We start from the raw sequence: 144,179 nt of genomic DNA on the forward strand, positions 1-144,179 counted from the left end.
ATAAGGCGGAAGACATTTTGAATAAAGGTCCCTGCACTGTTCTCACCCTGGTGTCTTTAAGTGCTCTGCCTTTTCACTTGCGGGCTGACACTGATGGGCTTTGCAATTTATTCCTAAGCGAGAGAGTTGCACAGTTGCCAAAATGGTGTGGGCTTGCCAAAATGTGGGATCTACTGACCATCATACGGCTTCACTAGCCACGGCTTTAGCTACCGAGTTGTGAGTACGTGAGCGGGCAAAAGGGAGGAACAGCTGCTTCCGATGTGGAGCGCCCAACCACTTTGTAAAGAATTGTCCTAAGAAATTCCTTCTGACAAATTGCTGCCAATGTGGCAGAGGGAAGCACTGGGCTAGTGAATGCCGATCACGGGTCAACAATAGAGGAGAGCCCACACCACAGGAAAACAGGAGGTGGGGTGCAAAGCCATGTGCCCCTGCCAGTTATATAAATACGGCTCACAGCAATTGGTCTGTGACTTGCTCATAGCCACCACAGACAGCGCAGGTCTGGACCTGGCCACCAACCAAACCACCAAACCACCAACCACCAACCAAAAATAACTTTTACATCCACTGCAGTGGTCCTGCTAACCACTGGGGTATGGGGGCCCCTAGGAGCAGGGGTCCATGCCCTCTTAATTGGCTATTTGTCTACCACAAAGATGGGTTTATTCATCCTACCCAGAGTGGTTGATTCTGATTCTCATAGTGAGATTCAGATCATGGCTTGGATGCCTGTGCCACCTTGTCACATTCCTAAAGGACAGCAGCTCACTTAGTTACTTCCTTTCTATAGTACTTCACCCCCCGGGCAAGGGCAAGAGAGGCACCAGGGCATTTGGAAACACGGGCAAGCCCCCTATCTTTTGGGCCAAGACAATCTCTGCCTCTCAGCCTATGATGTATTGATGGGAGCAGATTCAAGGGCCTAGTGGACACCGGTGCAGACATGTCCATAATTAAAGACACAGAGTGGCCTTCTGACTGGCCCACAGTTTTCCCTGCCTTGACCATTCTGGGGGTAGGTGGCATGCAGAGGCCCAACCACAGCACGCATCTGTGCACAGTATTGGGCCAGAGGAACAGACTGCCCAGATTTCTCCCTTTATAGTTTCCCTACCATGTACCTTATGGAGACAGTATGTCTTAGGACAATTGGGAACAGTTATGCAGATTACAACAAAAAATGCTCAGGCTTTTTCGTGGGGATCACTGATCAACCGTTCCACAGAACTATAAAACTGCAATCAAAAACAGATGACCCCATCTAGGTCAATCAATGACCCCTAAAAAGGGAATGGCTGGTACACCTACAAAGCCTGGTGAAGGAACAGTTGAATGCTGGACACATAATACTGACTTCTAGCCCATGAAATACCCCTGTGTTCTGTATCCCTAAAAAGAGTGGCAAATAGCTTATGTTGCATAATCTAAGGGCAATTAATACAGTCAAATGGGTGCTTTGCAGCCAGGGCTTCCTTCACCTGCCATGCTCCCTGCTGGATGACCTCTATTAGTGATTGCCCAGAAGGACTGTTTCTTCACTATCTTTCTGCATCTGGATGATGCCCCTCACTTCGCCTTCTCCATCCCTACTTTAAATCACACTGAGCCTATGCAGAGATATCACTGGGTTATATTACCACAACGTATGCACAACAGTCCAACCATTTGCCAAACAGTGGTAGCTAACACAATACACCCTGTTTGGAAGCTTTACCCATCAGCTGTCATGTATCACTATATGGACGATATATTAGTGGCTGCCACCCAAGAGATTGAGTTACAATAGATAATGACTGCTCTAACCAATGCTGTTTGAGAAGCAGGGCTGCAGATTACTCCAGAAAAGATACAGAAAAGTGCACTCAACCCTGGGCTTACCTTGGATGGAAGATCACACAGCAGGAGATTGTGCTACAGCCATTGACTCGTAAGGTAACTGACACTGTGACACTAAATGATTTACAGTGACTATTAGGAACCATTAACTGGCTTCAGCCTATTCTAGCCATTACAAGAGAATGAACTAAGTTATTTCAAGGTTTATTAAAAAAGGGGTTTCCAAAAAAGATACTGATGGGCAGCCAATAGAAACATTATGGAGATTAACCCAACAGCACCAAATTAGAAGAGCTACAAAACAAGAAAAGACATATCCCTGGGTTGAGATGCAGGAGGCAGTCAATCGGTTTCTTAATGCAGATCCAGTATTTTCAAGGTTTGAGCCAGCAAAGGCTAACGCTCCTCCGTACGAGGGGCACCATAAACTTGAATAGGAGTGTGGCCAAGCCCCAGTGCAGTCCCCTTGTGTTTGCCCTGTTCGTAAGAATCAACAGCCTTTAATCACTTGTACAATACGTTGGTCCACAAAGAACAAACAAACTGTACGAGCATTAATTGATACTGGGGCAGAGGTCACTATTACTCAAGGCAATCCTGACAAACGTAAGGGGGACCCAGCACCCATATGGGGCCTTGGAGAACAGACAGTTCACAGGCATATGCTCACAATAACACTACAAATAGCAGACAATCCACCAAAACCTTACAGAGTAATGGTAGCAAAAATATTTGAATATATAATAGGGATTGATATTATTAGAGGAATGAACTTATGGATTGACAACACCCTGTGGTCATTTGGGTCCACGCGGTGGCACATTCGAGCCATACAAGTAGGGAAGATACAGGAAGAGGCAAACATTCCTATTTGTACACAAATTGTCAACTTTAAACAGTATAAGATTCCAGGAACAACAGTCCAGGAACTACTTGAGGAACAAGTGGTGAGGTACACTCATTCTCCATTTAACTCCCCCATATGGCCTGTAAAAAAATCAGATGGGTCATGGTGAATGACCGTAGATTATCGGGGTGCTAAAGTCACTCCACCAATTATAGCTGCTGTACCTGCTTTTACAGATTTAGTTTATGAGATCCAAAAACACCCAGGTGATTGGTATACAGTAATAGATGTAACTAATGCCTTTTTTACCATTCCCATACCACAGGCAGCACAGGATCAATTTGCCTTTACCTGGATGGGTATTCAATACACCTTCACGTGGTTCCCACAAGAGTATCAACACAGTCTAACCTATTGTCACCAGGCCATACATCGAACCCTGAAGCAGCTTCCAAAACTGAACCCCTCAATCCAGATTGTACAGTATGTAGATGACATACTAACTCATGCAATACAGAACAAGAGACAGGTGATGCTGTCAAGAAAGTAGTAGACATACTGAAAAAAGATGGGTGGGCTGTCAACCCCAAAAAGATACAGGGGCCAGCTATGAGTGTAAAATATCTGGGGATATCCTGGCATGCTGGGAAACAAGAAGTACCAGAACAGACAAGACAGGCTGTGAGTGTTGGCCAGGATGAGGAAAAAATGTTTCAGCATTGGAGACGAAGACTGCAAGAGAACTTGGATAAGATCCTAGCAGAAAAAAGCACTCTGTAATACAGATTCAGTGGACTTAGATAATTGACTTGAGATTTTTAACATTTATTGTTAATGCATGTTTACTATGTTGTATCCATATATTCATAGTTGTTTTCCCTCATGTTCTCCCTCATGTTATATCCCTAGTTTCTCATTGGTTAACAACTGCCGCAGTGCAGATTTACCATTTAAGACTTTACCTTTCCCCTCATTACCTTATGTTTGTAGCCCTTCCCATAGTTTTCCTATTAAAGATAGCTCCCTCCTTCTTTCTCCTTTTATGAAATATAAACATCCCCAGTTCCAGAATGTTCTGCTCTCCCCCTATATAAAGGGGGAAGTTATTTTCATAAAGGACTTACTCACCCTGACAAACCCTGAGTGAGCTGTCACTTTCCTTCAAGCTGTGACAAATGGTACCCAAGTTCAGGGCAAGGTTGTAGGTCCTTCGTATTGAAGGAACTCCCCTGCTTTCATGGGCATGGGCATTGCTAGAGGTAGCGTGCTCTGGCAGCTCCCCCAGCTGGATAGAGGATACAGGCTTTCAGGCGGGGAGATCCATGCATTGAAGACGGTGAGCAGCTGTGGGCAAAAATCATCTTTCCCTGTGATTTCCCCTCCCCATCCATGGGAGCTTACTTGTCCTGGAGTGAGAAAGAAGTATACTGCCCATTTAAATCAATCATAGAACAATATGGCCACACATATGATAAACATCATTGGCAAAGTGGCATGATAAAAGGAAAGACTTTGTCCCTGAGATGTGGGACAAACTTGGAACAACATTATGGAAACCAAAAGAAAGAGGGGACAAAGATGCAGAAGATTCTTTAGTTGCTTGAAGATTGGTCTGGCTGAGAGTGGTGCTCACAGTCTGGTTGAGAGAGGTGGTCTCAGTCCGGTCGAGGTTCTGGTTCTCCTCTGAATCCCATGAGTAGTACCAGAAGTCTCAAGACCCCAAGATTATATACACTCAGGTTTGGGCAGGAATGCCGCAGGGTGGGAAGTTCCACAATGGGTGATTGATTACTGACATTCCTCCCCACACCTTTTTGCCTCCAGAAGGCTTTTCACAGAAAGAACACTGGAAGTGCCACTCTTGGAAAATGTACAGTAAGGAAAAAGAAAGCTTTTGAGCAATCTGGGTCTCATGGGCTCATGGAATAGGGTCCCCTCTTTAAGAGGCACGATCCATAGCAGAGCACTGCAGCTTTGGGTACAGGGACTCTCCTGAGCCAGGGACCCACAGCCAGCACACAGGGACACCAGGGACATTCATGCCCTCACATGAGCTTGCTGTGCTTTATTGGCAGAGCCAGGGCCGCATTATGACCAATGCTCTCAGCTCAGCGGTAGCGGCGTCTGCGCCTCCTGCCACGGGAGCGACGCCGGCGATATCGGCGGGATCCAGCCCGACGTCTCTTCCGCACGCCACGGCGACGGGAGCGGCGGCGGCTGCGGCTGCGGCTGCGGCTCCTGCGAGATCTCCGGTAGTGGCAGGGCATGGTGGTTGTGGCCAAGGACTGGGGCCAGCTGCCTGGCTTTTATAGGGTGACAGGCAGGAGCCCTTTGTGACACCCACACTTTCCAGAGCCAGCATCACTAGCAAGATCACAGTAGCTGCATGGCCATGCCTGGTCAAACCTCTTGCGTCTCCTGTGCCCAGGAGATGTCTGGTGCACTCACTAGAACATGGGCATAGTCATGCAAGTGTCACTGAAACTGGAAATAAAACTCCTTAACACCAATATAGTATTAAGAAGCAGCATTAATTTGTTGCAGCACTGGATGCATGGGGGGGTGATTCCTCCTAACATTCATGCTTGGTCTTTCTTGTAACTCATCCTTCTTAGCAAAACACTTCAGTCTTATTAAACTGAGACAATTAGCATGACTCGTTATTATATAAATAATAACATCTCAGGGACCAGCACGGTATGGAGAGCAGCCATCAATGATTTCTTCAAAATGCCCCCAGATGTAGGTCTTGAAATTTTCACCAATTACAGTGTGTGCAGCAAGTGGTAAAGCAGAGTCTGCACAAAGACAAGAAAGTAGGAGGAAAAATGTCTGTCTGAGGGCCTTGGAGAGTTCATTCTTTTAGAGGACTGGTCATATATTGCCCTTCTCCTCCGAGCTCTCTGTTTTGCCTTCACACATTCTGCTCATCCTTTCAGAGAGGTTTTTGCTTTTTACTTCTCCACTTGGTTGTTTGTTTAGATTTCCATTTGGTTTTTTGGTGTGGGCGGGTGCTGCGTGGTGTAGATAATAATTTTATCTGTATTTTCAGATATCAAGTGAATTGAAATCTGAGAAGAGAGCAGTGTACTTCACCTCCCAAGTGATACTCTCCCCACCATTTCCCCTTTAATAAACTCCCAGACACATCTCCACAACAGGAAGGTGTCAGATGCTCTCCCCCACAAAGATTTCTGGTCAGTTTAGGATCTTGTCCAGCTCCTGTTCCTATCAGGATCAAAATGAACTAGGATACCATAAGAGACTCAGGAAAGAATAGTGGGCAGCTTAGCAGGTGGATGATGGTTTTGCAGCTGTCTCTTTGATGTTACAGGGGCAGTTCCTGGACTCTATTCCTGGGAGGTCTCCTGAACCAGGGAAAGCCCGGGCGGGGAGAGAGATGCGGCCCCGGGCACATCCTGAGCCGGTGCACAGGGACACCAGGGACACTGACACCTTCATCTGATGGTAGCTTGCTGTGCTTTATTGGCAGAGCCAGGCCAGCGTCAGGGCTGCCCTCTGGGCACTCTGGCTCTGTAAGGCCGAGAGCTCAGCTCAGCGGTGTCTGCACCTCCTGCCACCCCGGTGGCTTCAGAGACGAGTCTGTCATCTCCTTCGCACGCCTCGATGACGGGAGTGGCAGCTCCGGCTGCAGCTGCGACCCCTGCGAGACCTGCACCGGTAGCGGGTCATGGTGATTGTGGCCGAGGGGTGGGTGCAGCTGCCCAGCTTTTATAGGGTTATTTGGCAGGAGCCCTTTTGTGACACCAGCGCTTTCCAGACTCAACATCACCAGCAAGATCATGTGGCTGCACAGCCATGCCTGGCACCTGCAGAATCCATGGCTAAGGACAACCTCGGCCCACAGGATGTGGGCAGCTGCCCTGGGGCTGCCCTGACCTTTTTGGGCTAAATTGCTTAGAGGAACTCACAGTTAGTGGCACCTTGAGAGCTCTGTCGCTGCCTCTGTAACATGCCCAAATGGTCCAGCCCAGTTTGCTCAGAAACATCTCGTGCAGCTCACAGAACCGAAGCGAAAATAACACCTTGTGTGGGAGATTACAATGAAGGTTCAAGCAAAGTCCAAATGCTCAGCAATCCCACTGGGGTGCCTAAAGACCCCCAAGAAGACCCTCTGAGACTCAGTGTGCAGACCCCAGCAACTTATGCATATTAAGATGACTTCTGAGGAATGGAATGTATACATATATCCTTGCCTAATAAATACGTGCAACATCTTCAGCCAAACATGAACATTAGGCCAAGTCATACTCCCTCTCTCCATGCATCCCTCCAGGACATGGAATGCTAAACTCTCCAGAAATGTTTGCATGCCCTACTTTTCTTTTCACCTTAACTTTTTAGGGTAGCCCCAATTCCTCTGATGGAGAGGATGTCAGTGTCTGCACAACAAGCTGTCTAGCATTAAGAGACTAAAACAGGAATTTGACGAAGAGCAAGAGGACTCCTGGCACCAGTTGTCTACCTCTGCCTATACATATCTATGTGCTTGGCTTATTTTTTGAAACTGAAGATTACTTTCACTAGGATTTTTATCTTAGTATTTAACAGTTGCTTATTTATTTAAGACTGAAGATAATTTTCTGTAAGATTATATAAGTTAGTATTGAACAGCATATTGTTTATTTAAAAAACAAGATCCACTTCCTCTAACAGTATGTAAGAAAGTATTTCACATTTGCATTAAAGAAGTTTCAGTATTGTTAACTCCTTGTGGTGCTGTTGTTGCTTCTAAAATATTTGAAGCTGCTTTTTCCTGGTCTGTCCTTTTCTTCAAGACTCAGGTTGTCCATTGAAAGAATTTTTTCCTTAGATGGTTGAGACCCAGTACCTCTGCTAAAAAGTTGTCCATAATTTAGGAAAATATTGTAGCAAATTGTCATACTTTAGGATAAGTGTGTAAAAGCCTGTTTTCTGGCCTTTCTGGTTTATACAAACTCTTGGCCTTGGCGCTATAGAACCTGTAGAAATTTGGGCAAACTCCCCAGAAATCATTGTGTTATGAAGGGTTAAAGAGGCAGCATTTGGGCTGCTCTGCACTGTCAGTTGAAGCAGCTCACAGGCCTGCTTTAAAGTCTTGGGTTCCTCTTGTCAGTGAGCCAAGTAATATCCAGATCCTTTGGAAGTGATTTGTAAAACACATAGACACGTGTTGGGAGCCCCTGGTGGTCTAGTGGTTAAGGGCGCGGCGCTGTCACCGCCGAGACCCGGGTTCGATTCCCGGTCAGGGACACTCCCGGGCTGATGGAGCTCGTTAACCCTGTAAAAAGGTAATCCATCTACATCCTGAGGACCTCGCTGCCACCGTCCAAGCTCGCTTGGCCCCGGCAGATGAACCTTAGGATTAAAGGGTGGGCTCAGTTCCGCACACACTGTGTCTCACCTAAAAAATCCAATGCGCAGGCTGGAAGGTGTAAAGACCTTCCCCGGATCTTCGCTCGCGAAGACTGGCCATTATTATAGACACGTGTTGGGGCAAAGTACTTCAACAGGTTTTATACAGAAATTGGGTTAAAGTGTCACAGTAGAAACTTGGCCAATTTGTTGGCTTTGTTAAAAATAGTCTGTCATAACCAGTCTTTCTAGAGACACAAATGTTGATTCCTGCACAGACCTATGGTGACTCTAGTCTAGTTCTTTCCCCTGAGTTTACTACCACTTGATTTCTTTAACTCATGGGGGAGAGGTGTGTCCTAAGCTTCTTTTTAGGAAACTGACTGAGGGCAGACAGTAATTGGGAACAATAAAACATTACAACAGGGTTGCGGATCCCCCTTTCTTCCTTGGAGAATAGTTTAAAAGCAACTTCCTCAATTGTCTCCCTGCAAACTGTGTTAAGCCCCAGTACGTGACACTTCTTGGTGTGTTTTGTGATTGAACACCTGAGCCATTGTTGCCCTTCTGTTCTCCATCAACTGAAGTCCAATAAAATGTTAACTCTTAAATGCTGAGACTTTGGTGTCTTTTTTGCCTGGAGGCAGGGGGTGCTCCTACCCCTCTTCAAGGAAGCAGCAGAATAAAGGCTGCTGTGGGGAGTGAGGGGTGAATTCTGCCGCAGTGGTGCCTCCTCTCGCCCTGATGTTCTGTCCTGCTGCTGCTTGTCAGAGATTGCAACATGCTGCTGTCCAGTGCAGGCAGAGGGGTTTCACAAGCAGAGATCCTTGTTCTGGGCCCCATTTCACTGTGCCTGTAAACTTTCTTTAGGATGGGTAATGTCCACATAATTATTAGGCCTGCGTGTTTCAGGCTGTCATTTTGGTCCAGATCCCCAAAAAAGAAACCAGAAAAAAAACAACACCCTATTCCAAAGCCACCTAAATCAGAAGAGTCTTCTAAAGTTTGCAATGAAAAAGTCACCAATCCAGCAAGTTAAGAGTTGCTAGAAAGTTGCTTTACATCCTTGTTAACAACAACTGTATGAGCTCAGAAGGCTCTGCATTGCTTGGATCTAACCTTCCACACTTATAGCTGGGAAACAAAGCAACTTCTCTGAAGACCAGAAGTGCCTTTTTTTTTTTTTTTTTTCACACAGCAGTGGGGCTATGGCAGAGTTTTCTCCATGGAACGAGGCATGTTTTTATCATCCCCTGAGCGACTGCAGGATGTTGTCATTTGTGTCCCCAAACAGAACTGTTTTTCTTTATCGAGAGCCTGCCCAGACCAAACTACAACTTCATTCTATTTGGAAAATCCAGGTGCTGAGAGCTACATAAATAGCTGAGAGACAGAGGAGCTAATTATGAGAGTTCACTGAACAAATCACAGTTAGGCCTCTCAGCTTGGTGGAGGTCTCAGCCTATTTTATCCCTTTTGCCTGGAGCGCTGGTCCCTCCACATTTCTCCATTGTCTGAGATCCTCAGGTGGTTAAAGACTTCCCAACACACCTACTATATGTCCCTCATTATGTGCTTCTTAGGTGGCTCTGAAGGTCACTGAAGGACAAACTACACATTTTTCAAGATGGAGGTTACAGTATATTTCAGAATGGAGGACATCACCATGTTTTATATTCCTTGCTGCTTATTGGCCCTTGTTTCTGGACAATCTGTACCTCTGTGTGACTGACAACTGCACAGCTAGGAACTTACTATGTCTTACTGCTAAGCCAACTGTGACTACATTACAAACTTTCCAAGAACACCCACTTATGCCTAAAAAGCTGTATTCAGTGAGAGGAAAGTCTATGCCGTATTAGATCTCAGCAAACTCAGCTGCTGCTTATAGATTTATCAAAAAAGAAAACCCTGCTACGTCCTTTTGAAGGTAAGGAAAGTGTGAGCACAGACTCACGCTGTCACTGGCTGTTGCCAGCCAGGACAACCCCCTGTCGTTGATGGGCACTAGCTGCTGCCAGCACCAGAGCGGAGGAGGGAAGGGGCAGCCTCCTCCCTAAAAGGTTTCTCTGCAGGTGGGCCAACCCTTTCCGATGAAGTCTGAGCAGCCAGATGACCCAGGCTGAAAACAAAATGGACTACAGAATCCCCCCTGCTACACACACACCCTTCTTGAGTCTGGGCAAAAGTGAAGTGCCTGCTGTTTCCCGAGGAGAGAAAAAAACCTCATCACCACGGCATCCCTCCCAGTCTTCTGAGGGCCATCAGGTTGGAATGAGGCTCTGCTCACTAATTCTTTTGTGTGTCTGAATCACCGTAGCCAAACCACCTTCTCCCTCCCTTCTTCAACATCTTTCTTTCACAGTGATGCAGGGGAAAGAAAAATTCCCACTTGTTTTTTAGAACACGTAAACCTATGACACTAATAAAAATCCATGTCTCAGAGAACCATTCTTGAAAAGAAACTCATACAGGTAACCTTGATTGCAAGAGAATATCACACAGACACACCTACAGGTACAACATCTATAGGACTGGTTAAGACTTCCCTAAATATGAAATGACACCAGGAGGGACCAGAATGGTGCCTTATATGGACAATCAAGAGATTCTTACCATTCACTGTCTTCTTGTATATTTTATTTGCTTGGTTTGGCCAGAAAATGACCATCACAAAAAAGTGAAACTGACCTAGTAGATACTGAGAAGTGGCTTGAAGAAAGAGGATTGTATTTTACATACACACCTACACACACACACACACACACATATATATATATGAAATGTGAATGTGTGTGTGTGTGTGTGTGTGTGTGTGTATGTACCATAAAAATGTTTTGGAGCAGAGCAGTATAGAAGAGCAAGCAAGTACTAGCAGAGGAAAGGAACCAAACTAGTGGAGACAAACTAGTGGAGACAAAAACTGAAACAGTAAATTATAATCTGAGCATGGCAGCCAGGAGACCAGACATGGGCAGAAATGGATATGGTCTTGAAAACAAAGACAAGACTTCGTGACATGGAAAATGAGCTCTGGAAGATTAATAGGCCTAGCACAGGGCATTCCAAAGTGCCTCAGTGACCTCACAGCCATTTGTTCCACCTTGGAACGTGGAACTGCCCATTTCCAGGGACATGAGGTGGAACTGCTCAGAGCGTTTGGCGCCTGGAGCGGGAACGCAGCAGGAGCGGCGTTGGAGGCAGACTGTCATTGTCAGAGCAGAAGTGTTGTCCCAAAATAGATTCTTGCACACACTGTGCAAAAGGCTGATCACGCACAACGTGGAGGTAATTGATTTTTGGCATTTCTGCACAGAAAGGGGCACAAATCCACAAAACCAGCACCATGACTGCCAAACCTTTCCTTGCTGATACATTTTAGCAAACAAAGGCATTAATGTTCATTGGAAACAAGTCACTTCTTAGTAGTCATACTAATTATATTCTATCCTCTACTGGTTAATGATTGTCTTGCTTCCCATGCTAATTAGTCTGCATGTTCAGTCTTTCTTGTCCTTGGGGCCTGTGGATTTCTTGGGCCAGCGGCCGTGAGTCAGTGGTTGTATCTGCTCCTGCCAAAATTACCTTGTACCCAGTCGGAGCTGATTCAGCACAGTTGCTGGGTTGTCCTTACTATTTTTTTCCCTCTCTTAGGTGTACTGCCAAGTGTCCTGTGGCTTATAAATTCTGTATTCCTGGTGTCCACTATCAGTGGTACATCCTTCTTCCCAAGCCTTGTTAACCTCCCTCTAGGTCTGAGATCATTGGAACATGTTGAGCCCATAACAAGGCAATTCTATGGACAAGTAATTTGTTTTTCCAACACCTGGACATCACTTAGAGCTTGTTGGCTGCTTTCTCTTTCACGGATTAAATCTCTCATCTTATTGATTAGGCTTGAAAGTACACAGAGATCAAAGAGCATCGTTCCTTAAGAAAAACTGTACATCTTCCACATTTTGCAATAGGAGCAGTTGGGAGCAGGAGCAGCAGCAGTGCAGTGGGAGCCCAAGTTGGTGGAGCTGTTGGACAGAGTGCAATCCACCATGTCCTGGTGGAGCAGGGCCCCAGACACCACCAGAATGCATGTTAGGCTGACCAAGAGCTCCCAGGACTGCCAGGTGAGGGGTGGGCACTGGGCTCTGTGGGTTGGCACCGGGCAGGGGTTAGGCTGTGGTTTTGGTGTCCAGTGCCCATGGGACCCACTGGGCAGGGCTGGGGCTGCCTCATGCTCTGAAGGTCCCTCGGAATACACCCATGCCACTGGAAGTGGCCCACGGGGGACAGTGCGGAGACTCCAGTGGAAGTCAGAGGTTCCCTGTGCTGTGACACTCAGTAAACTTGAGCTCTGGTTCAGCTCGTGGCCAAAATGCATGGATTTGTCCTTGTTCCACGGTCATGCGAGCTACGCTGTCACAAAGCAGGAGGAGGCCTCATGGGAGGGCAGTGGCAGCAATTGCTGCTGGGCTGTGGAAGGCTTGTCTCCGGCAGGTTTAAATGTGACTCGGGTGTTTGGTCTTTGTCATTGTGGCCATGTGTCATGGTGCCGGCATTCTTCCAGTTAATGTAAAGGCATTGACTCAGGACGAATAGTCGTTCTTTCAAGGACGGATGCCTTCCTGCAGCAGGGGTATTTGCAGGTGGGACACGAAGGGATGGAGGTGGGACATGGAGCAGTGCTGGTGGGACACAGTTCTGAGATCAAAGCACTCCCTGGGGATGAGAGCCCAGTGTTGAGGAGCTTTGCCTCCTTATCTTGGGTATGTCACACTGTCATTTGTTTTATTAATAGTTGACAAGAATATCAACATCGAGGGAGGAATAAGGGGGGGAGAAGATACCAATTCTTTGGTCTCCATTTTAAATGGTTGTGGTCTGCCATCTGAGACATCTCTCCAGTGCCAGAGGGGGAGGACATGACTGATGGTCTGTAGGTGGTGATATCTTCCTTCTCCCTGGCTTAATGCTCAGCTCCATTGCTGACCCAGTTCAGTTCTGACTGTGCCACTGAACATTTGCAATGAAGCTTTAAAATCAGAACTTGGATTTTTCGGATCCAACACCCAAAATTACCAGGTTGCGTCAATTTCTGTTATTGCTTGTAGAATAGTAGCAATGCCTCTTACAGTGAATAGCTGGGAAAATTCTCTGGTGTTTGGGAAGTGCTTTTGGTGTAAGATGAGCTCTGTGTCTCTAGCCTTTGTACAGCAACACAGTTGTGGAGCTGTGTGCTAAGGTTTTGTAAATGTTTCCTGCCTACTGAGTACTGTCTGGGTTGTCTGAAGACACTGTATATTACAACAAAACAAACCTGCAATCAAACAATTTAAAAGTAATTCCTGAAGTAATTCAGGACACACTGAAGAAGGCTAAATTCCTGTTGTATGTCCATATTCACGTCTTTGAATGGCTCTCCTACGCCACAGCATGGTGCTTTCAATATATTGGGAGAAATTGCAGGCCAGTTTGAAGACATAGAATTTAAAATGACATTTTAAAGTAGGCAGCAGAGAGTCAAGAACATTCCACACTCATCCTGAAGTGCTGCAGCCTGGCTAGTGGTGACACTGGGGCCAGGTCAAAGCACAGCACAAGTCAGACCGCAGTGCTGCTGTGTGTGTGAGGGTCTGAGCTGTGGGTTTTACTGGGAAAACTGCCTCTACCCAGGGGTGAAAGGCAGGAGACAGGAAGAGGGTGTTCCTGAGCCACAGAGTGTGGAGGTCAATAAAAGTAAGACGATCCCAGGGGAGGCAAGAAACTGGAACTCCTTATTGGACTTGCAAGTCCATTTTTTTTAAAGGGTTTAGGGTTTACATATTCAACAGGGCATTATGGAATTATTGGAGCCCCTGGTGGTCTAGTGGTAAAGGCGCGGCGCTATCACTGCCGAGACCCGGGTTCGATTCCCGGTCAGGGCCACTCCCGGGCAGGTGGGGCTCGTTAGCCCTTAAAGGCAACCCATCTACGTCCTAAGGACCTCGCTGCCACCGTCCAAGCTCGCTTGGCCCCGGCAGATGAACCTTAGGATTAAAGGGTGGGCTCAGTTCCGCGCACACAGTGTCTCACCTAAAAAAATCCAATGCGCAGGCTGGAAGGTGTAAAGACCTTCCCCGGATCTTCGCTCGCAAAGACTGGCCATTATATTATTATTATGGAATTATTAAAATTTATTACAAATAGGGGTGTTTAGGGGATGACATAAGGGGAAAACCCAGGTTAACAAATTTGGGGTCTTAGCAGTTACCTCATGGGGAAAAACCTACTTTATCTTAGGGGATTTTACAGGGGGGAACAGATATTTGGTTCTACAGGATGCAGGGATTCAGGGAACACAAAGGGAGAGATAAGGTACAATAGGATTTCTGCAGAGGTTTGATGAAATCAAGGCGTGGACTCTCTGAGGCATCTGATGATATCTCGTTTGTTTCTCAAACTGAGATTTTTTTCCCCAACTCTCATAGCCCAAGTCTTTCTGCAAAGTCCACTCAAATCTCTTTCTTCAGATATCATATTTTGGGATTCAACAACAGAGCCTGCTCCTGTTGATTCCCTCACCTGTCTGGCTTTCCCCAGGTCACACTTGGGGAAAGAGCTTGGTCAGAGCCGGCCAGAGTACGTCTGAGTCTGTTTGAAGTCTTGGCTTTTTTGTTGTCAGTTAACAGCAGGAGCTTATTTGAGAAGATTCAGAAGGGCTCTCTGCCTTCTATCATTTTGAAAGAGCTTGAAGCAAGAAATCTTTATCATTTTATCCCAAAGTCTCAAATTTCAAAAGGTGAAAACTTTAACACTTAATCTTTACAGAACATCTCTCCTTCCACTCTTTGTTTTCTGTAGCTTGTGCTAAGACCTTTTTTTCCTTTTTATTCTGAAGTTGAAGAGGATCCTGTACCAACTCAGTCCTTCCTTCCTGGGATTTCCTTTATTGCATCCAGGCTGGCATCTTCCTAAGTTTCTCTGTGTATAGATGAATAGGTTTGGTGTCCTTACTGCCCTGTGCACTGCTATCCTTACTGACACTTGTCTCTGCCCTTCAGCACTTAGATGGAGCTGCACCAAAGCAGTTTTGGTCTGTGTCATAGCCAGTGATGCTCCAGGGAAGAAGGGCCCTTTGGCAAATGCCTTGCTGTGTGTTTTCTTGCAGTGATGTTCAAGAGGATGACCTAAAAGAAAACTTTTATTATTCTTACTTTAGTTTTATTTTTAATTTCTTCTGCACGGCTGGGGCTTTGTATCTGTGCAGGACTGGCACAGTCAAATGCCCTGGTTGTCTGGCCCAGGGAAAGCAGCACAAACTTGCTGGTGAAACTAGGGTTCTTGCTAGCAGCCACCCCATAGGTTCACTTCACTAACTTTTAAGAGCACACCCTGTTTGTGGTATTAAACTGACACTAGTGTTGTTAAAGTCTCTCCTAATATTTGTATCCTAAAGTCACCCCAGTGCTGGACATTCAGGCACTTGAAAGCAGGGGGTCCCTACATAACGCAGTTGAAAAATCTGCCAGTGAGGGAAGATTCTGGGAGTTTATGAAATTTGCCTTGCAGTTGTGTGCAGCCATAGATGAAATTTTTTTCTTTGAGGAAGCTTAGAGAAGAGGCAAAAGAATCAGGTTTCCTACAACTGCCACCAGTTAGGAATGATCTGCTCAGTCCCTCCTGTGTCTTTTCAGTGCTGATCTAGAAAACAGGCTTTCTGCATCTGTCAGCCTAGAGAGATGCATTTGACATTAGTGGTAAGATTTCCTGCATGCTTCTGTTAAAATAATGCCCATTCTGTAGGCTAAACAATCAATTACTTCATTTCCCAAACTGGAAAATACCTCTGCAGCGGCTGCTTGTAAGGATACAGGAGATACAGTAGGATATAGTAGACCTGCACTGGGAGTGGGAAAACGTAGTGGAAACATCTGGAAAGCAGATCAACAGCAGCAGGTCCCATGTGCAAGTCTCACATCAATGTCCTGCAGTTCAACCTGCTGTTTCTTGTTGCTGTGGTCACATTGGTGCTCCCCTGTATCGCAGAAGTGTGGGTTGGTTTGGTAGGATGTTGGACCTGAAGATATTTTCTGTACAGCTACTTCCCTGTGGTGGGTTTTTGCTTTAAACAAGGTCCCTGGCACAGCCTCTTGTGAAGGGTATTCTACACCTCTTTTCAGACCCCCATTCCATTTTTACAAGACTTGTTTTCAAGAGATTTTAATGATTTTTAAGCTTTATCAGAAAGCGGCACCTTCTGTACTGATAGGTGCAGCAAAATAAACCAAGTTTTTTAGGTTTCACTAACCCTAAATATATGTAGTAATGAGGAAAACAAAAAGGGTTTTTGCACCTGTTGAAATTGGCATTCACCTTTTCTAGTTATAGTCCTTGTTGGAGGACTCGTTTGTGAGCTAAGCTTCAGCCAGTTTGATTGTACTCGGGCACTTGCCTTTCAAGGGAAGTATGGACCTATTAATTCTGGGAAGCAGGAAGGGATGACTTGCTAATTCAATGCTTTGCTGAATTAGAGGCTGAGTGACTGCTGCTATCTCAGTGTTTTTGTGGCCAGCTGCTTTCAGAGGAAGAATTGTGCCAGAGCAGCTCTTTTTAGTGACTGAAATCATATCAAAATCTTCAAAATATAGTTATCAATTTAAAATTATGGGCCTAGTTAATTGCCAGCAATGGAGTGTAGGCTGAAGTTTTCACAGAAACTATTTTTTCATTTTAGCCAAATGAAGTGCGTGCATTTAACTTCCCTTTGTCAAAAGCTGGCAAAGATAATCCTCGGAGAAGCTTTGACTGTGTCCAGCAAACAGGCTCAAGGTATGTTTTGCTTTCGTGGCACATATCAGTGGATTGAGCATATGCTTTGAGCATATGGTGAAAACCTTTATGCAAATAACTGCAGGTATTACATGCATTACAGAAGCATGTTCCTGGTGATGACTGCAGTAGGAAATGAATTCCCAGCAATACGTGGCTTCTTGCTAATAACAAACACTTGCTTTCCTGTAGAATTCTTTTTAGCTCTGTTCCTAAAAAAAAAAGTACCTTCTGAGTACTTTTCCCCCTCTTAGTGGTATTTTTCAAAGGGTTTGGAGCTCAGGATGGTCCAAGCTTGACCGGATCCATTCTACAACTGTATGTCAATATGATTATGGTTGGCAGCATGCTGGCCTTGATAGAGAGTTGTCTTATCTTAACAGCCACAAAAACGGTATCTGAAAGGGGCCAGGCTTCCAAGGCTGGCACAAAGCAAGCAGCAGGACTTCAAGGCAGGAGGGAGAGGTCCTGCCCCCATTCCTGGCCTGCCTGTCCTGAGCACGTCTGAGGGCACTTTCCTCTTTGGGAAGGATGGCTTGAACGAAACTGTATTTTTTTATGTCAGATTAAACTGATGTAGCTCATTTAGCTCTAAATAATTCTGACTAGGAAATCTAGGTAGTTTTAATGTGGTTTTTTTTCCTCAAAATCTAATTCAGACTAGCGTTCACAGGCCCTGTGTAGGCAGCTCTCAGTTTGTGCAAAGTGCCTGCAAAGTTACGGCAGAACTTGCAGTAGTGTTACACACAGAACTATTTAAAAAATGGCCTTTTCTTTCTGTTGTAAATGTGCTGGAGTGAGGGATCAATCCATAGTCCTTGGCTATGGACAAAACTGGAGCTGTATCATACTGAAATACTGGGCAGCGGCCTTGTGCAGCTTTGCGACTTTCAGAAAGAACATGATAAACTGAGACTCAGGTTTGTTGATGATTTTTCTTGGAGCCTTGATTGGTCATTTTAAAGCAGTTTCAGGTGAACCGTCCTGTCCTCGGTCAGGGCTGTTACCGTGGCAGTCAAGTGGTTACCAAGTGGGCTGGGTAAGAGCAGTGTCAGTGAGGGCAGGGCACAGGAAGGCTCCAGGGCAGGACCTGCCTGCCTGGAAGGTGCCGGGGTAGCTGCCCCAGTGCTGCCTATGGCTGTCACTGCAGCCGTTCTCAGCAGAACCAGCAGCACAGCCCTGTGCTGGTGTGAGGAAATTGTAACTACACTGACAGGTAAAACTGGCAAAAAAAAAAAAAAAGTCTGGATGTGAGAGGCAGTTGGAAATCTGTTTACACCCTAGCTTACTGTTAGAACTGGGAAATGTTTTTCTTCCCCTGTGAAGACCAGTTTTAACATTCCTGATACAACCATGCTTCTAATGCTGAAGTTGTGCCTGAAGGGCTCAACACTTTTCTATGTTTTTATAGGTATGGAGCCTTGCAATTTAGACTCCCGACCCAGGCAGAAAAGGCATCACGAAATCAAAGTGCAGTGATTACTGATGGACCTGATGGGCCATTTTCAGGTATGGTTGCTTTTAAATTTTTATTGGATGTCTGTAAGTTTTAAACCTGGTAATTGATTTCTGAAGTGTATTCTTGGGAAAAGTGATGCATTCAGACATCTCCAGTGAATATCATTCATTATTGAACTATTTTGAGCACTGTTTCCCCGAGAAACCTAGTCTCCAAGCAGACACAAGGTGGACATCCACTTTACAGACTCCCAGTGGTACCAGCAGCAGTGGTCCTGCCTGCAGCAGTGAGCTGAGCCAAGTACATCCACCTTCACAGAGTAAAAGGGGCTCTCACTTGGCTGTGGCTGTAGTCACCTGCCAGCAGGACATCCCTGACAATGAAAATGCAGCTCTTGCTCTGTCTGTACTCATGGCAGAGCATTTAAAGCTTACATTGTCATGGCTTTTTGGAAAGAGAAAATTTAGTGCGTTTGGCCTTGACTCCGAGGGAGCTTTTCTGGAGTTGATTGTTGTAGGTAGTAGTGGCACTGCTCCCCCTCTGTTGTCTGAACTGCTCTGTAATGGACTGTGAGAGGAGCCACTTCCATGTATGTTAGAACTTCTCACTGGGGAAGTTCTGTTTGACATCGAATGATAATATGTGTGATTCTTGCTGATGGTTTAAATAGATCTCAAGTGAATATATAACGTTCGGTAATTGGGGTCTGAAGACTTACAGCAGTAAGACAATTGTGATATAGCGGGGTACTTTTGTTTTGGGCTGACATTAAGAAAACTCAGATAGGACAGGTCTAGTTGCTAGTAGGACATAGGGCAACATGCTCCATGCAGTACCAGTTAGGGACTAGGGTTTGTCACAGAATCTTAGAATATACTGAATTTGAAGGAATCCACAAAGATTATGAAGTCCAGCTCCTGGCTCCAAGAATCCCACCATATGCCTGAGAACACTAAGTGCTTCCTGAACTCTGGCAGACTTGATGCCATGACCACTCTTCTGGGGAGCCTGACAGGTGCTTAACTACCCTCTGGGTGAAGAACCCTTTCCTAATTTCCATGTATGCTTTGATATGGTTTCAGGTTATTTTTTTTTCAGGTCCTTCAGGGACATAACATTAGGAAGTGCTTTGCTTGAATGCTGTGAAATGTTTCTGCATTATTCAATAACCATTGAATTTAACTTCTCAAAACATTAGCAGTGCCTTCAACAGACAACTGGCAAGTTTACAGTGTTCTACAAAATTTAACTGTGTGTGTTTGTATGATTAGGTTTGCAGCTGAACACCAGAAAGACAGAGTCCAGGGAGCAGCAAGCATGGAAAGGTATTAAAGGTTTGCCCTCCACTTCATAAGAACAGGTCAGACTCTGTGTGTCTGATACAAAGAGAGAAGGCTCCATGTTTTGTCACCAATTCTCATTTAGCCTTTTTCAGGTACCAGACCCAAGTTAATGGTTTCAGACAAGTGGCTGGTCTGTCATATCCTCTCTCTCAGCCTGCTGGTCCCAGCTTTGCTGATGCAGCCCTGGACAGGGCTGTTTTTCTGGGCTACCTGCTCACATTGCCAGCCACTGTCCAGCCTCAAGTATCACTCATTTAGGAGCATTTTTTAATGACTGTTTGTTTGTTCATGCCCAACTCGATGTGTCTTTACCATGTGAATTCTTACGGACTTGGAAATGGTGAACAAATACAGATTTATCAGTCCCAGTAAATACTTCTAAACCAACTTCCTTGCCGTCTCCCAACCTCCCATATGACAAATTTATTTTCCTCTTTTTTGCCCTTATTTTAGGAAGAAAAGCAGAGGTCCGAAGAGTCCCACAAAGCACTCCAGATGTCGTGCCTGAGAGGAAGAGAACAACACCCATGAACCCTGCAAACATATTCCAGAGAACTTCCAGTGGAGTTTCAGGCCGACCATTCAGGGACAGGGTGATTCACTTGCTGGCTCTGAAGAATTACAAGAAGCCAGAGTTATTTGATCGCTTGCAGAGAGATGGAATCATGCAAAAGGACAGGGGTTCCCTTGGAAAGATCCTTCAGCAGGTGAGATCCTACAGTTTATGCCAGCAATTTGTCCCTCCTGCTATTCTTTTATTCCTAATTTCTACCTCTGTCACTCCAGTGTTTCAATTGGAAATGGACAAGCAACTTACATACTGCACTTTGTTTAAGTTTTTTGATAAATTTTATCCATATGGGCCAACCTGCAAGTCCATGAGAGGAAAGGAAAGAAACACTGAAAACTTTTGGGGCAGAGTTTTTGTTTTGTTAGAATGGCAGGCATTAATTATCTCTTTCTAATGTTTTTGCTTCTCATGTCTTATCATCTGTGTCTCTTTTCCTTGCACTGTTTTACTGCTTAATGGAGAGAACTACCCAGGGGTTGTCTTGATTATGTGAAATAATTCGTTGTGGTACTTTTTTTTTCAGCTTTGATTTAGCTTTGCAGTAGCAGTTTTTGATCTGCAGTTTGCATTTAGATGTCATGAACATTTAGTTTCTTAATTATCTTCCTGTAGGTAGCCAACCTGAATGCAAAGGATAATTCCTTCTCTCTGAAGGAACATTTATTTAAAGATGTTCAGAAAGATTGGCCTGGCTACAGTGAGGTAGACAGACAGGTTTTGGAGACAGTACTTTCTAGGTAAGTTCCTTCTGTAGGGGAAGAACAAGAGCCATTTCAGAAAATTCCTGGGAAATTAAGGTCTGTCTTCCCTCTAAGGAAAGAAGTAAGACAATAGATATTTTTGGCTAGTAACCTGAAATGTTGGCCATCCTTACAGAAAATCAGCTTCCTCTCAGCATGCCACCAGCACTAGCCATCTGACCCCTCGAGGACCAGATGCTCCATCAAGAACTTCTGAGGTATTTGGTGCATTTCTTAAACCTTCTGTACAGAGCATTAAGATATTTTATCACACTTTCTCTTGGTGTAACAGCTGTGATGTGAAGCACTAATCTTGTTTTTAGCACAAACCACGTGAGTCATTTCTTTCTAATGGGATTCCTGCATTCTTTTAAAGATGGCTGCAGTGTCAAAGACTGCAACAAACCTGCAGATGTGCTTTGTTCACTATGATGCACAGGAAGCTCTGCTAAGACAAGATGTGTTTGTGGTTTTGGTACCTGGTTGTGTCTGGTTCAAGGTTCTTTGTGATCTGGCAGCTCTAGGCCATAAAACACACCCAAACATCCTTGTGGTACTGTCTAAGTAGAAATCTTAGCAAAGACTAGAATAAGGACAAATTACAGTAGTGATCCACTTGAAGGAATATTGTTTCTCCCCCTCTTGGCAGCATTTAAGGCCCAGTTTTGGTTCAGTGGAGCCCATGTGTGAAAAGCTGGAGGCTTTCTGAGCCTCAAACTGGACGTCAGGGCACGCTGCGTAAGGAAATAAGCTGGGAAGTACAGAAAGCCTTCCACCATGGAGAGAATTCTCTTTAAATAGAGCAGGGAGGACACAGCTCTATTTTTCCCTAACACTCTTCCAGCCACAGCAGGAAATGGTGCAGGTCCCAGTAACCTCTTTTGACCTGAAAGAAACGTGGATTTCTTTCAGCAGCTGGCGCAGAGCCTTGTCTGGCATTCCTGGACTCAGCTTCCAAAGTACGTGGATGTGAGCAGGGTATGCTTGGCAGGGAAGAGGATGTGAACCAGCGTTTCAGCTGGAGTACAGCTGGAATGACAACTGTAGCCAGACTGGAGCTTTTCCCTAGTCTTCCCAGCTCTGCACTTGACATGCTGTGATCAGCACCCACCGCCTGCTTCCCGGGGCCGCTTTAGTAAATCGTGTGGCTGAGTGACAGCAAAAGCTGAGTCTTACCCCAGTGTGTCTGTGGAAATTGGGACCTAAACAAAACTGACCCGACCTCCTTGTTTTGGGGAAGCCTTTGATAGGGCTGCTGCAAGGAGTGTCTTTCTCCCAAAGCCTTTTTAGCTGTTGAAGAAGGACTTTTTATATCCCAAGACGAGAAACTAGGAAGGACATAAACCACGTATTTAGCAGCAGTATTTCCTTGTTTGACAGCTCCCTGTAGCTGAGAATGATGTGTTTTCAACACTGGCCTGTTCAGAAATGCCTGTTTCTCAGAATGGGAGGAAAGTCTAATTCTGATCGTATATTAATTAGTTATTTTGATATTATTACAGAAACGGCGTCTGGATTCCAATTTCACCTGCCCTGTCATGAGCAAAAAGCAGAGGATTGGTCGCCTGGCCAGTCGAGTCCAGCCAGCAGCCAGTGACCTCTGCGCTGCTTCCTCAACACTGCCTCCCACAGTCCTTCCGACTTCTAACACATCTGAAACTGTCAGCTCCACTTTCCCCTGCACCTCCGAGGTGCAACAAGAGGATATGTCTCAGACTGCTTTTGGAATTCCATCACCTGCCACAGTGCAGGGGGAGTCTCCTAAGTCTAAAGGCGTGAAAGAAGATAGGAAGAGGCTGAAAGCATCTCAGCTTTTGGATCTCAGTGAAGGTATTAATGCCCTGCTTTTCATAACTCCTGTGGGAGTAAACCCTGGTGAAAAGAGAGCACTGAAACCAGGGACTGGAAATATGAAGGTTCTGCTATGTATTAGTGCTCTACTGTTGTTCCTGCTTTATGGTAATGAAAAGTTTAGACTTTTTGTATGCCTTGTACGACATTGTAACTGTTATCTTAAACGACTACATTACCACAGCTCAGAAACTGTTCTACTGGAACCTTATCTAAAATGATGTTCATTTTGTAAGAATTCTCCCTCTGCAGTGCAAGAACAAAGTAATATTAAATGGATTGCTGTTGGGCAGAAACTGGCTAAAAGGAAGAGCTGGGACTAAGGAATGGAGTTTTTTTTTTCCCACTTGATTTCCAGTAAACTGACAGTTGACTGGAACTCCACATTTTCCCTCATCAAGTTTTAAGGTCTACATGCTGGAGATACACACTCCTTGCAGACCAATTTTCTGAAACACATGGATCAGACATCAATGATTTCCTCATGGTTATCACACTGTTATCATGGTTATCAAATGCCATTTTACAGAAAGTCCAAAAGCTACATAACCTGGCTTCTGATTGGTTTGAACTGTACCAAGAGCTCCTCTCCATCTTAGCTGCAGAATTTATTTCTTCAAAAGCCTTAGAAGTGGTTTGACTCAAAATGACATTGAAAAGATGAACAGAAATGGACAAAGAACACTTGATTTCTGACTACAGGGACACACTCAGCACGCCAGAGTTCAGTTCCTTTGTTAAATCTGTGTGTTGTCTTGTTTTAGAGGTTGGACTCAGAAATTAGAAGTCGAACCTGGAGGCCTCTTTAGAGAGTGTGGCTTCCTCTTGGAAGTGGTGGTGTACTTGTAGAGACGGGTGCTTTGGGATGGTCTTTCCACATTTACCCTGGACATATGCACAGTGCCCACAAGCCTTGGGATTGCTTTGGAAGTATTTGTGCTTGAATCTATAAACACATGAGCATACTTCTTCAGGAGCCACTAACAAAGTTCTGAACAGGTGGAGAAGGAAAAATCTGCTTGCACTGAAGCTTTTGTGTGGACTGAGCCATGTCAGCAAATGCGCTTGAATTTTTGGAAATGAATCACTCTCAGCAAAGCTGTTCACACAAGTCGTATTGTACATACTGGGACTATTAATATTCCTATTTGTATTTCTGTCCCATTTTTTACATTTCCTTTTATACTCCTGCTATACCATGTCATAATTTTAATACTAAATTTAAAAGAATTAAGTGGAGCATCATATGATAGCTCTTTTCTCTCCTCAAGACTCAAAGCTCAAACAACTTAAAGACAGGCAAGAACAACTGAGCTTTGGTAGGACAACTGTTTGTATACAGTGGCAATGTAAGCTGACAATGAATGTAAATGTGTTTTTTAAGCTTGCCACAAAACCCCAAATAATAAGAAGAGAGAGATTATGAAGATAGTGGAGTGTTCCTTCTTGTTCCAACTCACCTTTCCCTACAGCAGCTCTTTTTCTTATTTATCTTAGTCTGAAATAGTGTGGTGCTTCCTCCTGCCATTTAAAAGAACCAAAGAGCAATTTACAAGTTCAGACCACTTTCCAACCCAGCCTTGCCACATTAAAGAGGAGCACTCAGTGTTTGCTGCACGTTATTGGAGCCTTCGTGCCAGTTACCCCCATCCAATGCAACTGACTTTCCTGTTTAGAAGAGAGCTGAAATTCAGCTGAACTTTGGGCATCTGTAATTGTCAGGGAAAGCAGGAATAAAAACATGGCATGGGAAGGACTTCAGCTTTCTACTCCTCTCTAGAAACTCCTCACTAGAACCTCGATGCTGATCTCTGTCTCTCTGTCTCCATCTGTTGTCTTTTGTGCAGCTGCACCTGTTGCTGCACGACATGAATGGCTGTGCAGATGCCACCTCATGCCTTCAAAGAAGAAAAGCTGAGCTAGGGTTAACACTGGGCTAGTGCAGAACCTGTAGAATAAAGTGGCTGTGCCTGCTTTCTCAACCTGGTACTGCCAACTGTGGAGAAAGTCATGTGAGCCCTGTTATTAACTTACACAGCTTCTTCCAAGTAAATTACAGTGAGAATAAAGTTCTGAAGGACCTTTTCAAGCCCATCCAGTTGGTACTGTTTGACTGTATTAAAAATTTCTTTATCGCAAGTGTCAAAATTTCTGCTTTTCTGTAGGGGTTAAAGAAACTTGCACTGCCTCCACAGACCCTGTGTCATCAAGGGAACAACTGGACAATTTCATGTGAGTAAAATAACAACTGTTTTGCCACTCAGCAAAGCAGGCAAAAACTCACCTATGAACACTCTTGTGTAGCTAAAAAAAAGCCAGATGTGACCAAAATGCAGTGGTCAAATAAGGACTAGTTCCTTTCACTCACCTAGCTGCCTCATTGCAATACCTTCCAGTTTTAAACTGTGAGGTTGTCCCACAGTTATTGAAAGGGGAAAGAAGTGTTAAAAAGAATTTCTCATGTACTTCAGAAGAAGACTTTGAACATTTAATTTCATTCTTCTTCAAGCAGACAAAATGGGTATATGAACCCGCAGTACTTTGTATTTAGATGTGAGGCAATGCAGGAGGAATGCTGAATGCTAAAATACTGAATGTGTGAATTGGAACATCTTTCCTGTGTTTGGACTGCTTAGTGTATCTAAGCTGGAGAGGTGGGAAGGGGAGACTGCAAGCTGCAAAGTCCACCCCTCCAAAACCCCTTTATGAGCTAACAGGAGTTAACCATGGAAGGTATTTCAAACTAACTTGAAGCTACAGCAAAATATCAAATTTCACCATAGAATTGCAGACCAAGGATCTAGAGAAAATAGAAAAACCTCAATTTGCAGCAGGTAAAACTGGCACAGTGTAGATGTGTAGAGACATTTGGAAATCTAGTTACAGCCCAGCTCACTGTCAGAAATGGAAAACATTTTTCTTCACCTGTTAGAACAGGTTTTAAAGTTCTTGATACAACTCTACTTCTAGACCTGAAGTAGTGCCTGAAGGCTCAATGTTTTTCACTGTTTTTATAGCTGTGGAGCCTTGCAACTCAATGACCCAGGTTCTGTCCAGGATAAAGTTACAGTAGGTGGAACAAGCAATAATGATGAGATGACCAGAGAGCACCCGACCCAGGCAGAAAAGGAGTCATTCAATCAAAGTACAAAGGTCATTACACCTCATGGACGACTTTTAGGTATGGTTGGATTTCATTTTTTACTGGATGTCTGTAAATTTTTTAATTGGTGTCCAGCCCCTCACCCAGCATCCCCTCCGAGTCCTTCTTGTCAGGGCTTCTTTCAGTCCCTTCATCCCCCAGCCTGGATTGATACCGGGTGTTGCCCCAGCCCAGGTGCAACACCTTGCAGTTGGCCTTGTTGAGCCTGAGGAGGTTCCCAGGGGCCACTTCTCGAGCTTGTCCATGTCGCCCTGGATGGCATCCAGGCCCTCTGGAGTAGGCAGACTTGCCAAGGGTGCACTTAATCCCACTGTCCATGTTGTTCTTAACACAGGTCAGTGCTTGAGCTTACAAACTGGGAAAATAATAAAAGCACCATCAATAGAAAGAATCTATATAAAGAATCTTCCCTCCCGTATCACTCATGTACCAGTGTTTTTTAATGACTGTTTGTTTGTTCATGCCCATCTCGGTGCATCTTTACTATCTGGGTCCTTAGAGATCTGGAAATGCTGAACAAATACAAGTTTATCAGTCCTGGTAAATACTTTCAAGCCAACTTCCTTGCTGTCTCCCAACCTCCCATATGACACGTTTATTTTCCTCTTTTTTGCCCTTATTTTAGGAAGAAAAGCAGAGGTCCGAAGAGTCCCACAAAGCACTCCAGATGTCGTGCCTGAGAGGAAGAGAACAATACCCATAAACCCTGAATATGTCCATAGCAGTCGTTGCAGTGCTGTGTATCGCAGACCATTCAGGGACAGGGTGATTCACTTGCTGGCTCTGAAGAATTACAAGAAGCCAGAGTTATTTGATCGCTTGCAGAGAGATGGAATCATGCAAAAGGACAGGGGTTCCCTTGGAAAGATCCTTCAGCAGGTGAGATCCTACAGTTTATGCCAGCAATTTGTCCCTCCTGCTATTCTTTTATTCCTAATTTCTACCTCTGTCACTCCAGTGTTTCAATTGGAAATGGACAAGCAACTTACATACTGCACTTTGTTTAAGTTTTTTGATAAATTTTATCCATATGGGCCAACCTGCAAGTCCATGAGAGGAAAGGAAAGAAACACTGAAAACTTTTGGGGCAGAGTTTTTGTTTTGTTAGAATGGCAGGCATTAATTATCTCTTTCTAATGTTTTTGCTTCTCATGTCTTATCATCTGTGTCTCTTTTCCTTGCACTGTTTTACTGCTTAATGGAGAGAAACTGCCCAGGGGTTGTCTGGTTTGTGGGAAATAGTTTGTTATGGTACTTAATATTTCCTGTGACAAGTTTCTGAGCAGAGAAGTTTGGTAATTGCATAGGCCAGTAGTTCATTTGAACGGAACTGGTGGCCTATCAGTGGTACTTGGCTTCTCCTGTCATCTGTTGGGGTTGACTTCCAGGGAAGGGTGTTCCAGGCAAATCCTAACTGGAAAAGGTGGAGGTTCAATTTTTTTCTTTGCTGTTGTATGGACTGTGCCTTCATCTGCCTTGAAACCTTTTTTTACTGAGTAACTTTTCCAGTGCTCCTTTTGAGTTCAGTTGTGCTTGCATTTCTTTATCACAACCATTCATAAGATGCCTATGGATTCATAACAATACAGTGGCTATTTCCTTCCTTTCTAAATATTCCCTGTGGTTAGGCTATGGCTGTGGCTAAATTATACAAGCATTAATATGTTAAGGTTTTTTTATTTTATTATGTTTATTTTGTTATATATTTATATATTAATATTTGTCATATATTTTATTATATTTATTACTTTATTTATATAACAAATATATCAAGGAAAATAACAAATTTATCAAGGAAAAAAAGTGTTTTGGAACATATCAGAGGGAGTAAACTTCAACATTTATACAGTTTGGGTTGATCCTACACTGAATTTTCAGCACCTCTTCCTGGACCTGTTAGGTTTGTTGCTCTGTTTGCCCTGGGCAAGGGCAGATTTTTTCACCCTGACGGCAGACACAATTTAATGAGAGCCCTGTTCTTCCATTCAAATTGAAGCAGTCCATTTATACTTCAAGTTGAGTACAAAATCCCAAAAGCTCAGTTCCTTAGAGGGTGAAAAGTGAAAAAATTTTCTCCTGTCCCATTATGTTTGACAATATTTAAGGAGACTATCTTGGGCTTGGTTTCCTTTATGAGGGATGATCTTCCTTGAGGTCCTAGTTTGCATTCCAAAAAGGTCACATTAGCAGCATTACACCCTAAAAGTCTTGCTCACATTTTTCTTACCTTCAAAAGCAGGTAGCAGACCTTTGTTTCTATAAATCTAAAACCAGCAGCCTGAGCTTGAGTTTTCTCTTTTAATACAGCTTTAGTTCTGTTTTTCAGGAGTCAATTACTATTTCTGGGTATCTTTATTACTTTTGATTTTTTAAATCTGTTTTGGTTTAGCTCTAAGTAGGTTATCCCATACAACTGTTCAGTAGGAACCTGTAGTTTCCTCTTGGCAGGCATTTGAGAAAGAGAAGCAGTTCTGTTTGGGGACACAACTGACAACATTCTGTGGTTGCTCATGGGATGATGAAAACATGCCTCACTCCAGGCACAGCCTGTGCTCTGCCATAAACTTGTAGCTGTGTAAAACAAGAAGGCAGCAGGTTTCCTCCTCAAGTTGGACCAATCTGGACTTGTACATGCAGATAGTGTTCTTCAGTTCTTAGAAAAAATAAAAGTAAAAAGAAAGAAAAAACCTGGCCTCTCATTGTATTTCAAGTGGCAAAGACTGAAAGTTTTGGCACTGTTTGCCTTCATTCTCAAAGCTGTATTAAAGACGAAAAACCCAAACATGGATACTTGGTGCAGAGAGAGGTTTTTATAGAGTACACTTCATATAGGCTTGCAGTGATTTAGGATTTTCTTATGTCAGAATTTTTGCATCCCAAATGGACCAAACTTATTTAAAATCAGTGCTTCTCACGAGAGAGCTAGTTTGATCTTCATATACGAAGAAAAGTCTTGGAAACCAGTGCATGATGTTCTTTTCAACTTTGATTTAGCTTTGCAGTAGCAGTTTTTGATCTGCAGTTTGCATTTAGATGTCATGAACATTTAGTTTCTTAATTATCTTCCTGTAGGTAGCCAACCTGAATGCAAAGGATAATTCCTTCTCTCTGAAGGAACATTTATTTAAAGATGTTCAGAAAGATTGGCCTGGCTACAGTGAGGTAGACAGACAGGTTTTGGAGACAGTACTTTCTAGGTAAGTTCCTTCTGTAGGGGAAGAACAAGAGCCATTTCAGAAAATTCCTGGGAAATTAAGGTCTGTCTTCCCTCTAAGGAAAGAAGTAAGACAATAGATATTTTTGGCTAGTAACCTGAAATGTTGGCCATCCTTACAGAAAATCAGCTTCCTCTCAGCATGCCACCAGCACTAGCCATCTGACCCCTCGAGGACCAGATGCTCCATCAAGAACTTCTGAGGTATTTGGTGCATTTCTTAAACCTTCTGTACAGAGCATTAAGATATTTTATCACACTTTCTCTTGGTGTAACAGCTGTGATGTGAAGCACTAATCTTGTTTTTAGCACAAACCACGTGAGTCATTTCTTTCTAATGGGATTCCTGCATTCTTTTAAAGATGGCTGCAGTGTCAAAGACTGCAACAAACCTGCAGATGTGCTTTGTTCACTATGATGCACAGGAAGCTCTGCTAAGACAAGATGTGTTTGTGGTTTTGGTACCTGGTTGTGTCTGGTTCAAGGTTCTTTGTGATCTGGCAGCTCTAGGCCATAAAACACACCCAAACATCCTTGTGGTACTGTCTAAGTAGAAATCTTAGCAAAGACTAGAATAAGGACAAATTACAGTAGTGATCCACTTGAAGGAATATTGTTTCTCCCCCTCTTGGCAGCATTTAAGGCCCAGTTTTGGTTCAGTGGAGCCCATGTGTGAAAAGCTGGAGGCTTTCTGAGCCTCAAACTGGACGTCAGGGCACGCTGCATAAGGAAATAAGCTGGGAAGTACAGAAAGCCTTCCACCATGGAGAGAATTCTCTTTAAATAGAGCAGGGAGGACACAGCTCTATTTTTCCCTAACACTCTTCCAGCCACAGCAGGAAATGGTGCAGGTCCCAGTAACCTCTTTTGACCTGAAAGAAACGTGGATTTCTTTCAGCAGCTGGCACAGAGCCTTGTCTGGCATTCCTGGACTCAGCTTCCAAAGTACGTGGATGTGAGCAGGGTATGCTTGGCAGGGAAGAGGATGTGAACCAGCGTTTCAGCTGGAGTACAGCTGGAATGACAACTGCAGCCAGACTGGAGCTTTTCCCTAGTCTTCCCAGCTCTGCACTTGACATGCTGTGATCAGCACCCACCGCCTGGTTCCCGGGGTCGCTTTAGTAAATCGTGTGGCTGAGTGACAGCAAAAGCTGAGTCTTACCCCAGTGTGTCTGTGGAAATTGGGACCTAAACAAAACTGACCCGACCTCCTTGTTTTGGGGAAGCCTTTGATAGGGCTGCTGCAAGGAGTGTCTTTCTCCCAAAGCCTTTTTAGCTGTTGAAGAAGGACTTTTTATATCCCAAGACGAGAAACTAGGAAGGACATAAACCACGTATTTAGCAGCAGTATTTCCTTGTTTGACAGCTCCCTGTAGCTGAGAATGATGTGTTTTCAACACTGGCCTGTTCAGAAATGCCTGTTTCTCAGAATGGGAGGAAAGTCTAATTCTGATCGTATATTAATTAGTTATTTTGATATTATTACAGAAACGGCGTCTGGATTCCAATTTCACCTGCCCTGTCATGAGCAAAAAGCAGAGGATTGGTCGCCTGGCCAGTCGAGTCCAGCCAGCAGCCAGTGACCTCTGCGCTGCTTCCTCAACACTGCCTCCCACAGTCCTTCCGACTTCTAACACATCTGAAACTGTCAGCTCCACTTTCCCCTGCACCTCCGAGGTGCAACAAGAGGATATGTCTCAGATTCCTGTTGGAACCCCAGTGCATGCTGAGTCAGGTTAAGGACAGTTTTAAGCCCCTCCAGTTGGTTTGTTTGTCTATAGGAAAAATCTGCTTATTTCCGGTGTCAAAATTTTGCTTTTCTGTAGTGGTTAAAGAAACTTTCCCTGCCTCCACAGACCCTGTGTCCTCAAGCGAACAACCAGACTACTTCACGTGAGTAAAATAATTATCTCCCTTGGTACTCATTGGGGAGCAGTCTCAAGCTCCTTTCTCTTTTGGAAAGATGAGTTTGAGAAGGTTTTGATGTGCCCTCAGTGCTCAGAGCTGAAATGAACACCATGATGGGGAAGGGCAGGACGAGCCTGACACTTGCTGGCAGTGCAGTTGTGCAGTGTCAGCTGCAGCAGCGGTGTTGTGTCCCTGTGTGGGATCTGCAGAGCAGGAGGGGAGGGCATGTCTGTCTGGTCGAACACTGCCAATTGCTTCTGTGGGAGCAGTGACATTGGCAAGGGCGCTCAGGCCTCCTGCAGCTCTGCAGCTTTGGTGCATCTTCCATCTGCCTTCAAGCCAGTGGTGTGGCAACACCTCGGTCACATCTGATCAAGTCAGAGATGCTCCATGGAAAGACAGAGGGGAAGCCTGGCCCTGCAGGGAAGCAGTTTCATGCTTCTCATGTTAGGCTAAGGACTCCAATGCATGTTCAATTCCCAGCCTCTGCTGGGTGAAAATGAACAGAGTCAGCTCTTTGCTGTGTTGTTTCCCAGTCAGCTGAGAGCAGCGATACTGAGGAGCAAGATAGATGGTTACTTTTTGTAATTGAATATTGAAGTAGGAAGCCAAGATCAAAACCTAAAGGAAAACAACTTTCATGCAAGATTTCATGAAGTTGGCTTAGTTCTGATTGGGATTAAAAACTTAAATGAAAATTTCCCTGTGAAAGGAGCCACGTCTGGAACAATCTCACAGATAACCTCCTGGTCACAGTCATGTGGGAAAAATTAGGTTGTGCTGTATCAGACATCCGCCTGACCCACAGAGAAAGTTTGAAAACTGAGAGCACCTGCAACATGATCAAATATACCCAAAATACTTTGGTAGTTTATTCCAGCTTCTCTTCCTGATTCTTACTGCTAGCTAATTCATGAGTATGATCACAACTTTAGCATATAGATAATTTCAATCTTGATAGTATAAATGTAAAGGGACTCATGCTTTTTAAGCAAAGTGTATGCAAAAGCCAGAAAAACAAAACAGGTCCATGTTTCTCCCCATTTTGCCTCTCTTTTCTTCCCTCTCTACACTCTTGCACTGTGGGTGCTGTGCTGGGTTCTTGCTAGGGGATGTCACTGTGCATAAGCCAGAAGTCCAGGCTATTGCTTCACAGCTACCTCCCAAAATGTTGAAGGACAACTGTAATTTTCTTTTCAAAATCATCCAGCACGCTGATTGGGTGAATCTGGCCTGGGATGCACCACTGGGAGAAGTTGTTTTCTGGGTTGATAGTGAATTTCAACTTGTGAAATTTTTACTGCTTGTTAAAATTAATTTCAGGGTGGCTTAGAGTATTGGTCCCTGCGTGGAGGTGTCTTTGTCATCCAAACAGAACCAGGTCTTCAGGCCCTGTGGGCCAGAAGTATTGGTGGGGTTGGAAAGTGGGATCTATTGTTTGAATTGCCACTTCTTAGATTTGCACAATAATCTTGTTAAACCTGTTCCTGTTCATTTGAGGGAGAAGGGAATGAAGACAGTTTCACTCCCATCAGTGACTTCAAGCATTAGTGGGTTTTGCCCTCCATAAGAGTTGATGTGGTGTTTTGGGGTTTTATTGTTGTGGTTTCAGACTTCTCTGGAGTTTGTTTTTGTGGATGTATTGCCAGTGCCTCAGTTGAATGGACAGTAATTTAACTGGTGTTCACTAAAAGAATCAAATGTTATCGTTATCTCTGCTTTGCTTTCAGTGGACGTAAATGTAGCCAAAAACCTAAGAGCACCCAACTTCATAAATGCAGTCCCTTCCAAACATGTAATGTAGATGTATTTTGAGAAGTCAGTGTAACTTAATTAAGCTGTCCCTTCATAGAAAGAGATTGTAAACTTGCAGTGTTTCTTTTCTCACTGAAGCGATGTGTTTATAAGTTATTTGATATTTGAACAAATGCCAATGTTTTCTACACTTGTTTCTGAAGAAGAACTCTAAACTGCAAAATATCAGTATATAACTGTCACAGAAATGTGGCCCATTTCTAGAGTTACCTGATGACATTCTCATGAAGACATCCTCATGACATTCTTATGCTTACCTGTAGAAGTGTCTGGGCTTGACATTCACCATGTGCTTGGTGTAAAATTGCACATGTGCTTCACAGAATGCAAATGAATTAGAATGTTCCCTTAGAACACATTAATAACAAAATGTTTTCTGTCTTCCATTAGAAAATACGTAGCTATAGTGTCCTATGAGCAACGCCAGAGCTACAAGGATGACTTCAATGCAGAGTATGGTGAATACCAGAATTTGTTGTCTCAGATAGACAACATCACCAAGAAATTCAAGAATTTTAATGAACAACTGAAGTGTGTGACTCAGGGGTCCACAGCATATCAGGTAAAGAAGGATGAAACTGTGAAGAAGATCTTGGCAAGCTGAGGGGGTGCTGGTTCACAGATGGGAGAGAAGACTGGAACTGCCTGGAAATTAGTGGCCGTAATCCCAAAAGCTTTCCTGACTCTCTCTTTCCCATGACTTTCAACACATAACTAAACCTACAGCCACAACTTACTCATCCTCCAGGTGGCTGATCCCAGCTGCAATTTTAGCAGAGAGGGCTGTTCTAAACCTGATGTTCTGTCCATCCAGCCTTGGCTTGTCTGATTTGGACACAACCTTTCCATATCTTCAGTATCAGAATTCTTTAGTTCCATATACAGGCTGAGGCTTTTTGGATGGCATTTATTTTGATTTTGGTCAGATTGCAAATGTATTTGTGAGCAAAAGGAGTATTTTACTTTCCTTGGTCAGTGAAAGTATTTTACTTTTCTCTGTCAGTGAAACAGAGGGAATTGGAAGATATGCTCAGACCCTGCTTGGGCTAGGTCTCATATTTGCAAAACCCTGCCAAAAACACCCTGTTTGAGCTCTCTGTGAACGCACAGCAGTGTGAGTGATGTCCCAAAGGGGCGGTCTTTGAGCACATGATCCTTTTGTTGCCTACTGAGTTTAACTGCAGATTCTGGGCCGTAGAGGAGGTTGGGGATTTATTTTTGCAAAGCTTCTACAGAGCTCACAGAGAAGAAAATCTCTTCAACTCAAACTGAGTGTATTCTTGGCGTTTCACACGTTTGTATTTTCTGGTAGCAGTGAAATGGTCTTCATGTTGTCTTCATGGGTTTTTTCTCTTGTAGATGCTTTGTCATCAAGTTCTGGCAGAGTATCAGAAGGTACAACAGGTATGTGTAATACCGGATGTGAAGGAGGTGGAAACCGCTAAGTCTGGCTCAAGGCTATTTTAAAACCAAGGAGATGAAATTCTAAACTCTCCAGAAATGTCAGCATGCCCTAATTTTCTTTTCACCTTTCCTTTGTAGTGTAGCCCCAGCTACTCTGAACTGAAGGAGAGATATCAGTACCTGCACAATAAGCTGTCTCACATTAAGAGACTGTTGGAGTCTTAGCAGGTGTTAGGCCAGAGAAGCTAGGAGCAGCTGCCCAGCAAGAGGCCATGGAGATAACTCGGGAATCTAGTAAATGACCTTGGACACTGTGAAAGTGAGACAAGAAGCTGCATGGACACTCTCTGAAAGTGAGAGAAGAAGAATGCTTAATGTAAATATTGCCTTCCAGATTTGGCTATTCTGCCATTTCTGGTGCTGCTATCCACCTTCCCCCTCCCCTTTGTGTGTGTGTTTGATGAAGAGTACCTTTTAGAAAAAAATAAACCTCATCTTTAACTGATACAGTCAGACTGTCTTTATTAACAACCGGACAGATATGAAAAGTGAACCGAATTAGGCTAGGGTGGACACTGGCAAGAGACTAATACAAGAATTTGACGAACAGCAGGAGGCGTCCTAGCACCAGTCATCTGCTTTGTTCAGGACACATCTATAAGCTATGACATATTTATTTAGCTCCCCTAGGATTTCTTATCTTAGTATTTAACAGTTACTTATTTATTTAAGACTGAAGATAATTTTCTGTAAGATTATATAAGTTAGTATTGAACAGCATATTGTTTATTTAAAAAACAAGATCCACTTCCTCTAACAATATGTAAGAAAGCATTTCACATTTGCATTAAAGAAGTTTCAGTATTGTTAACTCCTTGTGGTGCTGTTGTTGCTTATAAAATATTTGAAGCTGCTTTTTTCTGGTCTGTCCTTTTCTTCAAGACTCAGGTTGTCCATTGAAAGAATTTTTTCCTTAGATGGTAGAGACCCAGTACCTCTCTAAAAAGTTGTCCATAATTTAGGAAAATATTGTAGCAAATTGTCATACTTTAGGATAAGTGTGTAAAAGCCTGTTTTCTGGCCTTTCTGGTTTATACAAACTCTTGGCCTTGGCGCTATAGAACCTGTAGAAATTTGGGCAAACTCCCCAGAAATCACTGCATTATGAAGGGTTAAAGAGGCAGCATTTGGGCTGCTCTGCACTGTCAGTTGAAGCAGCTCATAGGCCTGCTTTAAAGTCTTGGGTTCCTCTTGTCAGTGAGCCAAGTAATATCCAGATCCTTTGGAAGTGATTTGTAAAACACATAGACACGTGTTGGGGCAAAGTACTTCAACAGGTTTTATACAGAAATTGGGTTAAAGTGTCACAGTAGAAACTTGGCCAACTTGTTGGCTTTGTTAAAAATAGTCTGTCATAACCAGTCTTTCTAGAGACACAAATGTTGATTCCTGCACAGACCTATGGTGACTCTAGTCTAGTTCTTTCCCCTGAGTTTACTACCACTTGATTTCTTTAGCTCATGGGGGAGAGGTGTGTCCTAAGCTTTTTTTGGGGAAGGATATGAAATTGACTGAGGGCAGACAGTAACTGGGAACATTAAAACAGTTTAGTGGATCCCCCTTTCTTCCTTGGAAAGCAGTTTAAAAGCAACTTCTTCAGTTGTCTCCCTACCCCTGTACGTGACACTTCTTGGTGTGTTTTGTGATTGAACACCGGAGCCATTGTTGCCCTTCTGTTCTGCATCAGCTGAAGTCCAGTAAAATTGGTGTCTTTTTTGCCTGGAGGCAGGGGGTGCTCCTACCCCTCTTCAAGGAAGCAGCAGAATAAAGGCTGTGGGGAGTGAGGGGTGAATTCTGCTGCAGTGGTGCCTCCTCTCACCCTGATGTTCTGTTGTGCTGCTGCTTGTCAGAGACTACAAGATGCAGTGAACCTTTTAAAAATAAAACTTTAATCAGAACTCAATCGTCCAACCCAGTCAACCCACTGTACTTTGGTGAAGTGTTGCTGCCTTTGGCGTTTCTCTTCTCTCTTTTGCAACCTGAGGCTTCTCGAGCAGACCAGGGCTGCCTGATCTGTCTGTCTTCATGGTGACACCACTTTCTGTAGCATTTTCTAAGAAAGAGTGGACTTATAAACACTGCACTTCTCCACTAGCAGAGCTTCCACTGCTGCCACTGGTAATCATATGAAGTTGAAGAAGGGGAAGTGCCAGTTTCTGCCCTGGGATGGGGCAACCATGATTGTGTGTACAGACTGGGGAATGAGATGTTGGAAAGCTGTGCCAGGAAAGTGACCTGGGGGTCCTGGTTCATGCCAAGTTGATTATGAGTCAGCAGTGCCCTGGCAGCCAGGAGGGCCAACTGTGGTCCTGGGGGGCATCAGGCAAAGCATCGCCAGCCAGGCGAGGGAGGGGATTGTCCTGCTTTGCTCTGGGGCGGCCTAACCTCGAATATTGTGGCAGTTTTGGGCACCACAGTGTAAGAAAGATATTAAGCCCTTCGAGAGTGTCCAAAGGAGGGCAATGAAGACGGTGATGAGCCTTGAGGCTGTATGAGGAGTGGCTGAGAACACTTGATGAGTTCAGTTGGAGGAGACTGAGGGGAGACCTCACTGCAGCTACAGCTTCCAGAACCCAAGGGAATGGTCTGAAGTTGTGTCAGAGGAGGTTTAGATTGGATATTAGAAAAGTTTATTCCCCCCAGTGGGAGGTTGGGTGCTGGCAGTGGTCACAGCACCAAGGCTGAAAGAATTCAAGATGATACCCTCAGTCACTGGTGTGACTCTTGGGAATGATCCTGTGCAGGGCTAAGGACTGGACTCGATGACCTTGTGGGTTCCTTCTAACTTGGCATATTCTATGATTCCGTGAGTCAATTATGCTGTAAACTCCCAGGGGCAATAGTTTTTTCTTGCTTCTTTGGAGATAATGAACCTACAAGACCATTAACAGCTTTTGCTTCTCAGCAACCTGCTTAGGCTCTAAATCACAGAATGGTTTTGGGTTGGAAGAAGCCTTAAAGCTTATGTTGTTCTGACCCTCTGCCATGGGCAGGGACACCTCCCAGTAGCCCAGGTTGCTCCAAGCCCTGTCCAACCTGGTATTGGACACTTCCAGGAGTGGGGGATCCACAGCTTCTCTGGGCAAACTGTGCCTGTGCCTCACCACACTCACAGTCAAGAATTTCTTTGTAATATCTAAACCAAATATGAAGCCAACTTTGATAAAGAGTACATCATCTCTCATTGCTTCCAGAGTACAAACACTGACAGGGCCATGATGTTCCACAGTCTAAGAGAAGAACTTCAGAGGTATCAGTTCTTTCTGAGCTGTCTGCTATACTGTACCTTAATTAAATTCTGCAGTTTGGTCTTCTCTAACATCACTCCAATATAACTTTACCTTTATGAAATGCACAGTACTTAAACCTTACCTGCTCCCTGCCTCACATATCAGCCCTAGTCTTGTGTGTCTGGAAGAAATCATGTTTTCTTGGGTGTATGTTGCAGAGTATAAATTTATAGGAAAAGCAACTTTAAAGATTCCTGCAGAAATTCTGTGGCAATGCTAGGCTTAAGTTTATTCTGAAAATCAGAAGTAAGCCAAGACTGGAATTTACTGCTTTCACCTCTTGCAAGGAACAAACCAGGAGCTATGCTTCCATTTTTCAGCTTCCTAATACCCTGGTGTTAAATCATAATCTGGGAACTGACTCAGAGGAAACTGTAGCTTACTGAGTCACCATTCCTGCCACATCCAGAGGCACCAACACCCTCACTGACATCTGGCTGCCAGCACCGAAGGCTTTGGGCAGCAACATCATGCTACTTCTAGCCACACAGAGATTGTGCCTGGCTGGTTTTGCCCTGGCCAGCTTGGGTGGAGAGCCCGGAGATATGGAAATGCAGAGGACTGGGGAAAGAGAGGATGCCAGAGAAATGTCTGCATCACAATTCAGGTAGGAGCAGGGTCTCAGCTTCCCAACCAAGAGGAAATCTGAAATGATTTAAAAAGTTTTACCTCTTCTTACACTGCAGCTTTTTTTCCTTCACATTTGAGAATTTGCAGCAAAAAGCAGGGAAGAAGATGTCACACGAGTTGTGGCAGTTGCCAGCAGTACCCAATTCTAAAACACCTGGAAGACAGGAAATCTGATGGGAGAGAGGAGGGGGGTTTGGAAAGCCCTTTGGTAATTAACTGCTGGGATACTGCATATGGTATCGCACATGCAACAGCAGAAACCCTGTTGTTCAAGAGTAATTACAAGTTAAATTTGACTCCCAGATCTCAATAACTATTTACATAAGCATCTGCTGCTAAAACAAAGTTGAGGCCAACCTGACACACTCCACACAGGTTACTGGAGGGGTTTCCTCTATGGTGGCATACCTTGCAGCAAAGAGAAATGTGATTAAACCCCTACAATCTTTGCTACATACTGTGCCAAACATATTTTTTCCTATTGCTTCCAGCTAAAAGTTTGCACAGCCACCCGTTGTACCCCCTATTATCTCCATGTTAAAGGTGTTTGTCATTGCAGTGCTGAGTGACACACCATCTCTCTCTACAGCAATTCCAGCCTTTAAGCAACAGAGCAATCTGAATTGCTTCTAATTTTTGTACACAGAAAGTGCTTATCTCCTTGGTAAGGCACAACTTCCCTTTTCATTTAAAAAATAAAGTTGTAATTTTTCTTCATAACACTAAAATCACTGTGATAAAAAATTAAATCTCTATAATAATTTTTAAAACTCAAGAGAAAATTCTCAGCGTGAGCATCATCTCTCTAACAGATACAGCATGTCTTCTTCCCTTTTGGCAGTGCTTTATAATTTCAAAACAGCATCTGAGAACACTCTGTGCCTCAGCTCTCTGTGAAGGATTATTGTGCCTAAACACAAAGAGCAACCCCCCACCACAACTCTCTGTGTTGCTCAAATGTCAAAAATCAGCATCATATCTGACCTCAGCAGGAGACATTTCTAAGGTATCACCTTGGGGGGACACATCCCCTTCTCTGTAGGTGCCAAGCAGAAGAATTTCCGTCCATTTTTGAAGGACTGTAAATCCACTCTGTGCTGGGACAAAGAAAACCATGAGGGTTTCCCTAGCAGGGAGTGGAATACACTGGCGATGATGCTGGAGGCCCTGCACTAACATCACAGTGAAGATGGGCAGGGGGATGAAAGTAACCTGAAGTCTTCAGTCTTGCTTTCTTCCAGGAAACTCCACCTATGAAGGCAGTCTGAAGAATTTTTAGTTTTGCTTCCAAGTCATAGGATATGGGTAAGCCTCAGACTTGTTTGTGCCTGCTGCCTGCTGCCATGAGTTGGCTTCTTTTCCCTCAACTGTGCTTTCACAAAGACTCCAATTTCTTCAGTGTTTTTTAGCAGCCTTCTTTACCCTGACACTTTCCCTAACTTAGGCCAAGCTGCTATGCCTTCCCACAGAACACCAACCACCTCAGTAGCTTCACCTTCCCTCTTCTCTAAAATGGCAATTTCCAAAAACGGAGCTTTCTTCTTGTAATAAGGTGAAGACAGAAGGCAGTAGGTATTATCTGCCTGTTGAAGGACTTAGGATAGATGCCAGTGGTGGCATTCTTAACCATCCCCTTTCTGCACTGACATTGGGTTGCGGCCCCCACACCAGGAATGGGCACTTTGCACCCTGCAGCCCTTCTGGATGAATCATCCCCTTGACAATCTACAAACAGGGACCATGTGGGACATCCACTGAAACCATTCACCCTGTGGCAGCAGCAGGGAGCATGGAGGGATGTATGTGGATAGAGGCACAAGGGATGTGCAGGTAAATGTGAGGGGGATCCCTGTGGGGGATGCATGGGGGATGTGTGGGGAGATGCACAGGGGATATGCAGGGAGATGATGGAAAGATACTCTGACTAAGCAGTTTCCTTCCCCTGCAAAACTCACACAGCCTGACCAGGACTCTGAGACAGGGGAGAGCCTGTTGCAACACCAACAGTGCACAGCTTGCACCCTGAAGGGAGTTTTCTGGTACCTGTCCTCTAGTGCAACAGCATCCCACAGGATCTGACTCACTATAGCTTGCTTTTCTCTACCAACAGGAGTTAAAACAGCTATCCTGGCTAGGTATCTGCTAATATTCACTGTGAATAGCTATCGAGAGTGACCCAAGAGGCAAGATTGTTGATAAACACTGTAAGAGGCCTGTGGCATCCCTGAGGTCCTTACATGCTTTTCCCTTAGTCATCCCTGCCAGGGTGGCCTCATATTACCCCTGACCAGGTGAGAGAGTGGAGGAAGGCCTGATCAATCCTGGTGGGAACACAGAATTTACTATTTATTTCCTGAGTCTAGACAATTGTCACACTATATTTCTGAGAAAATAAATTCCAAATGTCTGGTGTTAATTACAGGAAGAGAGAAGAACTGAGCACATGTCTATGTCCATACTGTCCATGTGTAAACGGGCATTATACTACATTCCCAGCTGAAAGGACTGTTCTCATTGATACACACAAATATTTACTCCTGCATTATTGCTGGGATGTCCAAATAGTGTCAATTTTCCTACCAACTGTTTATTAAAGGAACTGGAGGGGGAAGAAGATGAAAAGCACACTGAGTGCCTGACTGGCTTTCTAAGTGCTTCACTTAACTAGGTAAGATTTCTCAAGGACTTGGTACCCATCTATTGCCAATCACAAGAAGCCACATCACACTCAAAATCCTAGGAAGTGTAACCTCTCATTATGAAAATACAATGATTCAAAATAATAAGAGAAGTCGCATCTTCTCATAAGTTCTTAAACAAATTCTGATCACTCCACATCATCCTGAAATAATTCCTAGATGCATACTCAGCCTGTCGGACCCTGCAAAGCTCTGTTTTCAGTTGGCATTTGAAACATTCTCTCCCCCTGTGAAGGGAAACAACTGCAAAATGGTGGCAATATTGCTCTTTTTTTGGACAAGACACTCATTGAACCCTCACCAACTGCTACAAACAGCTTTCAGCTGTGCATGTGGCTGCTATGTTGGAATTTGCCCAGGTCTGGACTTTGACTCTCCTTCAACTGAGAAGAAAATGGAACAAAACCATTGTTCACTTTTATCATCAGTTCAGTGCCTTCCATTTGGCAGAAACCTTTCAGAAAGTCTTAATTGTACAACCCAAATTCAAAAGGTTCCTAATGGACTTTGCAATCTGTCAGCAGACAGTAAATGGAACAGTATCCGAGCCTCCTATTTCTATTCCTATTTTGCAGCTGTCCCTCTTGCATTTTGTGATGATCACAGATTGAGATGGTGTTATTAATAATGAGTGGGTAGTGCACATACATGCATGCTTTCCCAGTCAAGCATTACTCAAACTTCAGGGAATACCTGATGCACAGAAAGCATTACCAGCTTGTTTATTTGTCTCAGCATCATCTCTAAGGAAGTCTCCTGCAGAGCAAAAAATGTCCCTGAAATATTCACACTTGGTGATGTATGTCACTGCTGCATTTGTGTGGGGCATGAGTTTGCTTGGCTTTTTCTAAGTTCAGTTATCACTTGTGGAGTCCAAGCTGTTGTTTTTTTCAAAGCGTGAAACTTCTTTGATTTTTAGAGAGCAGTTTAACCTTTAGAATTTGTTGAGCAGACAAAGCCTAAAGGGAAGAACCCAGCCCAGCCTTGCAGAACTGTGTCAACCTAGTCCCTTGGTAACTGACCCGACAGAACCTCCCCATTGTACAGTCCCTCTTCCCATGGCAGAACTGGGATGAGGCAGCACGAGCCTGTTCCCAATGTTCTTCAAGAAAACTCTGCCTACTGCCAAGCTGTGATGCCAACTGGAGTGGCCACTCTGCCTGACCCCCATCAAGAACTTCTAAACTTGCAGGAGCCAGCTTCAGTTATCTAGGACATGCTAAATTCCTCTCTTTGCAATGGCAGGTTCAGACAGTGCACAATTACAGCAAATGTAGTCAGAATAGCGCAGACATAAATTTAAAAGAAAAAAAAAAATGACTCAAATGACCAAAACAAGTGGTGGGCTCCCCCATCCATCTACGGCTGGGAAATGACCTTCTGCCTTCAGTTGCTGCCAGCACTTGTCTTGCTGGCAAACCTCGCACCTTTTCTCTCGAGAAATCTGGTCTAGTGGAAGGTGTTGTCATCCATGGCAGCGGTTGGAACAAGATGATCTTTAAATCCCTTCCAACCCGAGTCACTCCATGGTTCTGTATTTCTAATAAGCTACAAAAGTATCTCTGGTGCAACACCTAAATATTCTAATGCACATAGGTAAATAAATACATGAAAAACTTGAGAAAATTTTTTATTTTGTATCAAAATTTTACATGTTTGTTCTAAAAATATGTAATTTAGTCAGGGTATTTTAAAAGAAAAACATACCGGAGTTTCAGGATGCCTAATAAAATAGTTATTACTCTAATATTTTTTTTTCCCCAAATCAAATGCATCATGGCTTAAGGACAACAGCAGGGGTTTTCTAACTATCATGTGGAAAATATTATTAGTGCAGAAGGCAGACTTTGCTGGTCTCTATAAAGCTTAGTTTAGTTTGGGGCAAGCACACACTTATCAGTACCGCAACAATTATATGGTGTAATCTACTATTCAAAACATTCTCTTCTAAAAGCGGATTTTGAGTGCTAGCTCAGTGAAGTGTTAGCTTAGTGAAGGACTCAGGAGATGCACCTCCACTTAAACTTAAGTCTAAATACATCATCTCTAAAGCTGCAAGGGCTGCCTAAGGGCACCTAAATTCACCAATGACTTCCCTCTTTGATCCCAATGCTACCAGTGCCAGGTGAGTTTGGGAGATGCTGGAACCAATGGAGGCAGGCATTCCTCATATATTTTACTATTTCAAAACCATTTCCTTAAATAACTTTTTTTTAGTTTGTTCTGATTTTTACTTTGTACCATAGTATAAAGTGTGAGGGTTTAAATCACAGCAATTTTTACTTTATACCATACAAAGTTGCAATACTGCTCTAATTCCCAACTATCCATGATGGACATGGTCCTAAAGCCTCCACTATATATAGCCACCAACAGCAACTCACAAAGCATCATGATGTATTTTCAGTCATGTTTCTGAATGCTAAAGTATCAGGTTTAAAAATATCTTTAAGATAAACATATTTCTATAGACAATCATCATCAAAAATGAAAGTAAGACTTTGGAGTAAGAATTCTTCTAAGAATTAAAATTTATCAGATAGTCTATGTTTGAAAGTTCAGCACATCTGCACCTGATACAGGCAGCATTATGGAGACATTGAGTAAAATGGAAAGCTGTTTTAATGTCTGAATAGTAGTATGCATTAATCTGTTAATAAATAATAAATATTTTTACAGTGCCTGACTTCTCTGTATAAAACCTGTGGCTACTACTGGTTAAAATGCATAATAGCAAAATATTTCTCTGGGTTGGATATAAATGTTTGTATTTCCATTAAGCCTACTTTTAAATGCCTATAAAACATTTACAGAGAGTTAAAACCACTATTTTCTTACTCTTATCCATACACAAATCACTGGCAACAAGACTAAGCAAAAGTAGCAAAACACCTGGGAAAGCTTTCAAAGTATCAGAAGTTCAGGACTACATGCAGTTCAGACAAGCATTCACAGAACAGATACAGCTTTTGTATTAGTTCTGCATAGGAAATCAGTAGGAGCCAATATAATCCCCATTTTTAATAACTGAGCTGGCTGCTGGTAGAAGCATGTGCTATCAGGTGTCCAGGCAAGCTGGAGTTTTGCTGTATGCTCATTGTTGTCCATGCTTTAAGCTTAAAAAAACTTACAGTTTTAGTCATATCACACATAACCCTAATTTATGGTTTTTTATAGCTATATAATAACAAAAATTACCTTTTCCACATTTAAGTTCCATACATGTAACTTTTCTACTTATTTTTTTCCTTTCAGTTTTCTTTAGTGATCTTGAAAAGGCAGTGTAGTTCTTTATCTTTCAGAATCCTTATATACAAGGCATAGATAAGCATATCTCAACTTTTAAAGACTTTTAGGATCTTCAGATGTAAAGCTTTAAGAAAAAATTATCATTCTTGCATAAAAGTAACCTCAGAATTTTGAGCCTGCAGCAGCCAGCTGAGTTACAAGCACTTTTTTTTTTGTGTGTATACAAAAATAACAAAGGAAGTACTCTCTCAAGCTCGGCAACATATTACCAGAAAAACCCATCTCTATGACTCTATCATGGAATTTGAAAAGAACAATTCACCTATAAAACTGTATTGAAATATAAAAAAATTCTTACAGCTAAAGTCAAAAAAAAAAGGTTCAGCTCCATCAATTTGCTGTGCCACCTTCTTATCACAGGTGCAATTTCCAGGTACATTTAATGTGTTATGCTGTGAATACTGAGGAAACACTAAGGAATTGTTTTCAGTGTATTTCCTTTATCTTTCCAGGTTCAGACTACGTACCAAAATGAAAAAGCTAAATTGAAAGTGTGAGCATGATAATGAAGCATTTAGTTCCTCGATAAGATTTCATAATAGAAAAGCCCCTATGCTCAGGTAGGTACCCATGTAAAGGCTGGATTCATTTTGGCATTAGTACTATGTATACCCCAAAGTTAGTAGCATGACATAATTTTGGTCAAGAAAATAATAAATTGTATCTGTAAGAGCCATCCCAGTCATAATATTAATAATTATTATATTAAAGAATCTACAGCCAGGTTTGTCTCACACAGTGTAGCTTTTGAGCATATGAAGATAATTCAACTTAAACTGAGTCCTCAATGCGGGGGTCAAGCTCAAAGTCCCACCACAGAAGCTGACAACCCTTGCCCAACTGCTCTATCCAACAGGGTTATCTCCTCCAAGACCAGCACACCTGACATTTGTGCTGTCAGCTGCTGTGGGGGCCTGCAGTTACAAGACCCACTTTTCCAAAAAACGTTACTTCTGCCAGTGAGATTTCTCCCAAAAAGGCTGTTGACCCCTACCCTTTCTTCCCAGTCCATCAGTACCATATGGGTACACTCTGAGTAGATATTGTTCTCCTTGGTTTTTTTCCTCATGGGGAAAAAAATAAAACACGGCCACACTAACAAAGGTGTTTACAGATTGTTAAAACAGGCTTTCTTCTCCTATTTACTGGTAAGAAAAATTATTCCAATTTCTAGGTGTTTGGGAGGCACTAGAGAATACAGTGATGCATGGGCATTCCTCCGGGACTAAAGTATCTACTCACAGGATTGTAAGAGAACTACAGACTTACCTTGAAATAGAAAACTAATAGTAATTAAAATGCTTATTAAGCCTACTTTTTATCTTGAAAACCAACAAATGCTGCAGTAAATTTTTTCATTATGAAATGTATAAAGAACTTACAATTTGGCTTCTCAGCTTCCCTGCACTGCTACTCTGCTATTATAAACAGATTTATGAAACCAGTCTTTTTTCAACAGATTCGAGTTTAGCAGCCATAAATAACCATGAAAACCAGTAAAATAAACAATAAAGGAACTAGAAGGAGGAACAAATGACAGTCATGACACTGTCCCGTACTACATTTAATCCCCACAGGTAGGTAGTCTGTTCTTGAAATAAATCTTCAAGATACGTTTCTCAATGCTTTAAGAAAACAATTAGAATGATTTATCAGCAAAACAAAGAACATCTGTCAGTGCACTACAGCATTGCATGGAGTGTTCCAGAGGAGGTCAGCATCTGGTTTCACTCTTGACATGGTTTTATATTCTGTATAATCCCCAATCCAAGATTTCGCAGTCAAGATGCATTTTGCATGTGTTCAGTCTCCTTACATTACTGTGCAGTGGCACTTCTGAGAGTGGATATAGTTCCTGTAATCAGCAAGCTGCTTCAGGTACAAATTGGAAGGCCATCGGTGCATCTCTACGAAATTGCGCTCCTCCACTAGACAAAGCAATAGAGGAACTAAATGTAATATGCAGACATACAGCATAAGTGCACAGGCTGCAAAGAGTCTTTTAAAATAGGTTAAAAAACATCAAGGATATAAATACAATAAGAGAAATAAAGATGAGTGCTGTTAATTTTGCACAAGCTCTGCTATAGCCCAGACACACAAGTTACCACTCGATGTTACGTTACTATTAGTTAGCAATTAACAAGTTGGTTTGTTTTGGTTTTTTTTTTAATTAATACAATACTCATTAAAGAGAGCAGAGAGGTATTCCTGAAGATGTACATTCTTTGTATCTAGAGGATAACCATGTGTGGTAGTCAATTGCAAGGATCTTTCAATGCTGCAACACTATAAAAGAGAGTATGTTAGTTCTTCGGGCAACAGTTAGTCTTAGGATCAGTACAAAATGCAAGCTGAGAAGTACAGATAAGAATTCAGCAAGACTTTAATCTCTTATTGTATGTGGGTTTTGTCACTGACAAAATCAGGTAAAAGAATTTTTTAGCCATATTATTTAGATGAATCCCTTTTGCCTTTGCAGGAAGATGCATTTTCATCCCCCTACCCCAGATTTTCCAGAGTCAGCCTGCAGCAGTGGCTCCCAGTCCTTTGAGGGACTCAGACTTTCTAGAGTTACACATCAGGAAGCAAATACACTGTTTTGGAAAATGAGTATCAGTTCCCTGGAAGAAATTAGGTTTATTTACTTGAATGGACAATAGTTGTTCAATTTCATGAGATCTGCTGGAGAGCACTGAAAGAATCCTATCTTGTTCAAGGAAAACTGTAACAGTTAAAAAGAATGTACTAAAATGACCCATTGCTTTGATTCAAATGTACAAAGTAAACAAAATCATATAGATAATATGAAAGGGTTGGCATACAATGTCCAAACTGTTCCAGTCAATTCAGTTATGGATGGGAACCTGGCCATCAGAATAGGAACCAGAAACAGGGTGATGAAGTGCTGGCTCTGTCACTTGCTGGTCCCGCAGTAGGACGGTGAACCATCCCACTGGAGTAGACTATATAGCCTAAGGAAACCCTAATCATCTTCTCATGCAAAAGTGGTTTTGTCCAGAACATCACTTTTGATCTAAGCAGAACAGGAAAACACTTACTGTTTCAGAACTAACAGATAAATTACCTGAAAGTTCTTGAAATTCAGGCTTTTGACTGAAGATGAGGTAGTTAGTGGCAATAAAATGAAGAAGCCACGTTGAAAGGCAATCAGAATTGTGAAACTGTGAGAAGAAAGGAAACACAAACAACACGTAATGGTAGCATGTCTAGAACAACCACTTCTCATATGGCAAAGTATTTCAAATTTTCCCTGTCAATATAGCAATTTATTAAATAAAGTTTTGACTGTGGGAGAAACCAAAGGAGAAAACATTGATGGAAATATGGAAACAGGCGAAAACCCGAGAACTAATAGGAACAGATATTATTAAGATCTTTAAAATCTTGGCAATTAAACAACTAATTAGAGTCAACATACATATTCTTATTTGATACGTACAACACATACCTTAGCTTTTTTGAGCAAGCTAACAATACTGAGACTGGTGGATGCCAGTTCCCTGCTAGGCATGCTCTGGAGCTGCGTGATAATATAGAGCTCACAAATATGCTGAAGTCTCATTACTTGGTACATCTCTGCACAGATCAACAGAGACATAGCTTGGAGAATACTGGCTGAAAAACAACAAAACATGTATTTACATGTATTTTACCTTTCTGACAAGCTGATTAAAGCTACTTTTCAACAAGTCATCCTTTAAATACATAGCAACAAGCACAAAATCAAACTGCTGTTATCACCTTATTTTTCAGTACTATAATTTTAAGCTTGCTATATCACCTTCTTTTTTCAGGTAAGCTATTTCATTAAGGAGAAAAGAGTGTTTAGAACTTTTCAGTAGGTAGATGTAAAAAATTCGTGTCAATATCCTGTATCTTGAAGATGCTGAGTCAAGTGCTGCTAATCTACTGAAGTTATGACTGAGGATTTAGTTTTCCAACTTCTTTTTCATAAAAGTACTTCTATGATACTTTTACAAGAAAATATAGTAAAAAGGTCAAATACAAAACAGAACAACCACGTCTTTTAAAATATATTATGGTGGTTGCAAATTTGAACTGATGGACAAGGAAATGTTAGGCTGTGTGAAAAGAGAAACCTATAGTAAAACTAAGAACAAAGTAGAATTATTACAAAAGAAAACAAAAGAAAAATACTTGTCACAATGTTATTAATTCATTCATTATATTAAGGGAAAATCAGCTGTATTTAAATAATATTTCATACTTAGTATGTAGATTTTCTTCTCATAAAAAAAGACACAGGTTAAGACACAAAGAATATTTTAGCTCTATTTTACTCCAGTTGACATACTTTTTTTCCTGGTTTTACATACATCTCTGTGTATAAATAAGTAAATCTTGCCATTTGACCTTGTTTATATGAAAGTTAACTATGTGCATGTTAAAAAAATGACAATTTTGAAATAAAACACAGAATGAGGACTAGAAAGCAGTATTATTGTGATGTAGAAAGAAAATTCCAAATATTGTAATGGATTAGGAATGAAACTTCACTTTTTTGAGTCTTGCTATGTAAGTACAAATCAAATAAATAATTTTTTTTAGTAATATTTGTTCTGCCTACAACTGATTTTAGTTGAATAAGACTGATTTGTTTATTCCACCATATGAACAAGTTCTCTTTCTTGAGACATTGCACATTAAAATACTGGCATTTTTCACTGGAAGAAATGCTGCTACATTACTCTCTATCAATGCCCCACTGTGGAAAAATGAGTCACAGGTATGAGTCACAGGTATACATGTATTTTAAAATTTTCTTACCTGGGCAGCAGGAGTCAGTATAAAGGTACTCCAGAAAGGAGAGGAAAGTGTCTTTGGAAACCCCATACACTGGAACCAGGGCACTATTTGCCTCTAAATAATTACCATTAAACATAGCTGCCATAACCTCACAGCGAGCCACCAGAACTGCCCTGTGGGCTGGTACAGTTGCACCTGCAAGACACAAGATAAAAATACACAGTGATTTTATATACACAGAAAGGTCTTTATTTTAAAGCTCATGCTGTCTTAGAAGGTCTTCACTTCACTGAACATGATTAAAGTGTTTGAAGTTAACAGTAACTTACAACATACTCACTTCACACCGGCCAAGATGATCACATCTACCTAGCAGCCACCAGCAAACAAAAGGGAATGCCGAATTTTTTATGACAGCCTGCTCCCAACACCAGAGGCTACAAATAGGGCAAAATTTTATGCCAGAAATGGGCTTTCAAACACCAAAAACTCTGACACCACTGTACTTGAGATGTCCTGTGCTTGTGCAGGTGGCAGCATGAGAAAGAATAGAATAAAATAAAATAAAATAAAATAAAATAAAATAAAATAAAATAAAATAAACAAAGTAAAAAATAATTAAACAAAAATGAAACAGATTAAACTAAAATAGAACTGACAAAATAGACTAAATCAGTTCACAGTAACTGAACCTCAATTTCACTGTGCAAATATGCAATGCTATGAATTGTTATGCAAATGTTTGGATTTGATGATCTTAAGGGTCTTCTTCAATCTAAATCATTCTATGATTTTATGAGTAATCTGTGTTCACCAGTACCTCTTGGTAAAGAACGTGTGTACCAGAAGAATTACACAAAGCAGAGAAAGGCAAATTATTCCAGATGGAATTCCACTAAGTCCAGGAAGTAAGTAGAAATTTAACTGGATTAAGTATTTTGCCTCAGTGAATTTCCAGATGGTTGTCTTAGGGAAAAAAAAGGCTGATGAATTTGTCCAGAAATTTATTCACTTTGTATTATTTGCAAGTGAATTCTTTGCTTTACTGCAATACTTGGAAAACCTAGTGAGGTCAAGAGCCATGTGTGGTAGAGGCCTTACAGACTCTTCATGAAAGTGTTGCCAGCCCTGACACTCAGAATGGTGCAGAGTCTAGCTGAACTAAGAAGTCCTGTCTGTGCTCAAGGAAGTGCCAAGCAAGTGCCAGTCAGGACAGCAACTATAATGGAAATGAGCTTTTACAGTTCCATGTAAATGTTTTAACCAAAATTATAATAAACAGATTAACTGACATGCAAGATAAATATATTGGAAATACTTACAAAGAAGTTTTGTCTTCATTTTCTCTTTAATCACAACACTGGCATCAATCTAATTCTTTGGAGTCATCTGGCACTTCTTAAATTTTTTGTTCTATTTCTTTTCCCCTGTGCTTCTACTTCCAAAATGCCTAAACTGCATACAAAATGTATATATTTCTATATGGAGAGAACACTTGTTTGTGGTCATGACACAGGTAATATGTATGTTGCTGCTGAGATGTAGAATACATGCAGTTCTGTATGTGCGTGTAAATGGACATCTACCTGCTAATTAGGAAGTTCAGTCATGTTATGGGTCTTAACACAAACACAATGAGCTCCCATTTCCCAAGGCTCCCGAGTACTTTTGTAAGCTAGAAAGCTCAAAGCAGTGCTCAGTATTCAAGAAATTACTTGGCCACTTACCAATTTGTCTGATCAGGACTTAAGCCTTCAGTTTCTTAGTAGTTATTTAATTTTAATACAGTTATTGTGGTTGATGAATTAGAGAAAAAGGATTGGAAGATGTATCAAATCTTGGAAAAAACACATTTTACTAGTGGACACACATGCTTTTTTAAAATACTTTCCAACACATTCATTTGGATTTTTTCTGTAAAATATATAGTGTTGTTCTGATTTCATCAACTTCCCACACAGCCTCTTCCAGGAGTGGGACACTGAGGTGAATTGTTCATGTCACTGCACTCAACATCAGTACTGTCCTCTCATTTTCAAAAATATTTTTGTGGGGTTTTTTTCTGCACATTAAATAGAACACCTAGAAAGAATTTCCTTGCCCTTGTGTGCTTATACTTGAGGGATTAATGCTTCCTAAGTGAAGTATTTAGATATAAAGTTGAAAGCAATTAAACAACTCTCTAATTCCAAAAGACTATTTCTGCATGAAGGGTGACAACTGAGAAAATCATTAAGCATTTTAAACCCATCTCATTCTTATTCACACAAAAGCATGCAACACATTTCTCCCCCCTCATCTTTCATTTTAAGGATGAATACATTTAATTTCCAGAAATGACACTGTAGCATGTCATGCAGTAAAATGTCGTGGGTGTTGATGGCACCAGATCTGCAGGTCGTCAAACCCCAAGAGGTGTACGTGCATTGCTGGGTTGCCCATGCTGCTAAAGCCTGAGGAAGCAATTCCCTGTCAGCTTCTGGAGGGACAAGAAAGGCAATCCACAGCCAGAAGCAGCCTGAGATGCTCAGAGGGAAGGTGGAGTCAATAACCACCATCTCTGGTCTTTTCACTGAGGGCAATGAGCACAGATGTGGAGACCACAACTGGCCAAAGCGTGATGCAGGGCAGAACCCTTGAATATGTTCCAGTCCTTGTGTGGGTGGGAACAGGAGTGAGATAAATATAAAATAAAGTAAACTAAAATAAAATAAACCAAAATGAAACAGAATGAACCAAAGTAGAATAAAGAATAATAAAACAAAACAATATAAAACAAAGTAAAACAAGATAAAAAAACCCAAACCAAAACAGAATAAACCAAAATATAATAACAATAAATCAAAATAGAATATAATAGAACAAAATCAAATCAAGTCACTGATGCTGTTGTGCAGTTCCTGGTTTAGCCTTGCTGCCTTGGTGCTGTGGCACTGCTATTCCTGCAGCACATCCCTCATTTTATTAAGCCTCCAAGGGGTGCATGTCAGTCAGGGAGGTACAAAGTCTACCATGACAAGCAAAGGCTATTCATACAGGCTTAGCCCAGATAAACCGCGCTGATAATGGACACTGCTGCAGGGCATCCACAGGGACAGGCTTTCCCTGCCTTCCACAGTGATAGCAAATTTCCTTAGTTGTGATGCCACAGAACACTGTGGCCTCCATGTCCCACGGTCTTGCAGAAGGGATAAAAGATAAAGGCTGGAGTCACAGTGGTGCCCACGCCAAGGGGAACAGAGGCGCCTTACCTTGTATTTTGAAGATGACATCAGCTAGGACAGGTGTGTTGAAGAAAAGCCTGAGGGAAGTATTATACAACTGTTTTATCTGGTGAGACCTGCAGTCCTTTACAGGGTTTAGCTGAAAAATAATCGAAAATAAAGCACTGTCACGTGTAGTTGCCCACAGAATTAAAGACTACAGGACATCATTTATATGGGGAAACTACACAACAGCCTCTCTCACGCGCATTCCTCTGCAATCACCTTTACCATCTATTTCCCTATTCCCTACAGTGAAGCAGCTCCAAGGGGGCTCTGTCTCCCACAGTCACACCCCAGCTTTCACACTGTCCTCTCTGATATGTGACGAAACTCCCTCTTCCAGCACCTCCACACAGGTGTGGGTACCTCAGAGTTTCCTGAACTCCCCTTTTCCACACAGTCCCTGTTCAGTCCCAACGCTGCAGTTACACAAGGTTTGAGGACTCTGGGGGGAGCAGGGTGGGACACACTCACACATGTCCGCCCCCAGCATGATGCTGTGCACAGATACAAGGCAGTTGAAAGTTTTTGTTTCTTGATATTGCCCTGTTATTGTCTCCACAGAGGCAGGGGGAGCTCACAGGCTGGAACATACACTTCTCTTACAGTATCTGGGCATGCCAGTGTCGAGACCCTCCAAAACCCAGTATACTCCCAGTTAGTTTTCAGTTTTGGTTTTCTTACCTTCAAAATGGAAGCTAAAGCTGCCAAAAGGAACAGCATCAAAATCACATTGCTAGACTGTGAGAGGTGGAATTCACAGGAGGTTGAATTTACCGTTAAAATATTAAATTATTATTTATCATTTTTAAAAGTTATAAAATTACAATTCTTTTTTTTTGCTTTCAAAGAAAAATGTTTTAATGTGCAATAGCAGTAGTCTGAAGGCATAAAAAAAGAACAAAAGAAACAAGGACAACTCAGGTTTATTATCTTGAAAGTTTTCAGTCCTTTCCAAGTCCAAAACTATGTATGTTTTAGTTGCAGACACTTAGGACTGGCAAGCCTGCAACTGAGCAACCAAAAGCTTAAAACAGCTCAGTAACTTTTTGATCTTTATTTTGTGTTATCTCAAGAGAGTCTGAGATTGGTTCCAACTTAGACAGATGGAAATACTTTGAGCAAATTCTATATCATCAGGGAATATACAAGCTCCACCAGCAAATGACTGTTAAAACTAGCTCTATATTGTAACATTTTCTTAACAATGTGTCAAAAATTACATTTTACTGTGAAGTAATCTACTGAATTAAAGATATAGGCAGCTTTCCACATCACAGCACTTGTAAGAGAAACCACCTCTTTGGATCTACTGCAGAATCCCAACTTTTGGCATATGTTCAGGAAAGCAAAGCTTTCCTGGGTAGCCTCTATTACATGGGAATTAGCAACACATAATCATATTGTCAGACAATGTGCAAAGCTGTGAATACAAGTAATCCTTTTAGAATACCCACTTGTGTGATTTTTACTGATTACATTAATTCTGCACATTGCATCAGCATCTCCACGTTTCTATGCTGTATGTGCCTGCAAACACCAACTGACGACACACTACAGGCTGTGTAAGCCAAAATCACTTTAAAACAAAGACTGACAAGGAAACCTTGTCTACAAAATAATTTTTTAAGACTTAAGTAACTAACAGTGACCCCAAGGCTGTCAGATGTACCTTCCCTGGAGTTTTCAGGATGCATTTAACTTTCTCAAGCACTTGTTCAGTTTTTTCTGCATCCTTCAACTTCTTTTTTACATCCTCTTCTAATCGTTCCCACTGGAAAGCGCCTGTAACAAGACCAGGAAGAGATGGATTATAAATCAACAAGGCACAGGCCTCAGTAGGCAAAGATGATATCAACATCAAACAGATCCTGCAGAAACCTTATTTTGTTGCACATAGCTCAGCCAAATGTGGTCTTTAGGAAGGGCAAGATACACTTCTTGCACAATAGAACTTCCATGGTACTTTACAGAGTGCAGTCAAGTACCAACAGACTAGAGCATCTCGCTTTCGAACTCAATTTCTGAATTCCTCCCAGCTCAATCACTACATATTGCAGGTAGACATTCAGGAAAAAAAAATAAAATTCTCAAAGTTTGAATGTTTGGGGAAGTTCTTTAACTGAACTATGTAGTTCTGCATCTACACAGTTTCACACCTCTTGGGTTGACATAAAGGAAGGTAAAAAGTAAAATTAGTGCACACAAGGCAGAAGACAGAAGTTGTAATAGTAACAGACGAAGACCTCTACAAAGATGTTTAGCCTGGAAAAAAGGAAGCTCAGCAGGCTCTCTACAATCCTCTGGCAGGAGGTTGTAGCCACAGGGTCAGTCTCTTCTCACAGGTAACAAGTGACAGGGCAAGAAGAAATGGCCTCAAGTTGTGCCAGGGGAGGTTTAGATTGGGTATCAGGAAAATTTCTTCACCTAAAGGGTTGTCAAGCACTGCTGCCCAGAGCAGTGGTGGAGTCACCATCCCTGGAGGGACTTAAAAGATGTGTAGATGTGGCATTTGGGGACATGGTTTAGTGGTGGCTTGCCAGTGCTGGGTTAGTGGTTGAACTTGATAATCTTAGAGATCTTTTCCAACATGAACTATTCTATGATTCTATGATTCCAAGATACTGCACTTATCCATTACCTGCTGAAATTCCAGTTTTAATCCTCTATTCATGTCTCCAATAAAAAAGAACAAAAAAAATCCATTCACACTGAAAAACTTCTGTATCTGTTCTTTATGTTTGGCACTGTTTTGGAAAGAACTGCAGTGTACAATCTCTAACTGAAAGCTGAGATTCTTTCTTGTGCCTTCATAAGCCAGTTCTCATGTCTCAGCTACTAAGGCAGAAATACTTTTTATATGTCAGGCAGATATTAGTACACAAATATTGATCGAAATTCTTTAGAGTTGCAGCTCTAACACTGTAATTATTTGTGACCTTTTTTTTTTAAGTATTGCACTTAAAATCAGAATACATCATTAAAAGGCCTAATAATTCTTTCAACAAATATAAAAAATATATTCTTATGTACTCACAGGTTGAGTATTTTAAAATTTTAAAAATATTTAAAAATATTTTACAAAGAACAAACAGATATTTAGTATTTCCATTTAAAAAAAAAAAGGACAACAAAACAAACTTTCAGCTGAAGATTCCTAAGCAACATCTGAAAAGGCAGAAAAATATCAGTGCCCTTTTAATAGACATAAGGCATTACGTAGGTCACTGTCTGTACTGAATTCATAGCAAAGCAACATCACAGGTCCCTACACTCCAACCAGTTACCACCATTTTCTTCTCAGCAGACAAATTACTTGAGTTTTCTTTTACTTTTTCTCTCTGAGTTTAGAATATGCAATCATTCAAAATACTTTAAAAGCCTGGGATCTGAAACTGTCTCAAACCCTAGGTTTTTTTTGCAAAGCTTTTGAGTATTATTGATGTTAGCTTATGGACTGACTTAAGTTCAGTAGATCTGGACTAAAAACTAATGAAATTTTTACTAAATCTAGGCAACGTGCTTTTTTCATGTAGACGTTGTTCACACACAGGGTAGAAACATGGTGCAACATCATCTTGCAACAGCGAAGACGTGTTCCTCAGGTTGGTGCACATACTCCTTCATGAGCCAACAGCTGCACAGGAAAGGAGCAGCCAGACCTCCTCCTGGCACATACCTGAATAAATGAAGTGGAGGATGTCAGGGAGAGAAGAGCAGAAGACAGAGTCCTTCACCACCACCCTTACGGGCAGGACACAGGGTGGGGCTCCATGGGGGGCTGTGGAGGAGGCAGCTCCCGCCTCCACTGTGAAGAGACTCTGTGCCATCTGCACGATGGAGGCGTCACGGATGTCAGCGGGGCTTTTCACCCCGAAGAGCAGCATGAAGAGGGGGCTAACGGAGCAGAGGATGACCTTGTGGGCCTCCACCACTGTGCTGAGGTCCTCGGGGTAGAAGGCCACATCAGCGCACTGGCAGCCGCAGAGCAGGTTGTGCAGGTCCGTGTTGTAGTGGGAGGCTTCACCCTTCAGGATTGGCATTTTTTCTGTGAAAGACAAGAAGTCAGGCTGTAAAACTGAAGCAAGTGTTAACCGCCGGACAACTGAGCTGGTCAAATGAGGGACAATTTCTGAAAGAAGCATTCAATAAGAAAATTTCTTATATGCCATTTGAACGTCTTCAGTAAAATACTCTAAAAAGGGAAATATTTGTTATAGTAAAGTAGAAAAGCCAACAAATACTTAGTTTAATAGTAGGTGTCCATCCTTTCATGAACCCTCTTTAGGTAGTTAGATTACGAAGAAATCTTGACTGTGTATCCCAAACCTAAGGGGTCTGAGCAAATTTCTAGCATGTGTAAGAAACAACAACAAATTTAGAGGTAATTACTCGTCAGTAATTATTTCACTGAATAAATGCATTAGATGCTTATAAATCACATGCGGAGGCCAAATATCTCTCCCTTGCTTTATCTGCAGCAAATAAAAACATTACTTGATGATACTGTAGAGTAATAATTCATGATCTAATAACTTCTTTTGTCTGTAAAGCTTCCATGTAAAGCTTGTACTAATCCATGTTTTCATCATTTTATCAAGTCAATCAGAAAAACACTATTAGTTTTATCTAAAATTAACTAGAAGTCCATTGCAATGTTGCATATTGCCATGCAGTTCTCCCCAAAACAACTGAACCACCACTAGAAGATGATGTAACTAGAGCAACATAACCAGAATAGCTGACAGAACAGTTCACAGTAACAATTACGAATGTTAACTGCGCAAAGAGTGTGACACACACAATGAACAATAACAGGGATCAGACATCAGTGAGCACCTGGCTGTTCAAGCTGAGGTGGTTGGACTCGATGGCCCTTCTGAATCTTTTTCCTTTTCTTCATTTTTTCAGATGACTTCTGATTCAAACTTTGGATCATAAAATATTCCAGCTAAAACAAGAAATACGCACTTTTTAAAAAATTCTAATTATTTTAGAAGAACCTAGACATCAAATTAAGAAGCATAAGCAGGTAATGTATGCAGGCCTGAAGATACTGACACTATGACCAGCCACACAGGAGAGTCCCAACACTCCTTCACCAGAAGCTATCATATTTAGGTGGAATTAGCACTATTTAAAAGGCTATTTATTCAAATGATGGTGGTTAATTCTTGTGTACTTGATCTTCCCAGAAATGACAGACACAAAGATACAAAATTTAACAACCCCTGTAGATGCTACTTGTATCCTGTCGAGTGGAAGTGGTCCACTTATTTCACTGTGACATGGATTTCTTAAACCTTCCTCGTTAGAACGGCAACCTTGATACTGCAAATTCAGCTAGAAAGATAGAATCCTAGAATGGTTGGGCTTGGAAGGGACCTTAAAGACCACCCAATTCCTATCCCCCTGTCATAGGCAAGGACACCTTCCACTGGACCAGGTTGCTCCAAGCCCCATCGAACCTGGCCTGGGACAATTCTGGCAGGGGGGCATCCATAGCATCGCTGATCAACCTGTTCCGGTGCCTCACCACCCTCACAGTGGAGAACTTCTTCCTAATATCTAACCTAAACCTCATATCCGTGGGAACTTGGTGGAAGGGCTTGTCCTGTGCCTCCACTCACTCTCCAAAGCCCTGACATGAGTTGTGCACCTCCCATCTGTGCCATGCTGCTTCCATTGGATTCTCCAGTGGATTCTCACTCACCACTCCTCCAAAGTACTTCTGTATGTAGAAGTCATTAAGAGTGTGCAGTTCCAGATAAGTGGCTCCTAGTTCCTTTGCAAGCTGAACTCCCTCAGATGTTGTGACACAGTTCCTCCTGTCTGAAGTGCACAGGGGACAGGTGCAAGGCACTCCTGGGGTAAAAAGTGATGAAAAAAAAAAAAAACAAAACAATTTTGGTCAAATGATCTGGAATTCTTAGATTCCTAAATAATTGTAAAGATTTAGAGAAGAACCACGCCAGAAATGGAAACATAGTAATTTTACAGTAAGAAATCTGTAATTACTGACCACTCCCCCCAACTTCTTATTAATCAATTCAAAATACCAGCCTCTCTACAAAGCTCAGTATACACTACATTAGTATTACTTACTCATTTTGTTATGGTAGAAAAGTCCAGACAGACTTCCAGAAGCCAAGTTTGGTTTTAGCTTATGCTGAGGTCTTGTATTAGCCTGGAGGTGTTACCACTTATTAATGCCACACTTAAACTCATTTGAGTACTGTGGCCTGTCCATGCAGAAAGCACACACAGTAATGGAAGGGGAAAAAAGGGGAAAATTTCTACTCCAGACCAAACTGTGATGGGTATGTACATACTGTGGAACATGATTCAATTACACATATTTTACATATATTTTTTTGAAACCAAAATAGGTATTTTTAAGATTATGGTAGTAACTGTTAAAAAGCTTTTAGCCACCCTGGCTCAGCTTTGCTTAATGCAAGAACCTGCCAGCCATGGATGTGTTTTCAAATGTGCTGTCCACGTTACTGTCTTCTGCCTAGACCTATGGATAACATCTAATACAAGATTTTTTTTTAATGTAATTTATTTTAGCAGCACCATTTACCACTACAAAGGATTAAGATCGTAGTAATTTGTATGAGCAAACTGCTGTGTTCGCAAATACCTCCTAGAAACAGAAGAGTTCTGTGTGTGCACAGCAGTTTGCTCTGACAGGTCCCAGTGCAAACCGAGATCCAGCCCAATGTCTTCAATGGTCACATTATTTAGGGATGAAAATAGAAAAAAAAAAGGTGGAAAAGAAAAAGAAAAGAACTGATAGTAGAGTCACACAGTGTGATGCTATACTGTGCTTAAATACAAAGAGTAAGAAAAGGCATGGATGGGGAAGACAAACAATGTAGCCTTCAGAATGGTAGATTTATTACCCCCAAAAAATCAGAGCATAAAAACATTTGGTCATTATCAGTGAATTACTACAGGAAAGAAAATGAATATTTATTGTTATGTAGCTATTTAACCATCCTTTATCAGTCACCGAGCTAGAAGATCTATAAGTAGACCCTGGCAAAACTGAGCATTCCATCCAGAGAAGATGTACTTCATATAGCTGAATATTTCTATGTACATTATAAAATAAATCTCTACACCTACAACTATCATGTCCCTTACTCATTAACAGGAGGGGTGCTCAGAAACAATTGTTTTAATCAACTTATAAAGTAAAAGGCAAGTCAGGCTCGTGTTTTGCGTTCATTGCTTTAGGAAAAGAAAAAATTAAAAATCAGGTCCAGTGACTAAAAAGACCATGTGAAAGTCAATAAAAACACAATGGAAAAACATTTGGAAATATAGAATAAAGTTTTGCTCTGTGGGCATCTGTGGTACTCTTTCTGAACTTTAATTACCTGCTGTAGACAGGAGCTACTAATGTCTACCCAAAAGGTGAACATGCTCTCATTGCCCTAGTTAGCTGCTGGATGCTTGTAAGTCAACTCTGTCATTACACAGATGTGAGACTCTGATTTCCACATTGTTTAAACAGCCACAACAACAGTTCTAAGTATTCTGTGTAAAATCAGTTTGTGCTGTTCTCACAGCAGACTGGACAAGGCACTGTGTGGACAGGTAAAGCTACAACACAGCTACAGCATATCGACACCATAACTACCAAAACAGGTCAACTCTGTTGATGCAGCAGCATGTGACGCTTCGTGCTGCCTGAAAGGTTGGTGTGTCCATTCATCTGATGATATCCCAGGGAATTTCAAGGCTTTTCCCACCAGTTCTCCCGTGTTTGCAAACTGGTGTATACATATTTTAATCTCATACACTAGAGATACTTTATACCTGAGAGAAGACCAGAGAGAACTCTTAACCTTAGTGTTCATGTCATACATGCAAATACATGTTTCTTAATCTAAAGGACTAGATTAAATCCCCATGTGTGATGGCTCCACAAGAAAACTTGTTGCAGAGGTTACAGAAGGATAGGTTGCCTTTCATCACTGGAGTTAACTAAGCACAATGTTCTTGCCAATACATCAGTCTACAGAGCCATAATACATGTGCATATTACTGGTCCTGACAGACCAATTGTTTCTGTTAGCAACTTGGAAAAACAACCAGCTTCGACTGAAATTACACCATACCTAACTTCCAAATGAGATTTTAACTGTTGTTATAGGGGGCTGGATACATACCGTTTTTTCTTGCACCAATAGCAGAAATTATTACTGGAACTGAGCAGTGGTTTAAAGCTTTTTTTACCATTGGAACATAACTGTCCTTTAGTTCTTGAAATGAAGTCTTGTCATTGACAGAATATTTAATCACAATAATATCAGCTCCTCCAATGAGTCTGCAAGAGGTGTACCAGTCACTGGCAAATATATCCTAAAAAGAAAAAAATAATCAAGATTTTAGTGTCTATAAAGAGAAAGGTGAAATATTCAATATTCTTAATGAAAAACTTTACTGAAGTATTTTTGACAGATTAGCTCTTATTTGAAGACATACAATAAATAGCAGAATTAATATTTTGTAATATCCTTCTCTGGAGAACAAGTTGATTATAATACAAAATAAATGTCTTCTACGGATTCAGGAATTCTTCAAGAAGAAAAAAACCCAGGTTTTATCTTGGAATATTCTTTGCAGGAAAAAAGTTCATTGGTTTAATCACTTAACTTTAAATTTGTTTCATTTAGGAAATAAAAGCAGCTTCAGTGGTGAAGGTTTTCAGCAATTCATACAAAAACATTATCAATTACACTGTTTTAGGGAAATGTTCCACAGAACTATATTATGTACCTATGAACCATCAAATATAAATTTAATAAATTCAGTGGCATTTTTATATGCTTCATAAGGGATTCCATATAGCTTTAACAAGTGTTAATGTCTTCAGAATAAGGACTTCAATCACATATCTAAACTTTCTTCTTCAATTTCACCTTGAATTTTTTGTTATTCTGTGCTGTAAGACTTACACTCTAAAATTGTTTGATATCCTGTTAATTTACAACAGTGCTGTATCCATATGCAATACACAGTTATGATTTATTTGCCATGGAACTACAATTCCACAATTTCTGCTTTACCTAAAGGTAACTCAGAAATACCAGGGTATTTTTGTATGTAAAATCAATGGAAAATTCTTGACATAAATCTGGAACAGGTCCAAAAACCCGAAAAACAACTCAAAACCCCTGAAATACTGGCACCTCTTGGAACAGAGAAACCTGGTTTTGTCCTTCCAATACTTAAAGGGGGCTTATGAGAAAGATGGGGACAAACTTTTTAACAGGGCCTGCTGTGATAGGATAAGGTAGATTTAAACTAAAAGAGGGTAGATTTAGGTTGGCCATAAGGATAAGATAAGGTGAGGGTGGTGAGGCCCTGGTACAGGTTGTCCAGAGAAGCTGCAGCTGCCCCATCCTTGGAAGTGTTCAAGGATGGGACTCTGAGCAAACTGCTCAACCCCCATGGCAGGGGGGGTTGGAATGAGAGGATCCTTAAAGTCCCTTCCAACCCAAACTATGCTGTGATTCTGTGATTCTGCAGCAGCCCTGAACAGCATGAGGCAAAACCAGAAGAACTTGGGATCTTGAGGAAAAAAAATGGAAATCAGCAGTGATGAAATAAAGATTATGTGAAGAAGAGAAATAAAAGAGCACAGAAGAAGTGATTAAAGGGCAGGTTGCAAAGTTTGGGTTGGGGAGGATGCATATGAATTTTGAAGAACAAGTCACAGAAATAAGAGCATTAATGGGAGTCTAATACAAAAACGATTAGTCATATCAACAAGTGACGTGACTTCCATTGTCAATAAAACTATTTTTGATCACTTCAAAAGGGTCATTGTTTGAAATCTCACAAGGTAGCTGCAATGCTTTTAAGTACAAGAAGTAGCATGACCTTGACGGAAATCAAAGTCAGCAAATATTTGAATATTTGCCTAAACTGTCAGTGCACATCATTCCCAACTCAGGTCTTGCCTCAAGAAATAAGTCACGAAATAAATTATAATAGGCATTCCACTGATTTCTTTAATAGATATTCTTGTTCTGCAATAAGTAAACCACAATTAACGATTTATTGAGAACAGCTCTTATATGATTAACCATGTTGGCAAGAGAGCACTTTAAGTGCACTGCTCTTGGTATTTTCATTTTTGAGACAACTCAGTCAGAGACTATTATAATCCCAGGTTACGGGAAGTCTCAACTAGCATTTAGTAGAATCACGTAGGCTCTGTTAAGAATGTAACATTTACACAAAAATGCAGCTGTAGCACCTCTAGCAGTTAAGACTACCAGCTATAGTGCTTTGAGACAGCCACCTAGATGGGCACTTGCAGAACCCGATCACACAGGAAAGAAAAAACGGAGAATTTCCAAGGGACAGCTTTAGAACGTTTTAGCTAATGAAGATCCCAACAGAGAATTTTCAGTAGGGTTATGTACATTTAACACAACAAAGGATTAAGGGAAAAATACAATACAAAGCAAAAAATAGAATATTTAGCTGTTCTGTGTTGGCAGACAGAAAGCACGCCTGTTCCTTTGCAATTTCCTTCTAATTGTTTGTTTTCAAGTTAAACCAAGGTTTGCAACCACCCATCTCAACATAAGTAAGGTGTAGAGCACAAATACACAATAACTCTGCCACAGCTTCAAGCACAAATAATGAATGATGTTTTCGGAAACTTCTCACAGAATTTAATAGGTATTCTTTTACATGTAGTAACATGGTTTTATATAATTTATAGCTCCTTACACTTTACAATGGAGCTAAATCTCATGTTACCTAGCAAAGACTTTGGAAAGATTTCCAACGTTTCGGTCAATATGAACAGAGTCACGCCCATGTGAAGAACAAACTTTGCCTCTCTTGCTTAGTATCAGCATAAAACTAGTCCTGACCTACAGCAGAGGAGAGGGCTTCTGGATACCAAAGCACACTGAGTTGTGGCTCTATCCTGACACCAGCTCCACTAGCAGGAGAGGACAGGACACCAGGTAACCCACAAAGACAGACACACCTGCTGCTCTGGCCCCAGCTCTCTTCCTGGCTCTACATGGAGAGCATCATCCAGTAAAACTGTCCTGGAAGTCTCTGCATGCCCTACTTGACCAGTGGCACCCTAACGCTGTTCTTAGAATCACAGAATCGTTTACGTCGGAAAAGACCTCAAAGGTCATTGAGCACAACCATTAACCCAGCACTGCCAAGCCCACTGCTAAACTATGTCCCTAAGCAATGCATCTACGTCTTTTAAATCCCTTCAGGTGACTCCACCACTGCCCTGGGCAGCCTGTTCCTGTATTTGACAACCCTGTAGGTGAAGAAATTTCCCTGATATCCAATCTAAACCTCCCCTGGTTCAATCTGAGGTTTCATCTCATCCTATTGCTTGTTACTTATTGATGGGAATCTCAACAGAGAACGCTGAGATTCATGCATGAGCTTGATCACGTATAACAACACAGTGGCTGAAGAGGTCAATGTAACACAGGGAAAAAAACGTAAGAGGTTTGGCGGTTTTTTTCCTAGTGAAAATAATACTAATAGGAAAAGCAGTTGCGTTCTGGAAAACAAAACAATAAAAAGAAAATATGGTCATAGCCTCATATGATACCCTCATCCTTTTTGTACTGAGCCCAACTTTCTGTATTTTCATCTCTGCAAGTATGAGGAAAACTAGCAAAATCCTTACTGGAAACAGGAGTGCAAATATACTTCTTTGTTTAACTAGTAGGAGAAAGAAATCCTAGAGAAACAAGATGGAGGCTGTCACAGCTTCCTGAGTGTGCGTGTGGCTGCATGTCATAGCAGCTTTGTGGAGATCTGTGCACTATGCCACAAGCATGTATGTGTGTTAATCCTATCCAGAAGGATTTTACCAAATTTTTTGAAGTTCTGGTGGGGATGGACCCTAGTTTCCCAGGGTAAAGGTCAGCCATGGGCACATCAAGAACTGAAAACTGCAGAATGTGCCAACTCAGAATCTCAGGACACCCAATTTCTGCTACTATTATGCAGTTTCTTTATACCCTTACACACTAGATTTAACATCCCTTAAGCCCCTCCAGCAACAGTGGGTTATTTGCACAAGGCATCACTGAGACAGAGCATCTAGAGCCTCCTTCACTATCACTTTTAGAGAACCTTTTGTGCAAAAATGACAGAGGGAATTTCTTCAGGTGATGAGCAACAGTTCAGATTCAGGAATAACCTTACTTTCAGGCTCCATCTATGAAATTCCTATAGCAGCTCTTCCCCATCATAGTTCCTGCTTTTGGCAAAGTCCATTTCCCAAGTCAGGCATTGACAAAAGGAAAAAGTAACAGCACAGCTATGGTTATTATAATATGACCTTATTAATTATACTTCTGTTGCTATTCCCTCAGGACTTATTAGGAAAAAGCTTCATTCTTGCCTTGTGTGCCTCCATTCTACGTGTCTCATAATATATTCTTGCCATTAGCAAGTCACACTTCTCAAGATTTAATGTTGAAAATAAAGCCTTCAGAGGTACTGAAGACAAAATTTTTCTACAAAATCACATGATCCCTCAAGACAACATGTGCTTTGTTAGAAACGACTTATGAATGCCTTTATGAAATGGAAGCGAAATTCCTCACACAAGTGCCCTTGCAATGCCCACGCTCTTTATGAAAGCTACTCGTAAATGTCCCCAAGCCCACCCGGCCCAGCCCTTGATCTGAGGCATCAGCAATAGCAAATACTCTTTGTGGGGACAAGCAGCGCTTGGCCACAACATAGGAATGTTCCCCTGGGATCTCCCTGGGATTCAACAGAACTGCACTGGGAATATTGGAAAGTTCATCCTTCTCTAGGGTCCACTTACAGACCCAGTCTCCATTAACAGAGCCTTCTTCCCAGTGATGCTTTCCACACCACATACCAGAGCCTTCCTCATTTTTTCAAGGTTTCTCTGCAATTTTGTATCAGGTCTGCAGCAGGACAAATTTTATGGGTGTACTCTCTGTAACTTCCTAGTCCCCGGAACTTACTGAGTTAAGTAATCTGCAATACAGATGGAAGTATCTTCTTCAGAAATCCCTTCCCTGGGCTGACAGACACGTCCAGCAGCAGACTGGAACTCAAGCGAACTCACCCTGTACCACAATCTGCCGTACAAAAGGGTTTCCTCATGCACTGGGAAGCTCTACTTGGTAAACTCACATCCACACTGCTTTTCCAGACTGATGGCTGGGGAAGACAAACAGAGCAGCCGGGCACCCTGAAGTTTCGAGACTCACAGTTATCGCATGTTCAGTTGCCAAATATATGTCTGCAATTGGCTTGCCTTGATCAAATGATTTAATCTAGATGAGATACAAATCTTAAGTAAAATGAAGAACTTCCTTTGTGTTATGCTCAGATGATAACAGGTGGAAATAATGCAAGGCCCATAATAACACTACCTCTATATGTTTTGGTAGCCTGCAGCAAGGACCCTTTTTTATGCAGAAAATAACTTGAGGCGATGTCTGTCAACATTTTGAATGGTCCTGTACTGTTTCCCCAGGCTACCAGAAGAACAGCCCTGAAAGAACCACTGTGACGTAGCAAACCTCAAGCATTCAGACTATGGAAAATAGTCCTGTTCTGAAGGACACTGCTTCCGACATAACTCCTGCAGAGTCCAGTCTGCCTATCTGAGATGTCTTATACTAAGAGAAGAATGCCAATTCGTCCTCAACATTCCTATTAATATACCTCCTGCCTTCTTCAGCTAATAAAGGAAAAAAACGCAAGGCCTCAGTCAGCCTCAGTCAATAACAAGTTAGCTTCTGAAGAGCAAAAATTATAAGGAGTTGAAGTACCTAATTTTGTAGAAGGGCAAATACCAGTAAAACAATATAAAACAACATCAACTGTGTATCCAATCTAGGCCCTTTCTTCCACCTTGTCCAGCTATCCCTGTTTGCCTTTCCACCTCCCTTCCCATCCTCCATTCCTCTAAAACAGCCTTTGAAGTCCTACAGCCTTAATTTATATTCAGGAGATTTAACTCGTTATTGCGCTCTAGTGACTCCAGCAAACTGCACGTGCAGGTCACATGCAGCTTCACAGATTAGAAACAGGATCCCCCAGTCCATCTGAACTGGTGTCTGTAAGTGCAGTTGGCAAAAAGACAAAGAAAACAGAAGGACAGCTAAACTGGATTGTTCAGTTTCAAGACTGACAACTTCCAATTGTGTATTTCATGAAGCTGTTATGATTTCTGCAGATCCCAAAAAAGGTTTCCCTTACAGAAGAACAAAAATCACCCTAGGAATAGAATTATGGAGCTGAAACTTATTATTGTTTTAATTTCTAAAAGCTGCTAAACTGAATTTTTTTAAGGCTACTAAGTAGTCATTAAATATGTTTTAATTTAGATTATCAGTATAATTTCTTACACAATCACTGATCTGCTCATTCTCCTAACTACGTTATCTCCCTTACTAACAAAAGCGCTGACAACTTGCAACAGTGCCAAAATCTTTTTTATTTACCATCAGATAAGAGTAATAATGTTAAGATGTGATTATTCTTTGAAGGGAAGTAAAATTACTCCCCATACTGTATTTTGCAAGTTATCAAATCTTTTAATCTGTCATTTGTGTGAGCTGGAAAAATTACTGCATTTTCATTTTTATAGGAAAAAAAGGTTTACTTTATTGTTGAGAAGTATCTGGAGAGACACTACATGACTCAGTGTCACAAAAAGCCATTCTTGTTTACTTCTGGATTCTTTAATAATACAGCCACGAAACAACATAGTTGAAAATACCACCTTCCTGCAGGGGAGGTGGTCAGGGGAAACTTTTTGTAGCACTTTTGAGATTTTGCAGGCATTTACCTCGTTGCATCTTATATGTTTTTGCTATTTGCAATAATTAAAATATGAATAAAATCCCAAAACAATGGAAATTATTTAAAATTAGGATACATTTTCACTTTACTAAAACATCTTACAGTGTTAGGTGCAGTTAAAAAAGACTGAGACCAATCTCTTACCCAGACAGGACAGTCGTATACCACCAATCTGACATTTCCAAACACACAGGCTTGATACTCGGTGAAAACTGGGTTTCCAAAGTGACTGGCAGACAAGCTGCTGTCGATCTGGGAAATGAGAGCACTTCTCCCGAGGTAGCTCCAGATCAGGCTGGGCTGCTGGTTGTCCTCAGAAAAACCATCTCTTTCATTCCCAAAAGCTACAATATTAACCGACCTAAGATAAAAATAATAAAGGCAAAGTTGTGTTGACAAAGATGAAGGACAGGGATAAAGGGAAAGAAAATAAAATCCCCTTAAATCAAAACTAGCATATTAATCCTTCCGAATCCTCTTCCCTCCCTAGATTTTAACACCCTCCTGTAATCAACAGCGAAACACATACATGATCTCAAATCCAACAGCAGGGTGAAGAGAGCAAAGCGGAAAAGAAACCTGGAAAGGTCGCTTGCATTACAAATCCCCAGCGAGCTTGGCTTGTTATTTGTCGGTGTCCACGCTCAGCCTCGGTGCGGTGACCTCTGGGGCTCCTGCCGCATTCTGCGGACAGCCTGGAGAACCTGGTGCTGGCTGTGCCGGGAGATGGACTGCAGCTGCATGCAGCTGCAGCAGCACTCGCAGTACCAGCAGTGGCAGCTGCGGCAGGATCAGAAATGGCAGCAGGAGGAGCAGGACCCGCAGCCGAGGCAGCGCTGGCCGCGGTGCTCGGCGCTGCCGGTGACGGCGAAGCGGCGGCCCGGGCGGTCACGGCCATCGCATCCTGACGTCAGCCGGCCGGAGCTCGGCGGGGGCAGGGCGGGCTGAGGCTCCGCAGGGCGGGCTGAGGCTCTGCAGGGCCGGTGCAGCCAGGTGTGCAGGGCAGGGAAAGGCGCTGGAGCAGCGCGGGGTCCCGCCCTGCACGGAAGGTGGTGGTGTCTGCAGGACGCGCTTCTGCTGCCCCCCCACCCGGGGAAAGGACCAACATCCCCACCCCAGGTTACTGCCACTGCACCAGTGGAGAGACCTGTGACCATCACAGCCAATGGAGAGAGCAGTGTGAAGATCCTCTGTTAAAACATTTACCTCCCCCCTTCTTCTTTTTTAAATTAAATAGTATCTATCTTTACAATATAAACCTCATAATTTTTTAAATGCCATGAACATTTTTTGACATTCATGTGATGTTTAAAGCATTATTTTCAAAAATAATTTTTCTAATAAAACAAATACAAATCTCAGAATCACAGAATTGTTTGGATTGTAAGTGTCTTCTGGAGATCATCTAATCCATCCCCTCCCACCAATGCAGGGTCACCAGGTTACACAAGAAACATACCAAATCCATTCTAAAAATGTCATATTCTTTGTCAGATACTGCTATTTACAATAAAATAACAAAAGAAGTAAAAATATTTTAGGCACACTGGTTGATAAACAACTCTCTCTATTATGCGAACACATGCTACTGTTAATCCCACGGGCAAGAACTCATTCAAAACAAGACTTGATACGATTATCAACAGAACAATTAATAGAGCTTTGCCTGCAACAATCCATACTTTGCAAAAAGCACTCCTCCACTCTTGGTAAATGTAGGAGATGCCATTTGATGTCACTGACAAAGTTTTATACCAACAGTACTGATTAGCAGGACCATTGAAAAAATCTTAAGTATTAGTATCTGCTAATAAATGTTACTAAGGTATTTGTATTTTTATTACAAATTCTAAAGGGCCTACTGCGAAAAACAAACAAACAAACAAACAAAACCAACACCAAAATAAACCATGAACCAAAACAACAGATAATTGTTTTCACACACTTTTTCCCATTCCAACTTCTGCTTTTCTACCTTTGTCTAGAAAACTAAAAGGCAAATGACAGGTGGAGGTTATATTTTTGTTTTCATCTGCATAAAGTCTGAATCCATGTTTCTGAGATGAGTTAAGGCAATCAAATAGAACCACTGCGTTTTTCTCTAGATGATCTTCTGACTCCTCCAACTGTGGTATATCATCTTCCACATCCAAAGCCTAAGTACTGTCAAAACACTGAGTGTATGATGTTAATTTTGTAAGTCAACATACTCAGAGCACTCAAAATTTTGCAATCATGTCTATTCATGTACTTTTCAAAAGTCACTGAAGATCCCTTGGAATCCTTGATTTGAACTGGTAGTGGTCTAGCCGTTGAAAATGAGGAAACCCTTGGAAGAAAAGTTATTTCAATACTAATGAGCATAACCTGGTATAGCTAAAGAAATAAATGTATGTGCAGATGCATATGCATACATGAATATGTATATGCAGACATATATACATATCTCTAAATAAATGCAACCCTACTTATATATACATATACACATACCGTACACAGATGTGCGCACACATAGAGAGTTGTAACACCAAGAGAAGTTGGGCTGGTAAATAAGGCAGTCCTAATGGGAAGTGACCTAATTAACCCAAACTCCAATTAACATAGTTTAGTCATTGCTGCTGACCTAGCCCTGCCCAAGGGTGCCAAGGGCAAGGGTACCAACCGAGATGGAGGGTCACAGAAAACACTTGTTTTCCTCTCCCTCACTTCCTTCAAGCACCTGGGAAAACATGTGGGACTTACAGAAGTATCAGTTCTGGCGAAGTATGCAGGTGGTGGATGTGGGATTCATTTCAGCTGACGAACAGCACTTAAAGCTTACAAACTAAAATACTGAAATGTTTTAGTAATGCTCCAGCAATGAAAAGATTGAAAATGACATTTAAAAAGCAAGCATTAAAATTGGATGAGAATGCTCTCTGTTTTCCTGTGAAAGTAGGTCCATAACCCTGTTTTTGCCTGCACTGCTGAGGGACTGTGTAATACAGTTCAAATAAACAAACAAAACAGGAAAGGAAATGAGTTCAATTTGGCAGGATAACAAATATCACAAATAGAGAAGTTGCTTGGCACCCCTACCCCAGATACATTGTGCAAGTTACATGGGCACTGCAAGGGAAAGCTGTAAAAGATTGTTTAACTGAGAGGATTACAGAGGATTTCTTGACTATTCCCTGTTTGGCAATCTGGAAGTTGAATACCCTGTGATCAGTAAACGTTTCAGCCAGCAGGCATTTGCCATTGCTGCTGACAAACAACGACTAAACTGCAGAGAAGGGAGTCTTTGACAGGGCTCAAGAAACAATTGTATATTGGTCTTGGGCAGTTTGCACTGGAACATTATTGTTTTGTTTCAAACCATTTCCGTTGTAACTTTCCAGTGAGTACCTCAGATAAAGCACTCAAAACAAATTTGCAGTCCTAGATTACAAAGGGGAATGCTGTTTTCCAGTGCAAGGAGCTAATTGCAGGCAAGTCAAGGAGGAGGATTTTTCCCTTGTGGAAGATATAGCCTTCCTTGAACTGATCCACAGAGAACTATCTGGCCTATGTTTTCAGGACAGTGAGGAGATTTAATGCACTTGAAATCAAAGTTGTTGCCAGGCCTTCTCATCATCTGAGTGCACACTGAACGCAGCTGCAGCTGCTGGTGGTATCAGCTTTAGGTGTGTGAGAAACCATGTTGTTCCAGTAGAGGTAGATTTCCAGCTTGGTTGTTTTTTGTTTTTCTTTTCAAAGATAGAAGGTAATTCTAAATAACAAAAATACACTTTGCTATATAGAGATGTTTCCTCCTAATACTGCAAAAAATAACCTATGACAGCGTTGGCTTTATTGGTGCTAGCCTATTTCAGGGATGGCATAGGCACTCCCAGCCCGAGTCTGCTGTCCCTCCAGCCCAACAGCTTTCACTGTTGACTGCTTACTAGAGGTCACAGGTGGAGGCATCAAATAAAAAAAAAAAAAAAAATTCCAAGGCTTTTGTATCAAGTTGTGGAATGGTCATCCTTGGAGGTATTCAAGGTTTCACTGAAGAAGTCCTTGCACAACCTGAGCCCATTAGACATACTTGGAATGGAGGCTGGGTTAGATGACATCCAGAGGTCCCTTCTGACCTGAATTATCCCCTGACTGCACAAATCTCCTCCCTCCCAGAGAGTGAATACTAAGCCTTGTCCTTCACTTCCTCTTCTTACACCAGCTTCCAGCTCCAATACCAACCTCTCATCTAATCTTGTGGCAACTTATTTTCTTTACAAAGTTTAATAAGCTTTGCAAAAAGCTTCTCAAAGGCTTTTTGAAAATGCAAGAGGATTATTATGCCCACACGACCCCCTTTATTGGCATACGTACTGCTTCCTCCAAGAGCCAGTGATACTGGCCTTCACTGGAGCACCTCCAACACCTTCCAACAGACTATTCATCCACATGTCCCTTGATCTCATTTTCTATCACAGACTGTGTTACCTCACCAAGAATGGTGGCTGGTCCCACTGGTTCGGCGTTCCCTGGGCTCTGGTAAAGCAATTTTTGAATATACTGACAACCTTCAGTGACATACAGACCCCAAACCCAATTCTGTGTTTTCTCGTCGCAATTTCTGATGAATGTTCTCAAATATGTTATCTACTCCTGGCCATTTACTAACATCTACTTTAACTACTTCTTTTTTCTAGTCTTAGTGTATCAGATCAAATAATATCAGATCAATATTGAAACAAAAATATAAAGGGGGTGGGAAATGATCTGATGGGAGGAGAAGGAGAAAGAAAAATGTCAGTTTTCAAATTTAAACCAGATCAGGTCTGTGGTAGAACATAGCTGTTCAAACAATTAGTAAGCTATGGAAAGCTTCTAACTGAGGGTGAAACATGGATTACCAGAGCCAACTCTGGATGTTCCACAGAAGGATTGCCTTCAGCACTGAAGGGAACAGTGTCCTATATCATGAGGAGGGGACCCATCTGGTGGGTCCATGCCATCTGATGGCGTGACCAAACTTTGAGCCCTTCACACCATGGAGAGGTGAAGGGCTGAAAGCACTGCTGCTGCAGAAGAATCCCCATTCACACTGGTAGGAATCCCCAGCTGTAAATGCAGAGCTGCTTTCTCATGCCATAGTTTAGGAAGTGCTATTAATTGCATTAGAATGCAGGTCAAAGGATAAAAAAAAGGTAGTTTATATGTTGTTTCTGCTGTTTCAGAAATGGAATCTATTGCCACAAGGTGGACACGGACCACCACATCATGCAGAGGAGCATCACTCCCCACCCAGCCTGCCCTGGTTCCCCTCTCCTGTTGGCTTAGACTTGTGCTGAGGCTGAGCTGCAGGGAGAGGTGGGCATGCAGCAAGCATCACAGGCCATGGGGAAGTGCTGCTTGCCAGAGGGGGGAAGGGTCTCTTCTGGGACAGCCAGGCCACATACACTGATCAAACCCTCTGCTGCCTGGGTGGCCTCTTCCACTGGGTACTCAGAAAGGTGAAGGAGCACTCCGGATGCTGCTGATATTTGGGGGCAGGGAAGGGATGGCATACACTCAGCATGTTTTGAAAGTTCTGGGCTGTTTTAATCCACTTTAAGATCCCCTGGATAAGCGCTAAAGACTGAGTGACCCAGCACGTGAATTCTACAGAGAGAAGTGCCTCAAACTACTTAACATGCTCCTGCAGCTCTGCCCTTTGCCTGCCCAGACTTTTTGTTCAGTAATATGTAAAGCTCTAGTTTTTCTTACTAAAAACATGTTTCTGCTTTTTCTTAGCAACAACGTAGAACTGGAGTTGCAGATAGCACTCATTACCTAAGGCAAAGGAAAGTGATTGAATAATGTCAGCAAAACATGTGAGTTCATGTCCATTTTAAGGAAAGAAAATTTAAGAACACAGATTATACCTAGATATACAATTATCTACCAAAGTCTATATGCATAACAAGACCAGTTATTCACCTGTCAAAGCTGTCAGGTTTCAACGAGTCATAAATAGAACTTAATCAGGAGTCAGTTTCCTGTTTGAAGTTACTTTCTAATGCTTTTTTATACAGGTGCACTTTTCCAGAATTAAAAGACAGAGCATGTTGTTAATTAGCTTTTCTTAGATAGATGTTAAACATCTGCCAAGTGGCCATTGGACTGCCATTTCATATTAAAAAAATATTTTTTTTGGTTTACAAAAATTCACAGATCCAGTTCAGGGCTCGACTTTCAATCATCTGTTTTTTTCTTGTTGTTTTCCTGATTTCTATGTCCTTGAATTCCTTTCTGTTGTAATGCCACTGCTATTTTCTGATTCTCAGCCTTCTCTGCTGCCTGCAGGGAAGGCACCTCTAACTGTAGTCAAGTATCTAGGCAGCAGGAGCAGATGATCTGTGTGTGGTAACTGAATGTTTTTCATGGATTTGAAAGTTATTGTTACTGCTTGCACTGTAACAGAAAAATTGCTTAATTTTAACCTTGTAGCCCCTTGCATTATCCCACACTCTTAAACTGCTTTTTCTGGAAGGGCAGTCCTGTCTCAAGAGGTGTTTGGCTGCTCAGAAGCCTTTGCTGGGTAGTACTTCTGTATGCAATATGAGAAATGACATGATAAAAAGGCATCAACAAAAGTATCCTTATAAATGGGTTATTTTTCAGAACAGAAACCAGTGAATGACCATTTCCTTGACTCAGTCCCTGTGTATAAAATATATAGTTACAGAAGGGTTCTTGTTTTGACTGTCATGTCTGAAGAAGGGCTTGCTACTGAACAGCCTATTTTTACACTGAGGAACTTTTTTCCACCATCAGTCCACTGTAGTCAAAATTTACTACTACAGTCTGATAGAGAGATGGTATGGACAAAATGATTCTCTAAACACCGCTTCTACTAGAATTCAGGCTGGTAATTGCTCCCTCTGGAGAGGAGAGAGATGGAAATTCAGACCACTGTGTAATTTTTTTTTTCACAATAGATTTTGGAGGTTTTGTGGATTTGTTTGTTTGTTTAATTATTATTTTATTTTAAGTTTTACTTTCAGATCTGTGTTAAATACCTCACCTCTGAAACCACTGAAAAGGACCAGGACAAATTTGCTATGTTTTTCATATAAAAAGTAATCAATAAGAAGCTGATATTTCTGAATATCTGAATATCCTTGATATTTCCGAATATCAGCTCTCCAAGTGAAAAATAAAACCTTGATTTAATCTATAAATAAGTAATATGCTTTTACACTTTACTAAGTTGAGGTAAATAAAAGTAACTACAAATCACCTTGTATTTGTTGATCTAGTGTTTGCATAGGTATAAACTGTCTAAATAGCGTTTGGTTTTTTCTAGTGTCTAGCTTTAGTGTCTCTTGCACTTGTAAGAAAAAATGCAGCCAAAAGGCCAGACTGGTCAGCATAAAAGATGGCCTGTTCAGAAACAATCAAATTAGATTAGCATTAAGAGCCTAAATTTTTTCATTTTACAAAAAATAAAAATCACTGACAGAAAAGAACAAGAATTTTCCTGTTTTATAACCATATACTGTTCTTGATAATGCAGACAGCATTACCTTCTCCGTCAACTCCATCATGGTTTGCAACAGGAGGCCTCCTCCTGCTGGCTCGGTTCAGCAGATCTGGCCCCAGGTAGATGGCCAGGTTGCTGCATGTCACTCTACTGGTGGCTGCATTGTGGCCAGTGATCTGGAGAAGGGCCAGCAGCCACTTGAGAAGGAGGAGATTGGCCAGAGGCAACTTCTCAGCCACATGGAGGAATGCAGGGTCAATAAAGCAGAAGTTGCCCATGGTTCCTTTAAACAGGCACAAGGCACTGGGGAGGCAGCAGCTGCATTGCCCCATTGATTTCCAGGTGCTACAATACCTCTAAATTATAAGGCTTCTGTTTGTCTGCTGGAAATTGGATTATCAGATTCTGAAAAGGGTGAACATCTGAACAAAGACATGATCTCACAGCTACCTCATTTGTGATTCATGAAGCGCCACAGTCAGGCAGCTACAGCTTTATTTACAGAGATAGTTTGTCTAATATGCATATATATGCATAACCATGTACTACAGCTCCTCATAATCCTAATTAAAATAAGCTTGTGACTAGGCCCTGTTCCCAGGTACCACGAAGTGTCATGCCAAGATCCCATCTTGGCAGCAAGCATCACGCGTGCCCCATGCTCAGCAGGACAGGATACAGCTGCAGTCAGCTCAGACATGCAGGCTGTGAAGTGCTGCTGAGAGAGAAAAGATCTGTCATAGAGTGTAGGCGTCTTGTTTTGGAAACTCAATTCCTCCCCTTGAAATAAAGACCTGAAGTCTGCTGGCTGTAGAGCACCTTGCCCTCCATTGTTCCACTTCCCTGGCTGCAAGGAAACTTGAAGATGAAAGACCTTGACAACGGTTTTCTTAGAAGTATTCATTCTCCACTAATGCTTAAGTGTTGCTCCTGAGGTATACAGGTGACGTCGCACTATCCTGTTTAATGCGAAACACTAAGAGTTTGTCAATGTGAAATTGCACTTTTTATGTCACCTGGAAGAATTCTCTCTCTAAATAAGCTGATATTCTCACTGTCACTCTTTCCACCTGCAGCTCCTACAGAATGGGACTTAGAAGGGTGTGGCAGCAATGCAAGACAGTCTTTGATGGGCAATGTGGTTTGTCCTAAAACTGGAACAGCAGGTAGGAATTGCAGGAGGAACTGACTGTGTGCTACCATAATTAACACATTCCAGAGTTGGGTGAGCAGAGATGTTTGAATTTGGTGCACATTGGCCTTGCAAAAGGGTATAAAATGTTGCTGGAGACTGTGCCAACTGGTCTCCTGAGGTTGGAGAATGGAACACCCCCACCACTCCCATCCTAACTCCCTGGGAATGTCTGCAAGGTACATCAAACATGAAGACTGTGGAACACTCACTTATGGACAGAATACAGATATAAAACCCTAAAGCAGATCCACAGATTTTTTGTTCCTTTGTTGTTGTGCTTTCTGCAAGGCCAAAGACAGTAAACCTGAGCCTGTTGATATTATAAGCCTTTAGACATAGGTTATCGACTAAGTACGAGCCTAAGTGGACTGAACCGCACCTGTTTCAGGGGGTCCTCTGCAGAGGTAGGTACAGGGAGGGTTTGGGAGCTTTTGACAACCTCCCTCATACAGGTAAGAAAAGGGTAAATATGTCACTGTTTCACTAAGGGAAGAGCCCATCGCCATTGTTAGAGAGCAGAACTGCTGCCCTGAGCAAGGGGCAGCCACTATGAGATTCACCGCTTATCTGACATCTCAGGAAGGTGATGCAGAACAGCTCTTTTTATCCCATTTGAACTTAAAAAGACAAGAAATCTGATTTATTTTCTTTAGTCCAAGGGAACTTTTGAGTTCCTTCTTGTTTCCATTTTGCAGTGGGGAGATATGGGAAGAGTGTTTGGGTAAAGCCAAACCCACATTGAGTATATCTTTTTGTTTCATTTGAAGCATTTGAACTTTTTTTAATAATAGAAAAATACTAACCTATGCCACAACAAGGGAATATTTCAAGTGTTTATTTCTGCTTCAGTTTCACAGCTATGAAGCACTGATAATATTAGTCACCAAGGAACCGATTGGTAAAATTTGAAAATGCAGTCTGGATGAGACAGTATTATTGATTTACTCTATTTTACTGCTGTGAATGTTCTTGGAAAAAATACCCCATTCTGCACAGAAAAGAAAAATTTTGTAAAAAATGTCTATAGAAATGAACAGATAATTGCTGTTAAAGCTTGCATTGTCCAAATTACAGAAGCCCATTGGGATAAGAGATCAGCAGTGAAGTAGCACATTTTTATGTTTTGTTTCTGTAGTTAAAAGTTAATCAGTTATCAGGTATTAAAAAAAACCTGAGAAAATAACCCGGAGGACAATATTGCATACAATCATAAAATCACAGAATGGTTTGGGTTGGAAGGGACGTTAAAGATCATCTTGTTCCAGCCTCCCTGTCATGGTTCCAGGCATGAGTCTTCCACAACTTGTCTGGACAACCTGTGTGAATGCCTCACAATCTTCACAATAAAGTATTTCTTCCTAATGCCTAATCTAAACCTGGTCTCTTTCAGTTCAAAGCCATTGCCCCTTGTTCTGACCTGCCACAGGTGCAGATCTTGCACATGAATTAATTTAACATCAAGCCTTTGTTCTGCTTAGCACAAAAACAAATGGATAATGAAAACTGGTGTGAACACCTGCATCTTAAAACTGATTGTGAGCTTCGGGTATTCTTTCAGTGCTGAGCCTCATGAAAAATACCATGAGCACTGCAAGGCGACACAGCCTCTTGGGAGGTGCTGCTGATCCTGAACACTTTGTTACTCTTCAAATGCATACGGTGGTGCTGGGTTGGCTGCTGAGCCAGTACCAGGTGCTAGGAACACTCAAGGCCATATAATGAATACAGGGGGAGGACATCACTGTTCTTCTGTGCTTTCCTGGGCCAGAATGCAGCTACACAATTATTCAGTTTTTCCTGGAGCAATCTGTGTCAATTAAACATGCAGGCATGTTTTTTCGTTGGTTGGTTGGTTGTTTGGTTGTTTTTTTGTTTTGTTTTATTTTCTTTGGTGGGGGATCATCAGCACACACTGTAATAAAAAATTATAGTTTTTCCCTGAATGTGAATCTTGGATGTTAACTGAAATCAAGGCAGGACATTTGAGAACAGAGGTGAAATATCCTATTAAACAATTCTCATATATACACTTGAAAAAAACATGTAAAAGCCTTCAGGTGCTACTTCAGTGTGAGTAAAAGCTTTACTAGTTTTTCCACTAGATGGTTTAATAAAGAGGCATCACCTTTACCTGTAATCTCTGTATTATCTGGGTGCTTAGTCAACCACAACCTCAGCCAAAATTGAAGAATTAAATTAACTATGACTTTTGTTGTTGTTGTTTTAATAAGACAGCACAGATTTTATTTTCATGTAAGATAATTATTTCTGGAGAAGTTTTTCTTCATAAGCCTGACTTTGTAACTACTAAGGTTTGCAACAATAAAGCATACTTCTCAAACATCTCTTTCAGGAGAACAATCCCACTATTCAAGCATCACAACCACTGCTTGTCAGGGAACTCTCTTCATCTCATGGAGGAAGAGTCATGAATGTGCTAATATCTGCACCAGTTTTCCAGTTTGTGTACCCACAGGCAAAACTGTCACTAGTTCAGCAATTTATAGATGTCAGAGGTTAAAAACTGTGCTTAATTCTTCACTCAATTAAAAAGTTCCACTTAACGAAATCCATAGCTTTGCATGAATAAATGCTACATCAAAATCAGCGTTCGCTGGATAGAGTTCAAAGAACTGACCCAAGTTATCACACCCTCTTAAGCCTCACAGGCTCCTCCTGCATCTTCAGTACGGTACTGGCTGAACTTGCTGATCCAACAGAAAACCATTTCATTCCAGTATTAAGCAGGACATTAGGAAACAGCACAAAGCTACTGAGAAGGACTTCAACAGTGAAAGGTTGTTTTTTTAAACTGTTTTCCTACTGACTGGACATTTTTCTCTGCCTTTGATCTGTTACCCTACAAAGACTGCTCTCCTTAATGTATGTGCTCGGTAAGGGTTGAACGCATCTAATAGAGCCTGCATGTCTTGCAGAATCATCATGAAAGTTTTCATTCCAAAGCACAAAATACATTTCTGTGCTCTTTGCCTGGCCAATTAATGATGGGAAAACAGATGGTGTTTGCTCATTTGTCAAATTAAACAAAATCCCCCCAAAAAGCAACAGAACACTCCTCCTGAACGATTTGGTTGATCATTATTATTAACACATCTCTCCAGGAAGCAGCAATTATCCAGCCAGTGACTCAGTGTTCTCTTGCCCACAGCTACTCATTCTTTATGTCTGTTCATTGTCCCTCAAATGCCACCTCAGTCTCACTGACTTAACTGCTCCTCCTCTCCCTCCTTGTCTTGCTGTTGGTCTCTAACTGCAAACATCCACATCCCAGCCTTCCTCCATCCCCTCCAGGGGCTCCCTGGATGGCTCTCAGGTCCCCCACTTTTCTTCAGTCTCTTTGCTCCCAAACTACGTTTTTCTGTCTTTCCCGGTTTTACCCATTGAAGTATTCTTCCCCTGTGACAATCAGCACCTCCTCTCCTGTCCAGACTCCTCATCCAGCTTTGGCACCTGCCTTCCCGCCGCATCTGAGATCCCCCTCCATTCCCGCTCCATCCCTCATGACTAATCTCCTGACTGACTCCCTTTCAGGATAATCCTATAATTTTCCATGTCTTCATGCGATATTATCAGTATAACTCAAGACTTGGAAAGGGCTGGAAGGACAAGAGATTCAGAATATCCAACTCTGGGACATTAAATGCTTAAAGTATTTTCAAATTAGGTGCATATTCTAGCACTTCAAAGCTCAATGCATTTTTTTCAAAGGCGGTGACTTTTTAACAAGCTTGCAGGTTTTGTTCTTTGTTGTCAGAAATATTAAAAATATGAAAAAGAAAAAAGAAGGGAAAAAAGGAAACAAAATAAATTAAAAAAAACCAGCCCACCAACCCTTCTTCCTTTGTTCACAGCTGCCTGAGTTAATAATTCTCTGTTTCTTCTGTGATCATCAACAAGAAAATTGAGGGTAAAGCAAACTAGCTGGCAAACTTTATATTTTAAATTAATTCCATCTTCCTGGGAATAAAACCACCTTAAAGGCTCTCAGATAGTTATTATGCCTGAGAAGTACTGAAGAAAAAGGACTTCTCTACACCTGGACACTTATTCCATAGAATTAAGAGTAAGCGTATGATTAAACACTTTGCTGAATTTTAGACCATAAATGCAACTCTGCAAAAAAACTGAGCACTCTTCCACTAATATGAACATATTTGTGATGCTTTCAAATAAAACTTCCTATTACTAGCATTCTTTTAAATGTCGTACAGGCAATAGCATATTGTTCATAGTTGGTGCTTTCCTAAGCTGAACTGCATCTTTATTAATGTAAACAGTCAATTTTTATGAATGCACTACTTCGAAAAAAGTCAATAAAAATACTATCTCAGCAATCACGAGTCAATGCAGGTATATCTGAAGATCTTGCAAATCTTTCCTTTTAATGATCCATGGCATCTATATGGTTAAGTTTCACCACAGGTGCAGGTAGCTGGGTGAGAAGGGAGGGAAGGGAAGCAATTGTCCATCCCCCTTGGCATCACCCAAGCCCCTTGGGTTATCAGTGGGGGATCAGCAGGACCTGCCCACCTGCCCCACCTTCCTGCCATCTACCCTGTGGCTGCAAGAGCAGTTTACTTATTCATTTAAAAGCAAACAAACAACTGGCAATAAAAAAACCCCAACAAATCACAGAACTGGTCAGTACATAACAGTATTTTCTAGTAGATGTGACTCATCTGAGAGAAGGCAGGCACTGGCTGCCTGAGTGGTCTGTGAGTGGAAGAGGAGGAGAGAGAAAACATTTCTGTGCTGTAATTCTCATAAAACACAAAACTGAAATAGGTCAGCTGAACAGCACTTTCAAAGTGCAACTTCTCCCTGTTGACCACAAAAACAATGTCAGGAGGCATGATCAAAGGTGGTTATCACAATTTAGATTAGGTAAAATAAATTGATTGTGTGCTTTTTTTCATTGTGATCAATGGGGCACAAATATTTTCCTCTGAAACTTCCCTCTGCCTCACTAGTTTTAAATATATTTGTATGAACAATAGTGGTGACACAGACCTGGTTACCCGTGACATAAATTAAAGGCAAGACAACCCACTGCATGCACAAGAGAAACTTACAGAAGAAGAATAGGCATTTCAAATTGAACGTGATTATGAATGAAATTTACAAACAACTAACAAAAAAAAAAACAACAACATGTTGAAGAATTGCAGCCATGCAAGATTCATTTAAAAGACATGCAGATGTGGCACCTGGGGACATGGTTTAGTGGTGAGCTAGGCAGTGCTGTGTTAGTGGTTGGACTCGATAGTCTTAGAGGTCTTTTCCAGCCTCGATGATTCAATGATGCTCAGTGTTCACAGGGTAGCTCTGCCCTCTGGACCCCATGGTCTGGACAGAAAAAACCACCATGTCCCAGAGAGCAGACAGCTCAGAGAGAAACTTCCTTGGAGGGGGTTTTTGGGGCAGGTGTTATGTTAAACAGTGACTACACATAGGAAATCACAAGTTTTGGCTCTAAACAGAAAGCACATATTTTCAAATGAAGGTATAAAAATGTATTTACAAAAAATAATCACAAGCAAATGAGGGGCACTACATCATATACTATACCCAACAACTTCCTCTTTAACCAACAGGATCAAGTTATACATAATAAATTCTTGTCACATTATTTGACGATGTGATTGTCACATTATGTAATAATTTGAACAAGAGGAGTTCAGTGAGGAGAAGGAAAATAAATACCTCTATAGATTCATGGCAGTAATGCACAAATAGGGATAAAAAAGCTCAACATATCTGTACTTCCATTTGTGGAATTTAATAAAACCTGGGGATCAAATACCAAAAAAAAAAAATGTCCATGTAATTTATACTAAAGGCATTATAAGCAGAAACTGTTAAGTATATAAACATAACCTTTACACTTGACTATTTACCTTTAACTATGTAATGAGTTTTCTAAGCCGTAATGTACTATATCCCCTCTTAAAATTTAAAAAAAGTTCTAGCAAAATAGGGCTTCTAAAATTTCAAATATGATGAGGCACTCTGCTGTAAATAAGACTTTCTGAAATGAAAAAAAAAATCCTCAGCACAAGATCAGTCACATTTCTGGCAATGCAGGGCATCTTGTCCTACTCAATTCTATATGTTTAAATCTTGTAATATAACATTAACAATAGAATTTAATCTGGAAATAATCTTCATGGCACAGTACATTTTTATTTCATGACAATGGTTCTTCATTGGTGCATTCCCCAGAATTCTGCTTTCTAGCCACAATCTATTATGCTGCTTCTGAGTGGCTTTGTTTTCCCATGGCTAACTCACCACTGATTTTGTACTTTTCAGCAAAATAATCAGAGTCAAAGCTCACAGACAAATCTGGAGGACACACGTAAACGTTTCCATTGTCTATTGTGAGCTTATGAGTCCTTTGTTTGACACCTTTTGATTGCCACTGTGGTGTTGGTGATGGCTCCAGAGGGTTTATTCCTTCATATAATCCTTCTCCTGTTTCCAAGGTAATTTTAAACTTATGCCAAGGACAAACAATACATGCTTGGCCATTGATATCCTGCAGGAAGAAATAAAAAACACAGCAAGTCATCTTCTAGGACAAGAGATATGTTTGATGATTTGGCTGCATGGCTGGGTGCTGTTATATAACCAGTTTTTTCAATGTTATGCTCAAAAGTACTAGAAAAATGCGTCAGTTTTCACATGACTCTATGCCAGTGCATTATTTTTATTTTGCTTACATACCTCTATTTCTCCTTGACACAAAGGACCTCCTTCATCTGAAACATGGCAGAATACAATAATTATTTATGTAGCAAACATACTTTATAGTTAATTGTTGCAACATAGAGATAATATGTGCAAGCATCTTACGGTAGCAGCGAGAGTCCAGAGCATGAAATTTCCCCTCATGGTAGAAAACAACAATTTCTCTGCCATCGATTTTGGCTGTTATTCTTCTGGACTTCTTTATGTCCTCTTCTTTGCCAATAAATATAAGACCATCTGGCCCCGTTTCAGCTGTTCCTGTGCTTGAGCTGTGTGACTCCGCATCCTTAAAACACACAAAAACGCACGCAAACAAAGGAAAAACCTACTTATAAAGCAGGTCACATTTGGATTTCTGTGGGTACGTGGATGTCCCAGAGAAAACCCTGATGCATAAGGTAAAAGGAGGAGAAGTTTTAGTGGAAGACTATCAACATGCAGACAAAGAAAAGCACAGGAGTTTGGTGATAACGTTCAGTCCATGTTCACTAACAGAACAGGGACAAGGAAAACCAGCTGTTGCAAATCTGATACCCTGCAAACCTTGCCTCAAGCTGAGGCAAGATAAATTCTCAATCACTATTCATTTACTCTGCACTTTAACCACCTTCTCCCCTCAAAACCTATATGCAGACAAATACAAAGATGGTAAATGTAAAATACTATATAATTTATTTATGCAAATGAGTAGCATTTACATGTAAACCCAGTCCTCTTTAAATATTATAGCTAGAAAGATAGTGATGTAAGTTGATAAAAAATTATTCTGCAAAAGGGAAAAAACATTGTTTATTGAGCTGTATTCAACTAGACCTTTCTAACAAATGTGCCTGCCTTACGCTTCCTCTTCTTATGTATTTCAAACATCTAACAGGCTCTCCCTCTCTCAACAGATTACATAGGCAGCTTTATCACAAAAACTGCCTTCCCATTAAATTTACAATTAGCTACTGTTTTCCAGTTCTCTTCAGATTCCTAGTACAACCACGCTACCCTTCCTTCCTCAGAAAAAACGGTTTAAAACAGGTCTTTATAAACACAGAGCCCAAAGGGGAACTGTGACTGGGGGGGCCTCTGGCTGCAGGGGATGCAGAGCCACTGAAAGCCACACTGTACCTTTGCTCCATGCCAGATGGCTATGGAGATGAGAAAGCAGATGAAGTAGTGGATGCTGAGGATGATGAGGTCCAGCATTTCCTCTCTTCACAGTGTCTGTCTGCCAGACCTTGTTCACATCTGTCATGACGTGTGTCGCAGCACCTCTTTATGTGCAAATGGGAGGCAGTGGGGCCGGCCCCTATAGCACCCTATGGCAGGATGTATGGAGGCTCAGCACGTCAGAACCCAGCTCTGTCAGGGCTGATAAGAAGCAGGGACATGCTGTGGCTGGCCTGATAACAGAAGAGGAGAGCTTCACGTTCCTCCTGCTGCTGTCCTGTCAGCCCATGTGACTGCTGCCTTCTCCCAAAACCCTGCTCAGTCATAGGTATGTGCCATGTGTCCTCAGGATCGCCAACTGCATATTTCCATGTTTCATTGCACTGGGAAGAGTAGTGACATTTCCAAGGCCTGTTGTTAACTGATCTGTACATGGTCAACTGTATAGACTACTGACTGACTCTCTGCTTTCCAGTTCAAGGAACTTCCACCCAGTCTTACCCAGAAAGTGAAACGTCACCGTCAGACTCACAGGATGAAGCAATAAGGCACTGACATTTATTTTCTTTGGGAGATAAGCATTGCATGTAGTGAACTAAACATAAGAACCAGAGTAGGAAATCCCCAAGTTTTACTATTGCCTTTTGGCTGACTCTGCCTATAAGCTTTCCAAATTGGCCAAAATAATAAAATGCAACATGTAGTTAGAAACACTTTTTATGAAGACACCTCTCAAAAAACTGTGTATTTAAATACATACACCTATAGAAATACACATACGTACATATTTGTACAAACACACATACACATATATGCATATCTAAACCATTATTAAAATAACACTTGCCACCTAAACTCTAGCTCATTTAGTGATGATATTTCTACAGACAGCCTGGATTTTGCACACAGTAATTATCCAGGCACCTCATTCTGAAACCTGAGTCAGCACACTGTGGACTCTGCATGACCCAAATTGCATAAGCAATCAATAGCCAACAGCTTTGTTTCACAACTGATACTTGTATGCTTATCTACACCCAACTGCACATTAAGAACTACCCTGGGACATCAGGCGTCCTCCAAAAGAAAACCCTTGAAGCAACTTGTTATTATGCTGAGTTTTTTAAATGCAAGGTGGCAAAAGATTTTCTTCCCTTAGATAAGGGGTGTAGTTAAGTACTCCTTATCATTAAATATGTGTAACCAGACCCTCTTACTGCACATCTAGTCGTGGCTACTTTCTCTTCCACGAAGTAGATGTGAACCCTCAAAGTATGAACAGAACCTGAGATATTTCAACCTAGAGCACTCAGAGGCAGCAAAAGCCCCAAAGGAGGCAGCAGATTCTTGCCTCCACAGCCGGTGCCACATGAACAAAGACCTGCTTTCTTCTCCCTTTCCTTAAACAGCACAGCCATGGGGGTTAAGCTTTAGCATAGATAAAGAGACAGCTGATCTGGTGACCATCACCTGCTGACCAAAAACACATTAAAATGACAATTTATCTCTCACAGCCCCATGGGAAGTACTATAAGGTGAAATAATAACCAACTTAGCTTTCTTTTCTCCTGTTTTCTGTTTGTTTGTTTGTTTTTCTCAGGTTGTTAACCATGTTGAGACCATCCAATCAAGTAAGCCATGAGTAACAATGGGTCACATTACCCCCTAACAGGTCCCATGACAGAATCCTGAGCTACCAGCCAGCTATTGGAGCAGCACCTGGCTGTGGAAGTGAGTGCAGGGAGTGACTTCAGGCAGTAAGAGAAAAGGTTACTTCCACACAAATAGACAGTAAGCTAGTCTTCTAATAGATTTTTTTTCCTGATGTTTTCTTAAGAGTTTGGCTGCTTTGGTATTTTCTGAGTTGCTGCAGATGGCACGGATGAAGTTGTTCCTGTAGCCAAGTGCCACCTGGTGGGAACGACAAGGGGCTTGGAAGCAGCAGAAGGGTTCTGGATTTGTGAATTATAGCAACTCATTGCTGTACCCTGCTCTAACTCATTTTCCTGTGTTCTGGGGAAAGGGAAAAATACCACTGCTGTGTGGGGCATGGGCCAAGTGTGCCCTGGTGACATGGGTGGGTGTGGGCACCATTCTGCTGCTGGTGCCTGTGGTCTTTTACCTTAGTGTTGGCTGAGTTTGAGGGATATCTTTTTTTTTTTTTTTTTTTACTACCTACTTTATTGTCTTTATTTTTCCAATGTTTTCATGCCAAACACACTTACAGAAGAAGGTAAGATCAGCAGGACGGCAGTAACTGCCTGGACATTGTTCCCATTTAGAGCCTGACTTATTTGTCAACCTTACAAAGTCTTAACATTATTTTCATCATACTTTGTGGATTTTGTAATGCCTCATTCAGAAATAAAATTGGTCAGTCCAAGAAATCAGGTTTTTTTGGTGTTGTTTAAATCCACTAGAATAGTGTGAATGTGACCTTTGCATTTCAAGCAGGCTTATGCACTTCTTGCATTAAAGAATGAGTGGTACAGACTGAGCAGGGGACTGTAACAGGCATACTGCAGTGGGATGTTTGTGAGTAAAACACCCCTTCTTTTGGCAAAAGCCTTCTAAAACATTGTCATAATTATTCCTGCCTAGCATATTTTAAGGCAGAGCAGTGAAGGAATACTTCTCTGAGATTGCATCCTTCTCATTTAGCTCTGGTATTGTTCATGAGATTTTCACTGCACTTACTGAACCAGCTGATATTTTTGGTCATTTTGACACTACAAATAAAGCCAAACCTATGTTCTTCTCTGATGTGAGAGCTCTATTTTCCGTGGGACTGGGCGTGAGCAACCTGCAATGTTTATGGCTGGTACCATATGTGTATCAATACCCTCCATATGTTGATGACAGCTCACGCATATGAAAGTGACTGACAAACCAAAGAGGCAACATTGAGAGCTTGGTGGCTCCAGGATGGAGCTGTGTTATGTGCTGTCATCAGACCTGGAATGAACCTTGCTGATACCTGACGGAGTAGGAGGTATTTCTGCACTCACGCAGCCAGCTGCCGTGCCGGATTCCTGGACCAGCCGACACCCAAGGAGTCCAAAATGCTGAAAACAAACCACACAGGTCTTGCACACATTTGGGCTCCCACAGATGCTACTCAGATGGGGACTGAGGACAGTTAGTTCAGAACAAGGCTCCTACTTGTGCAGGGTCCCACTGGCTCTTCTGCAGGGTTTTTCCTTGTTGGTTGCATGTGACAAATCAGCACAGGTTTAATGACACAGACCTGAGCGTAATCATGTCCTTGTTCCCTGGCTCTCACCAACCTATCCAGTATCCTTTCTCTACACTTCATTCTTTTCTATGATATCACATCATGTATCAAAACTTGGTAGGGGCTCATGTTGTTCTGGATTTATCTATAAAGGAAACAGGTGCTGTATGACAGGGAGCTGCAACACCTCAGCCTCAACAAGCTTCCTCTGAGGAAGTTAGGCTTAAGGTAGCTTTTCTTAGAAGAAGACATTGCTCCAAAAACAGTGACCTCATGTGATGTTTTTACAGAACCTCATTACAATAATTCACATCTACTCAATTACTGCTGCTAATAAAGAGTTCTTAAAAATGCTGAAACTGTGCAGTGTAAATGGGACTGAACTTTGGCCGGGAAGCAATAGTGGTCAAGCCTAAATCACTCTCCGGCAGGCAAAAAGGGGCTGTAAGGAACATCCCAGGGTACTTGTTCCGGTTCTCCAATCTTGTGCAGGACCACATGTCCCTTTGACCATTTCTGACAAATATTTTCAACTTATTTCTAATGAATTCCAGTGACAGAGTTTAGCTGCCTTGACAGGCTGTTTTCAGCCGCTCATCAGAACAGGCCTGCCTGAAAACCAAAGTGATTTCTTTTTCTGCTCTTGGTGGCAGCATTTTCCATGCTTTTCTGTGAGCCACAGTCACTGATGAGGACTTGTCAAGGTTTCTCTGTTGGCTGATACCTCCTACGGTTCACAACTTCCTTATTTATATTATTTTCCTTCAGTTGCTCTTCTCTGTTTATGTCCTTCTTAAAATACAAAGTCCTAAAGCAGAGGCAATACACTGAGCATTTACTGCAGTTAATAAAACAATTGCCTCTTGTGTCTTACATATGTCACTCCTTTAAATCACACTCAAACGTCACTCATTTCATTTGTCACCACATCATGCTGACTGATACCCTGTTTCAGGTTCTGTAACATTTTTATAATATTATGCTTTTTATTTCATGTGAAAATGCAGCCCAGAAAGGTTTTTTTTTCCACCATTTTAGTATTTTTCCCTTTCCCTTTAGTTTTGACCTTTAATAATCCATGAAGAATTTTACCTGATTGATTTCAGATCCAGGTTCCAGTTAATCAGGACTCCTTTGAATTTTAGCCTATCCTCAGGAGCACCAGTAGCTCTCCCAGGGTGCATTTTCTCATGCTTAGTAAGAAAAAAGTACACACTCCTGCATTCAATTGCTTACTAAAAAAATACCAAGCAGCACAACACCAAATTCTTTCAAAACAATTATGTTATTTAGGAAAAAGGCACAAGGGAGGAAAAAACTGATTTTAAACTCCTTAGAGATGATACCAAAACTTACATAAGAACCATATCCAATTAAGCTTAGTGTATATAAGTATTTGATATAAGAATTTGGAAGACAAAGCTACTCAGATTTTATATCCTGTTTTCATAGGATAACTGGTTCAAAAGTTTTGCGAGGAGACCAGCAGATAAATATCTCTTGTTCTGATTTTAGAAAATCAGTTTAAAACAATATAGAAAAGGATTTTTTACTGGCTTTTACTACTAGAAATACAGTTTTATCTACTGCCCCATGTTCTCTCCAGGAACTGCAGTTTACACGTGACACTTGCGAAAGAGCAAGTTTTTGTGACACTTGTGAAAGAGCAAGACTGCATTGAAAGAACATTTTCCAGAACAGTAGACTAAAAGATCCTGGATAAAGCCTCAAATAGTGACTTTATCTATTGTTTAGTTCCAATGAGATTCATCTCCTGCTTTTTTGATCACAGGTCACTTCAATAATTCTCTCTTAACAGTAATTTCCAGGTGTGTAAAAGTACTTTCAGTCCTGTTTCTCTGATTATCTGTCTCATAATGAGTGCCTACACTGCCAAGAATGTAAGAACTTTAGATATTGATTATCATATTTTATTATGCTTGCCCAGATCAATGGTTCAATTCCTATATGAAGTCTTTATCACATTTCTTTCACTTGACTATTCATAATGGACAGTTCTTTGATAAGCTAATGAACCTGCCATGCTTTTAATCTTATCTCTGCGTGCATTTACACTGTAATTTCTAGAGTAAACTGTTAGACATGATGGCCGGCAAGGATTACTCATACCTGAAACACATATGATTTTTTTTTTCAGAACGTTTATTTTTTACTAACAAAAAATCCTATATATAATCATTCCCTGTAGCTGGGTTGGCAACAGTAACAGTAATAAGGAAAATCATCAGCTCCTTTTTTTAATATTTACATCCATTTTCTGAATTTGGTATTAATTCTGTATGTATTTCTCCTTTCCTAGAGAAAATGAGGCACAGAGGGGGCCTTTTCACTCTCTACCTGAAAGGAGGTTTTAGTGGGGTGAGGGTTGGTCTCTTGTCCCAGGTAACAAGTCACAAGATGATTTTCTTTATTACTGTTACTGTCATCAACACAACTACAGGGAATGATTATATATAGGAACTTCAGTACAGAAAAAAAATACAGCTACAGCAGCAATTTTATTCTGCTTATTATGTGCAAAAAGCCTTCCCAGTACTGTAACTGTGGGGCTTTAGGAGAAGGTGAGGGCACAAGGTATATGCAAAGAGGTGATATTTGAGCACAAGCCTCTTGTCCACATCTGCATCTTCCCAACGTTGTGCTCCTTGTCTCTTCTCCTCTGCTGATATTTCTCCATTTCTTATCTCACTCCAGCTTGCTCCTGAAGTAGAGATGTACAAAATATTGGAAGTATCCTGCCACCTCTACTCACAGGAAGCATTTTGGTAGAAAAATTGTCCATGTGGTATTTCACAACTGTCCATTGTCTATGGGAAGTGGAGAAGGATGTGCTGACCTCCCTGGGATACACTGGCAGGACACATGGAAATGGCTCACAGCAATCAGGGGAGGTTCACACTTGATATGAGAAGGCATTTCTTTATCAAAAGGGTGGTAAAACACAGGAACAGGCTTCCTTAAGAGGTGTTCAATTCCCCAAGCCCATCAGTATTCCAGAGCCATTTGGACCATGTCCTTAGTAACAAGCTTTAATTTTGCTGACCCCTGAAGGGGTCAGGCAGTTAGACTAGATGGTCACTGTAGGTCCCTTCTACATGTCTTTGGTTTTAAACATAAAAAGTATTCCATATTCTATTATATTCTCTATTCTGATTCATGAACAAACTATTTGCATGGAGGTGTTGAGGTCATTTTTCTGACCAACTCAATGGAATATGGTGGCTGATTATTGTGTGAAGTGTTGCAAAGTATTTGTGAATGAAGATTAAATAAATGAGACCAGAAAAAGTGTCTTCTCCACTTGCCTAAGGTAATTTTAATGAAAGTGAGAAAAACTTTTTTTTTTCCCATTATCACTTACACAGAAGGTGGATAATGGGTTTGTTCTGGGCATATGCTGGGGCTTTTAATAAACATTCTCCCATATAACTGTCTCAGGCTGCTGTTCAATGGCAAGAAATACTTATGATCCTCCTCATTATTATTATTATTATTACACCACCGGCATTACCATCACAATTGTCTGCCAAAACATCCGATAGCTCAATTGTAGAAGATCCCAAAGGACATGCTGGAAAGAAAAATCCAATTTCCAATTATCCTGTTGGAGATAAAATGTTGCCATTATGAGCAGGCCTGTTCTACAGCATCTGAGAGACTGAACCCTTGTGAGAGATGCCGACAGATAAACACTGGAGTAGCTATTGAAGGAAGACTGTTCTCCCACTGAAATCTGCAATGTTTTTTAAACAAGAAAATTATTTTTCCTTTTTTTTTTAATACTGTATTTGTTTTTAAAATAACCATTTGAAACAAATGCTGAATTTAACATCATGTTCTTCTATATTAAGCATTAGACAGTAGACATAGCATTAGAAGCGTAAGTTTCTTTCTGTCTGCATCTTTTCAAGACTAGAGATCAGACAATGTAATCTGCCTTACCAATTTCATACTCTGGACTTTTTGCACCTTAGGATATATATTTTCAAATTTACACTTTAATTTTCTTGAAAAACTTGTGAGAGGACAAAAAACCCCTGCCAAAAATTTGCAAGAGCAAACCTGAAAAATTTATAGTCTGTCTTACTACTGCTTCCATTACACACAATTCCCTGGGGATAGGCACTAACCATCCAAGCGAGAATTTACAAAGAATACTGCATATAATCAGACTTTGCAAGGTTTCAGAGAGACCCCAGAAACAGTTAGGCATCACAAAATTGTGTTCCACTGCAGGAAATAATTCTTGTAAATTACTGAAATATTTTAAGATTACAATTATTCTGTCACTGTTTCAAATATTTTAGCCTTACAGTACGAGTCCTTCATTACCTCCCTGGCCACCCTGCCATCATTCACACACTACATCCACAATCAGAGATTAATGTCTTTTTCTTCACCTTTTAGAGTTCAAAATAGGGAATGCATGCAGAAGAGAAAAGAATCCCTCTCTTTGTTTTCTGGCAGCAAATGCTCTCGGATAACATGGTGCTGTAGAGAAAATAATTTCATTTGGCACCAGTAGAGCTAACAATGGTATCCCAGCAGCTGGAACTGGCCCATATCCGAGTATGTCAAAAGACCAGTCACCTAATTTCGTACACTACTATGAACGGCAACTAGAAAATGCAGTCAGTAGGACAAACTGGAAATAAAGATGTAATCTCCAATAGGAATTTGAAGGGGACTTTGAACTTAAAGTTCTCATGAGGAAATACACAAGTGATGTGTCACCCTGTCAACCATATATTCACAAGTTTCTCCAGCAAAGATATTGTTTGCTTGAACAGCTATAGACCAGAGTTCATTCTTTGGTTACTGTAGAAGTGATGCCTATTCAGTGACAGAAGCTTCTTGAACAGGCTGAAAAGACAAAAACTCTGCAGCTATTTCTGGAGATCCACTCTGCAAGAACCATGTAGGACTTGCTGGTTTTGAGGGACCTGAGGCAATACAATTATTCTGAGTAACTCAAGCAAGCTCCTGTCATCCAGGGACTTGAGCTGAGCTGAAAGCAGAGCCTGTCACCACTCAGTTAACCTCAAGCAGAAATTTATGAGCTGACTTGCCAACTAGAACATTCCACCAGGAAGCCCTGTACGAAGCACAACGCCTTCTGTGACACAGCAGCAGAAAAACTGGCTGTTCAAGAGGTCACTGCTCTGGAGGCCAAATGCATTGGGAAGAAAATTTTTGTCACACTTGACAAAACAGGTTTGAGTCTTCCACAGGGAGCACCACCCACCACAAAGGCAGACACACTTTCATATGAAAGGCCAGGCCTTTTAACAGCCAGCAGGGCTTCAGCTTGTTGTTTTGCCCACCTGTATGCTGGGTAGGCAGATAGAAACATGGTGAGAAGAGGGTAAAAAATGTGCTGTCTTTAGCAGTGCACAAAGAAATACACTTAGTATTTGTGAATGAAAAAAAAATCTTCTCTACCTGTTTTCAGGTTAATACAAGTATATCAATAAATTACTGTAACAAAGCTACTAGAAATTTATAAAAACATACCTACTGGTTCTATTGTCTTTTTGGCTGGAAAGACTCATACAACAAGTTACTTGTAGTATTTTTTTTTTTTTTTTTTTTAGAATTAATAAAAACCTGAGTTAATCAATATGTGATGCCCAACAGCTTAACTCAGCCATTTCATCTGTGGTTACAGCAACTCTCCATCCCATCATTAAGAGTCTTAGAATGGGAAGAGTAGCACAGTTTAGCAACCTTCCTTTCCCTTCTGCTTTTCGAGCCAACAGAAGAGCATACATTTCACAGGCCAGTTTTGTTCCAGCAGCCCTGTCCCACAGTGTGCTGCTGCTGTGTCTCCCGCGGGTACCACACCCGGCCGCCGGACCCACCTGTGCAGAGTTGCCTGACCACCGTCATGTGCCTGATACTGGCGCGGAGCACATTCCTGGGAACAAAGCCGAATTCGGTTCGGAAGACAAGCGTGCCCCGGGAAGCCCTCATCGCCTCATGCTTGGCAGCCGCGGCCGCGATCCCGCTCTTCCCGCCAGGATGTGCTCTGGCCCCCGAGTCTCATCCGGGAGCCAGGGGCGTTCACGGAGAGCAGCGTCTTCCTGGACTGCAGCTCCCAGCGTGTCCTGGGCCGGCAGGAACTGCATGTCCCGCCGTGCCCGGGCAGGTGCCGATGCGGTGTTCCTTGTCGCATGGGTGACACTGGCGCTCAGGCAGTGTCACATTGGGGTGCGCTGGTGCTGGCCGAGGCGTCTGTGCCCTCTGGGGACACCAATCGGTCTCCAGGAAGTTCTGATCAGTGTGAGTTGGAGCGATTTCTGTCTATTTTCTTCGAGCTTTGAGGGCATCTTTGAAAGTCGCCCTCATCCTTTGTCCTTTCGTTAGTAATTATCCACTGACGTACCTTACCAGTTTATCACCGTGCACTTCAGCTACTCTTTATCTTTTGTCTTTCAGCTGCTGAAAAGTTTTTTGTTCTTCAGCTGATCGCTTTTCCCGTCTCTTTCAGTGCTGACACCACCACTGTGGTTTCTCAGCCTCATCCCATTTAGGCAGTTTTGACTGTGGTGTTCCTAAAATTCATTTGAGGCAAAATATTTACCATGTATACCAGAACATCGCACGGAGCTCAAAAGCGTGAATGTCTCTTTCGTGTGTCCTTAAGTGCTTTTTTGGTTCCTGGTGTGGTTGCAAGCAGGGTCTGCCCTTAATAAATGTGAAGGGAGAGGAGCAGTGACAGGCTCATCGTGGTACTGCTGTAGAGACCATGCAAGGAAAACCCTGAGCCTTGAGAATCGAGCATATATCCAGTGCAAAATGCCTCTTGAGCACAGTTCACTGTTTAGTAGTTCCTAAAAGAGGCTATGTGCTCATTCTTAGGAGCCTGACTGAAGTGCCTGCTCTGTAACATATCTCCTCCTATTTAAATTTGTTTTAGACCTTAACAAAGCTTTCATTCTGGAATAGCTACTTTGTACCAACTGCTTGGAGTATTGACTGAATCCTGCCTTGGAGCTAAGCTTAAGTAACTTTTAAAGCATATTATTTGTTTGCAGCAGTTTCTGGTGTGTTTATATTTCGGGATTTTGTGCTCTGTTTTGGTGTTTAAAGTACTCTGTGCAACTATAGTAGGATATAACCAACATTTTGAGTCCACTATGTCTTTTTATAAGAACTGATTATATGTTCTTTTCGCTTAGGAGGTAAGGACAAAATTAAAGAGTGCTAGAAATGCCATAAGAAATAAAGAATGTAAGGAAGCCTCAAAGCACTGCAAGATAATTAACTTTTTACTTAGAAGGTAATATTTTTTGCACATTTTGTTTACTGTTCCTATACCCCTACAGCTGTAGAGTAATGCAGAGCGTGGAGTACCTTATTGACATAATGGTTGAGATTGGTTTTCAGATTTACCTTCATTGATCATTTGTGTTAGTTGACCACAAGTGAACTTTCATTCCCCTTCCTTTTACATTTGCTTATATGTGGTGATAAGAATATGAAGTGTAGAATGTTCGTGACTCAGTAGATTGTCATGTTAAAAGGGGCAGAAAGGATGAGAGGTCTCACCTAATGACACCCTTTGTTTAACAGATTCACCAAGACAGACAGGACATCTGATACCTTTTTACATAAGGACTACCGAATAGCGGTAGAAAAACCCCTCAGCAGGTTTTTCCTATGAGTTATTTCACCGTCGATGAAACTGTCAACACCTAAAAACGGACTCACTCTAGCAATTCATGAAATAGCATGTTTCTTCATACAAATTTGTGACAATTTATGGGGTTTGCTGTGTCTGGAATAGGGTCTAACTGCCAAAAAAGCACAATTAAACTATGTTGTAGTAGTAGTAATAATAATAATAATAGTAATAATAATACAAAGTATAGAGGCACACATGCCAAAGCAAAAGCACTTATAATGAATATTAATACTGCAAAACCTAAGCACAAACCCTAAAGCAGAAGAACTAACAAAGAATAAGTAAAGATTTTAAAGTACTGTGGAGTAAAAGTGAAATTAGTGTATGTGTATAAAGCAATTGCTCACCACAAGGCATCCTGAGAAGGTGGAGGCAGGAAAGGAAGCCTGTCAGTTACCTCTGCAGTGTTCATGGAACTTCTCCCTGATTTTTGCTTATGTCAAATCTCTTTTTATGCCTTTTTCTTAGGCAGTTTTTGAGTGGCTATAACCAATAAATTAATTTTGGGGTGATAGACGGATGAAATAGGCCTAAGGATCCGCTTTCCGAGTTCCTGGCAGCCAGGATGTTTGTGGGGGAGAGGAATGGGGAAGGCCATATTATCTCCATATCACTCCTTTCTTTGTTTTAATCCTTTTACCAGTTTTTGGGAATGTCTTCCTGGGTTCAGGGTTTTTTCCAGGAAACCCTATCTATCACCTCACACAGATGTTTACCAAAAACTTTTGGAACTCTATGAAAGGTGAAGCATATTGAATTCCATAATTTACTCTTAAGATTTCTAGTTCAGGGAATGCCATTATAAAGGCTAGTCTTCGCGAGCGAAGATCCGGGGAAGGTCTTTCCACCTTCCAGCCTGCGCATTGGATTTTTTAGGTGAGACACAGTGTGCGCAGAACTGAGCCCACCCTTTAATCCTAAGGTTCATCTGCCGGGGCCAAGCGAGCTTGGACGGTGGCAGCGAGGTCCTCAGGACGTAGGTGGGTTGCCTTTAAGGGCTAACGAGCTCCACCTGCCCGGGAGTGGCCCTGACCGGGAATCGAACCCGGGTCTCGGAGGTGATAGCGCCGCGCCCTTACCACTAGACCACCAGGGGCTCCAGGGAATGCCATTACTGATACACAAAACAGTCTTACCTGTGTAAGGTTTATTGATCTTGTCCATTTTGATAGGGCAAATATTCCTGGAATAATTGTACTTGAGATGAACAGTTTAGAGAATTCTGTGTTATCCTCTGTCTGATGATGAAACTCACTGCCTTGAAGCATTTAGATCTGCTAGCTCATTGGTAGCTCTCCATTAATTAGTAGACTTATTTTTCTCTGCTTTGAAATCACAGAATATATGTCATAGAGGTGCAGTTCCAAACAAATCAGACTCTCAGCTGTCACTGTAACTAACTGGGGTGTTCAGTTTGTTTGCTTAACTTGAAAATTTTTCAAAAAGAAAAGTAAAATCCCTTACAGTAATTTTTTTACTCAGTTACAGCAGCAATGAGGAAAACTTTTAGGGCAATCAGAGTTATTTGTTTGGCAGTTGAACCTACTAATAATTATTTACTAAAATTTGAAAGCCATTTCTGTATTTTCTGGAAAAACTTAGATTGTTTGTGTGAGATTTTCTTCCTCTTTTCTATTTGTGACAAGCAGAAATGGTGTGATGTATGGACCTCTATCATCAAGAAAAGAAATACTCAGAGGTAGCCTGAGTACTTCACTTTATCTCTTATAACAAGAAATTTCCTTTTGATCGGAACTACTTAGTCTTCATCACAGCATCCCTGATTTTTTGGGCTGCAGACCACTTGAGATCTCCTCGTGAACCACTACCAGGAAGAACTGATTTTAATTATATTCCTTTCTTTTCCACTGTGTAAGACTTGGATGCAATCCATTAAACTGACAGACCGTGACAAAGAACATTAGTTTGAACGCTGAGAGGGTGGAGCACCATTCTTGTGTTTTATTTCTAGAAGTCAAGCGTGGTCCCAAATGCACATTTACCTGCAGTATGTGTGAGTATGTGTCCTCTGCTATGCTTAGCCAGTTCTAAGTGTCTGACTAGCCCCTCACAGGTCTGATGATCCCTTCCTAGGCTGTGCCTGGAGTTTCACGCCATTGGGTAAGGTGGAATTCATGCACAACCTGAACTGGATTGCCTGTGCTTTGTGTGCTGTGTTCCTTGCTCGAAGATAAGGACATGTAAATGTGCTCCAGGGCAACCTAAGCTTTATTTGGCCCACGCAGCACTCCCAAAGTCTGTGTCAGGATGGCCCTGCAGAAGTAGTCAGTTGACCACGAGGTGGAGCTGTTAAATGCAGTTAAAGAGGGTCCTATTTTCTGTTTTTCAATTCCTTTGATTTTTTCCACAGTGAAATTTCAACATGGACTGCTACGGTTCTTTCTATTAGTAGTGCTGGAGATCCAAATCTTCTGGCTATTTGTCTCCTTAAGGTTCATTTGTGCTAAACTTCTCAGGAAAAGGTGGGTGATTTCACCTTCTGACAAGAACAATGAGGGTACAACAGCCTGAGACGGGCCTCAGGTGGACTAAGGCACCTAAATCCAAGCAGTCATCCTGGAACTCCTCACTCACTGCCTCCTCCTAAGTTCTGCAGGAGTCCAGGTTTGCACTGTAGCACAGTGATGCATTGTTTTACCTCTGCATGTTACAAGAAGCATCATTCAGAGCTTTGCCAGTGTAGTAATTTGGCCCTGGCTGTTTTCTGAGTGTTTAGCAGTGTCACATTGGTTTCATATTAGTAAAGAATGTTATGTAAACCTGTTTCTGCAAAGGAGGGAGGGCTGGTGGGCTGTTGTGTTTTGTTGTTGTTGTGGGTTTTTTTGGGTTTTTTTATTTCTTTTTCCTTCTTTTTTCTTTTTCATATTTTTATTATTTATTATTTTATTTATTATTGCCAGTGAAAACATGATCAGTTTGCAAGTGGATGCTAATTTGCTTTCCTACTCCTCCTGAGCCAGTTCTGATTCCAAACCCATCTAAGTGCATTAGTGCAGCCAGAGGGAACATTCTTAGAGACTTGAATGTATTCATGTGGCCCTGGCTGGAAGTCAGTGCTAGGAAGGACTCCTGGCTCATCTTGTTCATAGGGTCTGCCACAAATAACTCTACAGCAACTTTGGAAGTGATGGAGCACGTTGCAGACTTGTGATAGAGTAGAAAATCGATTTTACAGCTAAGGAGATTAAAATAAGGCAAATTGAAAGGATGTGCTTAGGTCAGAGAGACACTGAGCACAGGTCTGGGAACTTTTGGCCTCACAGACATGGCAGTGCCTGCATTCAGGTTGTAACAGGTTGATGTGCTTCATCCAGCAATGGGAGGCACAGGACTGTGAGATTTTAGCCCTGGATCCCCCTTCCTAGGTAAAGGGACCTCACCTTTATTTCCTGTCCTCCCCTACATGTATTTCTTTTGGAAAGCCCAGAAGGAACTAGACTCCAACAGTTCCTCTGTTACAAACATCAGTAGTCGGTGACTGTCTGGCCTGTGCCTGCTTGCACAGTTTCTGGTCCCTCCTAGAATACCAGTGAGGCAAACAATTCAAGTTCTATTGCAACCTATAAAATGCTTGAAGTGTTTTTGAAACTTAGTGACCTCTGTGAAGCCTTTGCTCTCCATAAGATGCACTGGCAGCAAAATGGGTGGGTGGGCAGTGTGGTGAGGTACTTGATACTTTACTGCATTTAGCTCAGTAAACTTACTCCATAAAATGAAAGTGCATGACAGATTCTAGAGCTGTCAGGACTACAGCCCTGCTTTAATACAAGTGATTTCCCAGAACTGAGGAGAGAAATCATGATCATTAGCAGGAAACAAAAAACTGTGCATCTCTAAAAAGGTAATAAAAATATGCTGCTCTTAACTACTGGATGGTTTTTTTGTGCTACAGAAATGCTGGCTCAAGGTGGCAGTGTTGTGTGGCCTTGGACAGCCTCTACTTTCGCACAGTGCCAGTCTTCCACAAGCCCTGTGCTGTCTCCCAGTACTTGTCTAGCTCATGCCCTAGGGAGGTGATGAGTTCTGGAGTTTCCAGGTGTGCAAAGGACAAGAAAGCCCTCAGGAACATTCAGCATGGATTCACCAAGGAGAAACCCTGCTTAACCAACCTGATAACCTCCTACAATTACATGGCTGGTTTGGTAGATGAGCAGATAGCAGTGGCTACTCTGCCTTGGCTTCCCTAAAGCTTTCTACAAAGTCTCTGTTGAGGTATGGACTCTACCTTCAGTGTTGCTTTGTTCTATTCCCATCCTTTATGTTTCAGCTTTTTTTCCATTCTATGTTTTTTACAATCTATGGAGTACGATCTGCTAACAAAGGAGATATGATCCCCTTTCATTCCCAGAACTGAAAATTGGAACAACAACTGCCGTGATATTAAAAAAATGCAGAGGTATTTTATTATTAAAGTGTTGTCTTTTCTCTCTTTCTTGCTTGCTCTACACCCTTCTCCTATTTCCTTTTTTTTTGATAGTATTATCAACTACATTAAAAAAATTGTGCAAAATAATCACTCTAAAAATTTTTGTCCTAAGTGATAAGTGTTTAAAAATGTGATAGTACAATCTTAATCCAGAGTGTTGCTCCTAAAGGCACCCTCTCCCGACAAGCTGTTTCCCAAAGGACTTTTTCAAATAACAAAAACTAAGGCCCTCTGCCAAATAAACAATATGTGACTCCAGGCCAGAAAGCAGAGCAGGGTCAACAAGCAGGAGATGCAATTTCTTGATATTATTTTGTAGATGTAAGAAGAACCATTCTGACATGAAGTGATAATAAATAAGAAAGAAGATTCAGAAGCAGAAAAAATGCCTGAAAGACCATGTATAAAATATATACACTATACCTATTGATCAACTGAATAAACTTTCTTTATGTAGATATTGCAAATTATGCTGCAGCTACCAGTATAGGAGAAGTCCTTCAGGAATTCCTAATGCTGTTGACATGGAGGAAAAATGAAGAAAACATTTTCTACTGAGTATGTGTCTTGTGTGATTTCAGGAATGGTTTGGAAGCTTGGATGACGGATATTGATATATGGCCACAGATGTATGATGCAGGTGACTGAGGACTCTAGTGCAACATGGAAATCTAGAAGGTGAAAACAAGAAATGGTATTTTCTTTTTTCTCATGACACTGTCTGCCTGTGAGGCCATCACCTGCTTGTTGGGGTAACTCTGCTACATAAAAAGAATGCGGGAGCCTGTGATATTGTTAAATTGACCACGTGTCCAAGATGGTGATTTTAAACCTTTGTGTAACCCTTCTTGTTCCCATAAACCCCTCACTGTACCTGTGGAATGTCTGAGAGATAACTAGAAACTCATCCATTGGTTGTTAACCCCTTGTCATCATTGGTTGGTTGTAAGATGTCCTGTTGGTTGTAAGATGTCCTGTACTCTCACTGGTCACCCTGGGATCCCTCCAAAAGGTACTTAAACCGTTGTTAGATCAATAAAGCTCTCTTTGCGCTCTCTTCGCTGCTGGACTCCCTGCATGCTGTGTGGTCTCTGTTTCCTGGCATAGGTGCCTCTGCCGCCTGTCCCTGCCACGAGGGACGGGCGGCGGGGGGGTGATCTCAGCCCTGGAAACCTTCACAGAGCGGCCGGGAGGGACCCTCCAGAAACCCCCCCAAAACTGCAACACCTGCTGGTGAAGGGGGATGTCACCAAGGGGTGGATTGTGACTTCACATCCCTCACTGCTCATGTCCTGGCTGTAAAATCAGTTTTCTACTCTTTATGTGAGTTTGCAACATGCTTCGTCACTTCCAAAGTTGGTGTGGAGTTATTTGTGGCAGCCTCTGTGAAAAAGATGAGCCAGGAGTCCTTCCGAGATCTACTTTGCCAGATCTCTGTGAACACACTCAAGTTGCTCACTGAATGTCAGCCACCTTTCAGGCAAAACTGTCAGTGCCACGGCTGCAGTGAGGAGCATAAATAGCAACGCTAAGAATGTTCCCTTGGCTGCACTAATGCACTTAGATGTGTTTGGAATCAACTGGCTCAGGAGCAGTAGAAGAGCAAATTATCATCTACTTGAACACTGATCATGTTTCCACCAGCCAAGTTTTCCCCTTTCTCATCTCCTTCCTTTCCTTAGCAGAATCAGGTTTATATAACATTCTTTGCTGATATAAAACCAACATGGCACTGCTAAACACTCAGAAGGCAGCCAGGGACAACCCAATGCTGCAAAAAAAGTTCTGCACACACATTACAACCTGGGTTATGAAGAGTGTCAATAATGAGTCCATAGGGTCATCAAAGGAAAATTCTGCAGTGTTTCTTCATACACCTTACACCAAAAGGAACACCCCACCAAATGGAGACTTCTCAGCTATGCACAGAATCAAAGAATATGCTGAGTTGGGCACCCGTCAGGATCTTTGAGTCCAACTCTTAGCCCTGCACAGGACACCCCAAGAATCCCACCATGTGCCTGGAAGAGTTGTCCAAACTCTTCTTGAACTCAAGAGAGGCTTGGTGCTGTGACTACTTCTTTGGGGAGCCTGTCCAGTGGTCAACCTCCGTCTGGTTGAAAAACCTTTCCCTGATACCCAACCTAACCTGCTTCTGATTCAGCTTTGTGTTGTTTCCTCAGGTCCTGTCACTGGTCACGAGAGTGAAGAGATCAGTGCCTGCCCTTCCTCTTCCCCCCATGAGGAAGTTGTAACTGCAGTGAGGTCTCCCCTCAGTCTCCTCTTCTCCAGCTGAACACAAGAAGTGCCCTCAGCCACTCCTCATATAGCTTCCCCTCATGGCTCTTCACCATCCTCGTTGCCCGCCTTTGGAAACTCTCTAATGGCTCAGTACCTTTCTTATAGTGTGGTGCCCAAAACTGCACACAGTATTCAAGGTGAGGCTGCACCAGTGCAGAGCAGAGCGGGACAATCCCCTCCCTTGACCACCTGGTGATGCTTTGCCTGATGCCCCCCAGGACACAGTTGGCCCTCCTGGCTGCCAGGGCACTGCTGAGTCATGTTCAACTTGCTGTTGACCAGGACCCCCCAGGTCCCTTTCTGCAGCACTTCTCTCCAGCCTCTCGTTCCCCAGTCTATACACAGAATCAGGGTTGCCCAATTCCAGGTGCAGAATCTGGCACTTGCCCTTGTTAAAACTTCATACGGTTCATGCAGCTGGACTCTGAGTCATGCGTGGCTGGTAGGAGGCTGTGGCCTCCTTCTGTGGGAGCAACCAACAGAAGGATTCAGCTCCAACACGTGTACCTGGATGGGGCAGAATACTGGCACTAGCTGTAGTGCCTCACTCACTGTACTCTGATCTGGACATGGGCTGTGGTGGAAGATTACAGGCCATGAGCACATTTAGAACATTGTGTTCAATGGCCTGAATTGATCACCAAACCCACAATTGACTCCAGTGACCTTCACGAACATGCTGGTCCTAGAAAGATCAGTTTCTGCTCTTTGGGCAAAGTGCAGTAGAGATACAGGCTGAGGAGTCTGCATCCTGGAAACAGGAGGGTGGCACTAAGGCTACATCACACCCCCCTCATTGCCCAGCAGTTGACTGCATCATTAGTCAGGTATCAGGGTCCTTTGGCTGTACTGGGGTGTAGATTGGATTTTGGTCTGTTTAGTATGGCCATTCTAGATCCACCTCTTCCCTTTTTCTATTTGAAAGCCCCCAAGAGCTGCGCCAGTGTTTATCTGTCGGCATCTCTCACAAGGGTTCAGTCTCTCAGATGTTGTAGAACAGGCCTGCTCATAATGGCAGCATTTTAGCTCCAACAGGATAATTGGAAATTGGATTTTTCTTTCCAGCATGTCCTTTGGGATCTTCTACAATTGAGCTATCGGATGTTTTGGCAGACAATTGTGATGGTAATGCCGGTGGTGTAATAATAATAATAATGAGGAGGATCATAAGAATTTCTTGCAGTTGAACAGCAGCCTGAGACAGTTATTTGGGAGAATGTTTATTAAAAGCCCCAGCATATGCCCAGAACAAACCCATTATCCACCTTCTGTGGAACTGATAATGGGGAAAAATATGTTTTTCTCACTATCATTAAAATTACTCACCTTAGGCAAGCGGAGGTCTGAATTCTTTAATCCTCATTTCCCCCAAGAATGTAGAACACTTTATACAGTAGTCAGCAACCATATTCCCTTCAGTTTGGGACACCATCATCTTATCTTCATGTCCATGGAGATCCTATGAGGACAGTTCTGCTCCCAGAGCATTCAGTGTAAAAGAAGGAAGTAAAAGCACAGAGAAGTGACACGAGAACAAATTTGTCATTGTGAGGTTGATTTCTGCTTACCATCACAGCAGACAAGCTGTGCTATTTGGCAGACTTACCCTCTCCATTGTTAATCTGACTTTCTCCAGGAGAAAGAGGCACATCTGGGTGAAACACAAACACTCAGCTTTGATTTCTGCATATGGTATCTGGGGAAGAAAAATGGCCTGAACACCTCCATGCAAACAGTCTGTTGCTCAGTTGGCATAGAAAATTAGAATAGAATATTTCATTTGGAAGGGACCTACAGTGACCATCTAGTCCAACTGCCTGACCCCTTCAGGGTTGAGCAAAAGTTAAAGCCTGCTATTAAGGACATGATCCAAATGGCTCTGAACACTGATGGGCTTGGGGAATGGAACACTTCTTAAGGAAGCCTATTCCTGTGTTTTACCACCCTCTTTGTAAAGAAATACCTCCTCATGTCAAGTCTGAGCCTCCCCTGACAGTTCTGAGCCATTTCCATGTGTCCTGCCAGTGTATCCCAGGGAGAAGAGGAGGGAAACCTCCCTCTCCATTTCCCACAGACAGTGGGGCGGTTTGTGAAATACCACATGGACAATTCTGCCAAAATGCTTCCTGTGAGTAGAGGTGGCAGGATACTTCCAATATTTTGTACATCTCTACTTCAGGAGCAAGCTGGAGTGAGACAAGAAATGCAGAAATATCAGCAGAGGAGAAGAGACAAGGGGCACAAAAAAGTTGGGAAGATGCAGATGTGGACAAGAGGCTTGTGCTCAAATATCACCTCTTTGCATATACCCTGTGCCCTCACCTTCTCCTAAAGCCCCACAGTTACAATACCAGAAAGCCCTTGGTAGGGAAGTATCATATTCCAGACTGAATCCTGTCAACAGTAGCTCAGAGAGAAAGTCAGGTGATGGTTGCCTTGGGTTGAACGGCTTCTTGACCCAAGGTTGCACATCTGTAGAAACTGCAATGCCATCAGCCCACACTGTGTTCTGGTCTCTCCAGAGCCTTTACAAGTGTGTGTGGGAGGGCTGCATTTTTTGGGAGAGATGAGCCATTCGTGACCTTTCAAAAAAAAAAAAAAAAAAAAAGGAAACATGAAAGAAACGAACAGAAACAAACAAGCTGAAACACCCACAACAATCCTAAACCAAAACAAACAAACCCACCCCCCAAAAAAGAAGTAAACCGAAGACAGCTACCCCCACAAAGGATTTGGCTTCTTCTCACAGTGAGCACAATCCAGTCCTGCTCTCCGAATGGCCTCCCCTCAGCCCCTCCAATTTGTTGACTTCTCTGTTGTCCATACTGCAAATATATCATAAGAGAACCAGTGACTTGTGGCCACAGGGTATGTTATATTCTTGAGACTGTTTAGCTTTTTGTAGGATTTTGTCCGGCACCACAGCAAAATTCTCCCTCTTCTCTGCAGCCCATCATTCCCTTGCAAGCGATGCTTGCAGGGCAGCCCAAGCTCAGGAAGGTGGCTGAACATCACTAATGTGCCATTTTTTTACCACTTACAGTCTTTTTTTACCTCTTTTATTCCACTGTAACCCCACCTGTAAAGAAAACAGAGGAGCATAACAAATGGAGTGAAAAAGTTCAGTGAATAACTGAGTTATTGCTGGCAGAGTTTAGAAGCTGCAATGGGTGCACCATGCTAGTTTAGTCTGTTTTTTTCTAATCAATGTGATAGTGTCCAAAATGCACACATATACTTTAAAAACAAAAACCTAAAAATCAGCAAGGTCTCCAGAAACAAATGAAAACCAGTCATCCAAGGATGAACTGATTGGAACTGTGTCTGAGTGTTACCTCTCTTTGATGGAATCACTAGACCTTGCATGTCAAGGGATTTGTCAATTGCTGCTTTGGTGCTGTCATAACTCAAAGAGGATGCTGAGAATCTGATAGCTCCTGTTTTTTCAAGGAAGCTGAAGGATTTTGTGCCCCTGCCTCCAATAAAAGGAAGCAAATTAAGAGGAATCTGGAACACTTAACATTGAAAATCCTCTATCTTGACATTTCAAACATAAATGCTGAAAAGAGATGTGTGGTGTGAATGACTCTGTGATTAAAGTAGAGGTCATTTTATGCACTGGCATGCACTAAATAACTTCTCCATGTCATTTGAATGCCTGGGAATTCCAGTTTTCATTGATTTCATTAAAATGTAAAAGGTACAGAAGCAATCACCATTCAGTGTACAGTCACCCATCTCTTATCAAAACACATGTTATAATTTGACTCACAGAAGTATTGTTGAACATATTCCTTGCATCTTTCTCAAGTGAACACATAAGCAAATACAAAACAGCATTTTACATCTTATGAGAGTGAAGTAAAAATGATGAGGTACACAATTTTCTCCAGGTCATAGTACAAATTCATCTCGAGAGTAACAAATATATAAATAATAATTTATTTAGCTACAGTTTTCATACACTCTACATTTCGATTCCTTATATTGACATGACATCACTGACACAGCTAGAATTTAGGAGTTACGAGTTCACTGTCGTTGGGTATAAGAAAGGATATTCATGTACTTGTTTTTTACATGTGTGCCTTGTTTTCTGGGACATTAGCCCAAATTTTAAGAAGTCTCAATAATTTTGCTGTCTGGGCACCCAAATTTCTTCAGTGTGAAGGATCCTGAATACTGTCAACATCTGAATGAGTTGATGTTAAACACTGAAAAAATCATATCATGGGTGGCTTGAAATGAGAATTTTGATAATAACAGTAAAACCAGGCAATCAAGCCCTGGGATACCCTTGGGGAGCACACTTCAAAGGCCTGCTGCCTTTGGGGAAGATAGAGAAGAAAAGCAGGCTAAGTCCCTATGAGAATTTGGCATGATTACTAAATGCAGAGAGGTCCTCTCTGACTAGTGTGAAGGTCCCCAAGAAACAGGCACGCTGTCACGTGCATGCATGCACACACCAGCACACAGTAGAAGATATTCCATACACTTCCGTCTCACTGCCTCCTCCAAAAGGAAGATGCTATACACATTTAGCACTGTGCTTTGGGTCAACTGGCCTTTGCTGCCACTGATGCTTGTATCGCGGTAATGTAAATTACAACTGGTTTTATCTTAAATGGTTTTGTAAGTGGGGAAAACTTGAATACAAGGATGTGTGACACTGGTAAGCTGGGAGACAGACACACCAGGAGTTAAGAAAACTTACCATTTGACATGAAAGGCCAGCAGGGAGAGAACTGATTTCCACTTGTGTTTCTTTATATAATACTCCCATTGAGACACAGATATATACATGAATCTGTTTAAACAAAGAATATGTTATTGTTAGACTAACCAGGAAAGACAATCAATAAAGCAGGAAAACAAATGGGATGAAATGAGGAAGTTAGATAAAGGGAAACTGAGACAGGGCCACACAGATGTGTTCTCATCAGATCTCTCCAAATTAAAAAATGGCCAACTATAGTAACAACAGACAGCAAAGCAGAAACTGGGGTTTTAACCCTTTGCTTCTTTAGGCCTTGGTAAACACTGCCAGAGAGATTCTGCTGACAGCACATAGCAAACGCAAGATACAGCTCTGCATGGAACAAAGAACCTGAGCCTGTGCCTGTTCATTCTCCAGCGACAGTAATTATTGCTGCCACTATAATGTAACTATGTCAGTGAAATGAAGATGCCTTTGATATCAGTGGAATCAGCCTGAGTTTGGGAGGGCAAATGATCCAACAGGATATCTCTGACCAGTATGCCTGTGATTGAATATGCAGTGTATTCCTCAGCTGTTACCATGAAACTCTGCACTGGTTTCCAGTCCTCCAGCTACTCAAGTACTACACAGCCTTCCAATTCCAAGTCTCTTCCTAGAAGAGTCACTTTCCAGTTGTAAAATGCCTGTTGCAACTTGAAGCACATGGAAGTTTGAGACCTTTTTTTTTAACCAAGCTTCAGAATAGACCTATATTCAAAAATAAGCCTGATAGGAAAAGAAATACTCCAAATAATTAATCTATACTGCTGGAATGAGAAGCATGCGCTATGAGATATGCAAATGTATGATTGAATTTTCATCATTTAATGAAAAAAAACAGTCACATTTTTACTTGGAAGGAGTCAGTTCTATTTCCCCTGTTTCACTAAATGCAGTGACAGATATTCAAAGCAAAGAGCTTATTTAAGGCATTTTCCAAGCTTATTTTTTCTGATTCCTGTGTGATAAGGTTCATAACAGAGCTATTTAAAGGAAACAAGGAGTTACAGAACATTCCTTGTAGCCTCTCTACAGCAATTTAAAACAGCATCAACTGAGCATTCTTTTTTTCCTGGCCTAAAATCAAGCATACCTTGCTTGCACACATGTACTTTGTGCCAGTTTTGACTGGGTTGATTTGATATGGGGCTGTGTTTTGGGTTTGTGCTGAACAGGCATGCAGCACTTAAGAGTCAAGACCTTTTCTGCTTCTCACTCCACCCCACCAGGGAATAAGTTGGCATGAGTGGCCATGCATAGGGTTAAACTAGAACACCTCAGACTGTGTGTGGCTTTACCTATTGAAATGTCTTTATCTCAACTCACAATTTTTCTCACTTTTACCCTTTCAGTACCCTCCTCCATCCCACACTGAGAGGAGGGAGCAAGCAGCTGATTGGGGCTGAGCTGCCAGATGGAGTTCAACCACAACAATTACTGATTATCACAGTAATTCTGTTTCCATTATAAAAACACCAAACCTACCAAAGTTTATTGAAATACATATTTCTTTTCAAAACTAAGTTCTGATTGCGGTGGTTGGCCAAATATCCATTATCCAGTGAAAAAAACCTCCCTCTTTCACCTAGCTTCAAAATTTTTCTTTTATACTTAGTGGAGATACATGCTGTGAGATTTTAGCTATCTAGACCCCAAACCTAATACTGAGGAAGAAATTCACCTGTTCAGTGCTTCCGCAGCTTTGCAGTTCACATTTATTCCTGTTTCTGCTTACTTTCAAATTCACTTCCTTGATCCCAGACAGCTACTATGAGCTTTTGTAAAGTCCTCTCCCTGTAATAACTAGAATTTACCATGCTTTCACATCACCTTTAATCATCAATCTACATTATGAAGGATATTGTATTTACATCCATTTTAGTTACGAAAAAACTGAAACAAGGAAAAGAGAAATTATGTACTCCTGGAAAAGCAGCAATAGCTAAATGAGAAGGAGGACTCCTAGCCCTCATCCAGGCTACTGATCCTCATTGTATCCATGATTCCTAGGGAAACAAGAAAATTTGTTAAAGACTATGTGGACAAAGTTTACGGAAGTTCAAAAGGCAAGTAAATAACTATATGGAGGAAAAATTCCACTGCCCTTGTATCCTTTCAACACAAAGAGGTTTTTTTGCTTAAGAAACCTTTCAACCACAGAGTATTGCACCTTTAAGGGTACTTCACTGTAAATATTGTGCTGCAAACCAGCAGGAGAAATAAACCCAACTCAAAAGAGATTTTAAGTCAGAATTACAATTTAATCAAAATAATACAATAAATACAATTATACAGATGAACAATTGGTTTTAACCCACAAAAACCCCAGATGTATAACCCGGCACCCTGGGGCATAAACAGAATGGTGTTCGTTGGCCCCTGTGCTGAGCCCCAATTGGGCCCCCTGAGTCCAAAAGAAAAAGGAGAGGAAGAACCTGTTGGTGCGAGTGGTGGTCGCAGTCTGGTTGAGAGTGGTGGTCGCAATCTGGTCGAGGTTTTGATCTTCTGGATCCCACGAGTGGTACCAGAAGTCCCAAGACCCCAAGATTATCTACACTCAGGTTCAGGCAGGAATGCCCAGCACCTCCCCCAGGGCAGGCAGTTCCACAGTGAGTGATTGTGAGTGTGAGGACAGGAATATCCTCCTTTCTCACAGGCCTCTTAAAACCCAGCTTACAGCCTGAGGGGTCAGGTGTGCTCTGGGCAGCTGCTGCAAATGGTCTATTGTTAACAGTTTGTGGGAAATGACATAGAGGGCGCAGAATACACAGTTTGGGTTACACCCACACAGTGATGAACTGGTCCCTGCTGCTTTAAGTAGGGCAATAACAATTCGTTCTTTCACACTTCCTGGGAAGTTTTACTGGTTGCTGTCAGAGATCAGTCTTTTTATTTGAGACTAGTGTTGTCATTTGTCTGCTACCATACGGTCTTTTGTGGGGAAATGTCTTAATCTATTCTCAACATATAAGCAAGTTTGTGCACCCCATCTTTCCACCCTAGACATGACACGCACAGACACGCCCCCCGCCCCTAGTTGTAGAATCATCCTAGAAATGACTGTGTATGCCTTTCTAACAAAAAACACAAGACTGAACTGCTAATAAAAGTATGAAAATATTTTGGAGAGACAATATTAGGACATGCTTTCAAATGCTGCCATTTGATTTGGATTAAGAGTATAAATCCATAATGCAGGACATTCTCCTCTACACACAGCTGATGTCATGTATGTGAGGCTCCCACCTGGTGCTTCCATCAAAAACCTGGCCCTGGCCACTCGGTCCCTGTCTATTCCTCTCAATAAACACAGGGTTGCTGTTAAGTGTCTCAAAGCCATGTCTGCTGCAGACTGAACCTGCCCCAGCTCCTCTTGGAATGTCTTAGTGCAAGAATAGGATGGTCACCTCTCAGCAGGGACAGACACAAGGAAGAGGTGTTTAATGCTTTATTTTCCTCTGTCTTCAAGACAGATGATGGACCAAGCGGGTCTCAGCACCCTGAGCTGCAGGACCATGACTGTGAGAATGATCAACTCCCAGTAGGCACTGATCACTTCACTCTCGTGACTGGTGACAGGACTCAGGGAAACAGCATGAAGCTGAGTCAGGAGAGGTTTAGGCTGGATATTTAGAAAGAGATTTTTTTCCCAGAGGGTGGTTGGGCACTGGAGCAGGCTCCCCAGAGAAGTGGTCACAGCACCAAGCCTGACAGAGTTCAAGAAGTGTTTGGACAATACTCTCAAGTGCAATGTGTGACTCTTGGGGATGGTCCTGTGCAAGGATAAGGGTTGGATGTGATGATCCTTATGGGTCCCTTCCAGCTCAGCATATTCTGTGATTTTGTGAATATTGCTGGAGACAGAGCTGAAAGCTCAGTGCTAGGACATTGTTCTATTGCATAACTGAGAGGACAATAAACTGCATATGCTAAATGTCAGTCATTCATAGGGTAGCTGTAGCCTACAGAGGATCACTGAGGTCATGGAAAGGGTTTGTTCTGGTTTTTGGTGTGGCTTTTTTTTTTCATTGTTTGTTTGTGTGTTGTTTTGGGTGTTTTTTGTTTGGGTTGGGTTGGGTTGGGTTTTTTTCCCTGTGGGATGTTCTCAGCTAATCTAATTTTCTGAAAGCAGCTATTGAAGTGTGAGTGATTTTTTTTTTAACTTTAGGGATAAAGCTATTTCCAGATATTTTCACAAGGAAAACATCTGCAAATCAAGGAAGGGAGTTGTGATGTGAGCTGCATTTGGGTTTTCTGCCTTGTCCTCTCCCCCATACCATTTTTTCTTTCTTTCTGACCCTTTTTCTTCCCTCCTGTTGGAGTGACCAGAGCAGTAATGGCACCACAAGTGCAGCCACTTACAGTTAACTGGGAAGGTGTTTGGCCCAGCTGTTCTCCTTATTAGGCATGAGTCCATGACAAAGTTAGTGATGTTTGGTCAGGTTTTCCTTGTCAATACAGGGAACTGACTTTTACATCTATTCTATTCTATTCTATTCTATTCTATTCTATTCTATTCTATTCTATTCTATTCTATTCTATTCTATTCTATTCTGTTCTATTCTATTCTATTCTATTCTTCCAATACAAAGCAGTCACCAAAAAGAGGGAGATTTTTCTGAAGGACCTAATAGATTATACTAATTTGGTGGGGTTTACTTTGTTTCTCACCATCCAAATCTCTTTTGCTTTGCAATAAATTAATTGTTCCCCAAGTCAAGTTCATTTTGCCTTTGACAGTAACTAGTAAGTGATTTCCTAGAACTATTTAATCTTACTTTCTCCCCATGTCCTGTTGAGGAGGGGAATAAGAGAGCAGCTGGGTGGGCACCTGCCAGGCAAATAAGGTTAGCCAACCACGGAGCACTTAATTTCTTTTTAATTTAGGAGGCCTGCATTTATTTTTATATATAAGAATATTGACCAACTGAACATCACACCATGTTAAGTGTGGACACATGACTTGTCATCCTTACCCAAAAACATTGTTTGCTACTAGTGAGAATCATTTATATCATGTTGTGCTGTGGGGTTTGTTTTGCTTTATGGCTTCAAAGTTCATTGTCTGTCTAAAACTGATGTGTAGCTGAAAAACATCCTTATTTGGGAGAAATACTTATTGAAGGGATCTATAGATACATATATTAGATACATATTTTATTCCTTGTTCTCTGACTGCCACGTGAGCTCAGGACTATGCTTGGCTTTGCTGCTCATACCAAGACATGGCCCACAGCTCAATGAGCCTGCAAGGGCAGGTAAAACTCAGCTGTGAGTTCTGTTCTGCCTGTCTGTATACAGTTCTTTTGATTTACATGGTTTCCCTCCCCATTCAGACCATGTAACAGGTAAGTGCAGACAGTGTTGTGTATGTTCTGAAGTTAAGACAACAGAAAGGAACTACTCTTTATTTATGCAAAAATTGTATTATTTCTTTTTTAAGTGACGTCAAAGTGTCTGTCTGCAACTGCTAGCAGAAAACAAATTAATATGCTCAGGACAGATACTACAAATATCACTAATCCCTGAATTTGCTTAAACTTCTCTTTAGGGCATGGTAAAATCTCACGTATCAATAGATGGAAAAGATAGATAAAGACAGATTCTAAGTTCAAAAAAGGGAGAAAGTTATGAGAAATGTCCTGCAAAACCTGAAGTAAACTCAAGCTTTTGCTAAAAGTGGTAAATAGTCTGTTCAAGGACAGCCATCTGTGATTTCTTTTTTAAAGTGGAAGATCTGTTCCCTCTCAGGTGATCCAGAAAGCTGAAGTACCATCAATTTTTATTGACATTATGACAACAAATTCGCAGTGTACATGACTGTAGAAGGATAACAAATTAATAATTGTTGTTCTTTTTTACATGACCATTCTGCACTCACCTTAGCTACTACCTGCAGACAGAATCAGTGTCACTAAATGTATGTTTGCAATAACCCCTTGTGGCAACCTCTGGAAAAATTTCTGCTGGACAAAGCTGGTAGAGAACTAGAGGAATAGAAGCAATTAGCAGATACACATTCTGACCCATTGTTTAACAATTTCCTCCCAGGAACTGTCACTCTTGAATCCCTTTTGGAGGGCAAATTATGCCTTTTGTCAATATTCTTCATGCCACAGAATGGTTTTAACTGGGTTGGGTGTCTTCAGCAAACAGATCCTAACTTATTAAATGACCAAAAAAAAAGGAGTTTCTCCTGGATGAACTCTTCCCCTTTGTTAGGTGGACAGTGTTAGTTTAGATGCTGTTTTATAAATAGCATCTTTTTGAATTTTTTACTAGTGTGCAGGAAAAACAAAATATAGGTAAAACTCTGTAAGTAAATAGGAAACCTAACAGTTAAAAAAAAAAAGACTATAGCCATATTAATCACAAAAAGAATTCAGGAAGTCTGGGTATGAAAAATGAAACAGAAATCAAAGGTGTGTTTTACTGCCAGTAGAAATTCAGGCTTTGAAAGATTCAGCATCTGAAAGTCTGCATGCGCTTAGGTATTGATGAATAAAACACACAGACATGGACTTTTCTGTCCGCAGAGGACAGAATAAGATACATCTCTTTATGTGAATATAAACTTGCTAATAGAAAAATCTAGAAATCTCAACAACAGAGAAGAGAAAGACGGACAGTAAAAGCAAGAGGGATGAAAAGCTTACCACAAAAGAGCAGTATCTAATTTCAGAGGCAAAGAGATCAGTCACTGAAGGACTGACTGCCTTTGGAGTTCTCATGTGACAGTAAATGTTGAAGAGATACAAGGGTGCTGTGGCTGTCTCATGAAGACTGTCAAGACTTTACAGGGTTGAGTCAAAAAGTCTGGTGGGCTTGGCAGTGCTGGGTTAACAGATGGACTCGATGATCTTAAGGGTCGTTTCCAACCTAAATGATTCTGTGATTCTATGGTTCTATAAAGACAACATATGGACAGGCTTGAATTGAGAGGAGAGACACCATGTGGCAGTTCTACTAAAACCCTACATGGAATGGATGCTCCATTACTGCACTTAGACAATGCTTTTGTCAAAAGATGGCAAGATTATAGGGGGAGCTCAGGGAGGGAAAGTGTCTGAGGCCCAGTCCTTCCTGCTGTACCTATGTTAGGGTCAGAGTAACCCCAGAGACTGTCCATAAGCCATGGTTATCAGAGTTGAACTGCTATTGCTAACAGACAACCCTAAGCCAGCCACTTCTTAGCTTTTGAGGGACTCACATTCAGCTTCTCTAGCCTTGCTGAATGCAAAATACTTGCACATTGATAATAAAGTTATGTGCTAAGGCACTTAAAAATCTGCTGACATTAGCCATTCAGATACCTGAATACCCGTCTGTATGAACTGGAAGACTGAAGAGTTGGAAACTATTTACCAAATATCACCCCATGTGGCTCCTACCCTAACAGGGGAAAGCAGGAGGGCAGATTTCACTTTTTCATTTCTCTACTTTTTTGAGATCACTGTACATGTCTATTATAGTGTGCCTGGGCTTTTGTAATTATAGCAATAGTCTGAAAATTGAAAATGGAAGAGTACTGCTCTCCTCTAACTGTGCACTAATACCTGTTATTAGCAAAGAACATAATCTTCTGAGTCCCTCAGATAAAGATTTAAAAAACCTTGCAGCTTGTTAAAGAGCTTATCAGTGGTAATTAAAGCCTGGTTGAGCATACTTGCTTTTAAGAGACCCAGAAGGGCTCGCTCCATTTTTATGAAACAGAGATGCTGCCTCAGCACAAATCCCCACCTGATCAATGGCTTATGTGAGAAATCTATTAAACAGCCCTTACTGGAATGGTGGAGGCAGCATCTCTTGAAATGTCTGACTATTGCAATGTCCTATTAATTTTATAAAAAATACTTTGTGAATAAGCAGGGATGAGATGAAACACAGAGCAGATAGCTGTTCCTAATTAAAATGAAAACTGAGCCACAGGAACTGTCAGTTAGGAACTGGTAAGTGTCATTGGCTTTTTAGAGATAGATTTGCAGTATTTTGGTCATTGAGATAGTTTTGTGGTGCAGGAAAAGGAGGATATTAATGATATTAAGGATATTAATGAGTAATCCCATTCATGTTCACAGTGTTGTTTTCCTTTCTAACGTCCGTGGGTGTCACCCTTCTCTGAAACCCAAACAAACTGCAGCTTACCTCTGAGATTTTGATGTCTGCTGCTGTCTATCAGGCCTTTACCATGTCTCCTCTAACTCATTACAGATTACACTGCCAATACCACCCGGAAAACTTGGCAGCTTCATCCCTGCATTTATTCATACTGGAATCTCCTTGCACAATGGTGTGAACTCCCCACAATCAAGTCTCAACTCTTTCAGTGGAGCCACTCTCGTGTAGTTCCTACAGTATTTCTCATAATGTCACAGCTTAATCCCAGACAGACAGTTAGTGCCAGAAGTCATTGCAGAATTGGGAATTATCTCAGGTTGCTTCACTTTAGTGATGCTTCAAAAGTATTTATAGAATTGAGTAACAGACAGATGGCATTTTCCCCCACTGTTAGCCTGGAGTGTGTAATCCAGGTAGACAGAGGAGAGCTTGAATAGTCATGGTTGGTGGTGAACACCACGACAATCACATCCATCCAAGATTTCCAGATGCTTCATTTGTGTGCCAGTAGGATTTCTGTTAGTGTGACTGCACTAAGGTAACAAAGTCATAAACCATCTGTATTTAATTAATTTAGCAATAAATAAACATACAGAACTCAGAAGATCTAAGTGGAATAATTGCTCAGCCCCTATGAAGGGTGAGTAATTAATTTTGTGATAATTATTATCAAACCACAGTGAGCAGAGAGATTGTTTTTCCTGCTTTGAATTGCCTCCTTCCCTCCAAGTCTGTATTTCAATGAAGGTCTTTTATTGTTTAATGTATTTGCCATCATCTGGTGTCAGGGTAATATCAGGCAGATGCAAGCATTCTTATTTTATTATTGTATTATTTTTCTTTTGTTTGCCTTGGGAAAGATGTTTTAATTGCTAAGGATAAGGACAAATCCACAGATCTAGGAGCTGAAGGGGAATGAAAACAATGTCAATATTTGCATGACTGAGAAGACAATCTGTTCATATAGTTCTGTAATTCGTTATCATTTATGACTGAAAAAAGCTGAAAAAAAGAAGAGAATAAGACATTAGGGGAGAGGGGGAGGGTTGTGAAGGACTACACAACCTCTGTATTATGGGGATCTGGAAGAACTAACAGCAGGGAAGGGGGAAACCAAGTGCCAAACATTAATCTTAGTGCTGCTGGCTACAACTCTGATTTCTGATGGCAGGAGAAGTCTAGGCCATACTACTGAATGCCATGAGCACTCTGATGATATCTGATCCCTCCAAAACCTGCTTTGGAGGGCAAAGGCCAGACCTGAAATTGGAATAAAAAGAAAACAGATTTTAACAGAGGATGAATAAATCAGCATTCGCTATGTAGGTCTCAGTTCATCAGTCAACTGCAGGTCCTGCTTGGATGACTCTGGCACGGCTGAGGCACTTGGAGAGCACTGCACCAAGCAGGACTGCTGAAGTGACGGTAAAATTGTACCCTTCACTGGTGTGGAGTTCTCTGTCAGAAGATCGTGATCAAGCCATGGCTCCCAAAGGGTGGCTTATTGAACACAAAACCACACAAAATTTCTGTGGTTGGAAGGCACCTCTGGAAATAAATTTGTCCAAAGTCCTATGCAGACACTGCCTGGCTAAAGCAGGTTACCCAGGACAACATCCACTCAGGGCTTGAATATAACCTTGTCTCGTGTTTAGCCACTTTCATAATTGATTTTCTTGTACTTTTTGTGCTTTTTGCCTCTCACCCTTTATCACAGAGGAAAGTCTGTCTATAACTTCTTTACTCCATCTTACTGGGTATTTATACATGTGGATAAGATCCCTCCATGGATCCCTCCATAAGATCCCTCTCTGGATTCATGTGGAATCAACCAAGGAGAGACCAGACACCACCAGCTGTGCTCAGAAACTTCTCAGAGCAGTTCAGAAAGTTGCACTGTCACCTTGACTTTAAAAATTATCTGACACTGTATCAACATGCTTACATTTCCTTATTAAGTTCTTTATATGAATAATGTGTGCTGTCACTATCCGATAAAAGTACTGTGCATTATTTCAGTGTCATAAAAAGGATTTAAATAAATACTTTTGTATTTTCTTCACACCTCATCTGCCTTTCTTCACTGTGCAATGACAAAGTAAGAGACAAAGGACACACTGAGCCATGAGCTCAGACAGATTTCAGTTTTTTGTTTCAAGATATAATCATCAAAATGCAGTGTAACATAATTAATCTGTGTAGGTTCATCCTCAGCATTTTAGAAAATGTGTTAATTTGACTTATTATCATCATTTGGCTTCTGTATAAAAAAATAAAAAAAGGAAATGTATTGGGATAAATATAGAAAAAATAGTTAATATGGAAATCAGCTTGTCCCAAGTGGGAAAATGCCTTATTAGCATTCAGATTCTGTTTCTGCTGCCTCTTCTTTTGTTTCCGAAGTGACAAATGGTCTTTCTCTCCTCCCCAGCACTTTCAGAATCTCATTAAAAGGTGCAGAAATAAGGCTTGAATGGCTCCATGGCCTTCTTTCCTTTGGGGGTCACATGCAGAACACAATTCAATCTGGCATGCTGGCGTATTTTATCAAGGTTTTTTTTCATCAGGAGGGGGTAGAATAGTAGAGAGTGACCCAAAACACTGATGGTACAATACACATAACGATACACATGCCATTACTCTCAGCAATATATTCCGATAGCACACAGATTGCCGTATAATGTGATTTTCCCTCAATGAAAGGGAGTTTGAACAATTAATGGCTCTATCATGGGTGTGAGTTCCACATATTGCATTTTGAGTAATGAGGTTTCTTACTGATTTAACACTCTTATTTGCTGCACAAGATTTTGCTCTTTAATAACAGAAGACTGGTTTGTTTTTTCCTAGTTTACTTTACTCCTATTTTAATATAAAAAGTACAAGGAAGAGCAGCATGGCATTTAAGTGATTAGTAACTCTGAAAAATACTTGTAGCTTATAGCAGTCATGGAAGTTACAGCTGAGATGCAGAGAATTTCATGGTTGGAAAGAAATGGACAGGAGCCAGAATTACTATTAAGCATAAGGATCCCTTCAATGTCTGTCACTGGAGCAGAAATCTAAACAGAAATGGAGCTCATCCAAAAATTGCTTTCACAAGCCTGACAAATCTACATCCCACTTTTCATTTGGGAAACATCTTGGAATTTTCAGTGACAGACATGCATCAATATTAAGGTCTGAAATAGCATTTTGTGCATTTATGCCTTAAATATTTCAGCAATTCCATTATGGGCTCCTTCAGAGAAATAAACCAACAGCTGGTCCCTTTTACGTAAATGAAAAGCTAACGTGACAAACTGTCACAGTCAGTTATTGCTGCTCTGAGTGAAAAAAACCTCATCAGATTACATGATATTGACTTGATTGTCAGCACCTTTCTTCCAGAACCTTGTGTCTTTCGTTCTTCTACAAAAAAAAAAAGCTGTGTTCTTTGCTTATATGGTTGCTGAGGAGGACCAACAAGCATTAACTGATATCTGCAGAGCTATGACAGTATATACCCGCTATGAAAATTACTTTAATATTTTTGGAGAAAGCTATTTACAACAATAAAAATATTCTACAAGTCTTAGAATATTTTTTCATCCATTTAGAGACCTGCAATAAATGCTGAAAAGCCATTACTAATGCTATGTCAACAATTTGCTGACACATGCTGTCCAAGTTTAACTTGGCATGAAATATCCATTTGTCCGTCTGGGTTAACCCCAGGCCTTCACTGTACTGTTCCAATTATGACTCTGTCTCATTCAGATTTCTTCTGGAAATTAGACTCTTGGATGGGGGAAAATGGTATTTTATCTGTTCCAGCTAGTAAGCTATTTGCATGCCCCACATAGGACACAGTTCTTTGCTTGACTGGATGAGGGGAGACCTCATTGTAGTTACAGCTTCCTGTAGTGGAAGAGGTGGGGCAGACACAAATCTCTTTTCTGTGGTGACCAGTGACGGGGCCTGAGGGAATGGCCTGAAGTTGTGTCAGAGGAGGTTTAGGTTGGATATTAAAAAAAAAAAGTTCTTCTCACAGAGGGTGATCGGGCATTGCACCCTGACCCCAGAGGTTCCCTGGGCAATGGTCACAGCACCAAGGCTGACAGAGCTCGAGGAGTGTTTGGATGATATTCTCAGGCACATGGTGTGACTCCTGGGAATGGTCCTGTGCATGGATAAGGCGTGGACTCAACTCAACATATTCTGTGATTCTGTGATTTTTTTGCTTGCTATATCCTGAAGTCAGAGATGACTTGACCTGTTTGACGCTGGCATCAGTACCAGAGAACATTGTGAGAGGCACCTGTGTGTGATGAGAGCAGGTGAATGATTTGCTGTGCATGGTAGCAGAGTTTAAGGAAGAGGTAAAGAGGCTAAGAAGCATTAGGGAAAGTGGAAGGGGAATAGACTGGTGGAGTCACATCCTTTGGACCCCCAAGGAAGTCCAGCAGGAGACAATGATGCCCTGCCCCTCCTGCCATCAGCAGATGGAGCAAACCGAGTGGATGGGGGGGAATGGAAACAGGTCCTTGTTTGGAGAGGCAAAAGAACACCCTCTCAACCTGCATCACCTCCACAGGTGCCCTTGAACAACAGATATGAGGCCCTAGACTCAGAAAGTCAAGTAGAGGTCAGGCAAGAGGAAGATCTGTCTGCAGGTTGCACCCTGTCTACCAGACAGGTTACAACTACAGCTAGAAGGAAAAAAAAGAAGGGTATTGTAGTCAGTGACTTTGAACTGAGGGCCCTATATGTTGACCACACCCATCCCACAGGGAGGTTTGCTGCCTTCCCGGAGCCAGGGTGAGGGACATTGGTAGGAGACTTCCTGAGCTAATTCGAACCTCAAATTACTATCCACTGTTGGTAATCCAGGCTGGCAGTGATGATATTAATAGAAGAAGTGTCAGGGCAATCAAAAAGGATTTCAAGGCACTGGGTAGATCAGTTCACGGGACAGGCACACAGGTAGTATTTGCCTCAGTTCCTGTATTTGCTGGAATGAATGAGGAGATGAATGAGGAGAAGAGTAGGAAAGCCTACCTTATCAATAAGTTGCTAAAGGATTGGTGTCACCATCAAAGTTTTGGTTTGTTTGACCATGGGGCAAACTCCACAATACCTAGTCTTCCTAAATCAGATGGGCTTTATGTATCTAGGAAGGGCAAAAGGACTGTAGCCCATAAATTAGCGGGGCTCATCAGGATGGCTTTAAACTAGATTTGAAGGGGGAAGGGACTGAATCCAGGCTCTCCAAAGAGAAGCCCAGGGATGAAAAGACTGAGTTAAGAGTAAAATCAGCAGCCCACCTGAAGTGCATGTACACTAATGCACACAGCATGGGCAACAAACAAGAGGAGCTGGAAGCCATCATGCAGCAGGAAAGCTATGACGTGGTTGCCATCACAGAAACGTGGTGGATGACTCACATGACTGGAGTGCTGCCATGGATGGCTACAAGCTCTTTAGAAAGGATAGGCAGGGTAGGAGAGTGGAGGGGTGGCTCTATGTTAGAGACTCTCTTGACTCTGTAGAACTTGAAGTCACCAATGATAAGGTTGAGTGTTTGTAGACCAGAATCAGGGGGAAGGCCAACAAGGCTGACATCCTAATGGGAGTCTGTTACAGACTACCCTACCAGGATGATGAAGGGGATGAATTATTCTACAAGCAGCTGGTGCATGTCTCAAAATCGCCAGCCCTTGTTCTTGTGGGTGACTTCAACCTACCATACGTCTGCTGGGAGCTCAACACAGCAGAGAAGAGGCAACCTAAGAGATTCCTGGAGTGTATGGAGGATAATTTCCTGCTCCAGGTGGTAAATGAACCTACCAGGGGTGGGGCCCCACTAGACCTGTTGTTTACAAACAGAGAGGGGCTGGTGGGAGATGTAGTGCTCGGAGGCCATCTGGGGCACAGTGACCATGAAATAATAGAGTTTGCAATACTCAGGGATACAAGGAAGGCCACCAATAAAACCTCCACACTGGACTTCCAGAGGGCAGATTTTGGCCTGTTCAGAAGACCGGTTCAGAGCATACCCTGGGAAAAAACCCTTGAAAACAAGGGGGTCCAGGAGGGATGGACATGCTTCAAGAAGGAAGTCTTGAGTGCACAGGAACAGGCTGTCCCAGTGTGCCCAAAGGCAAGCTGGCAGGGTAGATGACCAGATTGGTTGAACAGGGAGATTCTGAAGGAAAACAGGGATAAAAAGAGAGCTTAAAGATTATGGAAAATAGGACTGGCTACTCAGGATGAGTTTAGGAATATATAACTAGGTCATGCAGAAAGAAAATTAGAGAGACAAAAGCGTGATTTGAAGTCAATTTGGCTACTTCTGTTAGGGATTACAAAAAGCTCTTCTATAAATACATTAATAACAAAAGGAGGGGCAAGGAAAACCTCCATTCCTTGTTGGTATTCACCAGTAGGACAGGTGGCCCTCAGGACAACTGGCCTCTGGAGCTGGTAGACAGGGACAGGAAGCCGAATAGTCCCCCTGTATTCCAGGAGGAAATAGTCAGTGACTTACTGAGCCACCTGGATCCACACAAGTCCATGGGACCAGATGGGATCCATCCTAGGGTGATGAGGGAGCTGGCAGAAGAGCTTGTCAAACCGCTCTCCATCATTTACCAACAGTCCTGGCTCTCTGGGGAGGTCCCAGATGATTGGAAGTTGGCGAATGTCACGCCGATCCACAAAAAGGGCTGCAGGGAGGACCTGGGAAACTACAGGCCTGTCAGCCTGACCTGAGTGCCTGGCAAGGTTATGGAGCAGATTATCCTAAGTGCAATCACACAGCACCTACAGGATGGACAAGGGATCAGACCCAACCAGCACGGGTTTAGGAGGGGCAGGTCCTGTTTGACCAACCTGATCTCCTTTTATGATCAGGTGACCCACCTGGTGGATGAGGGGAAGGCTGTGGATGTGTCTGCCTGGACTTCAGTAAAGCCTTTGACACTGTCTCCCATAATATACTCCTGGAAAAGCTGCAGTCCATGGCTTGTACAGGGGCACTCTGTGCTGGGTTAGGAACTGGCTGGAGGGCCGGGCCCAAAGAGTGCTGGTGAACGGGGCTGCATCCAGCTGGTGGCCGGTCACCAGTGGTGTCCCCCAGGGATCAGTGCTGGGCCCAATCCTGTTTAACATCTTTATCGATGATCTAGATGAGGGGATTGAGTCCATCATCAGCAAATTTGCAGATGACACCAAATTGGGAAGGAGTGTTGACCTGCTGGAAGGCAGGAGGGCTCTGCAGAGGGACCTGGATAGACTGGAGAGTTGGGCTGATTCCAATGGGATGCAGTTCAGCAAGGCCAAGTGCCGGGTCCTGCACTTTGGCCACAACAACCCCTGCAGCGCTACAGGCTGGGCACAGAGTGGCTGGAGAGCAGCCAGGCAGAAAGGGATCTGGGGCTGCTGATTGACAGGAGGCTGAACATGAGCCAGCAGTGTGCCCAGGTGGCCAAGAAGGCCAATGGCATCCTGGCCTGCATGAAGAACAGTGTGGCAGCAGGAGCAGGGAAGTGATCCTTCCCCTGTACTCAGCACTGGTGAGGCCGCACCTGGAGTACTGTGTCCAGTTCTGGGCCCCTCAGTTCAGGAAGGACATTGAGGTGCTGGAGCAGGTCCAGATGTTGGCGGGGAGGCTCAGACATACATACACGATCTATGAGATCTAAAAAATGTCCGATTTATTAGGATAGCTCAGGGTTTTTATAGCATCTGTATACAAGGTCTCGTGACAAGAAGCACATAATTGGTTACAGGTCACTGTCCAGATGTAAACATGCATTACAAATACCTTTATAATTGGTTATTAACAGGTAACAAGGCAATTATTTACTTTATCAAACTCCACCTTCTTCTTGGCACAGATTTCCTTTTGTTCTAGCAAAGACACCCGCGGCCATCTTGACACCTATAACTTATAGTGCTTATAAAACTATATGAAAGTTTATAAAAGTCTATAAAAGTACCTCACACAATATAAATTGCTCACACATTCATCATGTTCCTCCCACATCCAGAGAAGAGCAACCAGGCTGGGGAAGGGACTTGAGCACAAGTCCTATGAGGAGAAGCTGAGGGAGTTGGGTTTGTTTAGCCTGGAGAAGAGGAGGCTCAGGGGTGACCTCATCACTCTCTACAGTTCCCTGAGAGGAGGTTGTAGCCAGGTGGGGCTTGGTCTCTTCTCCCAGGCAATCAGCAGTAGGACAAGAGGGCACGGGCTTAAGCTCTGCCAGGGGAGGTTTAGGTTGGATATTAGAAAGAAGTTCTTTACAGAGAGAGTGATTGGAATGGCCTGTCCAGAGAGGTGGTGGATTCAGTGTCCCTGGAGGTTTTTAAGATGAGGCTGGATGTGGCACTGAGTGCCATGATCTAGTAATCCCAGTGGGGTTGGGTCAAGGGTTGGACTTGATGATCTCGGAGGTCTTTTCCAACCCAGTTAATTCTATGATTCTATGATTCTATGACTCTGTGATTGACACAGGAAATCCTTGGAACTCTTCCAGACCGAGGAACAGCCGGAGAGATGACATAAGACGAAAGTGTCTCAAGAATATGTGTGTGTGTGTGTGTGTGTCTACATGCACATGAATGTGGGTTTTTGGAGGTTTGGCACATCTGCACCACTGATTACACAGAACTGTAAGGTTCAGGTTACTTCAAGCCACCTACAAGCACATCAACTCCCAGTAGTTATTTTGGATTGCAAAAGTCAGGCTGTGGAAACCAGTAAGGTCTATGCACAAAGCTACTTCTACACTAGGTCTTTGCAGATTGTTGTAAATGACTGTTTTAAAGTCTCTTAAAGAACCACTGGCAAACGTATCAGCCAAAACAGGTTTAATATTAAAATGAAAGCATGACAATATTGGTTCAATGACAATATGACAATATTCACTCTACAACTTTTTAGATAGTTAAAACACACAGAAGGAAAAAAACAAACAAATCAATCAATTCAAACAAACCAAAACTATCTATGTGGAGGCTGGAGAGGGGTTGGAGAGAGTAAGGGGAAAGGGAAGGGTAAACAATAGGAAGGGATAAGGATAAAAAGGAATACGGAAGACCCTCCTGTTGGGTCACAAGGTTCAGAGTATATCCCCATGCCTAGCAGTTACGCTGAAACTCCCAGCAGCACTTCAAAACTTAAACAGTACTCAAACTTAACAGCATTTACTCTTAACAACACTTAGCACTAACAGCACTTAATCAATAACCTAAGTTAAACAATTTAGCAAATGATTCATATTTATTTAATCTACACAACACAACATTGTATTTATTAATTCTAATACAACAGGAACTTACTAACTTAAGGCCTAACTTAAAAATCTAAAGTACTTAAGAATCTAAGAGAGCACCATTCCTAGTACATTTACTATAGCATATTCACACTTGCATGCACACAGGTATAAAGAGTCTGTACAAGGTACGCCTGTCGAAAAATTACTCTCAAATTCAGTGAAATACTGAGGGCTGACCCTCAAGGAGTGGAAATATTAGCCCAAGATCATTGTTTGGTGCTGGTCCTGCAGTATAGCAAACTTGAGAGTTGGCTGGCTCCAAGAAGCCCCACTCAGAGGGAGATTCCTGGTTGCAGCCTGCTGTGGTCCAGGAGAGCTCAAAGGGTCTCATTTTGGACCATTGTTTATAAGGTCACAAGAGAGTTGTCTTTAGTCATAGTAATTTACCATCCTGTCCTCAATTCAGGTTGATAACATCTGCACCACTGATTACACAGAACTGTGAAGTTGACATTACTTCAGGCCACCTACAAGCCCATCAGCTCCCAGTAGTTATCTTGGATTCCATAAGTCAGGCTGTGGAAACCAGTGAGGTCTATGCACAAAGCAGCTCTTTGCAGGTTGTCATGTCTGTGTTTTAAGGTCTCTTAAAGAATCATTGAACTTTCTTTGAAAGTTCATTGTCCTGCTTGTGTTGTTATTCAGGCAAGAAAAAAGGTTCTTTGAAAAACAACCTCATTAGACAGCACGAGTTCTTGGGGACAGATAGTGTTTCTGATAAGCTCAAGGGGGGTTCAGCCCAGTGCTTTTTGTCAAGGCAAAGGCCTAAGAAGCATTTTTCAGATCATTGTGCAACCTGGGTGGTGGGTGGTGCACCACCAAAATCCACCGTGTGACCTATGTCAACTTCTCTTGCTCCACAGAGTGGCGGTCTGGGTGCCATTTGCCTCTGTGCCTATAAACTTTTTACTACTTTATAAACTATCTACTAGGTTTCAATTTTAAATTGAGGGAAATTTTCAATCAGGTTACCTAAACTTTTTTTTTTAAGACTGCTTTGAACATGATGGAACAATATTATATGCAAGGAGGTCTGTATAACAGTGCTACCTATACACACTCTAACATATAAAACAATATTCAACAATAAGCCTAATCCAACAGAAATCAGCAAAATTACAATAGGGTGCAACAATGGATGTAGAATTCCTGCTGTGGTCAGTGACCACCTTAACAAAATATCCCACAAGTGATGTTCTCCATTTCTCAGCACGCTTTCCAAGACACAGTGTATTTCTTCTTTGTTGTGATGAACAGTAATTAGAGTCCTGTGTCCATTGCTTCATATGAGTTCCATCAGTCGACACGGGTATTGGTACTGCAGTAATTTTTTTCACCAGTGCAAAGGTAATTCCACTGGGGATGCGCAGTAAACCTTGATAGGATGCTTACATGGACTGTAGTAATTCATGAGCAGGAATAGTTGAAGTTGCATCCCCTAATTTTGGAAAAAATTCAAACAGAAATGTTTGGGAGATTGCTTATTTCTATAAACCTAATGAGCATTGCTCAGATCACAGTGTGGTCTCGGGTGGAGCTGGTGGCAGGGTACTACCACACAGGTCACTTGAAAACAAACTCATCTTTTTATTTTTACTTCTATTTCCACAGACGACAGAAGAAAAAATTGCTGGAATTGCTGCAAGTCATCCAGCTTTAAAAAGTCTAGACCCATTGTATTGAACCTGGCTGAGCTGGAGTTCATTTCCCCATAGCAGCCCTCACAGAGCTGCGCTTTGCATTAGTAGCTAGAAGGGTGTTGAAACACAGTAGTGTTTTGACTGCTGCTGAGCAGGGCTGGCACAGCATCAGCATGTCATGTAACATTCCTTCTGGGAGGGGACACAGCTGGGCCAGCTGACACAAGGTAACCAACGGGATATTCCATACCATATGAGGGAGTTCAGATAGGAAAGCTAAGGCAAGGAGCAGGAAAGCAGGCATTTGTTGTCTCCAATGGCTGCCTACTGAGGAACCATTTACACATGCTGGAGCTCTCCTTCTCAGAAGTGGCTGACCATCTCTGCTGATGGGAAGTAGAGAATAAACCTTGTTGGTTTTCACTTTGCTTTTGCACGTGCAGGCTTTCGCTTTGCTTCTCCTTTAATAAACTGCCCTATTCCAATTCGCAAGTTGTTTTCCATCTTACACTCTCTCCCCTTTATGGCTGTGAAGGGGGGTGATAGAGTGGCTGGGTGGGCGCCTGGTTCCCAGCCAAAATCAACTCACCAAGCCCATAAATTTGGTTTGCTGAAATAACAAGTGTAAAAAGGCACCTCTAGTTTAAAGTCAAGCAAACAGGCTAAGCTCATCTGGGGTCCCCAGTTTTAACTCCAGTGCAAGCTGTTTGCCCAGATTATCTTATATAATTTTATATCTATCTATCTATCTATCTTTTTTTTTTTTTTTTTTTTTTTTTTTTGCTACAAAGGCATATTTGACATTGCTGCACTGGGAAAGATTTTATGTGGAAAAAATGCTAAAACAGTGAATTTTTCGTGTGCACACAAACCCACATGTTCACCTTGATGAATGAATTATTTTGTAAGATATTTGCCTTCAAGGAGGTGAATGTCCAGTCACTCCCTCTATAAAGAACTTCTTCCTAATGGCACAGCTTAAGAGGTGCTCTGGAAGGAGCTGCAGGAGCTCTTTTCCTCATTCATTCCTGCCACTGTGTGTCTTTAGGTCATGTAGAAAGAAAATTAAAGAGGCAAAAGCACAATTTGAACTTAATCTGACCACTCTCTGTTAAGGATAACAAAAAGTCTTTAGAAATATATCAGTAGGAAAAGGAGGGGCAAGAAAAACCTTCATTCTTTGTTGGACAGAGGGAGAATGAGGAAAAGGCTGAGGTACTTAACACCTTCTTTGCCTCTGTTTTCAATAATAAGACAATTTGTCCTTAGGACAAACACACTCCTGAGCTGGCAGACAGGGTTGGGGAGCCAAACAGACCCCCTGTTATCCAGGAGGAAGAGCTGAGCCCCTTGGATCCTCACAAGTCTATGGGACCAGATGGGATCCATCCTGGGGTGATGAGGGAGTTGGTGGAAGAGCTCACCAAGCTCGACCCAGTTGGATTGAATCTACCAACCTGTGCGTGTATGTGGGGGGAGGGACCAGGTCGGGCCTGCAGCCTCATGGAAGCCTCATAGCAGTTATTGCAAGACATATGGCTGGTGTGTCCATTAACAGCATATCCATTAACAGCCTATTAGTGAAATGCTTCTCCTTGGTCATATGTTACTCATGTGAATCTTTTGCCAAAATGTTTATTTTTTCACAAAATTACAGAAGAAATTACTTGGGAAAAAATGTGTGGCTTTTTCTCTTTATGCAAGCACAAGATATTACGAACCAAAGGTGTGCAAAAGTACACTGAGGACTCTTAGAGTCCTTGGACTTGGGGCTTTCCAGCAGTGCCTCCATGGCATCATCCAGGGGCCCCAGGGGAGTATCCCTGTGTTCTTTTGTGTGCAGCTAATGGTTTCAGAGGACTCAGAGTGGCAGCAGGTGCTGCTGTACATGCACTTCAACCCCCAGGACTCTGGCCTGAGGAGTTCCATGTGGGCTGGGATTGGTGCCCAGGACCTTGCAGGAAAAGGCTGGCAGCATGTGCTGGAAATCTACAGTGAACCCCCATGGGATGTGGTGCTGGCAAAGTGGGAATGCGGAGCTAAGCTGGAAATCTGACAGATGAACCTGGACAGTGACAAGCTTCTTGTGCCCAAGATGCCCTGGGTACTGGTGATGCAGGAGGGTGACGTGACCGAGCTGCTGCAAAGCACAGGTGCCCGGCACTTGGTAAGTCAGACAGCCATGCTGTGTGTCAACTCCATGTCCTCTACATCCTCTACATCTCCTCCCTGGCTCCAGTAGACTTGGCAAGGTCAGCATGCTTGGAAAACTCGGCATCTGTTGGTAACTGCCTTCAGGAAACTTCAGCCCCAGCTTGCCAGAACTCATAATTGCTGCCTTCTGCAAATAAAAAAAAAAAAGAAAGAAAAAAGCACATTCCATACTAGAACAGCAAACTAGTAGAGTTGCACACTACTGCAATCCATTCCATGACTAAAGTCAGCTTCTCTGGGCCACTACACCCCACTCCATGGCTCAAACACTGATATGGACTTGGTAATCCCTGGAAAAGGAAAAAAAAAGAGAAAGAGAGGGAGAGGGACAAAAGGACAGAGGGATAAATACATTCTATAAACTGTCTCTAAACTTTGGGGGTAATCTCTCCATAATTCTACACAACTTAATGTAGATTACCAAAAGGAAAGGCAATTGATTACCAAAATGATTACCACAAGGAAAAGCAGAGAAGTTAATATTAAAAGAACAATCACAGGGTGCAACATTTTGTTAAAAAATCCCTGCTACTCTTGGGGACCACCCAAATAAAACGTCTCACCACTATGTTCTCCGTTTTTTTCACACATTCCAGCACTCGGTGGATTTCTTCCACAACATGATGAACAGTAATCAGTGTCTTTTGTCCACTGTTCTGTGCTTGCTTCAACAGTTGCTTCAGGTCCTCCTGTTGCAGTACCTTTTTTATCGATGTGAGGTTTATACCAGTGGTTGAAAGGTAAGGTTGAAAGGCTGGGGTCAGGGTTTAGTCAGATTTCAGCAAATGGTAATAGGCAACTGGAGCCAAATAATTAAAATTGCAACCCTTGATTTGAACAAATTTACAAAGAGAAATGTTAGAGTAATTACTTGTGTCTACAACTAGGTTGTATATGAGTACAAATTCAAAAAGGGTTGTCATACAGACACATCCATTGGGCCCATACTCTATGCTCCAAGGGATAGAAAACAGCTCCACTGTGATTTTATCCTGACAAAATGATTTGGTATAAGGTTATATAAAAGCAATGTGTTTTGTTAAAATAAAAAATTGTGGGTTTATTGTTGATGGGGTCATTAGTGACATTAACTAGTTACTATAATAATATAATAATAATAATGGCCAGTCTTCGCGAGCGAACATCCGGGGAAGGTCTTTCCACCTTCCAGCCTGCGCATTGGATTTTTTAGGTGAGACACAGTGTGCGCGGAACTGAGCCCACCCTTTAATCCTAAGGTTCATCTGCCGGGGCCAAGCGAGCTTGGACGGTGGCAGCGAGGTCCTCAGGACGTAGGTGGGTTGCCTTTAAGGGCTAACGAGCCCCACCTGCCCGGGAGTGGCCCTGACCGGGAATCGAACCCGGGTCTTGGCGGTGATAGCGCTGTGCCCTTACCACTAGACCACCAGGGGCTCCATAACTAGTTACTGCCATGAGTGGATTTCCCTTTCAAATTTAGCTGTTTTATTCCAGGTTACCCTTTAAATTTCAGTGGAGAGATTGCTTTCACCCCTTTTATTATTGCTGCCACAGTAAATTGCACCCAGATGTAATAAGCACGTGTGGTGCAGAATGTCCTATAGTTACCATACTGATTAGGATAAATAAAGAAGTGAGGGTCCCCAGTGTCTGGGCTGAGCTTGTTCATATGTGAACCAAATTTGGCTCATGCTGACAACGATCCCACCTACAAGAAAGATAAGCTTTCCTTCAAGGGCTAACTTGATCTTCTAGGGTGCTGTGCTGAAATAATTCCTGGTATCACTCCTGCGAAAACAGTACAAGTATCTGTAGAGTTTGTCCGGAGCCTTAGTGGCTGAAGTTGTATAACAGCTCAAACTAATGACAAAAGTCCTTTTTTTCCCACTCAGAATATCTCTGTTATGCCTCTTTAAAAGCAGTTAAGTTGAATAGTAAGGATTTCTTTGGCCCATCAGGGCCAGTTTGGCTTTGACATATCTCAGGTGAAATCTCAGCTTCATGAAGTGCTTGCTGCATTGCTGTTCCTGCCTCCCCCACCTTTTTGGAGGGGTCTCCTGTAATTAGAATTGTCCTTCATGAGTTAGATGCTCTCTTATTTTGAGCTACCAGCTGTGCAAAACTTAGCACAGCAGCAATTAAAGACACAGAATATTGGCATTCAGTTGCCCGTAATAAACGGTAAGCCATGACTTTCATGGGCCAGACAGGAGAAGGGGAGTGTGACTGAGTGACAGTACCTCTTTGCTCCAAATCTGTTACCACCCCATCAGTGTCCAAGTGTCTGATTTATTATGGCTGTTGGGCTTGCAATATTGGGTACTGCAGCTGTTAGTGGTGTCAAATAATTTAGAACTTCAGAAATTCCACCTTGCACCACAGCAAACATCCAGCACTGAGGTACACCAGCAGTGCTTCAGTCAGGGAGTGCAGGCACTGCATGGAGCAAGCACACTGCAGGCTCTGAATTTCTTTCAGGGTTCAGGTTAATGTTTGACCAGAAGGACCGCACGCTGCTGTCCAGCAAATACCAGGTTCTATAGTCCAGAACACTGAAACCCAAAATGTTTACATTGTGACCTTTAATTGAAAACCAAGTAACCAACATCCGTTTCTCACCCAGGAGCCACAAATGAACCTTAGCAGCTCAGCAGAAAACACTTGCTCCATTTACTGCAGGGATTTTAACTCTTTGCTCTCCAGATCACACAACCAGCTTCTCGGCATCCCACTGTGTTAACACTGAGTGTTGTGCTCTTGTATCTATTAGAAATGTTATTAATTGTTAATGAAACCAACTGTAATCTAAATGTCTGGGCCATTATTATGTATGCACTGATAGAACTCCACTTGCTGGATTTCAGTATCATTTGGTTTGTGGCCATAATTCTCTTGCAAATTAGCCATGTGAATCAGAATCTGTACAATGCTGTGTGAACGAACTGGCAGCTTGCTTAAGCATCACCTCTACCTTTTCTTCTAATTTTGTTTTTTTTTTTCTCCTTTTGTTCCTATAACTGTCTCTGCAGCTGCTCAACTTTCAATAACAGTAATAATCCAGCTGCTTCCTCTCTCAGATCTTGTTTCTTTCTACTATGCTTTTCCAAATTCTCTAATAATTGTTTTTCCTTTTGCTCTAGCAGAGCAAATAGAAGCTGTAAGTTTATTAACTTGGATTCTCAGTGTTTCTCTTGTCTCCATCTCAGAAGCCAGTGATGTCTTTTATACCTCATTCTCTGTGCCAATTTTATTTTTAGTGAGCCTTCTTAAATGTCCAAACTGCCATCCCCCACAATTAACAACATCAGCCTGTGGGGGCCATAGGAATGATAGGTCTCCTGGAACACCACTGGGGAATTCTAATTCCCATATCAAGCTGTATAACTCATCTGTGGCAAGAGAATGCAACGTCTTTTTCTCCAGTTACCGTATTACCTTCTCAAGAATAGCAGTGATCAGCTTATCCATCACTTCCAGGGGAATACCCATCTGCAAATCTTCCACCCACAACATATTCCATCGGGCACTAGGACCCTGCTGTTCCCTTTTGATCGGTCCACTTTCCTGCTGTGATTCCAATCTCCTGATTGCTGTTCTTTCTTTACTAACTGTTCTGGTGAAACCCGTCCTTCTGCCACAGCCAATTATCTCCTGAGCTATCCCCCCCCCCCACCACGTAAAGGGTCTTTCTTGGTTCCCTTGTTTTCCTCTCAGCAGGCTTAACACTCGCTCCAAGCGGTCCTGAAATTGTACCGCATACTGTTTTTTTTTCACATCCAGCAAACCTCTAGTCATGTGAGACACTGTATTTGCACTGGCAACCAGTGACACAGGTGAGGGCTGTCCTGGAACCAACTGTCTGTCATCACTAGTTGCAAACATGCTGCCCTCTGTACACTCTGCATCACATGATCTGTACTCAGGGTCCTTATGCTAACTGGATCAACCCTCTCTAAAGGATACAAACTTCCTGCCCAATAGGCAGCCCTCTGAGTTAAAGACCACAGTTCTCTGTGGTCACCCGCCATTGAAAACACTCCTCACCCCTCTTGGGCTGCTACCTCAGACAACGTGATTCAGTCACTCTCTGAACATATTCAGTTTCCTATTCCCAGGAAAGTCTGCTGTAATTTTCCTTGAACTTTGCCATATCAACTACCATATATGGCACTGTTTTAGTAAGTTTGCTGGCCCTGACCATCATAGACTGTTTCAACTTTAATTAGGTGTTGTAATGTTACTTCCTCATCACCAGATGACGACCCACATGCACAGTGTAACTGTCTTCCAACTCCTTCATTGGATAAAAAATCAGAGTTGTGAGACCGTATTTCTGTAAATGGTCCAGATTCTAAATCCTGCAATTGTTTCCATGAGTTTTTCTCTCTCTCATACACATCCTGAAGCTCTGCCTGAAGCCTCCAAGGAGCATCACACTCAGCAGCAACAAATGCCTCAGCCTGCAGCCTGTGCTCCTTTTCCCGATTACACTCAGTGACAAGCAAAGCCTCTGCCTGTAGCTCCTCTCCTTTTCATAATTGTGCTCGGCAACAAGCAGCCCCTTTGCCTTCTTGTTATCATTCCTCTTCTTTTGGCCAGTAGTTAAAGCCACTCCCAAAATTATACACAAAACTGCTTTGCCTTTCCCTTTCCATACCTTTTGTTCACTTAACACCACATTTATCTGTTTAAGCACAGTGTCAATTTCCATTTGCCCACTCCGGCCCTGGGACAGTTGCACAAGCATTATATTCTCCCACCTTTTCCAAAACTGGGGTGTTTCCTGGATAGTCTTGGCTTACAGCTGCTTGGGTCCCTCCTGGCTGTAAACAGCCAGTAGATCACTTCTCAGCACTCCCTGCCTGAAACTCACGGATAGAGTGGTGGTATTTCGAAGGGCCCCCTTCAACCACAGCATACTGTCCGTGACACCAAAAATGTGAGGACCCACCTTAAGGGGAAGGAAGCAACCAAGATTTGTAAATTCTCATTGGTCAAAATGAATGATAGAAGTCAGGGGGTCCTTAAACAATAATAATGTTCAATTAATAAATTACACAGCACAGAAATTGGTATGTTAGTCCCTGACCTACTATGTAAGTACATAGCAGTGGATTTTGGATAAAGAGGTAGGGTGAGAGGGAAGAGAGGAATTAAAGAGAGATGAGTTAAAGAAAGAAAGAGAAAGAAAAAGGAAAAGAAATAGGAAAAGAGAGAGAAATTAGGGAGAGAAGAAGAAAGGCAAGGCAAGGGGAAGGGAAGGGAAGGGAAGGGAAGGGAAGGGAAGGGAAGGAAGGGAAGGGAAGGGAAGGGAAGGAAGGAAGGGAAGGGAAGGGAAGGAAGGGAAGGAAGGGAAGGAAGGAGAAGGGAAGGGAAGGAAGGGAAGGATGAAGGAAGGGAAGGAAGGAAGGAAGGGAAGGAAGGAGAAGGGAAGAAGGAGAAGGAAGGAAGGAGAAGGAAGGGGGGAGGAGAAGGGAAGGGAGGGAGGGAAGGAAGGGAAGGGGAGAAGGGAAGGGAAGGGGAGAAGGGAAGGGAAGGGAAGGGGAGAAGGGAAGGGAAGGGGAGAAAGAAAGGGAAGGGGAGAAAGAAAGGGAAAGGGAGAAAGAAAGGGAAGGGGAGAAAGAAAGGGAAAGGGAGAAAGAAAGGGAAAGGGAGAAAGAAAGAGAAAGGGAGAAAGAAAGTAAAACAGAAAAGGAGAGAATGCAAGAAAGAAAAATAGGAGAAAAGAGAGAAAAAGAGGGGAAAAAACGATTACCAGTTCTGGTTCCAGCGCTGATCCAGCTGATGGGATGCCAATCCTCGTTTCAGTGTCAATCCAACTACGTCTGTCCGGCTGATGAGATGTCTGGAGTCCTGGGGGCACTGCCTGGGCTTGGTAGGATACCTTTTTATAGACAGGTTCTGTCTCTGCCGGCCCTGCTTCTCAACCAAATCTTGATCTTTCTCATGGCATGTTAATAACAATAGTCCTTGGTTATTACCAACAGTTCTTGTCTGTTATTATCAACAATTCTTGTTTTGGCGTCACAGCCATCCAGTTATCAATGTTTGAGACATACACATTAGGCTCTTATCTTCTGGGATTCAAGAGCTCAGAAAGATCCCACCTTGGACTGATGTTCATAGAATGATTAGGGACTGGGATTTACATAGTAATTTACCATCCTTGTTACAATTCGAGTTGGTATCTATATTTGAAAGTTTAATAATAAAAACATTGTCCCTCTTCAGTTGTTATTCAGGCAAGAAAAATAGGTTTCCAAGGCTGTTCGTTAAAAAACAGGTGCTCACTAGACACCTGTTAGTTCTTGGGAACAGACAGTATTTCTGATAAGCTGAAGAGGGGCCAAAGCAAAATGCTGTTTGTCAAGGCCGAGGCTTAGTGAGTGTCTCTCAGATCATAGTGCGGCCTGGATTTGAGGGAGGGATGCAGTACCACAACCCATGCAACAACTGAAGTCAGCTTCTCTGGGCCTCTACAGGCAGTCTGTACAAGCATGCAAACGCTGTGGAAAGGGGGATCTAGAGAGACAGCATGTTAACACAGCTTGGGATTTTCCTTCCTGTTAGATCCACTGTGCCTGCATATGCAATGACCTCGGCTATTGTGTGAACTAAAAACTGACTTTATGCTCGTGATACAAAATTAAAATTACCTTAATGTACATTTGGTTTATGACTCAGATATACTGAAACTTTATGTGATAACTGCTGACACACAGAATTTTTTGGGTAAAGAGCCTGCAGAATCTCCTGGGTATGGTTCACAAAAAAAAATATTTAACAATAATGCATACCAGGACTTATTTCAAAGTTATCATTTCCCTTTACATAACAATGAGGTGAAAAATGCACAGTCTCATAATGGCCTAATTTTTTTTAAACTTCTCTGCTGAATGACAATACATAATTTTCAGCTTTGTGGCACTCAGTAAGCTAAAACAAAGTCCCAGACCCTTACATGTGAAATAGGTGTGAAGCTAGTAAGGGTGATCTTGGAAGAGCTGTTATGGATCAAGTCAGTGTAGACACCCCATTACAGTGGTACATATTCTTCCAAAATAATTGACATCATACTCATGGTTTGAGACAAAGGGACTGGAGACACTGACCATTCTTAAACACACTGCAGTGCACCCACTGCCAGTTGAAACATTTGCCCTTCTACCAATACACATATTGTAGCAAAAACCCTTTCATGGAATCTGTATTCCAACTTTTATTAATATAAGCAAAACTAAACCAAAAGCATCACAGAACCCTAAATTGCTAAAAATAAGTGCAACAGTATTCCTGAACCAGTGAGATACTGCTGTTTTCATTTCAGTTAATGTGTTTCACACACAAAATCTTAAAATACCATCACATTTTATCAGCTACTGCCATTGCAAAAGCTTATGTTTGTTGTTACCTACAATTACTTTAAACATCAAAAGAGCAAACACAAGGGAATGTGACTGCTGTGAATTATTGTGGATCACAAAGAGCACAAATGCTCATGTACACCTAGTGCCTTGTCTGCTGCATCAGTTCCCAATTTTAGCTTATAAGCTTCTTATGCTTCCTTTGTAAGGCCTTTTGTGCAAGGCAGACCAAAACCAAGGGAAAGCCTGCTATCAGCTTCAGTGGTCTTTGAATGAAATCTGATTTTGGTCAAGTGCAGGTAATTTGACAGCATATACCAAATTGCAAAAGGATAAAATACCCATGCACTGGCCTCAGCTTAACCTTGCAGCTTCTGAGAGGAAAGCTTTGTTTGATGTTGGACAATGCAAGATTGATTTTCACTTGCTGCCTTCTGAATACCAAATACAAACTCCTCTGCAGAACCATGCCCCACAAAGGATCACAGTTTAATCTCAGTGATTATGCATTTGTCTGACTGGTGGAATGCCATGGCTACGTCTGCTGTGCAACGTGAGGATCAGAAGGTAGAGGAACATTATTTTTTCCAGGCAATTTTCAAATTTATCCATGACCTTGTGATTCTCTAGGACAGCACTAACACTGGGTAAATGGATTCAGTGTTCCTCTGTGTTTTTTCAGAGGTGTGCATCCAGAGGATATTTCAAACTCTGTAGGAGCGAAGACACTTTTTAAAAGCTTAAAATGCAGCAAAAGCTTCAAGCAGAGCTTGAACCTTCCTGGTCTCCCTACCACAATTAGCATCAACTACCCACAAAATACAAACCCACGATAGATCAGGTTTGATATACTCCAGTGCTCTTAAATACACAAGACATGCTTAAATGATTTCTCCTAGTGGAGAAAAAAACTTCCATTTGCTACCTACAAGGAAACTAATTTTTGGGAGTTAAAATATGAAATTTAGCAAAACATAAACAGATAACTTGTTTTCCACCATACACAGAGCTAAAATCAAATTGTGGTTCCTTTGAATAATTTTTTTTCCTAAATACTTAGAGATGCAAACTTGAGAAGAGAAAGAGCAAAGGTATTTTGGATAGCTCTGTGAGGACAAGGAATATATGATTCTATTTCTAGCAAGTAATTCTGGATTTATGTAAGCATGGACATTTGGTCAGGAGAAGCAGACCAGCCACATTAAAATAAGTAAGACAGCTGAAAAGTTATTTGGACATTCATGGGTTTTTTCTTGAAAAAAATAGTGGTTTTTTATTCTCCATTTCTCTGTCTTCCCCTTTCTACATACATACACCTGAAAAAGAAAAATAAGGTCATTCTATCTGACGTCAAGGAGTATGCTGAAGCCCGTTTGAAGCAGCTCACTCTGCCTGCTGTGCAGCCTCTGGTGCAGACACGCTCTCTCTAGCAGGCTGCCCCAGTCACTTGGCCTCTTGCCGGGAGGCAGAGGCACACAGGAGGTGATCTGGAGCCTTCTTTCACTGAGTTTATTCCCACAGGCATAAACTGCCACCAGCCTTGATGAAAACAAAGTTGCTTGACCACTTATTTTATGTGGTTTTTGAGACAAACTGGGAAGACACCCCCAGCTGCTGGTGTCTCTGCCTTCTCCAGTGTGAAACAATTTCTTGCAGGAGGCACATGACTGACAGAGCTGTGCACATTTAAACTATAATTAATGGGCAGAACCTCGAAAACTGGTTTTCAGGTTTTTTTGTGACTAAATGAAAATAAATAATCGAGAGAGTTCTCCTTGGTTTTTGTACACAAAACCACACAAAAAAGGAAATCAACACACCCATATGATATGTGTCAGCATCAGATTCTGTTGTTATTCAAGTTAGTTAAGTGTTGCATTTATCAAGCTGATGGAGTTCAGAGGCAGCTGCTGGGCCTTAATCCAGGTTCATAAATTGTACTATTGTGGCTCCTGAGAATCCAAGCATTACATCCTTAAGAGGGAACTTGGTTTCTCACTCTCTAGTCTTCTAGGATAAATTAGAACAGTTTTTCACATCTACTTTTCACCTGTTCAAGGTGTAGTGCAAAACAGAGTTTAGAATCCGTGCAGCATTTCAGATTGTGAGGCAGTGCTTGTTTCATGCTTTGCTGTCCTGTAGGTACATAACCTTTGCAGCTCTGTCTTAATTCTTCCAGATGTGCATTACCACATCCTGAAGGAACCTCTGTCTTCTCCCAGATTTTTTAAGACCATGGTGCCACTTAAGAAATTGTTGGAAAGGAGCCATCAGGAACAGGCTTAGCTTTCAAAGATGCACAGTGTACTAAAGGTGCTCATGATTTCAAGCTGATGGCATCGCTTATTTCACCGTGACTGCCTGTGCGTGTTCTGCTCTGCCATCTGAAATGCCTGATCAGATGCCAGGCTTTCCCAGCATTGCAGAACAGCCCTGCTGATGCCTCCTACTTCAGTGTGAGAAAGACTTGCACCAGCTGAAGGGAAATTCAGTACTGTGGTGGTTGACCTTGGTTGGACACGGGGCACCCACTAATATGCTCCATTCTCTTGTATATTGGGTCGTGCAGCATCCTGCACAAGGAATTATAGAATTTCTTCTCTGTCCCAGAGTCTGTGAAGGTGGGTGCTGGTAAATCAGTCCACAATTTCACCCTGCAGCTCACTGGTTTGTATTCTGAAAAAAAAAAAAAATGGAAAAAGTTTGGGGAAGATCTGATGACTAAAGATAAAATGAATAAATATTGTAATCAGTGGTGGCCACCTTATAAATTGGAAAATGGGGAAAATGTGTTGCTGTAGAGTTGGTGTTGTTTTGTTGGTGACTAGATAAATGGGATGAGGTTTGTTTTATGTCAATGCTTTTATGACATTTTATAGAGATTCAGGTATTCAGAAAAAATAGAAATTGGGAGGAGATATGTTGATGCCATGTATTACAGAGAACAAGGAAAAGGTGAGAGATTGTGTATTGTGGAGAGAATGGATAAACAGGATACAGATCAAATAATATGCATGTGGGAAACGAGGATTTTAGTCATACTGCAGACATACTCTGTCAGTGATACAAGCACTTTTAAGACATACAATGGGGATAGAAGGTCTGCCAGTTTTTGCATATGTCCCTTTTACTACTCCAAATTTGTTGAACTGGAAAGTATTTGTTGGCTCGTACTGAAAGAATCCTGAAGGAATGCATCAGCTTTTGGATGCTATCGTTCTGACTCACAACTCCAACTGGGGGGACATGCAGGCTATGCTGACTTTGTGTTACTGTGGAAAAAAGAGAGTGGCATTAAAGAGGGTGAAAGAAAAGGAATAAGCAGAGGTTTGGGGGTCTGAAAAGCCCAGTCACACACATGAGCCAAAATCAATGTGCTCTTCGTACATAGGGAGGGTAATTTAGAAGATGTAAATGTTGTGATGCTGGAGAAATTTTTACAAGTGCAGGGGACAAGGGAAAAATATCAGAAAACCTTCAGCAGATGCCCTAGTTACAGTAAAACCAGGGAATGGAACAATAGATTTTTGATTGATAGCAGAGTCACACATTCAGTAAAAACTATCTGGAAAGGCTCACTACAATTACAGCACTGATTGTTGGAGCAGTGGGAAAAAGAACTTTACAGCCATTCTTACAACTCACAGAGTACATGATTAGAGATACTAAACTGACTTATGGTTTTCTACATGCCAGAATGTCCCTTTCCATTGTTAGGACATAATTTATTACACAAATTAAATGCCGGAATAACTTTTTTGGAAAACTCTGTAGAGCTACACATCTCACAAGAAAAGGCAGGAAAGGCTAGAATCTGTTTACTAATGAACCAGACCTCAGAGAACCCAAGCATGTTATCCTGGATGTGGTATTGAATATTGCTTAGCTGAATGTAATGCCAGTAAAGAAGCTTTGTTCTCAGGCCTATAGGCTGGTGCAGGATTTAAGAGAAAAAAAACAAAGATGTGTGGGCAAATACTTATTGGACTGGCTTTGAAAGATGCTTTCTTTTGTGTTTCAGTGGATGAGCAGAGCCAGACTCTCTTGTGTTTGAGATGGCAAAATCCAACAAGAGAAAGAAATGTGCAGCTATGCGGGATGGTACCATCACAGTGATAAAAAACCCCAACAACTAAATGACAAACAAAACCCCACGCCAGCTCTACTATGTTTAGTAATGTATTTGCAACAGATTTGGAATGGCAGGGTAACAATAGCTGTAATTCTGTTGCAGTATGTGGATGAAAGTGGCAGAAATACTGAGATTTTTAAAAAACAGTTTCAGAAGGTTGATGGAAACTTTGAGTTGGGAGGAATGTGTTAAAAGCACATGACTATCAAGGAGGATTGTAAACTGCTCAAGTGACCTTGCAGCTGTGAATAATCCTTGATAACTCAGTGTGAACAGCAGCCAGTGATTCTCTGGCATGGACAGAGTCTAATGGTGCCTGCAGCTCTGCTTGTGAGCCTCTGCCCAGGGCTTGCTTTGGGAGTCCCTCAGTTAAGCAAGAAAAACAAAAATAAATTTAATCTTTGTGTTTTAGGTCTGAGTTTGTGGTTCTCCTGACTGACCATGCTGTCTCACACACTGTGAATCAACAAGGTCTCACTAACATGATGAAGGAAGAAATTCACATGGGATCAGTTGTTAAGATAGTGTCAAAAAACATGCTACAGAACCAACGATGCAGCTCCGTGTGGATATAATAACACAGAAAGCCCCTATGGGAGAGGGAAAGAGGGGAATACTGCAGAGGAATACTGACAAACAGATTTCTCTGGTTTACCTAAAAGTGGATGCTATAAGCTAATTGATACTTTTTCAGGATGGCCAGGGGCTTTCCCCCACCGCACCATTCAAGCCAGGGAGGTTGCTGAAATTTTACTAGAAGAAATAATTCCTAGATTTGAAAATCCAGAGGGTTTATCTTCAGACAACAGGCCTTACAGGTCATTCAGGGAGTGTCTAAACTTCCTCTAATGCAGTTTGTATACCCCTTGGAGACTACAATCTAGTGGACGGGAAAAAAGGATGAATCAGACTATCAGGAAAAAAATTGTCAAATTTTGTCAAGAAACCCATGTGAAGTGGGAAGATGTATTACCTATCGTTTTAGTAAGAATTCAAATCACCCTACACGTTACGTGAGCCCCTTTGAAATTCTGAATGGGAGATCACACCAAATTGACACTGTGGTATTGACACTCTGGTAATGAAAAGGTGGTGAAAAGCATATGAAAGGTGAGGATATGTTGAGAAATTATGTTATCTCTCATGTGGGTTTTGTCCTTTCTGTATAGGTATCTTAACCAGTGGCTGTCCACAGCTTTCAAAGAGGAGGTTGAAAGGCACAGGTTTATACGCGAACACGGCAAGATGAACGCTGATAAGAAAAGTGGAAAGATCCCTATGTTGTGTTATTGAAGATATATACAGCTGCAAAAATAGAAGGAATTAATTCCTGCATTCATTACACTCAGGTAAAATAAGTGCCCTGATATCTCAACAGGATAAACTGATTTCATAACAACTTGGAGATCCTAAACTATAATTGACTAAAAATCTTCAGTGACTCCAGAAAATATGGAGCGCATTTAGATTGTACACAAGTACATATAATACTAATAGTAGGCATTTATCAGTATGGAATATTTTAATTGCTAAATAGATCTGAAAATGCTGGAATTGAAAACATTCATAATATGTTGTTGTTGCCTCATGATGACCCAGGAAATTCCAGTCCTACAACTTGTCCAGTTATTTTTGGGAATCCAAAGCTCTAGCAATTTTAGACAGTTACTGGCAACTTTGAAAATGATCCTCCAGGACAGATTAGCTCTGGATATGTAATTATTATATAAACATGGAGCATGTGAATACCTAACCTCAGAAATTTTTTAGATGAGTCTCAAAGTGGAGAATTATTGCAAAATGTTGGACTATGTAAAAATTTTCTTACAAAAGGATGTTCCTTGATATTTGATCTCTGTGTACTTTCAAGCCCAATCAACAAGAAGGAAGATTTAATACGTGAAACAGAAAGCAACCAACAAGCTCTAAATGATGTCCAGGTGTTAGAAAGACAAATTACTTGTCAGCAGAATTGCCTTGTTAAGGGCTTAACGTGTTTCAATGATCTCAGACCTAGAGGGAGGTTAACAAGCCTTGGGAAGAAGGATGTACCACTGCTAATAGTGAGCAGGAATGCAGAATTTATGGGCCACAGGACATTTGGCAGAACCCCAAAGATAAGGAACAATGAACTTTAATGCCTTTGTTTGCTAAAATGTATCAACAGTGAAAAGTTTTGGTAGTCATGGTGCTGGCTATGTGAATTTGCCACCCAGCACCCCTTTCTGCACAGAATTGCCAATAAATCAAATACTTCCACTCTGTGTGTATCAGCCTTTTGCACACCAGGTGCAAGAACTTGTTTTGGGACAACAAAGGAATGACAAGCAGTGGAGTTTACAAGATTGTCAGTGTTTAAACATCGAGCCCCACAATGGAATTTGATTTCATATGGACAGAAGGTTTTGCTTTTATAAAAAGGTCCCGATAGAAGTGTCTCCCTTTCATCAAATTACCAAGAAAGTTTATTTTTGTTTGAGTATTGATTATGACAAATTTATAAATCGAACTGATTATCCTAGGTTGCAAAAAATATACTTAACTGCTTTGCCCAAACAAAGAACCTGAACTTATTAGTTGTTGCCTGTGGAGCAAAGCACAAGGTCTCCACAGTAGGTTTGACATGTCAGAAGGAGCCTGGGATTTGTTTTCATGGACACTTTCCTTTAGCTTGGTGAAAATGAAGGTGGCAAAACACTGACACAGATTGCCCAGAGAGGTGGTGGGATGCCTATCTGTAAACAGTCAAGATCAAGCTGGATGGAGCTTTGAGCAACATGACCTGGTTGATGTCCCTGCTTTCAGGTCTTGGACTAGGTTACCTTTAATGGTCTCTTCCAACCCAAACCAGTCTATGGAAAGCAAATGTGGCAAACTATCGTCCCCATTCACTAGGTTTTTACACCCCATATGAACAACTGCCAAAGTGATTGCATGAATAGCTCTGTCTTTTCTTAATGGAAGAATGACTGAAAGGGTACCTAGGAATGCTCTTAGTAGCCTCTCATAAATCCTTACCAACAAACCTAAAATTCTGCTGATGGCATGAATCAGTAGCACTTCCAACTTCCAAGCAATACTCAAAATAAAACTGAATGACATAGCAGTACTTTGGGGAAGCAGTTCATATTAGTGCTGTGCTTCATTCAGTTGTTTGTTTCTATTTTCAATTTTTTCCCCACCTAGCTACAGGGAAAACTGTAGTAGCATGGAATCATATACATGTTTCCTGCCCATGCAGAAAGCAAATTTTCAAAACAAGTTATTATGTTTGATTCTAAAATTTATTTGTTATATAATAATAAAAATTTGAATATATTTTTGAATAAAGGTGACAAAATACTCCATTTCATCAAGGTATATCTAGTACATGTCAACAGAAATGAATGCATCCATGTAGGAAGATTCAGTTTCAAGTAGAAAAGTATTTTCTGTGGGAAAAATGTTGAAATGTTTAAAAGCTTTAGATCTTATTTTCAACTCCTCAAAGCATTTCAGGATTTCTTTTTATTAACCACAGACCTTTCAAAATAATTTGGGCTAATACTGGCTCTGCAGCTCTGATCTTCCTCAGCTAGGGATTTTGAGGTAAATAAGAATATTCCACCTTGAACTGACAGCCTTTCCCCTGTTTTTACTTATACTTTTTTTCCCTTTCATTCCTGGACTTTTTATTTACCATGGTCTGAGAAGCACTGCACATTAATATCTTTCTGCCCAGTTCTTCCACTGTAGATGACTGGGCCTGAATCACTGGAGACTTTCTGTGAAGCTTTCCACTGCTGTTTCTCAGGGACCTGGAAACCGTTGGTGGTATAAATCATCTGCATTTTACAGATTCCCAGACATGAGGGATGCAATTTCCAGGAGACAGGAGGGGGGAGGTCTTCCTTCATTTTTCAAACCCTTGCATTAGAATGTAGTTATTAATGGGTTTCCGTTCCCTTTCATATCAGAAGCCTTTAAGGGAGCATGTTTTGCATTCAGATTAGCACAAGATCTGTCATTAACTGATATAGGGAAAGACTGTTTTTTCAGTACAGCTGCTATGGCTCTTATTTTTAATTACACTCCTGCTGCTGTAAATTGGTTGTGATTTGTAACCACAATATTTTAAAACAGAAGGTGAAACATGGAATACAGACGGGAGCTAGAAAATAGAAGGGCATTGGTACCAACAGGAAATGAAATGTTCTAACTTAAACGAGAGATTTGGTATTAGAAAGGTGAAACAAACAGCACACAAAAGCATCACTAAATCCAGTCTAAATTAAAGACTAAATTGTGTATGATATGTGAGCAGGCAAGATGTGGTACCTGCTGGATTTCATTTGCCTGAGAATCTAAACTTAGTGCCTGGTGACCTGTGATGACGCTAAAACATCCCTATCAAAGCCTTCTTTTTTCTGACTAAATTTGGAGGAAATCTGAAATTGAATCAGTACAATATCTTTACTGCTGGACACACTTTTGGAAATGCTTCTATAAAAAAACACATGGCATTACTTCTAGGATGAGATTTCCGGATGATCTTCCTGGTTTATGAGATACAGATGCTGATTCAACCAAGAAAGCATTCAGGACCATAAAACAATGACAGAAAGGTCAGCCTTATCAGAGAAAGATTTTAAAACTGTATGTTCAACCACACCTGCAAGCAATGATTTCTGATACACTGTACCTGCCTACAGTCTTATTTTTAGAATCACTGTGTTCAACTGGGAAAGGTCCAACAATCCAGGACTTTTTGTTCTTAATTAAACTTCACATTATGCTTTGTTCTTGGAAATATTTTACCATTGACTAGACCTAAAAGATTCTTTTTTTTTTTTTTTTTTTTGTCAAAAAGGCATATTGACAGCAGACCACACAGCCATTTTGCATGGAAACCTCCCCATCAACCTACTGATACTTCATTCCTCTTACCAAAGAATGAACTTCTCCTGTCCATCCTGGGTGAAATGAAATGCAGATCTGAATTTTGCAACACGCTTCAACAACTCTAACTTACAGAAGGTCAGACCTTTGCTGTTTCTTTGTTTCATCATTTGTTCTTCAAGTAGCTAAGTAGACGCATTTAAAAAAAATTCTTCAGGGAAAAGTACAAGTCCAT

At 41.8% G+C, this 144,179-nt stretch overlaps 3 protein-coding genes across 4 annotated transcripts; 1 reads left to right on the forward strand and 2 right to left on the reverse strand.

The window, feature by feature from the left end:
• The first annotated feature begins 3,932 nt into the window (after positions 1-3,932).
• LOC126647499 (RNA polymerase II elongation factor ELL2-like) lies at positions 3,933-34,939 on the forward strand. The gene is made up of 14 exons (XM_050329799.1): positions 3,933-3,948; positions 4,765-4,941; positions 6,231-6,370; positions 16,752-16,846; positions 25,828-25,991; positions 26,599-26,852; positions 29,046-29,170; positions 29,310-29,391; positions 30,676-30,922; positions 31,014-31,080; positions 33,301-33,472; positions 34,270-34,314; positions 34,453-34,526; positions 34,900-34,939. The coding sequence occupies exons 1-14, from the start codon at positions 3,933-3,935 to the stop codon at positions 34,937-34,939; spliced, it is 1,698 nt and encodes a 565-aa protein (XP_050185756.1).
• A 7,668-nt stretch (positions 34,940-42,607) lies between these two features.
• Positions 42,608-68,094, reverse strand: RHOBTB3 (Rho related BTB domain containing 3). Of its 2 annotated transcripts, none has more exons than XM_050328409.1 (12): positions 67,763-68,094; positions 67,378-67,594; positions 60,543-60,735; positions 58,073-58,224; positions 57,199-57,310; positions 56,039-56,407; positions 54,032-54,144; positions 52,345-52,456; positions 49,115-49,288; positions 47,775-47,941; positions 47,391-47,487; positions 42,608-46,230 (listed from the first exon to the last, which is right to left on the reverse strand). In XM_050328409.1, coding segments are annotated over exons 1-12 (1,824 nt in total). In that variant the 5' UTR covers positions 67,765-68,094; the 3' UTR covers positions 42,608-46,114. The 2 variants fall into 2 exon arrangements, with proteins under 2 accessions (XP_050184366.1, XP_050184367.1); XM_050328410.1 differs by having other exon boundaries at positions 67,813-68,093.
• Positions 68,095-81,439: 13,345 nt separating this feature from the next.
• RFESD (Rieske Fe-S domain containing) lies at positions 81,440-83,957 on the reverse strand. The gene is made up of 4 exons (XM_050328459.1): positions 83,808-83,957; positions 82,797-82,977; positions 82,668-82,702; positions 81,440-82,479 (listed from the first exon to the last, which is right to left on the reverse strand). Exons 1-4 carry the CDS (start codon positions 83,883-83,885, stop codon positions 82,189-82,191), a joined length of 585 nt encoding a protein of 194 aa, XP_050184416.1. The 5' UTR covers positions 83,886-83,957; the 3' UTR covers positions 81,440-82,188.
• Between the last annotated feature and the right edge of the window lie 60,222 nt (positions 83,958-144,179).

The sequence above is a fragment of the Myiozetetes cayanensis genome, unplaced genomic scaffold (assembly GCF_022539395.1).
Source record: "Myiozetetes cayanensis isolate MyiCay16 unplaced genomic scaffold, myiCay2020 scf4, whole genome shotgun sequence".
NCBI lineage: Eukaryota > Metazoa > Chordata > Aves > Passeriformes > Tyrannidae > Myiozetetes > Myiozetetes cayanensis.

What these genes read in the sequence shown, in the direction of transcription:
- RHOBTB3 (XM_050328409.1), bottom strand. An exon ending in AGAAGTACTTTGGAGGAGTG is followed by an intron (nt 57,311 to 58,072) that starts GTGAGTGAGAAT and finishes TTCTTGTTTTAG; the next exon opens with CTGGAATATTTTATGATCCA. An exon ending in CCTCCACTTCATTTATTCAG is followed by an intron (nt 54,145 to 56,038) that starts GTATGTGCCAGG and finishes GTCTTGTTACAG; the next exon opens with GCGCTTTCCAGTGGGAACGA.
- RFESD (XM_050328459.1), bottom strand. Translation starts at nt 83,885, where the DNA reads ATGCTGGACCTCATCATCCTCAGCATCCACTACTTCATCTGCTTTCTC. An exon ending in CCATCTGGCATGGAGCAAAG is followed by an intron (nt 82,978 to 83,807) that starts GTACAGTGTGGC and finishes GTGTGTTTTAAG; the next exon opens with GATGCGGAGTCACACAGCTC. An exon ending in TCTGGACTCTCGCTGCTACC is followed by an intron (nt 82,703 to 82,796) that starts GTAAGATGCTTG and finishes GCCATGTTTCAG; the next exon opens with ATGAAGGAGGTCCTTTGTGT.
- LOC126647499 (XM_050329799.1), top strand. An exon ending in ACCTCATGGACGACTTTTAG is followed by an intron (nt 25,992 to 26,598) that starts GTATGGTTGGAT and finishes CCCTTATTTTAG; the next exon opens with GAAGAAAAGCAGAGGTCCGA. An exon ending in CTCCATCAAGAACTTCTGAG is followed by an intron (nt 29,392 to 30,675) that starts GTATTTGGTGCA and finishes ATATTATTACAG; the next exon opens with AAACGGCGTCTGGATTCCAA.